General features: G+C 43.0%; 6 protein-coding genes and 1 long non-coding RNA gene across 22 annotated transcripts in view; 3 read left to right on the forward strand and 4 right to left on the reverse strand.

The window, feature by feature from the left end:
- The window catches only part of kirrel1b (kirre like nephrin family adhesion molecule 1b), an 89617-nt gene extending 82861 nt beyond the window's left edge, over positions 1–6756 (forward strand). Inside the window, exons 11-15 of the mRNA XM_042329061.1 lie at positions 56–272; positions 2910–3017; positions 3902–4029; positions 4826–4900; positions 5410–6756. Coding sequence (XP_042184995.1) covers positions 56–272; positions 2910–3017; positions 3902–4029; positions 4826–4900; positions 5410–6165 — 1284 coding nt within the window. The 3' untranslated portion in view covers positions 6166–6756. The remainder of the gene's footprint in view (positions 1–55; positions 273–2909; positions 3018–3901; positions 4030–4825; positions 4901–5409) is intronic.
- A 6464-nt stretch (positions 6757–13220) lies between these two features.
- On the reverse strand, positions 13221–33003 carry LOC112260883 (NACHT, LRR and PYD domains-containing protein 1 homolog). 7 transcript variants are annotated; one of them, XM_042329067.1, is made up of 15 exons: positions 32807–33003; positions 32433–32508; positions 30699–30947; positions 28295–28324; positions 28119–28163; positions 26429–26558; positions 26120–26200; positions 25618–25785; positions 24294–24353; positions 24054–24146; positions 15957–16040; positions 15585–15740; positions 14688–14843; positions 14490–14585; positions 13221–14336 (listed from the first exon to the last, which is right to left on the reverse strand). In XM_042329067.1, the coding sequence occupies exons 2-15, from the start codon at positions 32458–32460 to the stop codon at positions 14153–14155; spliced, it is 1560 nt and encodes a 519-aa protein (XP_042185001.1). In that variant the 5' UTR covers positions 32461–32508; positions 32807–33003; the 3' UTR covers positions 13221–14152. The 7 variants fall into 7 exon arrangements, with proteins under 7 accessions (XP_042185001.1, XP_042184998.1, XP_042184996.1 ...); XM_042329064.1 differs by having other exon boundaries at positions 13221–14002; positions 14127–14336; positions 26429–28163; XM_042329062.1 differs by having other exon boundaries at positions 26429–28163.
- A 9452-nt stretch (positions 33004–42455) lies between these two features.
- Positions 42456–45323, forward strand: LOC121847510 (SLAM family member 5-like). Of its 3 annotated transcripts, none has more exons than XM_042329068.1 (4): positions 42462–42636; positions 43893–44189; positions 44349–44630; positions 45125–45323. In XM_042329068.1, exons 1-4 carry the CDS (start codon positions 42588–42590, stop codon positions 45247–45249), a joined length of 753 nt encoding a protein of 250 aa, XP_042185002.1. In that variant the 5' UTR covers positions 42462–42587; the 3' UTR covers positions 45250–45323. The 3 variants fall into 3 exon arrangements, with proteins under 3 accessions (XP_042185004.1, XP_042185002.1, XP_042185003.1); XM_042329069.1 differs by having other exon boundaries at positions 42463–42636; positions 44838–45249; XM_042329070.1 differs by lacking the exon at positions 43893–44189 and having other exon boundaries at positions 42456–42636.
- Positions 45324–59296: 13973 nt separating this feature from the next.
- Positions 59297–77721, forward strand: LOC112260884 (SLAM family member 5). Of its 4 annotated transcripts, XM_042329071.1 has the most exons (7): positions 59297–59466; positions 60723–61019; positions 61179–61460; positions 73419–73451; positions 74932–75231; positions 75354–75634; positions 76229–77721. In XM_042329071.1, exons 1-6 carry the CDS (start codon positions 59418–59420, stop codon positions 75590–75592), a joined length of 1200 nt encoding a protein of 399 aa, XP_042185005.1. In that variant the 5' UTR covers positions 59297–59417; the 3' UTR covers positions 75593–75634; positions 76229–77721. The 4 variants fall into 4 exon arrangements, with proteins under 4 accessions (XP_042185005.1, XP_042185007.1, XP_042185006.1 ...); XM_042329072.1 differs by lacking the exon at positions 74932–75231 and having other exon boundaries at positions 59302–59466; XM_042329073.1 differs by lacking the exons at positions 73419–73451; positions 74932–75231 and having other exon boundaries at positions 59301–59466.
- Positions 77722–86811: 9090 nt separating this feature from the next.
- On the reverse strand, positions 86812–104113 carry LOC112260885. Of its 2 annotated transcripts, XM_024436256.2 has the most exons (7): positions 104020–104113; positions 88691–88803; positions 88507–88597; positions 88063–88344; positions 87843–87950; positions 87505–87548; positions 86812–87354 (listed from the first exon to the last, which is right to left on the reverse strand). In XM_024436256.2, the coding sequence occupies exons 1-7, from the start codon at positions 104072–104074 to the stop codon at positions 87154–87156; spliced, it is 894 nt and encodes a 297-aa protein (XP_024292024.1). In that variant the 5' UTR covers positions 104075–104113; the 3' UTR covers positions 86812–87153. The 2 variants fall into 2 exon arrangements, with proteins under 2 accessions (XP_024292024.1, XP_024292023.1); XM_024436255.2 differs by having other exon boundaries at positions 86813–87354; positions 88507–88803.
- Positions 104114–118691: 14578 nt separating this feature from the next.
- LOC121847512 lies at positions 118692–122579 on the reverse strand. Of its 2 annotated transcripts, none has more exons than XR_006084380.1 (3): positions 121383–122579; positions 120888–120989; positions 118692–119316 (listed from the first exon to the last, which is right to left on the reverse strand). XR_006084380.1 is itself a non-coding variant. In XM_042329075.1 (3 exons), the coding sequence occupies exons 2-3, from the start codon at positions 121428–121430 to the stop codon at positions 120387–120389; spliced, it is 651 nt and encodes a 216-aa protein (XP_042185009.1). In that variant the 5' UTR covers positions 121431–121440; positions 121868–122557; the 3' UTR covers positions 119838–120386. The 2 variants fall into 2 exon arrangements, 1 of the variants encoding a protein (XP_042185009.1); XM_042329075.1 differs by lacking the exon at positions 118692–119316 and having other exon boundaries at positions 119838–120989; positions 121383–121440; positions 121868–122557.
- Positions 122580–142049: 19470 nt separating this feature from the next.
- Positions 142050–144179, reverse strand: part of LOC112261152 — a 7417-nt gene continuing 5287 nt past the window's right edge. For all 3 annotated transcript variants that reach the window (XR_002955115.2, XR_002955116.2, XR_002955117.2), the window contains 2 exons: positions 142778–142819; positions 142050–142562 (listed from right to left, as the gene is read on the reverse strand). This is a non-coding gene — a long non-coding RNA (uncharacterized LOC112261152). The remainder of the gene's footprint in view (positions 142563–142777; positions 142820–144179) is intronic.

Raw genomic sequence — 144179 nt, forward strand, 5'->3', positions numbered from 1 at the left:
GCACTTTTCTATTCTCCATTTGACTCCCTAATTGTGTGTGTGTGTTTCCCTCCAGGTGTGGGCGTGGAAGGAGAACGTGTGGGAGAAGGAGAAGGGGACTCTGTTGGAGAGGTACACGGTGGAGCAGAGTAAACCTCACTCCCAGGGAGGAGCTGTTCTCTCCACCCTCACCATCAACAATGTCATGGAGTCTGACTTCCACTCTCCGTACAACTGCACCGCCTGGAACTCCTTCGGACCCGGGACCATGATCATCACCCTGGAGGAGAAAGGTATGTCTTAATTAAAGGGGCAATCTTGGTACATTCTTCTTTATAACTGAAGAATGATATAGCCATTGATTCTTGAAAAGGGGGTTGGGCACATACTTCTCTGAGACGTTTTAGATTACTGGCAAAGATTTCAGTATTGAATAGTATGGGAAAGTTTTGGTATTTTAATTTTTTACATGTTTTTATTTAACCTTTATAGATTAAATAAACAGGTAGGCCAGTTGAGAACAAGTTCTCATTTACCACTGTGACCTGGCCAAGATAAAGCAAAGCAGTTCGACACATACAACAACACAGAGTTACACGTGGAATGAACAAAACATACAGTCAATAATAAAGTAGAACAAAATAAATAAATAAATAAAACAACAAGTCTATATACATTGAGTGCAAATGAGGTAAGATAAGGGAGTTAAGGCAATAAATAGGCCTTGGTTGCGAAGTAATTACAATATAGCAATTAAACACTGGAATGGTAGACTTGCAGAAGATGAATGTGCAAGTAGAGATACTGGGGTGCAAAGGAGCAAGATAAATACATAAATACAGTATGGGGATGAGGTAGATAGATGGGCTGTTTACAGATGGGCTATGTACAGGTGCAGTGATCTGTGAGCTGCTCTGACGGCTGGTGCTTAAAGCTAGTGAGGGAGATGGGAATCTCCAGCTTCAGTGATTTTTGCGGTTCGTTCCAGTCATTGGCAGCAGAGAACTGGAAGGAAAGGCGACCAAATGAGGAATTAGCTTTGGGGGTGACCAGTGAGATATACTTGCTGGAGCGCGTGCTATGAGTGGGTGCTGCTATGGTGACCAGTGAGCTGAGGTAAGGTGGGGCTTTACCTAGCAGAGACTTGTAGATAACCTGTAGCCAGTGGGTTTGGTGACGAGTATGAAGCGAGGGCCACCCAACGAGAGTGTACAGGTCGCAGTGGTGGGTAGTGTATGGGGCTTTGGTGACAAAACGGATGGCACTGTGATAGACTGTATCCAATTTCCTGATTAGAGTGTTGGAGGCTATTTTATAGATGACATCGCCGAAGTCGAGGATTGGTAGGATGGTCAGTTTTACGAGGGCATGTTTGGCAGCATGAGTGAAGGATGCTTTGTTGCGATATAGGAAGCCGATTCTAGATTTAATTTTGGATTGGAGATGCTTAATGTGAGTCTGGAAGGAGAGTTTACAGTCTAACCAGACACCTAGGTATTTCTAGTTGTCCACGTATTCTAAGTCAGAGCCGTCCAGAGTAGTGATGCTGGACAGGCGGGTAGCTGCGGGCAGTGATCGATTGAAAAGCATGTATTTAGTTTTACTTGCTTTTTAAGAGCAGTTGGAGGCCACAGAAGGAGAGTTGTATGGCATTGAAGCTTGTCTGGAGGTTAGTTAACACAGTGTCCAAAGAGGGGCCAGAAGTATACAGAATGGTGTCGTCTGCGTAGAGGTGGATCAGAGAATCACCAGCAGCAAGAGCGACATCATTGAGAAGAGAGTCGGCCTGAGAATTTAACCCTGTCGCACCCCCATAGAGGCTGCCAGGGGTCCGGACAACAGGCCCTCCGATTTGACACACTGAACTCTGTCTGAGAAGTAGTTGGTAAACCAGGCGAGGCAATCATTTGGCAATCATTTGAGAAACCAAGGCTGTCGAGTCTGCCAATAAGAATTTGGTGATTGACAGAGTCGAAAGCCTTGGCCAGGTCGATGAATATGGCTGCACAGTAATGTCTTTTATCGATGGCGGTTATGATATCGTTTAGGACCTTGAGCGTGGCTGAGCTGCACCCATGACCAGCTCTGAAACCAGATTGCATAGTGGAGAAGGTACGGTGGGATTCGAAATGGTCGGTAATCTCTTTGTTAACTTGGCTTTCGAAGACCTTAGAGAGACAGGGTAGGATAGATATAGATCTGTAGCAGTTTGGGTCTAGAGTGTCACCCCCTTTGAAGAGGGGGATGACCACGGCAGCTTTCCAATCTTTGGGAATCTCATACAATACGAAAGAGAGGGTGAACAGGCTAGTAACAGGGGTTGCAACAATTTCGGCAGATAATTTTACAAAGAGAGGGTCCAGATTGTCTAGCCCGTCTGATTTGTAGGGGTCCAGATTTTTGCAGCTCTTTCAGAACATCAGCTATCTGGATTTGGGTGAAGGAGAAATGGTGGGGGCTTTGGCGGGTTGCTGTGGAGGGTGCCGGGCAGTTGACCGGGGTAGGGGTAGCCTGGTGGAAAGCATGGCCAGCCGTAGAGAAATCCTTATTGAAATTCTCAATTATAGTGGATTTATCGGTGGTAACAGTGTTTCCTATCTTCAGTGCAGTGGGCAGCTGGGAGGAGGTGTTTTTATTCTCCATGGACTTTACAGTGTCCCAGAACTTTTTTGAGTTTGTACTACAGGATGCAAATTTCTGTTTGAAAAAGCTAGCCTTAGCTTTCCTAACTGCCTGTGTATATTTGTTCCTAACTTCCCTGAAAAGTATAACCATGTCTCTCTGTCTCTCTTGTCTTTCTGTACAGAGATAGTACCAATAGTATGGGAAAGGTTTGGTATAACCATGTCTGTTTGTCTGTCTGTATAGAGATAGTACCAATAGTATGGGAAAGGTTTGGTATAACCATGTCTGTTTGTCTGTCTGTACAGAGATAGTACCAGTGGGGATTATAGCTGGTGGAACAGTTGGATCCTCCATCCTGCTCCTGATCTTTCTCCTGGCTCTAGCCTTCTACCTCTACCGCCAACGGAAAGGCAGTGAGTCGTGTACCAACCAGATACTACTCCCTCCCTCTGCATGCAACATGTTTGTGGGTCGTGTTCCAACTGGCTCCCTATTCCCCCCACAGGGCTCTGGTCAAAAGTCATAGGGGACAGGGGATAGGGGGCAGGGGACAGGGGATAGGGGGCAGGGGACAGGGGATAGGGGATAGGGGACAGGGGATAGGGGACAGGGGGCAGGGGACAGGGGATAGGGGACAGGGGACAGGGGATAGGGGAAAGGGGACAGGGGACAGGGAACAGGGGGACTGGGGATAGGGGAAAGGGGACAGGAGACAGGGGATAGGGTGCCATTTGGGATGCATGTGGGTGTGGCTGTGTGTGGATGCATGTGGGTGTGGCTGTGTGTGGATGCATGTGAGTGTGGCTGTGTGTGGATGCATGTGGGTGTGGCTGTGTGTGAATGCATGTGGGTGTGGCTGTGTGTAGATACATGTGGGTGTGGCTGTGTGTGGATGCATGTGGGTGTGGCTGTGTGTGGATGCATGTGGGTGTGGCTGTGTGTGGATGCATGTGGGTGTGGCTGTGTGTAGATACATGTGGGTGTGGCTATGTGTGGATGCATGTGGGTGTGGCTGTGTGTGGATGCCATTCATATAGGTATTCACAATGTACTGTGTAACCACAAATAGTCACATGTTTATTCATGATCACTTATTTAAAACTGAATAAGAATGACTTGTTTTCTCTCTCTTTTGTTGTACTGTAGATCTAAACATTGATCCAAAAGTACTGTTATTCAGATGTCTGTCCCACTTTAAACGAACAACAGCTTATAAAGGCTTCATATAGCATACATAAAGTCTTCATAAGCACTGTGTTAGGAGCTTCATGAGTCATCTGTCTTGTTCTGGTTCCAGGTCGTCGTGGGGTCACTCTGGGGAAGCCGGACATCAAGGTGGAGACAGTCAACAAGGAGACACATAGTCTGGAGGAGGAATCGGGCAGTGTTTCCACGGCAACGCGCATGGTCAAGGCCATGTATTCCGTGAGTACCCAACACCCACCGCTATGAGTCAAATCAAATCAAACATTGTTTAAAGTGCAATAGCTTTGACAAAAGGTGTTTGTCTCCAAAATGCGTCAGCTGTACACTTTTGAAGAGAACCAACCTGAACCTCTAGTGTTTACATAAAAAAATAAAAAAGTGCATTTAAAATATAGCAACAGACTTCATGGTAAAACAATCAAATGAAGCATGAAGGGGGGGCATCTGTTCTCTGTTGCCTTAGACTTCACAGGCTGAGGTTGTGTTCCAAGTGGATGCACTACATAGCGCACTACGTCTAACTGAAAGTAGTGCACTATAAAGGGAATAGGGTGCCATTTGAGAAAGCCTTAGACTTCTCTCAGACTGAGGAAACCCTGCACTAGGCTACACTGAGAAAGCTCTATATAAGATGGGATTAATGCCACCGGCCACATGGGTTGTCATTTGAAATATAGCTATTATAACTGTTATTACAACATATTTAAGACATCAATTGTTCTAGAAGGTGCTGAAGCCTTTAGTTGTTGTTTGAGAGCAAACCACTGGATTGAATTCACCTTCATGTGCTTTCATGGTCCTGTTACATCTTCAACTGTACTCACCAAACATTTGTCAAACAACATTTTCATCAAATGAAAAACCTGATATTCTGTTTTCCTCTTCCCTCCCACCTCTCTCTCTCTCTCTCTCTCTCTCCCTTCCTCTCTCTCTGTCTCTCTCTCTCTCTCTCTGTGTGTTTTGTTGTTTGATGGTTTAGTTTCTACCCTCTGTCTCCCTCTCTCCCTCCACTCAGCCATTCAAAGACGATATGGATCTGAAGCAGGACCTGCGCAGTGAGCTCGATACCCGCGAGGAATACGAACTCAAGGTGAGTAACTCTCTCTCTCACTTCATACCCTCCTACATCAAACCAACAAACTCCTCATATGTATAGTACATACAACACATTACGCAACAACATATCACACAAAATACTAATGCTAACTACCTCACACCTCAGATATGCTAACACCGCAGATATGCTAACACCTCAAATTGGAACACTCTTGCATGTAATAAGAAAAAAGCTCACTATCACCTCATCCCTATCCTACAACAATACAACACACAACATGACTACATCACACCTCAAATATGCCCAAACAGGGTTGGGGTGAATTCCAATTGGAGGCAGTCAATTCAGGAAGTAAACTGAAATTCCAATTCAATAATTGAAAAGATGTCATTCATTTTCAATGACTACATTTTTTTATTTTAAATGTAAATCACTTTCTGAATGCACTGCCTTTAATTAGAATTGCCCCCAACCCTGACCACACCTCAAATTCAAACCCATGTAAAAATCACTCGCTATTCCCTCATCATGTTTGTCCTTAGGACCCAACGAACGGCTACTATAACGTCCGTGCGACCACCCACGACGAGGCCAGGCCGTCCTCCCGCTCCATGCTGTACCAGGGAGAGTTCCGGACCTCCAACCCTCCAGGGGGAGCTACAGGTGCTACCTCCAGTGGCCCAGCCGGGGGTCCCGGAGGGGCGGTGGCTGCAGGAGCGGTCCCAGGAGTCCCAGGGTCAAGGGCAGGGTGCTATGACCCCAGACCTCCATCCAGGATGTCTCACACCAACTACCCCCAGTTCAACACCTTCACCAGGGCGGGCCCGAGCCAAGTCCCGCCCAACACCAACCACCCCGCCCACCCCTCCCACCCCGCCCATCCTGCCTCACAGACCACCGACTTCCCCGGAGACTGCGGACTATTGGACAACAACAGTCAGCTGACCTATGACAACTATGGCTATCCCGCCCAGTACCCTACCTATCGGGTGGGCTTTGCCCCGCCCCTGGAAGGAGGGCCTGCCTATGAGGTCTACCCAACTGGACAAGGGGTGGGACCAGGGCCAGTGCAAGGACCAGTCCAAGGCCAAGGCCCATGTCCGGGTCCTGAATCTGTGCTGGGGAATTATGGGACCACCCGCTTCTCTTACACTTCTCCTCCTAGTACTGACTACTCTCCGCCTGGTACTGACTACTCTCCTCCTGCTACTGACTACTCTCCTCCTGCTACTGACTACTCTCCTCCTGGTACTGAGTACAACCAGAGACACACTCAGAGGATGCAGACACACGTGTGAGAGAGATGGATTCTGTAATACATTAGTGATACTTGTTTTCATACATGCGTACATACATATAAACACAGCCACACACACAAACACACACACACACACACACACACACACACACACACACTTGTTGGAGAGATACATTTATTCTCTCTATGCTTTCTTTATCGCATACATACACACAAACAAACGCAAACAATCTGACACAGTTTCTCTCAATCTTCAGCTCCAAGAGGGGAGACAAAAGAAAGAGAGGCTAAAAGTTATTTTCTTAAACTAGGTGGGGATTCAGCAGAGTTTGACTACTTACATGCTAATAGACAGCGTCCAGATCCATCTCTTCTCTATTGGACTCTCCACCCCTCTCTCTTTCCTCTCACACAATCTCTGTATATAATATCAGTGGGGTAGATCATTTTAACCTTAGTATAACCTTGTATAAACGTACTGTGTACAGATACAGCTGCTGAACTTTTCTCCTTATTATACACCCTCTTACACTCCGTTAAATTCACAGAAACACACACACACCCTCTTACACTCCTTTAAATTCACAAACACACACACACACACACACACACCCTCTTACACTCCTTTAAATTCACAAACACACACACACACACACCCTCTTACACTCCTTTAAATTCACAGAAACACACACACACACACACCCTCTTACACTCCTTTAAATTCACAAACACACACACACACACACACACACACCCTCTTACACTCCTTTAAATTCACAAACACACACACACACACACCCTCTTACACTCCGTTAAATTCACAGAAACACACACACCGTCTTACACTCCTTTAAATTCACAAACACACACACACACACACACCCTCTTACACTCCGTTAAATTCACAGAAACACACACACCCTCTTACACGTTGAAAGAGACAGTGTTGCGTCCCAGCGGTGCTCAGGCAAGGCGACAGCTTGTTCTCTGTATGTGGAGCTCTTTTTAACATGCTTCTTCTCCATGCCGCCACAAACTGCTCCACCGGCATGGCCTTAGGGCTTCAAGAAGTGAATGAAAGGGAAATATGGGGCTGTCTCCCAATTTTCACCATATTCCCTATGTAGTGCACTACTTTTGACTAAGGCTCATAGGGCTCTGGTTAAAACTAGTGCACTATATATGGAATAGGGTGTCATTTGGGACACAGACAAAGGCATCATGGCATAACAGCCATTACACCAATATGGCGATTTGACATCTGACAAGATAGAGGACCTTGTGCTTGACACCTAGAAGGTACAGTGAGGTAACTCTAACCATGTTAACCGTGCGGTACCTCTCTCCATGGTAACAGTGAGGTGTATATGTAGACTGTATGGACAATGAAATAGGTTTTTGTATACAGTATACCACTTACAGTATGTTGAGCAACCTATAGGGGAAGAACGGAGCTGTAGCAGGCTTCTTCAAATGCTTCTTCCTCCTCCTCTGTATTTTCTATCTCATCACAATACATATCTACCCCACATGTCACTCATCTGAGGTCAATATGATGTGTTTGGGAAGCGGGGGAAAGAGCTTTTGTAATAAAATGAATCTTTACATTTTGTACAAATTCCCCCAACCCCCCCCACCCTCAAATAGTATTGTATGTGTCTCTGTCACTTGCACAGTAGAGTAGATCTTTCCCCATATTTATACCTAAATAGAAGAACAAGAAGCAAAAAAAACCAACACATTCAGAAAAGTTTTATAGTATTTTTATAAGGGGTTTGCAGACCAAAGGTTCAGAGGTTTGGGTGACATTCACTTGTACAATTCAATGTTCTGAGGCTTCTGTGTCCAGTTTCATTCACTGTTGAGTTTCTATTCGGAGGCTTCTGTGTCCAGTTTCATTCACTGTTGAGTTTCTATCTGGTCATGTTGTTGTTGTTGTTGTTGTAGACTAGGTCTGCGTCCCAAATGGCACCCTGTCCCCTATATAGTGCACGACTTTTGACCAGAGCCCAACGGGCTCACTGGCTTACCATAGAGCTCTTGTCAAAAGTAGTGCACTATATAGGGAATAGGTTGCCTTTTGGGATGTAGTCATGATGGTGTAGTCTTGAAACTAAAGCATCAAACTTGTAGTTTGATGCTGGCAATGGTACACTTTTGAGATTGGCGCTGAGTGACCAATGCTGGTACTGTCTGTCCAGTGGCCTGTACGTTTGATATAATATTTGGTACTTTGCTTTACCCCATCTGGTATTGGGCACAGTGCTCTATAGTGGTGGATGTGAAGGCCTACACAGAGTGGCTCTGTAGCTGTGGGTAAACTCTGATCATGCAATTCACCATCATTATTTCACTTAGGTACGTTGACAATCATTGTTGATTTGACTTCACATGCAGTGGTAATCTCCTCTGTGGAGAGGAGGTGTGTGGGTAGTCATGGAAACAGGGGTTCCGTCCCAAACAGCATCCTATTCCCTATTTAGTGCACTACTGGGCTCTGGTCAAAAGTAGTGAACTACATAGGCAATAGAGTGTTGTTTGAGATGCAGGCAGGAAAGGAACTCATGCTGGAGGAAAGAGGTGGAGCGGTCCGTCAGTAGGGCCGTGTTTCAGCACTCTACTGTGACTGTCCTAAATGGTGCGCTAATGCATAGAATGACATATAGAACCCATACATAACATATTGGATCTTTGTGCCCTATTCTCTATATATGGGCTCCCGAGTGGCGCGTAGCAGTCTAAGGCACTGCATCTCAGTGCAAGAGGCGTCACTACAGTCCCTGGTTCGAATCCAGTCTGTATCACATCCGGCTGTGATTGGGAGTCCCATAGGGCAGCGCACAATTGGCCCAGCATCGTCCGGGTTTGGCCGGGGTAGGCCGTCATTGTAAATGAGAATTTGTTCTTAACTGACTTGCCTAGTTAAATTAATAAATATATACAGTTGAAGTCGGAAGTTTACATACTCCTTAGCCAAAAACATTTAAACTCAGTTTTTCACAATTCCTGACACTTAATCCTAGTTTAAATTCCCTGTCTTAGGTCAGTTAGGATCAGCACTTTTATTTAAGAATGGGAAATGTCAGAATAATAGTAGAGAGAAGGATTTATTTCAGCTTCTATTTCTTTCATCACATTCCCAGTGGGTCAGAAGTTTACATACACTCAATTAGTACTTGGTAGCCTTGCCTTTAAATTTTTTAACTTGGGTCAAATGATTCGGGTAGCCCTCCACAAGCTTCCCACAATAAGTTGGGTGAATTTTGGCCCATTCCTCCTGACAGAGCTGGTGTAACTGAGTCAGATTTGAAGGCCTCCTTGCTCACACATGCTTTTTCAGTTCTGCCCACAAATTTTCAATAGGATTGAGCTCAGGGCTTTGTGATGGCCACTCCAATACCTTGACGTTGTTGTCCTTAAGCCATTTTGCCACAACTTGGGGTCATTGTCCATTTGGTAGACCCATCTGCAACCAAGCTTTAACTTCCTGACTGATGTCTTGAGATGTTGCTTCAATATATCCACATAATTTCCCCTCCTCATGATGACATCTATTTTGTGAAGCGCACCAGGCCCTCCTGCAGCAAAGCACCCCCACAACATGATGCTGCCACCCCCGTGCTTCAAGGTTGGGATGGTGTTCTTCTTCTTGCAAGCCTCCCCCTTTTTCCTCCAAACATAACGATGGTCATTATGGCCAAACAGTTCTATTTTTGTTTCATCAGACCAGAGGACATTTCTCCAAAAAGTACGATCTTTGTCCCCATGTGCAGTTGCAAACCGTAGTCTGGCTTTTTTTATGGCGGTTTTGGAGCAGTGGCTTCTTCCTTGCTGAGAGGCCTTTCCGGTTGTTGTTACAGGACTCATTTTACACTGGATATACTGTAGATACTTTTGTACCTGTTTCCTCCAGCATCTTCACAAGGTCCTTTGCTGTTGTTCTGGGATTTCGCACCAACGTACGTTCATCTCTAGAAGACAGAACGCATCTCCTTCCTGAGCGGTATGATGGCTGCGTGGTCCCATGGTGTTTATACTTGCGTATTAATGTGGTACCTTCAGTCGTTTGGAAATTGCTCCCAAGGATGAACCAGATTTGTGGAGGTCTATCATTTTTTTCTGAGGTCTTAGCTGATTTCTTTTGATTTTCCCATGATGTCAAGCAAAGAGGCACTGAGTTTGAATGTAGGCCTTGAAATACATCCACAGGTACACCTCCAATTGACTCAAATTATGTTAATTATCCTATCAGAAGCTTCTAAAGCCATGACATCATTTTCTGGAATTGTCCAAGCTGTTTAAAGGCACAGTCAACTATGTTTATGTAAACTTCTGACCCACTGGAATTGTGATACAGTGAATTATAAGTCAAATAATCTGTCTGTAAACAATTGTTGGAAAAAGTACTTGTGTCATGCACAAAGTAGATGTCCTAACTGACTTGCCAAAACTATAGTTTGTTAACAAGAAATGTGTGGATTGGTTGAAAAACAAGTTTTAATGACTCCAACCTATGTGTATGTAAACTTCCAACTTTAACCGTATATATAGTGTTTTGATCAGAGCCCTATGGGTCCTTGTCAAAAGTAGTCCACTATATAGGGAATAGGGTTCCATTTGGTTTGTAACTATAATGTTGCTGCCAACCACGGATCAGAGCCGTCAGAACTCCCTCTTTGATCTATGTTTCTACCGGGGTCCTGTTGACTATCTTCTACCTTTTCTTCCAGATCTCACCTTTTCTCCCAGATCTCACCTTTTCTCCCAGATCTCACATTTTCTCCCAGATCTCACCTTTTCTTCCAGATCTCACCTTTTCTCCCAGATCTCACATTTTCTCCCAGATCTCGCCTTTTCTTCCAGATCTCACCTTTTCTTCCATATCTCACCTTTTCTTCCAGATCTCACCTTTACTCCCAGATCTCACCTTTTCTTCCATCTCACCTTTTCTTCCAGATCTCACCTTTACTCCCAGATCTCACCTTTTCTCCCAGATCTCATCTTTTCTTCCAGATCTCACCTTTTCTTCCAGATCTCACCTTTTCTTCCAGATCTCACCTTTTCTTCCAGATCTCACCTTTTCTCCCAGATCTCACCTTTTCTCCCAGATCTCACCTTTTCTTCCAGATCTCACCTTTTCTTCCAGATCTCACCTTTTCTCCCAGATCTCACCTTTTCCCCCAGATCTTACCTTTTCTCCCAGATCTCACCTTTTCTTCCAGATCTCACCTTTTCTTCCAGATCTCACCTTTTCTCCCAGATCTCGCCTTTTCTCCCAGATCTCACCTTTTCTTCCAGATCTCACCTTTTCTTCCAGATTTCACCTTTTCTCCCAGATCTCACCTTTTCTTCCAGATGAAAACATAGGAGTAGATTAGAGATGATAGCTAGCTGTAAATAAACTTATTTTTGTCAGGTTGGCCCTCTGTTCAAAAGATATAACTTCATAAACTCATTTCAATTTTGCTCGTTCCTCATCCACCATTTTATCATTTCATCAAATGCCTTCCACATATGAAGTCAGTATTATAGTCGTCATATTATATTCATGGTGTTAATATGTCACCAATGAAGGTGACACTAGGGTGTTTAAACTTTTATACACGTCCTGTATCGTTTATTTGTTGTCTGTGTAGGCCTCTGTTAGTATGTAACGGGGGTCACGGCCAACCTATTCCCTATATAGTGCACTGCTTTCCACCAGGGCACATAGGAATCTGGTGAATAGTAGTGCACTATTTATAGGGTGCCATTTGGGACTAGCCTCAGACAAAGGGAGTGGTGATACACTTACATGGCCAAAATGAATGCACAATTAGGCCACACCAGATGGGACAGATGCCTATCCTACCCAGGCCTAACCCAGGTCTCAGTGGACAGTACTAAGGTGCTCTGAGCTGTTCTCTGCTATCTCTGACCAGGATTGATTTACATACGTTGTTTGGTAGCAGTCTCAGGCCGGGATTCAAACCCAGGAGCCTTAGAGAGCAGCGCACTAGTGTAAAGGCATTTTCCCAGATGCTCGCAGCGATTGGATTCACGATAAATGAGTATATAGTTTGAGCGTATTAATACATTTTTTAAAGTATGCTTTGCTTCACAACACACCTTGGATTGAATCCCGGCTATGTTGTGTTATGAATCTCTAATCTAATGGGAGTCAAAAGACAAAACAACAGAAATGAACAAAGCAGACAAACCAATGCAGCAGCCATTTGTGTTTACAGTACAACTGTGTGTATGCGTGACCTCTGACCCTGGTGTTTTGATCAGTGTGTGTGTGTGTGTGTGTGTGTGTATAGAAAGGGGACGTTGGGCTGTGAAAACATGGGGAAAGCGAAAGATGGAGAGACTGAGAGAGAGAGAGTGACTGGTTATGTCCTAAATTGTACCCTATTCCTTACCAAGTGCAATAATTCTGTCTAGAATCCTATGGGCCCTGGTCAAAACCGTTGCCCTATATAAGGAATAGGATGCCATTTGGGATGTAATCATGGAGCCATCATGTGGCCATAGGACATGAAGAATGAGCCGACTGAGTCCAATCATTCTTCATGCCGCTGTTGAGTTAACAGAGGGCTCCAAATACGTCCATGATTGACACAAATGGAACCCTATAGATGTAGGATCTTAATTTGAGCCAGTTTGATAGAGCAGGAAAATAATCCTGCAGCAACAGGAAATGTGAATTATAATTAATGGACATTTTTGTTGTAGGGGTTGATAATGTTTTCATCGGGGCAAATCAAGTCAGACATTTTAAAGTGGAAATTACAAACTTTAGTCGTCTTTTTAACCTCAAATACACTACAAGTTTGCATTTTCTGCTGTGCAGGAAAATTCCCAGCAATAAAAGAGGGATCAAATTACAAACTACATCTGTATTCCCAATATGGTGTTGACCAGAGCCCGAGTCAAAAGTAGTGCTTGACTATAGTACTATGGGACCTGGGGCACTGTATGTGTGTACACCAGTGGAGGTGGGTGGGAGGAGTTATAGGAGGACAGGCTCATTGTAATGTCTGGAATAGAATTAATGTAACGGTATCAAACAAATCAAATTTACGGAGACCATGTTTGACTCCGTTCCATTAATTCCATTCCAGACATTAGAATGAGTCTGTTCTTTGATAGCTCCTCCCACCTGTAGTGGGTGTGGGTGAGCATGTGCATGTCTGAGTGAGTGTATTTCCTCCATATAATTAATTCACAATCCTGTTATTTTCAATTCTGTCATTGTTCCAATAGGACTGTTTCCTGTATTATTGTCACTATGGGCTTCTCATTCAGTAATGCTTCTCCTGTATAACGGTTCTTCTTTAAGAAAAAAACACAAATATATTACTGAAATGTGTTTTCATTTTTATTTTTATTCAATATTTTTTCAAATTGTATGTCATTATTTTTCCACAGTATTACAAAAAATAAAAAGACACAGCTTTCATAAGAACAAGGATAAAACCTCCTTATTTCATTTTTAGAGACAGAGTAAGATTAAATATATGAAATGCTAACCAGTACAGACACGGCTCCCAAATGGCACCCTATTATTTTTTTAACAGAACCCTATGGACCATGATTGGCACAGGTCAGATTCAAATGTGTGTAAGGGTATGACAGAGAGAGAGGGAAGGGTGACAGAGAGAGAGGGAAGGGAGACAGAGAGCTAGAGGAGGAGATGATGGGGGATTGATTCACCTTGGGCGGTGTAGCAGTCTATATGCTAAAGTCTTGTCACTATGCAACAACACACCCTCTCTGTTGTCTTCATCGTGGTCACTAGGCAACAACACATCCTCTCTGTTGTCTTCATTGTGGTCACTAGGCAACAACACACCCTCTCTGTTGTCTTCATCGTGGTCACTATGCAACAACACCATCTCTGTTGTCTTCATCGTGGTCACTAGGCAACAACACACCCTCTCTGTTGTCTTCATCGTGGTCACTAGGCAACAACACATCCTCTCTGTTGTCTTCATCGTGGTCACTATGCAACAACACCATCTCTGTTGTCTTCATTGTGGTCACTAGGCAACAACACACCATCTATTACTCTTAGGGTGATAACTAGGCCTGTCACTTTTCTTCCCATGCCTTATCACATTCTCTGTGAATGTTTCTCCATGTAGATTGAGCGTAACAGAGTCATCACAACAGAGACTCCAGTCCTTCCGGCCTGTGCACTGGTCAGCAGGTTTCCTGCATCTCCACCTGCAGAGGATCACACCAATGATGATTAGCACCGCATCTGAAGAGATGAGCTGATGATTTGGTTTGTGTCAGCTGACTGACACGATACAAAACAGTACATCTGAAGAGATCAGCTGATGATTTGGTTTGTGTCAGCTGACAGTACATCCATACCCGGCGACAAGTACCCGGCAATCTGGGCGCCTCTTTGATGCACGTAAGCGTTGTAATACCTCCTCCAATAACAAACCGTGTTCAACTACATGAAGACTAAGAGAGAAAGAGAATAGAGGAGTCATTAGTTGAACAGTTACACTGAAACAATTATGAACAAAGATGACATGGACGACACAGAGAGTATGTTGTACTCACGATATCATCCGCAGGTTTGGGCAGGCCTGGCTGAGACTGATTACACTGGTAGCACACCTCTCTGTCAAGCGGCTCACAAACAGACCGATGTCCTCCAGAGAGGTTTGAGAGTGTAGCAGCGAGATCAGTGCTTCAACATGCTCATCCCAATCTGGACTGGTAGAGGTCATTCATATGGCACAAACATAGACAGACACAGACTCTCATCATGGTAAAGCAAATATTGTCATATGTGTATGTTTGTGTGCAGATATGTAAAATTATTTATTTATTTGTCCTTTATTTAACTAGGCCAGTCAGTTAAGAACAATTTCTTATTTTACAATGACAGCCCACCCCGGCCAAACCCTAACCTGGATGACGCTGGGGCAATTGTGCACCGCCCTATGGGACTCCCAATCACAGCCGGTTGTGATCCAGCCTGGCATCGAACCAGGGTCTGTAGTGACACCTGTAGCACTGAGATGCAGTGCCTTAAACCGGTGCGCTACTCAGGAGCCCTATACACTACAGCCCGGAATCAATCCGAATTGCGTTAGAGAGCAGTGTCCTTCTATAGGTCATTTTACAGCCATTCTTTCATGATAAACACCCAAATGCAAATTACCTTCATGTGCATTGTCAGCTGTCTAGTGAGGTACCTTATAAAGCACCTTGGATTGAAACGCGGCCGTGTGTGTGTGTGTGTGTGTGTGTGTGTGTGTGTGTGTGTGTGTGTGTGTGTGTGTGTGTGTGTGTGTGTGTGTGTGTGTGTGTGTGTGTGTGTGTGTGTGTGTGTGTGTGTGTGTGTGTGTGTGTGTGTGTGTGTGTGTGTGTGTGTGTGTGTGTGTGTGTGTGTGTGTGTGTGTGTGTGTGTGTGTCTGAATGTGAGATTTTATTGAGGACAGAAGTTCTTACTGTTGCTCCAGAGTGTGAACTAGCTGAAATAATTTTCTCCAGTCGAATACGGGATCGCCACAGAGGGTTATTTCAATCCCTCTGAGTGATATCTGGGAGTGTAAACCTTCACTCACTGCGTCCAGTCCATATAAATCTTTGTGTTGAAACCTGAGCCTGAAATCCAAGATACATTTTCATGAATGTGTACCAATGCATGATGATTCACTGTCTGGCAACATACAGCATGTTGAGCATAGTTCAGCATGACAAATATAAAGGGTTTGTAAATGACATGTAATGCAACTCACAAGTCAAATGTAAAGGTTCATGATAGATGTTAGGTATTTGAAATGTGCTAATATTTAGGAAGTATAATCTCAACTCCCTCACCTTAACTTGTCTACAGGGTGGATGATTGCACTCAGGTCATCCACGTCAGTGTCTGATAGGTCAGCCACATAGCTCACAGACAAGCTATCATCAGGAGAAGAGAAACATCTTTATTTAGGGGAAAGGGGATACCTAGTCAGTTGTACAACTGAATGCCTTCAATTGACATGTGTCTTCCGCATTTAGCCCAAAACCTCGGAATCAGACAGGTGCAGAGGGCTGCCTTAATTGACATCCACGTTTTCGGCACCTGGGGAACGGTGGGTTAACTACCTTGCTCAGGGGCAGAATGACAGATTTTTACCTTGTCAGCTTGGGGATTCGATCTAGCAACCTTTCGGTTAGTGACCCAACGCTCTAACCACTAGGCTACCCGCCTCTAGCCACTAAGCTACCAGGCTCTCGCCACTAAGCTACCTGCCTCTAACCACTAGGCACACGCCTCTAACCACTAGGCTACCCGCCTCTAACCACTAGGCTACCCGCCTCTAACCGCTAGGCTACCCGCCTCTAACCACTAGGCTACCCGCCTCTAACCACTAGGCTATGCGCCTCTAACCACTAAGCTACCCGCCTCTAACCACTAGGCTACCCGCCTCTAACCACTAGGCTACCTGCCTCTAACCACTAGGCTACCAGCCTCTAACCACTAAGCTACCCGCCTCTAACCACTAAGCTACCCGCCTCTAACCACTAAGCTACCCGCCTCTAACCACTAAGCTACCGCAACTGGGTAACTCAAGTTTTTGCACCTAATAGTGCTACGATGCTTCGAGATTCATACTTTTAATTCGCGCTTTGTTTTACCCATATAATTTTTAACACAAGGACAAGTTATACCTCGACAATTTATTGTTAAAATGAGAGGCTGCCTGGATCTTTCATTTAAAGACCCTTGCTCTCTTTGGTCTCAATGTAGACTTTGATCTGAAGCCATTCTTGTGATTTTTTATTGTGAGTTTTCTTGTAATTCTGATGTATAAGTGTTTTGTGTATAAGTGTTTTGGGTTGGGTTACACTCCTTCAAATGAGTGTAACCCAGCTAAGCTAACTAACTTTGCATGTAAGCCAAGGAGACAAGATGGCTGTCACAGCTGTCAAAAGAAGCGGACCAAGGTGCAGCGTGGTACAGCGAGCGTACATTTTCCTTTTATTTTAAAATGACGCCAACAAAACAACAAACGAGAAAACAAACAGGGCACAATGCCTCAAACCAAGTTAACTTCCGGCACCGACAGAGATGGCCGCCTCGCTTCGTGTTCCTAGGAATCTATGCAGTATTTTTTTTTTTTTTTTGCGTGTTATTTCTTATATTGGTACCCCAGGTAATCTTAGGTTTCATTACATACAGTCGGGAGGAACTACTGAATATAAGAGCAACGTCAATTCACCATCATTACGACCAGGAATATGACTTTCCCGAAGCAGATCCTGTGTTTTGCCTCCACCCAGGACAATGGATCGGATCCCAGCCGGCGAACCTAAACAACGTCGCTGTAAAAGGGGCAAACGAAGCGGTCTTCTGGTCAGGCTCCGTAGACGGGCACGTCACGCACCATTCCCTACCATACTACTCGCCAATGTCCAGTCTCTTGACAAGAAGGTTGATGAAATCCGAGCAAGAGTTGCCTTCCAGAGAGACATCAGAGATTGTAACGTTCTTTGCTTCACGGAAACATGGCTCACTCGAGAGACGCTATCGGACTCGTTGCAGCCAGCTGGTTTCTTCACGCATCGCGCCGACAGAAACAAGCATCTTTCTGGTATGCCTTATGATTAACGAGACGTGGTGTGATCATAACAACATACAGGAACTCAAGTCCTTCTGTTCACCTGACTTAGAATTCCTCACAATCAAATGTCGACCGCATTATCTACCAAGGGAATTCTCTTCGATTATAATCACAGCCGTATTTATTCTCCCGCAAGCAGACAAATCGATGGCCCTGAACAAACTTTATTTGACTCTTTGTAAACTGGAAACCACATATCCTGAGGCTGCATTCATTGTAGAAGGGGATTTTAACAAGGTTAATCTGAAAACAAGACTCCCTAAATTCTATCAGCATATCGATTGCACAACCAGGGCTGGTAAAACCCTGGATCATTGTTATTCTAACTTCCGCGACGCATATAAGACCCTCCCCCGCCCTCCTTTCGGAAAAGCTGACCACGACTCCATTTTGTTGCTTCCAGCCTACAGACAGAAACTAAAACAAGAAGCTCCTGCGCTCAGGTCTGTTCAACGCTGGTCCGACCAATCTGATTCCACGCTTCAAGACTGCTTCGATCACGTGGATTGGGATATGTTCTGCATTGCGTCCAACAACAACATTGACGAATACGCCGATTCGGTGAGCGAGTTCATTAGAACGTGCATCGGCGATGTCGTACCCACAGCAACTATTAAAACATTTCCAAACCAGAAACCGTGGATTGATGGCAGCATTCGCGCGAAACTGAAAGCGCGAACCACTACTTTTAACAAGGGCAAGTGGCCGGAAACCTGACCGAATACAAACAGTGTAGCTATTCCCTCCGCAAGGCAATCAAACAAGCTAAGCATCAGTATAGAGACAAAGTAGAGTTGTAATTCAATGGCTCAGACACAAGAGGTATGTGGCAGGGTCTACAGTCAATCACGGATTACAAAAAGAAAACCAGCCCCGTCGAGGACATTGATGTCTTGCTCCCAGACAGACTAAATAACTTCTTTGCTCGCTTTGAGGACAATACAGTGCCACTGACACGACCCACTACCAAAACCTGCGGACTCTCCTTCACTGCAGCCTGACGCGAGTAAAACATTTAAACGTGTTAACCCTCGCAAGGCTGCAGGCCCAGACGGCATCCCCAGCCAAGTCCTGGGAGCATGCGCAGACCAGCTGGCTGGTGTGTTTACGGACATATTCAATCACCCTTATCCCAGTCTGCTGTTCCCACATGCTTCAAGAGGGCCACCATTGTTCCTGTTCCCAAGACAGCTAAGGTAACTGACCTAAACGACTACCGCCCAGTAGCACTCACTTCCGTCATCATGAAGTGCTTAGAAAGACTAGTCAAGGACCATATCACCTTCACCCTACCTGACACCCTAGACCCACTCCAATTTGTTTACCGCCCCAATAGGTCCACAGACGACGCAATCGCAACCACACCGCACACTACCCTAACCCATCTGGACAAGAGGAATACCTACGTGAGAATGCGTATTTTCCACCATAATTTGCAAATAAATTCATTAAAAATCCTACAATGTGATTTACTGGATTTGTTTTCTCATTTTGTCTGTCATAGTTGAAGTGTACCTATGATGAAAATTACAAATTTCTCATCTTTTTAAGTGGGAGAACTTGCACAATTGATGGCTGACTAAATACTTTTTGCCCCACTGTATGAACCAAAAGAATGATATCTATTTTAGAAGGTTACTTTTCATGAAATGTGTATCTAACAGTTGCATGCTAACTGCTAACATTAGCTAGCTAATTCAGCACTGAACCAGTAACCGTGCATTAGAGACCTCTCTAACGCCCAACAAGCTCAGTTCAAACTCCCATTCACCAGCTCCGCAAGCGTGATAATGTCAAAATACAGTAGTTGATCACCAAATATAGAGTTTCACTGATCAACGATCGTATTTTGAAGTTCTAATGCTTGCAGAGCTGGGTTTTCATTTATTAATACACAGGCCTGTTCTATAATTTGTTTGGATAATTAGCACTGTATACAGTATATAGTGAATCAGATGTACTGTTACCCCAATAAATCATAGTTGTTTTGCACACCACCATCTTTGCTCTGTGATCAGACTGGCAGCGTCATCGCATCAATGCTGTGTAATACATTCTGCAGTCAAACTTATTTCAGCTTGTAATCCAACAGTTGTACTTGATATGTGTGTAACAACAGTTCAACATTCACTTTCTTCTACTATTTAGAAAGTACTGCAACTGCCTCTGCAACGCAATGATGCAAGTTTCTTTGGAAATGAATGTGCTTCTGTTATACCAAAAAGCAATGACGCTGTTGGTCTGATCGACAGGGTTAGTGACAGGGTTACATAGCTAACGTTAGCTAAACAAACACTAACTACATGGTAGCTAACTATTTGCTAGCTAGCGACATGCATAGTTGAGAGCTAGCTTTAGCTATGTCATGAAAACGTTGAGAAAACGTGATTGTAATGTATTTGAAAATGTGCGAAAGTGTTGTTTGCTACTGCCATAATATACCAAACATTAGGAACACCTTCCCAATATTAAATTGCAACCCCCCTCCCTTCGCCCAAGGACAGCCTCAATTCGTCGGGGCATGGACTCTACAAGGTGTCAAAAGCGCATGTTGACTCCAACGCTTCCCACAGTTGTGTCAAGTTGGCTGGATGTCCTTTGGGTGGTGAACCATTCTTGATACATATGTGAAACTGTTAAGCGTGAAAAACCCAGCAGCGCTGCAGTTCTTGACACAAACCGGTGCGCCTGGCACCTACTGCCATAACCCGTTCAAAAGGCACTTAAATGTTTTTTTTTGGGGGAGTACCACCAGATGAAGATCATCAAAGGTAAGTGATTAATTTAATCGCTATTTCTGACTTTTGTGAGTCTTCTCCTTGGCTGGAAAATGTCTGTATGATTTTTGTGGCTAGGCGCTGTCCTAACATAATCGCATGGTGTGCTTTCGCCGTAAACCTTTTTTGAAATCGGACACTGTGATTGGATTAACAAGAAGTTTGTCTTTAAAATGGTGTATAATACTTGCATGTTTGAGGAATTTTAATTATGAGATTTCTGTTTGAATTTGGCGCCCTGCAATTTCACTGGCTGTTGTCGAGGTGGGACATCCCAGAGAGGTCTGTCTCCTCCCCTTCATCTACACTGATTGAAGTGAATTTAACAAGTGACATCAATAAGGGATCATATCTATGTCATGGAAAGAGCTTGCGTTCTTAATGTGCTGTATACTCAGTGTATTTGGGATGAAGTTTTCAGCTTTCTTTAGCGGTGTGGCATTGTAGCATACTCTATTCTGATGTCTGTTTCTTTACTTAGATGTTGTTAGAGAAAGTAACGCATCTGCTGTATCCAGGGGAAGGTGAAGACCTTGATGGAGGCTGCAGAAACAAACATTTTAAACTAAAGGAAACTTCTTGGCAGGGAAAAGACAATAAATAATAAATAATATGATTTTAGAGTTAAATCTTTTGTTGTTGTTGTAATGAATTCTTTACAGTTTTTATTTTTTTCATTGTATTTTGAATAACTTGTAGAAAATTGTCACGAAGCATTATTTGTCATATGCGCCCAATACAACATGTGTAGACCTGACCGTGAATGCTTACCGTGAATGCTTACCGTGAATGCTTACCGTGAATGCTTACCGTGGATGCTTACCGTGAATGCTTACCGTGAATGCTTACCGTGAATGCTTTCTGTGAATGCTTACCGTGAATGCTTACCGTGAATGCTTACCGTGAATGCTTACCGTGAATGCTTACCGTGAATGCTTACTTACAAGCCTTTAACCAACAGTGCAGCTCCAGAAAGAGTTAAGGAAATATTTACCAAATTAACTCATAAACTAATAAAAATAATAAAAAATATCACAATAAAATATGAGGCTATATACAGGGGGTACCGGTACCTAGTCAATGTGGAGGCTATATACAGGGGGTACCGGTACCTAGTCAATGTGGAGGCTATATACAGGGGGTACCGGTACCTAGTCAATGTGGAGGCTATATACAGGGGGTACCGGTACCTAGTCAATGTGGAGGCTATATACAGGAGGTACCGGTACCTAGTCAATGTGGAGGCTATATACAGGGGGTACCGGTACCTAGTCAATGTGGAGGCTATATACAGGGGGTACCGGTACCTAGTCAATGTCGAGGCTATATACAGGGGGTACCGGTACCTAGTCAATGTGGATGCTATATACAGGAGGTACCGGTACCTAGTCAATGTGGAGGCTATATACAGGGGGTACCGGTACCTAGTCAATGTGGAGGCTATATACAGGGGTTACCGGTACCTAGTCAATGTGGAGGCTATATACAGGGGTACCGGTACCTAGTCAATGTGGAGGCTATATACAGGGGTACCGGTACCTAGTCAATGTGGAGGCTATATACAGGGGTACCGGTACCTAGTCAATGTGGAGGCTATATACAGGGGGTACCGGTACCTAGTCAATGTGGAGGCTATATACAGGGGTACCGGTACCTAGTCAATGTGGAGGCTATATACAGGGGGTACCGGTACCTAGTCAATGTGGAGGCTATATACAGGGGGTACCGGTACAGAGTCAATGTGGAGGCTATATACAGGGGGTACCGGTACCTAGTCAATGTGGAGGCTATATACAGGGGGTACCGGTACCTAGTCAATGTGCGGAGGTACAGGTTAGTCAAGGTAATTTGTACATGTAGGTAGGGGTAAAGTGACTATGCATAGATAATACACAGCGAGTAGCAGCAGTGTACAAAACAAATGGATGAGGGGGTCAATGTAAATAGTCCGTTGGACATTTTATTAGTTGTTCAGCAGTCTTATGGCTTGGGGGGTTAGAAGCTGTTAAGGAGCCTTTTGGTCCTAGACTTGACGCTCCGGTACCACTTGCCGTGCGGTATGTGCGGTAGCAGAGAAAACAGTCTATGACTTGTGTGACTGGAGTCAATTTTTTGGACTTTCCTCTGTCAATTTACTTGGATTAAGAAAACACACTTTATTACACTGTCAATAAGAATGATTACCATCACAGGCCAATCATGTACATGCCCATTATGTCGGTCATCAGTGTTTACACCTGACTCTTACATGAGACTTACGAAGATCACATTGAAATGACAGGAGGTGGTCAGGAACGCATTGTGTGTGGAATTCTCCTCAGTCTGGAAGCAATCAGGCTATTGAAAGCGCATACAGTGGGCAATGTCATCAGCACTCTGCCCACAAGTCTCCAGAATACTTGTGTTTTGGGACGGAGAATCACCTTCATTATAACTTTGGAGGAAATGCTTTCCTAGTGTGTGGGGAATGTGTTTTCTGGCCTCAAAGACATTTTGCAAACAAGTTATGCTAATCCGTTTGCAATCCCTTCAGCTTTGGTTGCTAGCTTGCTGACTAGCTACAGAGGCTAGCTGGCTAGTTAGCTACACTTGTCTAAGACCTGAAGAGTTGCAATGGCTCCCAAAGCTTAGTGCTTACTGTTAGCTACTGCCATCAAGTTGTTGTTGTGTTATTATAATATTTAGCCTATGCATACTGGCATTTGAATACAGCGCGGCCAAAGGGAACACAATGTGGACATGGTGGACACATTTAAATGTAGACGCATGATGTGTTTTGAATTCCATGATCAGAATACAAAACTGCATTAACTGTTAGGTCTAGACACAGCCAAAGACAGTGTCTTGTCCTGCTCCTGAAATCTGCTCTTGCATCAGCAACAAAGCATTCGCGTAGATACATGTCTGACATCAATGTGTGCTCAATTACAATGATCATTTAATATGGTCAATTTCAGAAAATGTTATATTACGTAAACATAGTGTGGTGTAATAGAATGGTTTGCCTTGTGTGGTAGATTTTGTGGGTTTTGACACTCTTATGTAGGTGTCATAACCAGCCATAAAATAACGCAATATACTGTATGTCACAACAGGTCTAAATATATGTGTCACGACAGTGTTATGACCATATCATGACACGTTATGTCAAGTTATGTCAGCTGTTATGACCATGTCATAATGTGTTATGATGCTAGGTGTCAAATAGAGTGTTACCTATAGCGATGTTATAGATGAACTGGAGTACAACAATAAAAGAATATTGCTAAACTACAACCGTGTGTATATAGCCATTTGGGATCGAAGCTAGGTCTCCTGGGCATCACAAGACTGTGTTAGCCTGTTGAGCTTAAGTCTACAGTAAGCACTAAGCATTGGGAGCCATTGCAACTCTTCAGGTCTTAGACAAGGTTACTGGTCTCTTGAGTGTGCTTCACCAAACCACTTCCTTAACATGGACAATAAATTAAAGATATCCACTGTAAAATGTGTTATATGTAGTATTAGAGATGATAAATTGTACTTACTCTATTTCACTCAAACTGTAGCCAGATGCCCTGATACAGTCACAGATCATTTTCATGTCAGACACTTTTAACCAAAGAGAGGTTTGGAGAGTCCTTCACAGGCAAGAGATGGTTGAATTATTACATGAATATTTTGATCGACAAGACATCTACACTCAAAAAAATGATAATTTACAACTGTACAGCATGCAATATCAATCAAGTGCACCTTTCTACTGAGACAATGGAGAAGAAGCTCACCCACTGACTCCATTTTTCTGTAGATTGGCTTCCAATGTAACATTCTCATAACAATGAAGCCTGAAACAGTAACATATCATACTGTTAAGAGGCTACTTAATTAACATTATTATGGCCATGTTTTATATTGTGTCCAATCACGGGTTGAATTCAACCCCCAAAATGTCAAACTTCTGCAGACCAGTGCCAGTGTGACTCCGCACAGACTGAAATGGTCCAGTGTGACAATGAATAACAGGGTTCCCACAATTCCCTTTTTTTTTGTCAATTGGGTGTTAAGATTACTTACTAGTGTACTAATGTTAAGATTACTAGTCCTAAGTAACTACTGCTAACTCAAATCTTGGGTTTCTGACTCTCCAAGTCTAGTCTAAATATTTACAAGATTTGGTACACTGTTGATACACTGTTGAAATTAAGCGCTTTGTAACTAACACCAAAACTAGTGGTAGCTAAGCTGCCACCAACACAAAGGATAAGAAACCTTAACTTTGCTGGAGTATTGAAACACATCATCTTGGGTTGTTTTGAAACATGACATGGTGTGTTGCAGGGGACTGGGAGCCCTACCGTTAAGGTGGCAATCAGCCGTTGATAATAATTACCAAAGCGGACTCTGCACCCTGGTCTGGTAAAAAGCTGAGGGATGGAGCTGGAGAAATTTAACAACTCTCAAATTCATAGACAGAGCTATGGATGCAAGGACCATGTTATCAACAATTAGAGTTTTAACCGTGTTTTGAGGCTATATAGTGTTTTTTTTACATTTTCTTTGAATACAAACTTATGGAGTAAAACAATCTTATATTTTGGGTTCTGATGGGGTACGATAGTTGAATTAAACTCACGAGGCATGTATAAAATATATTCTTCAAGAATCAATGGGTCATTCATTCATTTAGAAGTCCAAAAGTCGATGTAGCAACTGCTGTTTGCACACAATTTTGTGCAGAATTGGGAACCTTCTCTTTTGGTGTTGTGAACAGAAAAGTGAAGATTTAAACACTGTCGTGGGTATTTTACAATTCCAATATAGTGTCAGTATAACCTGTTGGACTAAACCCTTTTTTATCACAAACTATATAAAATGCCTTTGTTATTAATCAATGATGTATTTATGTTCACTTCTGCATTACCTACATGTTAATCAATGATGTATTTATGTTCACTTCTGCATTACCTACATGTTAATCAATTAACCCTTTTTGTAACAGACATTATGCATTTACCATGTATGTTCCATCTTAGTTTCCTAATTGTTATTCGAGGAAAAATTGTGTTATATATTACAGGTTGGTTGGAAGCTAAATGAAAAGTTACTTACCCTATGCTTTCCAAGTCTGCATGAGCCTTATTGATGAGGAACATGAATTTGTCAGCTGTATTGCTGGTGATGGACTTCACTCCAATGTCAATGTTTCTGGGTTTGTGTTTAGTGAGAGCAACAAGCAAGTCCTGTACTTTCTCATCCGAGAAGTTGTTCTCTGTCAGACTGAAAAATACAGAAAAATTGGAGCGAGGCACAGAAAACACTATTTAAAAAAACAACAAAAAAATTGTGGTAGGCTAAAGTAACTCTCAATAATATAATGTAAGTGCACTCTAAAAGTATTCAGAACCCCTCGACTTGTGTGTAGATTAATGAGGGAAAAAACTGTTTTTTAAATGTTAGAATAAGGCTGTAACATAACAAAATGTGGAAAACGTAAAGGGGTCTGAATACTTTCCGAATGCACTGTAACTGAGGTAGAGATATATTTAACAGCAAGAATTTGATAGATGACAAATAAGGTATGATGTTACAGTAAAGATCATGTGATTCTTACTCCAGCTCCAAACTCTTTCCTTCTCCCAGCGCTGCCAACAGATCATCTAAATCATCATCGGCTAGGTCGTCCACCTGCAACCTACAAAAACAAATACCAAAAACAATTAAGTGACAAAAATTAAATGAAAACAAATATCTATGTCCAAATAACCTTTTTATGAAAGAAACATTATATTGAGCATCAACCAGTTATGATTATTATAATTAATTTAAATAACATTTGGGGAAATATATACTGTATATATTATTTTATGTATGAAAATCAGCCTCGTTCTAGGGTGAGAAAGGGAAATGCAAATATACTCACTCGAGATGTTGACATTTTTCCAATGCTGGCAGAAGGATTTGTATCTTCTCTGCAGATAACTTGCACCAGTTGAGAATGAGTGTTTGGATGCACTCGCAATGCTGAAAGCAGTACTTCAGCACCCAACAGTCTGTTTTTGTCAGGGGAATGTGAGTCAGATTAAATTCTGTGTATGTATTCATGGCTTTCTTTACAAAATCATCTACATGTAGTTCATATAAACAGTGAAACGCAAAAAGCCACATTGATGAAATGTGATAATCAATGGCGTTTCGATCCTCCTTTTCTTTTTCAATGACTTCCAGAATAAAATGTTTGAGCTGGGTCCAAATTCCTTGAGAACAAGAGATGTATTTTTTATCCTCGAGCCGTTTTCCCACTTCCTTGTTTGCGATGCCGAAGAGAAATTGAACTATGGGTAGCAGGTGACTGTTTTCTTTTCCACGTCGAACCTTGGAAAGTAGCTCTCTAACTTTCTCCTGAGCTTCCTCATCACCCAGTAGCATGTATGAGAGGGCTGTGAAAAACTCCTGGAAGCTGAGGTGCATGAAGCTGTACATAGTGGTCTGACTTACTCTTTTCTTTTGGAGAAACTTACACAAGAAGGGGACTTTGGAAGGATCTGACACTGTCTGTGACACACTATCATGGTGAAATAAGACTTGCTGCTCTTCCATTCCCTGTTCTGCCAGCTTGCCTAGTCCTTGGAGGATAGTAAGAGCTGACTGACCCAAATCCTGACAGTGGTGCTTCAACAGCGTGGCAACAAATTCAACAAAGATGGAGGTGGTGGTCTCCAGCGATTGTATCATCTCTGTGCCTTCATCAAACTGCTCCCTATAAACTGTGCAAATGATCCAGCAGATGACTGGAATGAAACATGCGGTGAAAAGGGTTTCATTTTTTCTCACAGCGTCATAGGCTTGCTGTGAGTGTTGCTTCTTCTTGAAGAATCTATTGAAGTATTCCTCCACCCCCTCTTTAGAAAAGCCCAATATCTCAGCGTATCTCACTGGATGTTTGACCACTTCTTTTAGTTTGTCCAACGCTGTGGATCTGGTGGTAACAAGCAGGAAGGACTCGTGCAATATCTGTTTCCGTATCAGGCCACTCAGTGTCACTTCGGGGGAGCATTGTGTCCACGGGTCCCTGGGAAGGGAGTCTTTAGGTACATCAAGTGAGAATTTGAGTTCATCAAAGCCGTCTACCAGGAAGAGAACCCTCTCAGGAGACTGGTGAAGGACCTGCTTGATCATTGATGATGAACTCTGATCGTAGTTATGCAGATCCATCAGACTTTTTCTCCCAGTGGCCTGGTTCAGTTCTTTGCACCTCAGGTGAAAAACAAAGTCAAATCGGTCTTCGTAAAGTCTTCCAAAGGCCCAGTCAGACATGATCTTCTGACTGGTAAATGACTTGCCAGTTCCAGAGTGGCCCTGCAGTATCACTGTTCTCTGAATGTCTCCGTGCTCGTCTGGATCAAACAGCCTCTCCACTTTGGTACTCTTGTAGGTCTCGCTGTCCCTCTGGTCCATGACTTGATAAAAGTTCTGTCCTCTGGAGCGGATCTCCTCCTCTCTCTCTCTCTGCTGACGGTGTTTCTGGATGATTAGGGGCTCAGTGTAGCGATCATCTAGCTTCACATGTTCTCCAGGGAGAGAGTTGTACTCCTGCACTGTGGCATATTCACCTCTGATGAATTCCTTGTACTTTAGGGTTGCTGTGCTTTTGTTCTCTACACATTGACACAATAACAGAAAGTCAATTCATAATTTTACAAAAGTATTTATGTTGTATAATTCTTGAAATCATATAACATTATAAGAAATGTAATTCATTAAAAAGGTGAAAAAAAACATGGCGTACCTGGTTCACCTCTTTGTTTGCCACTGCATTCTACATAAATGATTGACAAATACATATCACGTTAACCTTCTCACAAGATATCGCTAATCTTTGCATCTTCATAATTTATTGAAAATGTTATCACGCAACAGTTATGTTTCACTTGACACATTTCAGTGTTTCCACAAAGAAACATCAGTACGTCAGGTATTGTTGACAGTTCGGACAATCCTTGTCATGCAATGAAACATTATTTTATAGATGGGAGAAAAAAAATCTGTAATTAATGAATACAGTTACATATAGGGGAATTTTGTAAGAGCAATGACTTGTTTTTGTCATTTTCCAAATCTTTCAAATACTGTACATTTCCCATATCTGCATTCTGCTAGGAAATGCCCGTCCTGAGAAACTGATCAAAGTTTAAACACTTAGACTTCAAGAAAAATTATATTCACTGTAAAATGATATTAAGAAGTTTCTTTTAATAGCCCTCTGTGACTTTAAGGAACATTTTTCTTAAAACACTGACTCTTAAAAGATGTGTCCCAAGGTCAACTGTGTTTTAATTAGGAGGTTGCTCCTTTATGTGGTGTGTAAAAATCTGGCTAACTATGTAAGTAGACTTTGTTAGGGTTCATCTGTGTATTTCTATGTAATAGCCTCATTGTTACTATGTAATTTTACCTTTATTTAGGTATGTCAGTTGAGAACAACTTCTTATTTTCAATGAAAGCCGAGGAACCGTGAGTTAACCGCCTTGTTCAGGGCAGAGTGGCATTTTTTTTTTTTTTACCTTGACAACTCAGGGATTCAATCTTGCAACCTTTCGGTTACAAGTCCAACACTCTAACCACTAGGCTACCTGCCGCCCTAACAGCCTCGAATAGCATATTCCACAGTACCACATCATGTAACTGTGCTTATACATGCTTACTCAGGTGTTTACATGTTGTAATATCATGCAGCATACCCTGGTTATCTGACCCTTTTGGCATAGTTTATGTGTGGCTACATGTGGTACACTCTGTCCCCATAACTTACTATGGGCCAAGATGGCTACAAGCCAATAGTTGTATATTACACAACCAATATGGCCGACCATTGACGCCATTGTTTACATCCTAGCATGCTACTTCTAACCATTAGCCCCACTAGCTGCTAACTGTACTGTGCATAGGGTTATACAGCTCCCTATGCCGGCCTATAGCCTGAGGGCTACTAGCCTATAACCTAGCTTAGCGTGCTAGCCTCCAGCTATTGCCTGTTTATACTGTATGCCAACCCACAGCCTGTGGCCCACTAGCCTAGCATGCTAGCTGCTAATTGTATCATGTTTATACTGTACCTCATATGCTACCCTAGCCCCTTTATACAATATGGTATAATCATTACTGCTATGTAGCGTGTTAGCCTACTAGCCATAGAGTGCTGTATGCCTATTACCAGATAATACTGTTAGCACACTAGCTTCCTATTGTGTGCTAGCCATAGAGAATGATAGATGCCTCTAGTGGCCAAAGGGCTGTATTAGCATTGGCAGCGCCATTGAGGGCTTCCAACATTTAAAAAAATATATACTACTTCAAAATGGAGAATGGTACTACCCATGCTGTCACAGACGTTATATCGCACAGATACAAAGATGAGTCCTCTAGCTATCTCTATGATGCTAGCTCATTGCTATCCCATTGCTGCCATGCATATTTTACATCATTGCCATTCTGTTTGTATAGCCTTACATGGCTAGTACTCTGGAGTAATTGCCTGTTTCTTCTGTTCTACAGAAAACACTATCACTTCCACTAGTCCCTTCCTCTTGTGAGATGTGTGTGTGTGTGTGTGTGTGTGTGTGTGTGTGTGTGTGTGTGTGTGTGTGTGTGTGTGTGTGTGTGTGTGTGTGTGTGTGTGTGTGTGTGTGTGTGTGTGTGTGTGTGTGTGTGTGTCTGTTAGTTGTGAAGTAATAAAGTGTGGATTGAATCCATGTCTCCTACTGGTAATTTCCATCCTCTAACTGGGACCCTGGGACAGTTGTACCAGTGGAGGCTGCTGAGGGGAGGACGGCTCATAATAATGTCAGGAATGGAGTACAATGGAAGGAATGGAGCGAATGATATCAAACACATGAAAACCATGTTGATACCAATCCATTGACTCCATTCCAGCCATTAGTATGCTCCGTTCTCCACTGAGTTGTACCTATATCTAAACCGACCTCTTTCAGGGGAAACACCAGATGGTGGCGCGCTTTCTCCTTGTGTGATACTGTAGCAGATAGTTGATTATTTGGTCTATAAAATATAGATCTTTAAAATTGGCTTAATATTAATATATATATATATATTTATTTTTTAAACGTTGGCTTTCAAGAATGCCTGACCTAATCCCAGCCCATGTATCTAAATTGCCAAACATCTTCACTTACCTAAGTCCTGGACCAGATTAGGTTCATTCTCTCTCAGTGCGGAGAGAAAGGTAGATTTCACTTTGTTTCCTCCAGAGTGGAGGGCTTTAAAGAGCTCCCTCATTTTGCTCTTGTTAGTCCTGGCAGCACTGATGTTGGAGTACATCTCTTCATGGATCATGTCTTCAGCGAGCAGCTCATCAGCTATAGGCATCACCATGGTGACCCTCTGAATGAGCTGGGGCATGTACTTGTCCACGAACTGAGCACCTGTGGAGGGGACATATTGGATGACAGTCTCTCCCCTAAACCAACCACCTCAATAAATATACATTCTATATAAACCTAATTATGATATAAATGATATAATATCAAGTTTTATATTATTCAGATTCATTGAAAGTGCCATCTTGGTTGACCATCTTGCTATCTTCGTTAAATGAGTGGCTACAGTGCTGTTCTGGGAATTGCGAAAACAGAGTGGGGAAGGCTCTGCACTATCAGAATTCTATCAGAATTCTGCTCAGTTCAAGAGCTGACCACCAGATGGAACCAAACATTTGTCTATCTAAGTCAAGATGGGACAGACGGGCCTTTCACAATGGGAACCACTGTTACAGAGTGGGAAGAACAAGCAAGGAGGTGGGCAGAGCCAAGCACAAGCTAGCGAGATCTTATTGGAACTTTTCTGCACGCATATTTCCGTTAGGGAACGCCTACCCTCTCAAGTATCCGTGTGCAAGAATTTGAATTTGCACATCTTAAACAATGAACAAGAACAAAACAAAAAAAAGTTTGCCAATGAGTCAAGTCTACTCAACGTCATGTCGCAACAAATTCTCGTTTTGGGAACAGAAAAGTGTATTGAGATCGAATGATGACGTCTATGAGAAAACAAGCAGAATGTCGGCCAACTGTAGTTTCGCTATGCTATATCGCCCCCCTCTGGCTGCCACTGGACTTGCTCTCATCTCCATTACTGGTAGTGAGCGGAAGCCTCCACTGGATGACTCCGTTTTTTTTACCCCATGTGACACATCTGTGTTTCCCCTTGTAATGTCGATACTGTAGCTACTGCTTGTATTTAAATGTCACAGATAGGAGACTTGTTTGAAAAACATAAACCACACTGATTTAAATGTCATTACATAGTAGAAACATGGAGTGGTATATAAACAACCAGGGCAGAGCGATTAGCGCTATTTGAGGTCTGTTTTGGTTCGGGGTTTTTTCAATGTCGGTTTCATACATTAAATGCAATATGAAATACGACCTTGAAATAATTTTAGAGCTTTGTAATTTAATTTCAAAAGACAAATATTGAGAACATTCAATTGACAAATCATTGAAACCAGGTTTTTTAGAAATGTTTGCAAATGTATTACAAATAAAAAACAGAAATACTTTATTTACATAAGTATTCAGACCCTTTGCTATGAGACTCGAAATTGAGCTCAGGTGCATCCTGTTTCCATTGATCATCCTGGAGATGTTTCTACAACTTGATTGGAGTCCACCTGTGGTACGTTAAATTGATTCGACCTGATTTGGAAAGGCACAAACCTGTCTATATAAGGTGTGTCCAAACTTTTGACTTGGTACTGTATTTTTTTATTTGTAATAAATTTGCAGAAATGTCTAAACCTGTTTTTTGCTTTGTCATTATGGGGTATTGTGTGTAGTTGTGGAAAAGTCAAGGGGTCTGAATACTTTCTGAATGCACTGTATCTCAGACCATATCCAGGTCTAACTTACTGTCTTCAGACGACTCCATTTTGTTCATCAGGAAAGGTCACACTGCATCATTAAATCGTCTCTCTTCACTGGTTGTCTACTAGGGAAACAGTCAGTTATGCTCCACAATTATGTGCCCATATGCAATAGCTAATGTTAATGCATACAGTATATGGAGTATTCTCTATGCAACAGATATTGAGACCACTTCCCTTTCTATAGTTTGAAATGTCTGTAGTGTAATTTTTCTTGGACTCCCTGGGGCCCACGAATCCTTTTTATTTTGGTTTCTACGGAAGGCACACCGAAACATATTTGACTTCCTCTTTGTCTTTGTGTTGATAAAAAAAAACAGCAAGTTTCTGTTTGCTGTGTTCAAGTGGACTTATACTCACCGTTCACATCCACAGCTAAAGTTAATGGATGACATCATGTCTTTCAGATCACATCATTCTAAAGGCTGTAACTCCAACATGTTAAAGGTGCGGGGTTCGCTGACTTGCTGTATGTTTGTCTCCAGTGGTTATTTAAAACTAAGACATATTCCAGCAGAAGGACGGGGGTTTACTCTTTCCTGCTCCCTGACAAACTGTAAACCACTCCCCCTTACACTTCCTGGAGCTCATGCACGTGCAGCAACGTGGAAGGAGAAGGATCACAGACACACAGAGATTGGGCAAGTTCGTTTAGCAAGGCCGGGTCCCCGGGTGGACAGAGTTTGCACATTTTAGACCATTCCATTGGTCCTTATACTGCACTGTTGGAACTAGAAGCACAAGCATTTCGCTACACTCGCATTATCCTCTACAGAATTGGTGTCCCGACCTCGGGAGTGTTGAACTAATGTGATTAACATGAGGTTGTAAGAAACAAAACAAAAAGTACCAGGACATAGACATATCTGATATGGGCAGAAAGCTTAAATTCTTGTTAATCAAACTGCACTGTCCAATTTACAGTAGCTATTACAGTGAAATAATACCATGCTATTGTTTGAGGAGAGTGCACAATTATGAACTCGAAAATGTATGAATAAACCAATTAGGCACATTTGGGCAGTCTTGACACAGAATTTTGAATAGATATGCAATAGTTCATTGGATTAGTCTAAATGTTGCACATTCACTGATGCCATCTAGTGGCCAAAGTCTAAACTGCACATGGGCTAGAATAATTCATTATGGCCTTTCTCTTGCATTTCAAAGATGGAGAAAAAAACAAACAAAACAATTCATATTTTTTTCTTTGTATTATCTTTTACTAGATCTATTCAACGACAGTGATTTCACATTTCCACAAACATCAAAGTGTTTCCTTTCAAATGGTATCAAGAAAATGCACATCCTTGCTTCAGGTCCCGAGCAACAGGCAGTTAGATTTGGATATGTCATTATAGGTGAAAATGGAGAAAAGGGGATAATCTTGACATCTGCTAACCATGTGTACGTGACAAATACAATTTGACTATATTTTTTATATAAGTGTAATATTGGGATGCAAATTCAATGTAATACATTTCAACTTTATATCTGACATGGTATAGGTGTCTTCTCTTATTTAATCCCATAATCATGTGTGTGAGGTGTATAGTTTTGTTTCAAATTTGATTTGTTTAAGACTACCAAGAAACACTCTGTGTGACCCTGATTTAACCCGTTGCAGTAAAAGGTTAAGAATATCTGTCTTGAGTTCAGTTTATAACGAAAGCCACTTGGATTAATGTACAACAACAAAAAACTCTTTAAATCAAATCAAATCAAATTTATTTATATAGCCCTTCGTACATCAGCAGATATCTCAAAGTGCTGCACAGAAACCCAGCCTAAAACCCCAAACAGCAAGCAATGCAGGTGTAGAAGCACGGTGGCTAAGAAAAACTCCCTAGAAAGGCCAAAACCTAGGAAGAAACCTAGAGAGGAACCAGGCTATGTGGGGTGGCCAGTCCTCTTCTGGCTGTGCCGGGTGGAGATTATAACAGAACATGGCCAAGATGTTCAAATGTTCATAAATGACCAGCATGGTCAAATAATAATAATCATAGTAGTTGTCGAGGGTGCAGCAAGTCAGCACCTCAGGAGTAAATGTCAGATGGCTTTTCATAGCTGATCATTAAGAGAATCTCTACCACTCCTGCTGTCTCTAGAGAGTTGAAAACAGCAGGTCTGGGACAGGTAGCACGTCCGGTGAACAGGTCAGGATTCCATAGCCTCAGGCAGAACAGTTGAAACTGGAGCAGCAGCATGGCCAGGTGGACTGGGGACAGCAAGGAGTCATCACGCCAGGTAGTCCTGAGGCATGGTCCTAGGGCTCAGGTCCTCCGAGAGAGAGAAAAAAATAGAGAAAGAGAGAATTAAAGAGAGCATACTTAAATTCACACAGGACACCTGATAAGACAGAAGAAGTACTCCGGATATAACAAACTGGCCCTAGCCCCCCGACACATAAACTACTGCAGCATAAATACTGGAGGCTGAGACAGGAGGGGTCAGGAGACACTGTGGCCCCATCCGATGATACCCCCGGACAGTGCCAAACAGGAAGGATATAACCCCACCCACTTTGCCAAAGCAAAGCCCCCACACCACTAGAGGGATATCTTCAACCACCAACTTACCATCCTGAGACAAGGCCGAGAATATATTATTGATTGATGTTACCATGACTACCCGTCCCATAAATATTTTGGCTAGTGGTGTTTTTGCAAATGATATCAGCAAACACTACGCTATTGCTTGCATTAGAGATACAAAATTGAAAAACTCTGTCCCTTGCATAAATGTAAAGAGAAATGTTTTTTTTTAAATCTCACCCCAGGCTTTCCTTCATGATCTACATTTTGTAGATCTTATTTCTACTACTTTCATACCAGACCCTGTTCTGGCACTTGAATAATTCAATTTTTACCCCTCTGGCTGATTAACATGCACCTTTCAAGCAACTCAGCGTCGAAAAAAGAATTAATACATTTGACTCTACTTTACTAAGAAATCAAGCCTGGGTCAAGGCTGGTAGACAAACTGTCTCGTAACCTGAATGGCAGCTATTTAGGTAATTGAGAAATAGGTGCACTGCCTCAGTTAAACAGGCCATATCAAACTACTTCCTTAGCGATGATAGCAAAGATGAAGAGGGGGGGGGGGTGTCCAACACAATCAGGGTCGGTCCCAACAGTGGCCAGTATAGACCAGAGAGGTCAGAAAACACACAAAGTCTTTATTGTAAAATAGATTGTGTTCTAAATTATTTATCTGGGTTAATAAAATAATAAATAAAATAAATACTCCAAGAGTTTATTGTCATTTTAAATGTAAAACAGGTGAATCCGGGTGAAAGCTATGATTGCTTATTGATGTTACTTGTTAAATCCACTTTAATCAGTGTAGATGAAGGGGAGGAAACAGGTTAAAAGGTTTTTAAGCCTTGAGACATACATAGATTGTGTATGTGTGTGATTCAGAGGGTGAATGGGCGAGACAAAATAATTAAGTGTCGTTGAATGGCTATGTTAGCTGGTGCTAGGCTATGCTAGCTGGTGCTAGGCTATGTTAGCTGGTGCTAGGCTATGTTAGCTGGTGCTAGGCTATGTTAGCTGGTGCTAGGCTATGTTAGCTGGTGCTAGGCTATGCTAGCTGGTGCTAGGCTATGTTAGCTGGTGCTAGGCTTTGCTAGCTGGTGCATTGTTTTGTGTGAAGAACTACAACGTTACCTTGTTTTTCAGTTTTTATTTTGAGATATCCAGACCACCACCCAAAGGACATCTAGCTAACTTGACACAACTGTGGGAAGCATTGGAGTCAACATGGACTGTGGAATTCTTTTGACACCTTGTACAATCCATGCGCCGACAAATTGAGGCTATTCTGAGGGCAAAACGGGGTTGGAACTCAATATTAGGAAGGTTTCCTTCATGTTTTGTACACTGAGTGCATTCCAGAGATTAGGAAGTTTTTTGCGGGAATGAAAAATAACATTTAAAAAAAAATGTTTATTATCAGTTCTCAAGATTTGAAAATAATGGTTCTGTTCCAGAACCCAAGAGATTACTTTCGTTCTCAGTTCTGTTTCTCAGAAAATGTTTTTCTTTTTCGTTTTTCTTTTTTCTTTTTCTGTTCTGTTCCCTGAACCGGTTACAACTAGGTAGCATGCCTGGTGAAGAAGTCAGGGTTCCATAGCCACAGGCAAAACAGCAGAAACAGGAACAGCAGCACGAACAGATGGACTGGGGATGGGGACAGCCAGGAGTCATCAGGCCAGGTAGTCCTGAGGCATGGTCCTAGGGCTCAGGCTCGGGAGGAGAGAGAGAGAGATGGGAAAATTAAGACCAGAGCAAAAGCAGTTGGATGCCAAGGAAGGAGTGTTGTAAAGGCGTTGATGCTCGTTTGGAGGTTTGTTAGCACAGTGTCCAAAGAAGGGCCAGATGTATACAGAATGGTGTCGTCTGCGTAGAGGTGGATCACAGAATCACCAGCAGCAAGAGCAACATCATTGATATATACAGAGGAAAGAGTCGGCCCAATAATTGAACCCTGTGGCACCCCCATAGAGACTGCCAGAGGTCCGGACGACAGACCCTCCGATTTGACACACTGAACTCTGTCTGAGAAGTAGTTGGTGAACCAGGCGAGGCAGTCATTTGAGAAGCCAAGACTATTGAGACTGCCGATAAGAATGTGGTGATTGACAGAGTCGAAAGCCTTGGCCAGGTCGATGAAGACAGCTGCAGAGTACTGTCTTTTATCGATGGCAGTTATGATATCGTTTAGGACCTTGAGCGTAGCTGAGGTGCACCCATGACCAGCTCGGAAACCAGATTGCATAGTGGAGAAGGTACGGTGGGATTAAAATGGTCTGTAATCTGTTTGTTAACTTCGTATGGCTGCAGGGGCAGTATAGAGTAGCTTGGATGAAAGGTGCCCAGAGGTGCCCAGAGTAAACGGCCTGCTCCTCAGTCCTAGCTGCTAATATATGCATATGATTATTAGAATTGGATAGAAAACACTCTGAAGTTTCTTAAACTGTTTGAATGATGTCTGTGAGTATAACAGAACTCATATGGCAGGCAGAAACCTGAGAAGATATCCAAACAGGAAGTGGGAAATCTGAGGTTGGTCGATTTTCAACCCGGCCCCTATTGAATACACAGTAGGATATTGGTTATGTTGCACTTCTTAAGGCTTCCACTAGATGTCAACCGTCATTAGAAATTTGAATGAGGCTTCTACTGTGATGTGGGACCGGGTGAGAGCTCTTTGAGTCAGTGGTCTGGCAGAGAGCCAGGTCCTGGTCACGCGCATTTCACATGATAGCGACCTGCGTTCCATGGCTTTTCTACAGACAATGGAAATGTCCGGTTGGAACGGTGACAATTTATGATAAAAACATCCTAAAGATTGATTCTATACTTAGTTTGAAATGTTTCTACGACCTGTAATATAACTTTTTAAAGTTTTTGTCCGACGTTATGCTGGACCTGCACGAGCGTTTGGATTTGTGTACCTAACGCCCTAACAAAAGTAGCTACTTGGACATAAATAATGGACATTATCGAACAAATCAAACATTTATTGTGGAACTAGGATTCCTGGGAGTGCATTCTGATGAAGATCATCAAAGGTAAGGGAATATTTATAATGTTTTTTCTGATTTCTGTTGACTCCAACATGGCGGATATATACATATTTTTCTGAGCGCCGTTCTCAGATTGTTGCATGGTTTGCTTTTTTCGTAAAGTTTTTTTAAAATCTGACACAGCGGTTGCATTAAGGAGAGGTATATCTGTATTTCCATGTCTAACAATAGTATTTTCATCGACATTTACAATGAGTATTTCTGAAAAATGATGTGGCTCTCTGCAATATCACCAGATGTATTTGGAACTACGTAACGCGCCAATGTATACTGAGATTCTTTTATATAAATATGAACTTTATCAAACAAAACATATATGTACTGTGTAACATGAAGTCCTATGAGTGTCATCTGATGAAGATCATCAAATGTTAGTGATTCATTTTATCTCTATTTGTGCTTTTTGTGACTCTTCTCTTTGGCTGGAAAAAAGGCTGTGTTTTTCTGTGAGTTGGTGGTGACCTAACATAATCATATGTGGTGCTTTCGCTGTAAAGCCTATTTGAAATCGGACACTGTGGTGGGATTAACAACAAGATTACCTTTAAAATAGTATAAAATACTTGTATGTTTGAGGACATTTAATTTTGAGATTTCTGTTGTTTTTAAATTTGGCGCCGTGCACTTTCACTGGCTGTTGTCATATCGATCCTGTTAACGGGATTGCAGCCATAAGAACCTGGCTTTCAAATATTTTAGATAGGCAGGGCAGGATGGATATAGGTCTATAACAGTTTAGGTCTAGAGTGTCTCCCCCTTTGAAGAGGGGGATGACTGTGGCAGCATTCCAATCTTTGTGGATCTCAGACGACACAAAAGATTACAGGCTAGTAATAGGAGTTGCAGGTTTATTCTAAAAATGATACAATTATCAATCTATACACAATACCCCATAATGACAAAGAAAAACAGGTTTTTAGAAATGTTTGGAAATATAGAAAAAATAAAGTAATCTAAATATCACATTTACATAAGTATTCGGACCCTTTACTCAGTACTTAGTTGAAGCACCTTTGGCAGCAACTACAGCCTCAAGCCTTCTTGGGTATGACACTACAAGCTTGACACATCTGTATTTGAGGAGTTTCTACCATTCATCTCAACAAATACTCTCAAACTCTGTCAGGATGTATGGGGAGGTTGCCGCAGTGCTATTTTCAGGTCTCTCCAGAGATATTAGATCGGGATCAAGTCCGGGCTCTGGCTGGGCCACTCAAGGACATTCAGAGACTTGTTTCCAAGCCACTCCTGCGTTATTTTGGCTGTGTGCTTAGGGTCGTTTTTCTGTTGGAAGGTGAACCTTCGCCACAGTCTGAGGTCCTGACCAAAGCAGGTTTTCGTCAAGGATCTCTCTGTAATTTGCTCTGTTCATCTTTCCCTCGATCATGACTAGTCTCCCAGTCCCCACAGCATGATGCTGCCACCATCATGCCAGGTTTCCTCCAGGCGTGATGCTTGGCATTCAAGCCAAAGTGTTCAATCTTGGTTTCATCAGACCAGAGAATCTTGTTTCCCATGGTCAGAGTCTTTAGGTGCCTTTTGTTAAGCTCCAAGTGGGCTGTCATGTGCCTTTTACTAAGGAGTGGCTTCCGTCTGGCCACCCTACCATTATGGCCTGATTGGTGGAGTGCTGCAGAGATCGTTGTTCTTCTGGAAGATTCTCACATCTCCACTGAGGAACTCTGGAGCTCTATCAGAGTGATCATCGGGTTCTTGGTCACATCTCTGACCAACGCACATCTCCCCTGATTGCTCAGTTTGACAGGGCGGCCAGCTCTAGAAAGAGTCTTGGTGGTTCCAAACTTCTTCCATTTAAGAATGATGGAGGCCACTGAGTTCTTGGGGACCTTCAAAGCTGCAGAAATGTTTTTGTGCCCTTCCCCAGGTCTGTTTCTCTACACAATCCTATATCAGAGCACTACGAGCAATTCCTTTAACCTTTAGCTCTGACATGCATTGTCAACTGTGGGACCTTATATAGACAGGTGTGTGCTTTTTCAAATTATGTCAAATCAATTGAATTTACCACAGGTTGACTCCAATCAAGTTGTAGAAACCTCTCAATGATTACAAAAGGAAACAGGAAACACCTGAGCAAAATCCCCGAAACACTGAGTATAAAGGGCACTGTAGACGGACGCAGATTAGAAGATCATCAAGACACAAGATCAACAAGTAAAATCCACATTAGTTTAATAATACACAGACATTAAACTGAGTGAATAATGTTACCAAAGTGATATAACCCAAGAGAGACGAAAACAAGGTAACACGTCAGGTGAACGGATCAGGGTTCCAAATCCTCAGGCAGAACTGTTGGAACTGGAGCAGCAGCATGACAAGGTAGCACGTCTGGTGAAGAGGTCAGGGTTCCATAGCCTCAGACAGAACAGCAGAAACTGGATCAGCAGCACGACCAGGTGGACTGGGGACAGCCTGGAGTCGTCAGGCCAGGTAGTCCTGAGGCATGGTCATAGGGTTCAGGTCCTCCAGGAGGGTGTTCAAGAGAGAGAGATGGGAGAATTAAGGGGAGCATACTTAAGTTCACAAAGGACAGCACATAAGGAGAATTACACCAGATAGGACAGACTGACCCTAGCCTCCAGCACATAGATTTTTGCCGTATAGATACTGGAGGCTGAGATAAGGTGGTGGGGGGGGTCGGGAACACTGTGGCCCTGTCTGACGATTCAGCCGGACGGGCAAACCAGGCAGGATATAACCCCACCCACTTTGCCAAAGCACAGCCCCCACACCACTAGAGAGATATCAACAGACTACCCTGAGACAAAGCTGAGTATAGTCCCCGAAGATCTCCTCTACCGCAAGAGCCCAAGAACCCACTCAAGTCGAGTATAGCGAAAAAAGCCTGGCGTGGCGTAACGCGCCCCTCCTATGGACGGCATGGGAGCGAAAGCCAGTGACTGAGCCCCAGTAATACGGTCAGCGGCAGAGAATCCCAGTGGAGAGAGGGGAGCCAGCCAGGCAGAGTCAGCAAAGGTGGTTCTTCTCACCTGTGCCTTGCTGTTCACCTTCGCACCTGTGGCCCGTACTACACTCAATCATAAGACCTACTGAAGAGATTACTCTTCAATAAAGACATAAAGGACTAGACCGAGTCTGCGTCTCTCACATGGATAGGCAGAACATTCCATAAAAATGGAGCTCTATAGGAGAAAGCCCTGCCTCCAGCTGTTTGCTTAGAAATTCTAGGGACAGTTAGGAGGCCTGCGTCTTGTGACCGTAGCGTATGTGTAGGTATGTACGACAGGACCAAATCAGAGAGATAGGTAGGAGCAATCCCATGTAATGCTTTGTAGGTTAACATTAAAACCTTGAAAACAGCCTTAATTAACAGGAAGTCTTAAGTCAAATCTGTAACTCGGCCACTCAGGAAAACTCATTGTCTTCTTGGTAAGCAACTCCAGTGTAGATGTGACATTGTGTTCTAGGTTATTGTTCTGCTGAAAGGGGAATTCATATCCCAGTGTCTGGTGGAAATCAGACTGAACCAGGTTCTCCTCCAGGATGTTGCCTGTGTCATAAATACCTAAACTTTGATAATCATGTGCTGATATTTACCAGTTTCTTTATTTACTATAATAGCCAATGTCCCCTAATGACTCACCTGACAGGGAGTCAAACAAATCAAAAATGTTCTGGCTCACGTTAGATACGTGTTTACTATTCAATGTATCATTCAAGTTGTGAACTGCAGGTTTCATGTTGTGACATTACCGTAAGAAAATATCATTTAAATGTTATTGTACGTGGTTCCAGGATGACAGTCAGTGAGGCAGAACAGAACAGCAGAAAGAAATGTTTCATTTCTGAAGATGGAAGTGTTCAGTCACCTGATACTGTTAGTTGTTGAACTAGGTACTGGAGCTGGTTACTGGATTGAGAGTGAAAGACTGCAGCTTCTAATACCAGTACAGAGTATATGGCCCACTGAGTGTAGGGTGAAGTTTCACTTAGGTACAGATCTAGGATCAGCTTCCCCTCCCACAATCCTAACCTTTACCATCAGTGGGGGAAATTCACCTATGGTCAACTTCCCCCTACCGGCCCCTTGAGAGGAGGGAGGGGTGTCACACACCTTGTAATATACTGTGGACACTTTGACCCGATAATCCATAAGAACAACTGTTATTCTGTCGTCACTATATTTTTTGTTTTATATTTTCACTTAGATGAAAAAGCCTGAACAAACATGGCTCAAATGTTGTTGATCCCTGAATCTATAGTTTTCTACCGTTGCATCTTATTTAGTACAGAAATGTCCTGTAAATGAATTGAATTTCTCTGTTGGGGAGATGCACATAAACACAGGCTCGATTTTAGTTACAAGTTGTCTTTACTTGCAAGACACACAATGAATCATCATGAATCACACCTATCCCACTGGTGTTACTGCTGTCAGTGTGGGTTGAGCCAGAAAAGAGAAGTTGCTCAACAGGAAACACAGACAGAAGCAAACATTTCATATGTTAATCTGTCCGTCCGTCTACCTATCTATTATATTCATTGGAGCACCATCTCAACACCATGTCTCTCCTTTTAGGGATTGGATTGCTGACCTGCATAGCATCATCAGGTAGGCTTTTGTGTTTCTCTCAGGTTCTGTTGTCTGGGCCTCATAAAGAGCAGTCAACTGTCATACTTCAGTAAAAGTATAGATACCTTAATAGAAAATGACTCTAGTAAAAGTCACTCAGTAAAATACTTCTTGAGTAAAAGTAAAACAATTAAACTTAAGTATCAACAGCAAATGTATTTGCTAAAATATACTTTAGTATGAAAAGTACAAGTTTAAATCATTTCACATTCCTTATATTAAGCAAACCAGATGTTTTATTTCTTAAGGGAGTCCGCCAGATCAGAGGCAGTAGGGATGACCAGGGATCTCCTCTTGATAAATGTGTGAATGGGAACATTTTCCTGTCCTGCTAAGCATTCTAAATGGAACAAGTACTTTTGGGTGTCAGGGAGAATGTATGGAGGAAAAAGTACATTGTTTTCTTCAGTAATGTGGTGAAGTAAAAGTAAAAGTTGTCAAAAATATAAATAGTAAAGTACAGATACCCAATAAAACGACGGACATATCTAGATCTTCCTGAGTTATACAGTGTTGATTCAAAGTAGCCTACAGACATATCTAGATCTTCCTGAGTTATATAGTGTTGATTCAAAGTAGCCTACAGACATATCTAGATCTTCCTGAGTTTTATAGTGTTGATTCAAAGTAGTCTACAGACATATCTAGATCTTCCTGAGTTATACAGTGTTGATTCAAAGTAGTCTACAGACATATCTAGATCTTCCTGAGTTATATAGTTTTGATTCAAAGTAGTCTACAGACATGTCTAGATCATTCTGAGTAAAACAGTGTTTATTCAAAGTAGCCTACAGACATATCTAGATCTTCCTGAGTAAAACAGTGTTGATTCAAAGTAGTCTACAGACATTCATTCAGCTTTGATCAAACTTTCTTAAAGAAGAATGATTCTCCAGAGTAGCCTGTTCTCCTCTAGTATAATGTGATTTGGGGCCATGTGGTTTGTGACATGACCTGGATTATAACCTTTATTTAAAGCTTTTTCATCAAACTGACCCTTTTTATTTTTATGTCAGATCTACAACAATCCTCAGACAATTACTTTCATTTTCTGTGTAATTATCATTTCTGTATAAGGCTTTAAACACAGGATAAGAGCTTGCTATGTCACATGATTGTGTATAACACAAAGCCGTCATTAATACTTGTGGAATTATGGATTCATCCTCATTATGCCATTCTCATCATCCTCATCATCCTCATCACATTATTTATTCTGTGTGTTTATTTCACAGATTTCAGCTCTGTGTTTGTGCTGAAGGGACAGGACATTTGTCTAGATGTCCAGGAAAATGTTCAACTGAAAGAGTTGGAGGTTTTCAAGTGGAGCTTCGGATCAGCTAATATCCTAAGATGCACTGACACATTGTCAGTGAGAGTGTCTCCTGGGTACAACAACAGGGTTGAGTTTTATAAGGGAAACTTCTCTCTGCTACTGAAGAACATACAGGAAGGAGACAGTGGACCTTATACTGCAGTAGTGAGTGGTGACAAAGAAAATACTATTATTGTACACCAGTTAGTTCTCCAAGGTATGTTTGACTAGTTTTTTATAATTTATTATAACGTGACACAGTTACAGTATCAATCAATAGATCAATAGAGTTCAGGTTAAATGCATATTCATTAGTACTCTAGCTCCTGTACTCAGATTAATATATAAACAATAATGGGGTTTTATTTGTTTTCAGAGAGAGTTGAGCCTCCAGTCCTGACATTGGACTCTAACTCCACCATCAATGGCAACTGTAACGTGACTGTGACCTGCAGAGGCCAGAAAACCTCTGTCACCTCCAGCTGTAACAGCAGCACCTGCTCTCAGGTGGGAGGAGAGAGTAGAGGGGCTGAGACCTCCACTGTCCCCCTGCTCTCTGTCTATGTGGCAGGGGGTTCCATCATCTGTAACCACAGCAACCAAGTCAGCTGGGCCAACGACACCAAGGAGATAGTGGAACTCTGTCCAATGAAATCTGGTAAGACACACACGCACACGCACACTCACACTCACACACACAAATAGACATCTTAAATACGGTATGTCTGATGTACACTGAGTGTACAAAACATTAAGAACTATATTCTAACTATATGTATGAATTAACATACCTGTGTGTGTGTGCTCACAATACATTAAGAACACCTCCATATATTGAGTTTCACCCCAACTTTTACACTCACAGCAGAAATTCATCCAGGAATGGACTCTACAAGGTGTTGAATGCGTTCCACAGGGATGCTGGCCCATGTTGACTCCAATGCTTCCCACAGTTGTGTCAAGTTGTGTGGATGTCCAAGCTCAACAATAAATTGTTCAGTTTGAAAAACCAAGCAGTCTTGGAGTTCTTGACAAAACCAGTGTGCCTGGCACCTACTAGCATCCCCAGACACAGAGGAGGAAGTGCAAACAGGAGGAAGTGTCTAATCTGTGAGAGGAACTGTAACATATTGTTTGTTTGTTGTGAACCAGTGTCTCCCCCTGCTGGTAGCATGTCTATGTGCATGCTGAAGATCATCCTGGTGTCTGTGGGGCTGGTCATCATGATCTCTGCTGTCATCACTGTCCACATCAGGCACAGATTCCACTATGGATAGAATCATGTGTATTGTCTTTTTAGACAACGTGATTCCTGCTCTGTGTCACTGTAAGATTAGGTCATAAAAGTACTTTTTACATTTTACAAGTTATCAAAACGTAATATAACATAACATGGCGTTACATAATACAGTATCACATGACATAGCATACAGTATCACATGACATAGCATACAGTATCACATGACATAGCATAGCATACAGTATCACATGACATAGCATACAGTATCACATGACATAGCATACAGTATCACATGACATAGCATAGCATACAGTATCACATTACATAGCATACAGTATCACATGACATAGCATACAGTATCACATGACATAGCATAGCATACAGTATCACATGACATAGCATACAGTATCACATGACATAGCATACAGTATCACATGACATAGCATAGCATACAGTATCACATTACATAGCATACAGTATCACATGACATAGCATACAGTATCACATGACATAGCATAGCATACAGTATCACATGACATAGCATACAGTATCACATGACATAGCATACAGTATCACATGACATAGCATAGCATACAGTATCACATGACATAGCATACAGTATCACATGACATAGCATAGCATACAGTATCACATGACATAGCATACAGTATCACATGACCTAGCATACAGTATCACATGACATAGCATAGCATACAGTATCACATGACATAGCATAGCATACAGTATCACATGACATAGCATAGCATACAGTATCACATGACATAGCATAGCATACAGTATCACATGACATAGCATAGCATACAGTATCACATGAGATAGCATAGCATACAGTATCACATGACATAGCATAGCATACAGTATCACATGACATAGCATAGCATACAGTATCACATGACATAGCATAGCATACAATATCACATGACATAGCATAGCATACAGTATCACATGACATAGCATAGCATACAGTATCACATGACATAGCATAGCATGCAGTATCACATGACATAGCATAGCATACAGTATCACATGACATAGCATAGCATACAGTATCACATGACATAGCATAGCATACAGTATCACATGACATAGCATAGCATACAGTATCACATGACATAGCATAGCATACAGTATCACATGACATAGCATAGCATACAGTATCACATGACATAGCATAGCATACAGTATCACATGACATAGCATAGCATACAGTATCACATGACATAGCATAGCATACAGTATCACATGACATAGCATAGCATACAGTATCACATGACATAGCATAGCATACAGTATCACATGACATAGCATAGCATACAGTATCACATTACATAGCATAGCATACAGTATCACATGACATAGCATAGCATACAGTATCACATGTGTATGGGCCATTTGTTTCTTCTTAATACCCAGTATGATGAAATCAAATCAAATTTGATTTAGTCACATGCTTGGTAAACAACAGGTGTAGACTAACAGTGAAATCTTTACAGACGGGTCATTTTCAACAATGCAGTGAAAGATAAAGGTACAAAACTAAAAATAGAAATCGTGACAAGCTTTAAATATCGATAAGCTTTAAAAATCGTAAGCTTTAAATATCGTAACAGAATGACAATGCACATCTCACTGTTAATATCCTCACTAGGATGAGGTTTTGACGTTCGTCCACTCTGTTTATTTTCACCCCTCCTGTCCAATTCATCCGAAAGTATCTCAAAATTGATTGTGTAACTCAAATAAGATACTTATTGATGATTTGGACATGATTTGGAAAATGTTAACATAGGTACCATTAACTTGCATTGATTTCCCTGGGGGCTTTTTGCCCCAAACACTGACTTACATTTTTGACCATTTTTGGGGGAAAATTCACTTTGTCTGAAGATGACAGAGAATTAGTGTAGAGGTCTATGACTCTACTATGATATACCATCTGATTCCATTATCATGTGAATGCTACAGGCCCATATCACCAGTTGGTTTAGCCAATGTAGCAAGCCTTGCTTCATCACTCAGAATATTGTCAAAACCTTAAGAGGTTACTAATGGACAAGGTGATTGTGATGAACATTTACAGTTAGACATTTCACTAAATATTAATTCAAGGAATATTACTCAGAAATGTGAGTAATAGTACATACCAGAAATATTTACATAAAAATAATGCAAATATCCCGAGTTTTAACAGCATAGAAAATGTACCACCTAAAAAAGTACATCAGGAGATCGGTTAACCAAAGACTCCATGATCAACATTTAAACCCAGCTTTAATTCTTCCCAGAGCGCCCGATCCCAGTATCTCCCATTGTTTAATTAACATGACTTTGAATGGCCCAAAACATTAGAACAAAAGGCATAAACTTCACACACGTTCTCTAATCTAATCCCTACACCCACTGTATGATAAGACTGTGTTGTTACTCTCTGAACTATCCGTCATCGGACAGTTGGAAACTGGAAACACTTTCCCCCTCACTAGCTTTAAGCACCAGCTGTCAGAGCAGCTCACAGATTACTGCACCTGTACATAGCCCATCTATAATTTAGCCCAAACAACTACCTCTCCCCCTACTGTATTTATTTATTTTGCTCCTTTGCATCCCCATTATTTCTATCTCTACTTTGCACATTCTTCGACTGCAAATCTACCATTCCAGTGTTTATTTTTTTATTTTATTTTTTTACTTGCTATATTGTATTTACTTCGCCAACATGGCATTTTTTTTTCTTTTTTTCTGCCTTTACCTCCCTTATCTCACCTCATTTGCTCACATTGTATATAGACTCATTTTTCTACTGTATTATTGACTGTATGTTTGTTTTACTCCATGTGTAACTCTGTGTTGTTGTACGTGTCAAACTGCTTTGCTTTATCTTGGCCAGGTCAAATCAAATCAAATCAAATCAAATCAAATTTTATTTGTCACATACACATGGTTAGCAGATGTTAATGCGAGTGTAGCGAAATGCTTGTGCTTCTAGTTCCGACAATGCAGTAATAACGAGCAAGTAATCTAACTAACAATTCCAAAAAAAACTACTGTCATACACAGTGTAAGGGGATAAAGAATATGTACATAAGGATATATGAATGAGTGATGGTACAGAGCAGCATAGGCAAGATACAGTAGATGATATCGAGTACAGTATATACATATGAGATAAGTATGTAAACCAAGTGGCATAGTTAAAGTGGCTAGTGATACATGTATTACATAAGGATGCAGTCGATGATATAGAGTACAGTATCAACGTATGCATATGAGATGAACAATGTAGGGTAAGTAACATTATATAAGGTAGCATTGTTTAAAGTGGCTAGTGATATATTTACATCATTTCCCATCAATTCCCATGATTAAAGTGGCTGGAGTAGAGTCACTGTCATTGACAGTGTGTTGGCAGTAGCCACTCAATGTTAGTGGTGGCTGTTTAACAGTCTGATGGCCTTGAGATAGAAGCTGTTTTTCAGTCTCTCGGTCCCAGCTTTGATGCACCTGTACTGACCTCGCCTTCTGGAAGGCAGCGGGGTGAACAGGCAGTGGCTCGGGTGGTTGATGTCCTTGATGATCTTTATGGCCTTCCTGTAGCATCGGGTGGTGTAGGTGTCCTGGAGGGCAGGTAGTTTGCCCCGGTGATGCGTTGTGCAGACCTCACTACCCTCTGGAGAGCCTTACGGTTGAGGGCGGTGCAGTTGCCATACCAGGCGGTGATACAGCCCGCCAGGATGCTCTCGATTGTGTATCTGTAGAAGTTTGTGAGTGCTTTTGGTGACAAGCCGAATTTCTTCAGCCTCCTGAGGTTGAAGAGGCGCTGCTGCGCCTTCCTCACGATGCTGTCTGTGTGAGTGGACCAATTCAGTTTGTCTGTGATGTGTATGCCGAGGAACTTAAAACTTGCTACCCTCTCCACTACTGTTCCATCGATGTGGATGGGGGTGTTCCCTCTGCTGTTTCCTGAAGTCCACAATCATCTCCTTAGTTTTGTTGACGTTGAGTGTGAGGTTATTTTCCTGACACCACACTCCGAGGGCCCTCACCTCCTCCCTGTAGGCCGTCTCGTCGTTGTTGGTAATCAAGCCTACCACTGTTGTGTCGTCCGCAAACTTGATGATTGAGTTGGAGGCGTGCATGGCCACGCAGTCGTGGGTGAACAGGGAGTACAGGAGAGGGCTCAGAACGCACCCTTGTGGGGCCCCAGTGTTGAGGATCAGCGGGGAGGAGATGTTGTTGCCTACCCTCACCACCTGGGGGCGGCCCGTCAGGAAGTCCAGTACCCAGTTGCACAGGGCGGGGTCGAGACCCAGGGTCTCGAGCTTGATGACGAGCTTGGAGGGTACTATGGTGTTGAATGCCGAGCTGTAGTCGATGAACAGCATTCTCACATAGGTCTTCCTCTTGTCCAGATGGGTTAGGGCAGGTCGCAGTTGTAAATGAGAACTTGTTCTCAACTTGCCTACCTGGTTAAATAAAGGTTAAATAAATAAAATAAAATAAAAAATCGGACAAACAGAATAACACAGTGTCTCTATAACAATGAATCCATAGCACTTAAAGTATAATGAAATAAATCAACATACAAGGCTCTTTATGAACTAGTGAAACAATCCTAACATGACAAATTAATTCACACGATCACATTCAATTCAAATCAAACATTATTTGTCATACGCGTCGAATACAACAAGTGTAGACTTTACTGTGAAATGCTTACGAGCCCTTAACCAACAGTTCAGTTCAAGAAGAAGAAAATATTTACCAAGTAGACTAAAATAAAAAGTCATATTAAAAAGTAACACAATAAGAATAACAATAACGAGGCTCCATACAGGGGCACCGGTACCGAGTCAGTGTGCAGTACAGGCTATTTGAGGTAATCTGTACATGTAGGTGGAGGTGAAGTGACTATGTATAGGTAACAAACAACAGTGAGTTTAGTCATTTAGTCGACTCTAGTTTCATCAGTCTTCACACCTCTTCCGGTGACAGTGACCCCATGACGTCCGTGAGAACATCTCCTCCTGGACATTGCCACGTCGAAGGTGTGACTCCTACGAGATGGAAATATACAGCCATCCACCCGGACAATGCCATATTGAATCAACATGCCAGGCTGGCGTCAGCAAGTCACTAGACACATCTTCATCACTGGCCTTCATCATCGTTCACCTTTGTTCTCTCTCTCTATTTCTCCAATACAACCTACTGGAAAAGTGTTACATACTAAGGTAGGTGCCTGTGGAAGTAGGTAGGGAGCAGGCAGCTAGCTGCCTTTTGATTGGTTAAGAGTACACCAACATTAGTTTTCATTCATACAAAGTGTCAAAACGATTGCCCAGCACTGGGAGCGAACTCGTGATGCTCGGATCTGAAGTAAGCCGTGAGAATACTTGATGGTATGAGGTAAGTTGGTTTGCAGAGCCTTCTTCAAACCATAGCCCCCTAGGTAAGGTACTGCATTGTATAGCCTACAAACACAGTTTCATCAACGAGGGCCGCCACACATGGTTTGCCAGCCAGTGGTCTCAGAGTTCTAGTCTCGGTGTGAGCTTGTACGGGATGAAGTGGCAAAGCTCAGAAAGCACACTGACCTCCGTCACTCATACTTACACACGTCCCCACTGGCTCTCTTTGTAGCGATCTGTCTTCTTTTCTTAGATAGTGTATCAGTCATTCAGCCTTATAGCCGGAGGCCCCAGTCCCATTCTTCCTAGTCTAAACAGGCACCTCTCTTGGAGACCACGACCAACAGGTGGGGCTCTTGTTCAGTAGACGTGGCCTCTTCCCATGGTTATTGTTTAACACGCCCCCTCTGGCTTGTCTTGCTGACCAGGTTGCTGGTGTTTCACATGATGGTTCCATCACTCCTGGTAACCACCATGACCAGCTGGGGCTTGTGGAGAACCACCTGTGTTATACGAACGACGACCAGAATGGAAATACCTTGTTAGACTGTCTTGTGTTTTTAATGCTTAATTATTTATAGTGTAATGATAATATACACTGAGTATTTCCAATCGTTCCGTCCTGAGCAGAACCCCTGTCATTTTTGTTCCAGTGTTCTGACCAGCATGATAAAATTCTGAACCGGTTCAAACCAACATTTTTTAACTGTTCATATAGTTCCTTTGCGTTAATTCCTTACCTCTTGAAATCAACATAGTTCTTACATTTATCTCATTAATTTACTCCACCTATAAGCATGGATAAAGTAGCTTGCTATGGAATGGGTAAGCTAGATGTTTACGTGTACGATAGAAGGAGATGTGCAGACGCAAGATGCAAATGAAAATCCACAGGGGGAGAGAGTGATGGGTGGACCTGGAAGTGGATTGTCTTAAAGTGCTGAGCATCATGATGTGATGTGGGTTGGAAAACGCTAATAATATCATCATAACTTCAATAAATTGCAGAATTATACACTGAGTGTACAAAACATTGAAGAACACATTAAGAATGTGCTCTTTCCATGACAGACTGAGGAGGTGAATCCAGGTGAAAGCTATGATTCCTTATTGGTGTCACTTGTTAAATACACTTCAATAATATGATATCCAGACCATCACCCGAAGGACGTCCAGCCAACTTGACACAACTGTGGGAAGCATTGGAGTCAACATGGTCCAGCATCCCTGTGGAATTCTTTTGAAACCTTGCAGAGTCCATGCACCGACGAATTGAGGTCATTCTGAGGGCAAAAGGGGGTTTCAACTCAATATTAGGAAGGTGTCCTTCATGTTTTGTACACTGAGTGTATACCAGACACCCTTATGGGGCCCCAGTGTTGAGGATCAGCGAGATGTTGTTACCTACCCTCACCACCTGGGGGTGGCCCGTCAGGAAGTCCAGGACCCAGTTGCACAGGGCGGGGTTGTGACCCAGGGTCTCGAGCTTAATGACGAGTTTGGAGGGTACTATGGTGTTAAATGCTGAGCTGTTGTTGATGAACAGCATTCTCACATAGATTTTCCTTTTGTCCAGATGGGTTAGGGCAGTGTGCAGTGTGATTGCGATTGCGTTGTCTTTGGACCTATTGGGGGCGGTAAGCAAATTGGAGTGGGTCTAGGGTGTCAGGTAGGGTGGAGGTGGTATGGTCCTTGACTATTCTCTCAAAGCACTTCATGATGACGGAAGTGAGTGCTACGGGGCGATAGTCATTTAGCTCAGATACCTTCGCTTTCTTCGGAACTGGAACAATGGTGGCCCTCTTGAAGCATGTGGGAACAGCCGACTGGGATAGGGATTGATTGAATATGTCCGTAAACACACCAGCCAGCTGGTCTGCGCATGCTCTGATGACGTGGCTGGGGATGCCTACTAGGCCGGCAGCCTTGCAAGGGTTAACACGTTTAAATGTTTTACTCACGTTGGCTGCAGTGAAGGAGAGCCCGCAGGTTTTGGTAGGGGGCCGTGTCAGTGGCCCTGTGTTGTCCTCAAAGCGAGCAAAGAAGTTGTTTAGTTTGTCTGGGAGGCAAGACATCGTTGTCTGCGCGGGGATGGTTTTCCTTTTGTAGTCCGTGATTGACTGTAGACCCTGCCACATACCTCTCGTGTCTGAGCCGTTGAATTGCGTCTCTACACTAACACTTAGCTTGTTTAATTGCCTTGCGGAGGGAATAGCTACACTGTTTGTATTCGGTCATGTTTACGGTAATTTTGCCCTGATTAAAAGCTGTGGTTCACGGTTTCAGTTTTGCGCGAATGCTGCCATCAATCCATGGTTTCTGGTTGGGGAATGTTTTAATAGACGCTGTGGGTACAACATCAACGATGCACTTGCTAATAAACTCGCTCACCAAATCAATGTTATTGTCCGACGCTATTCGGGACATATCCCAGTTTACGTTATCAATCAATCTTGAAGCGTCCGATTGGTCGGACCAGCGTTGAACAGACCAGAGCACAGGCGCTTCCTGTTTTAGTTTCTGTCTATAGGCTGGGAGTAACAAAATGGAGTTGTGGTCAGATTTTCTGAAAGGAGGGAGGGGAGGGCTTTATATACATCACGGAAGTTAGAATAACAATGATCTAGGGTTTTGCCAGCCAGGGTTGTGCATTCTATATGCTGATAAAATTATTGGAGCCTTGTTTTCAGATTAGCCTTGTTAAAATCCTCAGCTACAATAAATGCGGCCTCAGGATATGTGGTTTCCAGTTTACATAGAGTCAAATGAAGTTCTTTCAGGGCCGTCAATGTATCTGATTGGGGCGGGATATACACGACTGTGAGTATGACTGAAGAGAATTCTCTTGGGAGATAATGTGGCATTTGATTGTAAAGAATTCTAGGTCAGGTGAACAAAAGGACTTGAGTTCCTGTATGTTGTTATGATCACACCACATCTCGTTAATCATAAGGTATACACCCCCGCCCCTCTTCTTACTAGAGAGATGTTTGTGTCTCTCTGGAAGGCAACCCTTGCTCGGATTCCGTCTACCCTGTTGTCAAGAGACTGGACATTAGCGAGTAGTATGGTAGGGAGCGGTGCGCCCGCCCGTCTACGGAGCTTGACCAGAAGACTGCTCTGTCTGCCCCTTCTGCGGCGTCGTTGTTTAGGGTCGCCGGCTGGGATCCGATCCATTGTCCTGGGTGGTGGACCAAACAGAAAATCCGCTTCGGGAAAGTCGTATTCCTGCTCGTAATGTTGGCGTTGTTCTTATATCCAATAGTACTTCCAGACTGTATGTAATAAAACCTAATATTTCCTGGGGTAACAATGTAAGAAATAACATGTAAAAAAAAAATGCCTAGTTTCCTAGGAACGTGAAGCGAGGCGGCCATCTCTGTCGGCGCCGGATGTTGACATCTCTGCAGATAGTCTCAAACTCTGCCAGGTTGGATGGGGAGAGTTGCCGCAGAGCTATTTTCAGGTCTCTCCAGACATATTCGATCAGAATCAAGTCCAGGCTCAAGGACATCCAAAGACTTGTCTCCAAGCCAATCTGGTGTTGTTTTGACTGTGTGCTTAGGGTCGTTGTTCTGTTGGAAGGTGAACCTTCGCCACAATCTGAGGTCCTGAGCGGAGAAGGTTATCGTCAAGGATTTCACTGTAATTTGGTCTGTTGATCTTTCCTCGATCCTGACTAGTCTCCCAGTCCCCACAGCATGATGCTGCCACCACCACCATGCTTCACCATGCCAGGTTTCCTCCAGGTGTGACGCTTGGCATTCAAGCCAAAGAGTTCCACCTTGGGTTCAAAACAAATCAAAGTTTATTTTCAGTTGCACCGAATACAACAGAGAATCTTGTTTCCCATGGTCAGAGTCTTTAGATGCCATTTGTCAAACTCCAAGTGGGCTGTCATGTGCCTTTTGCTGAGGAGTGGCTTCCGTCTGGCTACTCTACCATAAAGGCTTGATTGGTGGAGTGCTGTAGAGATTGTTGTCCTTCTGGAATATTCTCACATCTCCACTGAGGAACTCTGGAGCTCTATCAGAGTGATTACCAGGTTCTTGGTCACCTCTCTGACCAATACCCATCTCCCTGATTGCTCAGTTTGACAGGTCAGCCAGCTCTAGAAAGAGTCTTGGTGGTTCCAAACTTCTTCCATTTAAGAATGATGGAGGCCAATGAGTTCTTGGGGACCTTCAATGCTGCAGAAATGTTTTTGTGCTCTTCCCCAGGTTTGTGTCTCTACACAATCCTATATCAGAGCTCTACGAGCAATTCCTTTAACCTCATGGCTTGTTTTTAGCTCTGACATGCACTGACAACTGTGGGACCTTATATAGACAGGTGTGTGCTTTTTCAAATCATGTCAAAACAATTGAATTTACCACAGGTGGACTGCAATCAAGTAGTAGAAACCTCTCAATGATTATCAAAGGAAACAGGATGCACCTGAGCTCAATTTCGAGTCTCATAGCAAAGTGTCTCTGTTATTTTTTATATATTTGCTAACATTTCTAAAAACCTGTTTTTTCTTTGTGATTATGGGGTATTGTGTGTAGTTTTATATTCAATACATTTTAGAATAAGGCTGTAACGTAACAAAATGCTGAAAAGGTCAAGTGGTCAGAATACTTTCAGAAGGCAATGTACATGGGTATTTTTGAGGAAATGCTATTTCAATCTCAAGGGTATTTTCTGTTAAGTGCTACACCACAAACACTGCTAATGGTGACACGTGACTCGTCCACTTCCCATAAACCATCCATCACTGCTGCGCCGTACACACTCAAGTTGTACAACTGAGCTACAACGACTTTGGTGAACAATGACACAAGCTTAGTGGAAAGTCGACACAGAACAATGGTTGTGTCAATAATTCTGTGCAGAAAAACCTTCTGTTGTCTGTGTCCAAAAATTAACTGTTGTTACAAACATTGTGTCAAGTGTGTTGTACAACCTGAGTCTGTGCAGGTCCTGCCTGCCTGCATGCCTGTCTGTCCTGCCTGCATGCCTGTCTGTCCTGCCTGCATGCCTGTCTGTCCTGCCTGTCTGTCTGTCTGTCCGTCCGTCCTGTCTGCATGCCTGTCTGTCCTGCCTGTCTGTCATGCCTGTCTCTCCTGCCTGCATGCCTGTCTGTCCTGCCTGTCTGTCATGCCTGTCTCTCCTGCCTGCATGCATGTCTGTCCTGCCTGCCTGCATGCCTGTCTGTCCTGCCTGCATGCCTGTCTGTCATGCCTGTCTGTCCTGCCTGTCTGTATGCCTGTCTGTCCTGCCTGCATGCCTGTCTGTCATGCCTGTCTGTCCTGCCTGCATGCCTGTCTGTCCTGCCTGCCGAGTGATTGGGGCGTCTCTCCACCTCTCTCTCTGGCATCACTCCCCCATCAGAGTTATAGAAATAGGGTTATATAAGAGTCCCTCCCTATCAGAGTTACAGAACATAGGGTTATATAAGAGTCCCTCCCTATCAGAGTTACAGTACATAGGGTTATATAAGAGTCCCTCCCCATCAGAGTTACAGTACACACTGTAGGGTTACATAAGAGTCCCTCCCCATCAGAGTTACAGTACATAGGGTTATATAAGAGTCCCTCCCTATCAGAGTTACAGTACACACTGTAGGGTTACATAAGAGTCCCTCCCCATCAGAGTTACAGTACATAGTGTTACATAAGAGTCCCTCCCCATCAGAGTTACAGAACATAGGGTTATATAAGAGTCCCTCCCCATCAGAGTTACAGTACACACTGTAGGGTTTTATAAGAGTCCCTCCCCATCAGAGTTACAGTACATAGGGTTAATCAAATCAAATCAATGTTTATTTGTCACGTGCGCCGAATACAGGTAGCCTAGTGTTTAGAGCGGTGGACTCGTAACCGAAGGGTTGCAAGATCAAATCCCTGAACTGACAAGGTACAAATCTGTCGTTCTGCCCCTGAACAAGGCAGTTAACCAACTGTTCCTAGGCCGTCATTGAAAACAAGAATGTGTTCTTAACTGACTTGCCTAGTAAAATAAAGGTAAAATAAAGGTAAATAAAGAATAAAACAACAGTGAAATGCTTACTTACAGGCTCTAACCAATAGTGCAAAAAAGGTATTAGGTGAACAATAGGTAAGTAAAGAAATAAAAACAAGAGTAAAAAGACAGTGAATAACAGTAGCGAGGCTGTGTACAGTAGCGAGGCTATAAAAGTAGCGAGGCTACATACAGACACTGTTTAGTCAGACTGATTAAGGTAGTCTGTACTTGTAGATACGGTTAAAGTGACTATGCATATATGATGAACAGAGAGTAGCAGTAGCTTAAATAGGGGTTGGTGGGTGGTGGGACACAATGCAGATAGCCCGGTTAGCCAATGTGCGGGAGTACTGGTTGGTCGTGCCATTTGAGGTAGTATGTACATATGTACATGAATGTATAGTTAAATTGACTGTGCATATATGATAAACAGAGTGTAGCAGCAGCTTCAAATAGTGGTTGGGGGGTGGGGCACACAATGCAAATAGTCAGGGTAGCCACTTGATTACTTGTTCAGGAGTCTTATGGCTTGGTGATAAAAACTGTTGAGAAGCCTTTTTGTCCTAGACTTGGCACTCCGCTTGCCATGCGGTAGTAGAGAGAACAGTCTATGACTGGGGTGGCTGGGGTCTTTGACAATATTTAGGTCCTTCCTCTGACACCGCCTGGTGTAGATATCCTGGATGGCAGGCCAGTGATGTACTGGGCCGTACGCACTACCCTCTGTAGTGCCTTGCGGTCGGAGGCCGAGCAATTGCCGTAGCAGGCAGTGATGCAACCACTGTTGCAGCTGTAGAACATTTTGAGGTTCTCAGGACCCATGCCAAATCTTTTTAGTTTCCTGAGGGGGAATAGGCTTTGTCGTGCCCTCTTCACAGCTGTCTTGGTGTGTTTGGACCATTCTAGTTTGTTAGTGATGTGGACACCAAGGAACTTGAAGCTCTCAACCTGCTCACCTACAGCCCCGTCGATGAGAATGGGGGCGTACTCGGTCATCCTTTTCCTGTAGTCCACGATCATATCCTTAGTCTTGGCTACGTTGAGGGAGAGGTTGTTATTCTGGCACCACTGTTGTCCTTGCACCACACGGTCAGGTCTCTGACCTGCTCCCTATAGGCTGTCTCATCGTTGTCAGTGAATATAGGGTATTATAAGAGTCCCTCCCCATCAGAGTTACAGTACATAGGGTTAATATAAGAGTCCCTCCCCATCAGAGTTACAGTACATAGGGTGACAAATGTCAATGGTATGTTATGTAAAGCAACTCAACCCAAATGAACATACTATGATCAGGACAGTGTGCAGGCCAGGCAGGGGTTCTGAGAACCATGACTACGTCCCACATGGCCCTCTATTCCCTACATAGTGCACTACTATAGACCAGGACCCTAAAGAACCCTATTCCCTACATAGTGCACTACTTTAGACCAGGACCCTAAAGAACCCTATTCCCTACATAGTGCACTACTATAGACCAGGACCCTATAGAACCCTATTCCCTACATAATGCACTACTATAGACCAGGACCCTATAGAACCCTATTCCCTATTCAGTGCACTACTTTTGACCAGGGCCCACACATCATAGGTGGCTGGTGGGAGGAGATTAAGGAGGATGCGCTCCTGATAAGGACAATGTAATAAATGCCATTCAGCTCTACCAACTGAGCCCCAGTAATAGGGTCAGCGGCAGAGAATCCCAGTGGAGAGAGGGGAGCCAGCCAGGCAGAGTCAGCAAAGGTGGTTCTTCGCTCCTGTGCCTTGCTGTTCACCTTCGCACCCCTGGGCCAGACTACACTCAATCATGGGACCTACTGAAGAGATTACTCTTCAGTAAAGACATAAAGGACTAGACCGAGTCTGCGTCTATCACATGAATAGGCAGAACATTCCATAAAAATGGAGCTCTATAGGATAAAGCCCTGCCTCCAGCTGTTTGCTTAGAAATTGTAGGGACAATGAGGAGGCCTGCGTCTTGTGACCGTAGCGTACGTGTAGGTATGTACGACAGGACCAAATCAGAGATATAGGTAGGAGCAAGCCCTTGTAATGCTTTGTAGGTTAACAGTAAAACCTTGAAAACAGCCTTAATTAACAGGAAGCCTTAAGTCAAATCTGTAACTCGGCCACTCAGGAAAACTCATTGTCTTCTTGGTAAGCAACTCCAGTGTAGATGTGACATTGTGTTCTAGGTTATTGTTCTGCTGAAAGGGGAATTCATATCCCAGTGTCTGGTGGAAATCAGACTGAACCAGGTTCTCCTCCAGGATGTTGCCTGTGTCATAAATACCTAAACTTTGATAATCATGTGCTGATATTTACCAGTTTCTTTATTTACTATAATAGCCAATGTCCCCTAATGACTCACCTGACAGGGAGTCAAATACGTGTTTACTATTCAATGTATCATTCAAGTTGAAAAAAGCCTGAACAAACATGGCTCAAATGTTGTTGATCTCTGAATCTATAGTTTTCTGCTGTTGCATCTTATTTAGTACAGAAATGTCCTGTAAATGATTTGATTTTCTCTGTTGGGGGATGCACATAAACACAGGCTCGATTTTAGTTACAAGTTGTCTTTACTTGCAAGACACACAATGAATCATCATGAATCACACCTATCCTGCTGGTGTTACTGCTGTCAGTGTGGGTTGAGCCAGAAAAGAGAAGTTGCTCAACAGGAAACACAGACAGAAGCAAACATTTCATATGTTAATCTGTCCGTCCGTCTACCTATCTATTATATTCATTGGAGCACCATCTCAACACCATGTCTCTCCTTTTAGGGTTTGGATTGCTGACCTGCATAGCATCATCAGGTAGGCTTTTGTGTTTCTCTCAGGTTCTGTTGTCTGGGCCTCATAAAGAGCAGTCAACTGTCATACTTCAGTAAAAGTATAGATACCTTAATAGAAAATGACTCTAGTAAAAGTCACTCAGTAAAATACTTCTTGAGTAAAAGTAAAACAATTCAACTTAAGTATCAACAGCAAATGTATTTGCTAAAATATACTTTAGTATGAAAAGTACAAGTTTAAATCATTTCACATTCCTTATATTAAGCAAACCAGATGTTTTATTTCTTAAGGGAGTCCGCCAGATCAGAGGCAGTAGGGATGACCAGGGATCTCCTCTTGATAAATGTGTGAATGGGAACATTTTCCTGTCCTGCTAAGCATTCTAAATGGAACAAGTACTTTTGGGTGTCAGGGAAAATGTATGGAGGAAAAAGTACATTGTTTTCTTCAGTAATGTGGTGAAGTAAAAGTAAAAGTTGTCAAAAATATAAATAGTAAAGTACAGATACCCAATAAAACGACGGACATATCTAGATCTTCCTGAGTTATACAGTGTTGATTCAAAGTAGCCTACAGACATATCTAGATCTTCCTGAGTTTTATAGTGTTGATTCAAAGTAGCCTACAGACATATCTAGATCTTCCTGAGTTATACAGTGTTGATTCAAAGTAGTCTACAGACATATCTAGATCTTCCTGAGTTTTATAGTGTTGATTCAAAGTAGTCTACAGACATATCTAGATCTTCCTGAGTTATATAGTTTTGATTCAAAGTAGTCTACAGACATATCTAGATCATTCTGAGTAAAACAGTGTTTATTCAAAGTAGCCTACAGACATATCTAGATCTTCCTGAGTAAAACAGTGTTGATTCAAAGTAGTCTACAGACATTCATTCAGCTTTGATCAAACTTTCTTAAAGAAGAATGATTCTCCAGAGTAGCCTGTTCTCCTCTAGTATAATGTGATTTGGGGCCATGTGGTTTGTGACATGACCTGGATTATAACCTTTATTTAAAGCTTTTTCATCAAACTGACCCTTTTTATTTTTATGTCAGATCTACAACAATCCTCAGACAATTACTTTCATTTTCTGTGTAATTATCATTTCTGTATAAGGCTTTAAACACAGGATAAGAGCTTGCTATGTCACATGATTGTGTATAACACAAAGCCGTCATTAATACTTGTGGAATTATGGATTCATCCTCATTATGCCATTCTCATCATCCTCATCATCCTCATCACATTATTTATTCTGTGTGTTTATTTCACAGATTTCAGCTCTGTGTTTGTGCTGAAGGGACAGGACATTTGTCTAGATGTCCAGGAAAATGTTCAACTGAGAGAGTTGGAGGTTTTCAAGTGGAGCTTCGGATCAGCTAATATCCTAAGATGCACTGATACATTGTCAGTGAGAGTGTCTCCTAGGTACAACAACAGGGTTGAGTTTTATAAGGGAAACTTCTCTCTGCTACTGAAGAACATACAGGAAGGAGACAGTGGACCTTATACTGCAGTAGTGAGTGGTGACAAAGAAAAGACTATTATTGTACACCAGTTAGTTCTCCAAGGTATGTTTGACTAGTTTTTTATAATTTATTATAACGTGACACAGTTACAGTATCAATCAATAGATCAATAGAGTTCAGGTTAAATGCATATTCATTAGTACTCTAGCTCCTGTACTCAGGTTAATATATTAACAATAATGGGGTTTTATTTGTTTTCAGAGAGAGTTGAGCCTCCAGTCCTGACATTGGACTCTAACTCCACCATCAATGGCAACTGTAACGTGACTGTGACCTGCAGAGGCCAGAAAACCTCTGTCACCTCCAGCTGTAACAGCAGCACCTGCTCTCAGGTGGGAGGAGAGAGTAGAGGGGCTGAGACCTCCACTGTCCCCCTGCTCTCTGTCTATGTGGCAGGGGGTTCCATCATTTGTAACCACAGCAACCAAGTCAGCTGGGCCAACGACACCAAGGAGATAGTGGAACTCTGTCCAATGAAATCTGGTAAGACACACACACACACTCACACTCACACTCACACGCACACTCACACTCACACACACAAATAGACATCTTAAATACGGTATGTCTGATGTACACTGAGTGTACAAAACATTAAGAACTATTCTAACTATATGTATGAATTAACATACCTGTGTGTGTGTGCTCACAATACATTAAGAACACCTCCATATATTGAGTTTCACCCCAACTTTTACACTCACAGCAGAAATTCATCCAGGAATGGACTCTACAAGGTGTTGAATGCGTTCCACAGGGATGCTGGCCCATGTTGACTCCAATGCTTCCCACAGTTGTGTCAAGTTGTGTGGATGTCCAAGCTCAACAATAAATTGTTCAGTTTGAAAACCAAGCAGTCTTGGAGTTCTTGACAAAAACCAGTGTGCCTGGCACCTACTAGCATCCCCAGACACAGAGGAGGAAGTGCAAACAGGAGGAAGTGTCTAATCTGTGAGAGGAACTGTAACATATTGTTTGTTTGTTGTGAACCAGTGTCTCCCCTGCTGGTAGCATGTCTATGTGCATGCTGAAGATCATCCTGGTGTCTGTGGGGCTGGTCATCATGATCTCTGCTGTCATCACTGTCCACATCAGGCACAGATTCCACTATGGATAGAATCATGTGTATTGTCTTTTTAGACAACGTGATTCCTGCTCTGTGTCACTGTAAGATTAGGTCATAAAAGTACTTTTTACATTTGTCAGTTGCTACATAAGTTATCAAAACGTAATATAACATAACATGGCCTGACATAATACAGTATCACATGACATAGCATAGCATACAGTATCACATGACATAGCATAGCATACAATATCACATGACATAGCATAGCATACAGTATCACATGACATAGCATAGCATACAGTATCACATGACATAGCATAGCATACAGTATCACATGACATAGCATAGCATACAGTATCACATGTGTATGGGCCATTTGTTTCTTCTTAATACCCAGTATGATGAAATCAAATCAAATTTGATTTAGTCACATGCTTGGTAAACAACAGGTGTAGACTAACAGTGAAATCTTTACAGACGGGTCATTTTCAACAATGCAGTGAAAGATAAAGATACAAAACTAAAAATAGAAATCGTGACAAGCTTTAAATATCGATAAGCTTTAAAAATCGTAAGCTTTAAATATCGTAACAGAATGACAATGCACATCTCACTGTTAATATCCTCACTAGGATGAGGTTTTGACGTTCGTCCACTCTGTTTATTTTCACCCCTCCTGTCCAATTCATCCGAAAGTATCTCAAAATTGTTTGTGTAACTCAAATAAGTTACTTATTGATGATTTGGACATGATTTGGAAAATGTTAACATACTGTAGGTACCATTGACTTGCATTGATTTCCCCTGGGGGCTTTTTGCCCCAAACACTGACTTTACATTTTTACAATTTATTAAAAACTGATTAAAATGTTCCCTCTAACCAAGTGTTATACTGATATACCTGTGTGTACCTGTGTGTACAAAGCATTAAGAACACCTGCTCTGTCCATGACCGACTGAGGAGGTGAATCCAGGTGAAAGCTATGATTCCTTATTGGTGTCACTTGTTAAATACACTTCAATAATATGATATCCAGACCATCACCCGAAGGACGTCCAGCCAACTTGACACAACTGTGGGAAGCATTGGAGTCAACATGGTCCAGCATCCCTGTGGAATTCTTTTGAAACCTTGCAGAGTCCATGCACCGACGAATTGAGGTCATTCTGAGGGCAAAAGGGGGTTTCAACTCAATATTAGGAAGGTGTCCTTCATGTTTTGTACACTGAGTGTATACCAGACAAAATTAATAATCTTTGGGGAATGAAAAGGAACATTATTAACCAGTTCTCAAGATTTGAAAACAATGGTTCTGTTCCGGAACCCAAGAGCTTACTTTCATTCTCGGTTCTGTTTCTCTTCCTCTTTTGTAATATTTTTCTTTTTTTCGGTTTTCGGTTCTGTTCCCTGAACCGGTTACAACCCCTGCTATAGACTCACCATGAACAACACCATCACACTGAGTAATCTTGATTCTTTCTAAAATGAAATGGATTTAATATTCTAATGTTTCAAATTCATATTTTATTTTATTAAGTGCATTTATTCCTCTCCATGCACCTCCATGGTACTGTATCATAATAAGGTGTGTCTGTCTGAAATGCCTTTCTTGCAAACTCAACAATGCAATAATCAATAACAATGTATTACTAGAAAAAAACACACACGAGAAATAAGAATAAAAAATAAACAATAAAGTAAGTAAGCATACTATATACAGGAAATATTTAAAAAGTCAGTTCCAATACCATATTTACATGTGCAGGGAAACTGGAGTAATGGAGGTAGATATTTATTGGAATAAGGAGACTAGGCAACAGGATATAAGAAAAACAGAGCAGCAACAGCTTGCATGTGAATGGGTGTGTAGTCAGTATCTAATCAAATCAAATGTATTTCTAAAGCCCTTTTACATCAGCAGATGTCACAAAGTGCTATACAAAAACTCAGCCTAAAACCCCAAACAGCAAAGCAATGCAGATGGCTAGGAAGCACGTAGCTACGAAAAAATCACAAGATGGGTAGGAACCTAGGAAGGAACCTAGAGAGTAACCAGGCTCTGAGGGGTGGCCAGTCCTCCTCTGGCTGTGTCGGGTGGAGACTTTCAGGGTACATGGCCATTAAGGCCAGATCATTCTTCAAGATGTTCAAAGTTTCATAGATGACTAGCACTGTCAAACAATAATCACAGTGGTTGTACAGGGTGCAACAGGTCAGCACCTTCGGATGTCAGTTGGCTTTTCATTGTCAAGTATTCAGAGATCGAGACAGTAGGTGTGGTAGGGAGGGAGGGAGGGAGGGAGAGAGAGAGAGAGGGAGAGTCGAAAACAGCAGGTCTGGGAAAAGGTAGCACATCTGGTTAAGAAGTCAAGGTTCCATAGCCGCAGGCAGAACAGCAGAATCAGGATCAGCAGCACGACCAGGTGGACTGGGGATGGTGACAGCCAGGAGTCATCAGGCCAGGTAGTCCTGAGGCATGGTCCTAGGGCTCAGGTTCGGGTGGAGAGAGAGGACCTCCTGAAGAGATGAGTCTTCAGTAAAGACTTAATGGTCGAGACAGAGTTTGCATCTCTCACATCCATAGGCAGACCATTCCATAAAAATAGCGTAAGTGTAGGTATATACGGCAGGACCAAATCGGAGAGATACAGTGCATTCAGAAAGTATTCAGACCCCTTGACTTTTTCCACATTTTGATAGGTTACAGTCTTATTCTAAAATTGATAAAAATAATCAATCTATGCACAAAACCCTGTAATGACAAAGAAAAATATGTTTTTAGAAATAAAAAAAATAAAATGGAAATATCACATTTACATAAGTATTCAGACCATTTACTCAGTAATTTGTTGAAGCACCTTTGGCAGCAACTACAGCCTCAAGTCTTCTTGGGTATGACACTACACGCTTGACACATCTGTATTTTGTTGGTCACATACACATGGTTAGCAGATGTTAATGCGAGTAGCGAAATGCTTGTGCTTCTAGTTCCGACAGTGCAGTAATATCTAACAAGTAATCTAACCTAACAATTTCACAACAACTACCAACAACTACCTTATACCTTATAAGTGTAAAGGAATGTATAAGAATATGTACATAAAAATACATGAATGAGCCGAACGGCATAGGGAAGATGCAGTAGATGGTATAGAGTATAGTATATACAGAGGTGTACATATGAGATGAATAATGTAGGGAATGTAAACATTATATAAAGTGGCATTGTTTAAAGTTGCTTGTGATACATTTATTACATACATTTTTTCATTATTAAAGTGGCTAGAGATGAGTCAGTATTTTGGCAGCAGCCACTCAATGTTAGTGATGGCTGTTTAACGGTCTGATGGCCTTGAGATAGAAGCTGTTTTCAGCCTCTCGGTCCCTGCTTTGATGCACCTGTACTGATCTCGCCTTCTGGATGATAACGGTTTGAACAGGCAGGTGCTCGGGTGGTTGTTGTCCTTGACAATATTGTTGGCCTTCCTGTGACATCGGGTGGTGTTGGTGTCCTGGAGGGCAGGTAGTTTGCCCCCGGTGATGCGTTGTGCAGACCTCACTACCCTCTGGAGAGCCTTACGGTTGTGGGCGGAGCAGTTGCCATACCAGGCGGTGATACAGCCCGACAGGATGCTCTCGATTGTACATCTGTAAAAGTTTGTGAGTGTTTTTGGTAACGAGCCAAATTTCTTCAGCCTCGTGAGGTTGAAGAGGCGCTGCTGCACCTTCTTCACCATGCTGTCTGTGTGGGTGGACCATTTCAGTTTGTCCATGATGTGTACGCCGAAGGACTTAAAACTTTCCACCTTCTCCACTACTGTCCCGTCGTTGTGGATAGGGGGCTGCTCCCTCTGCTGTTTCCTGAAATCCACAATCATCTCCTTTGTTTTGTTGACATTGAGTGTGAGGTTATTTTCCTGACACCACACTCCGAGGGCCTTCACCTCCTCCCTGTAGGCCGTCTCGTCGTTGTTGGTAATCAAGCCTACCACTGTAGTGTCGTCTGCAAACTTGATGATTGAGTTGGAGGCGTGCATGGCCACACAGTCATGGGTGAACAGGGAGTACAGGAGAGGGTTGAGAACGCACCCTTATGGGGCCCCAGTGTTGAGGATCAGCGAGATGTTGTTACCTACCCTCACCACCTGGGGGTGGCCCGTCAGGAAGTCCAGGACCCAGTTGCACAGGGCGGGGTTGTGACCCAGGGTCTCGAGCTTAATGACGAGTTTGGAGGGTACTATGGTGTTAAATGCTGAGCTGTTGTTGATGAACAGCATTCTCACATAGATTTTCCTTTTGTCCAGATGGGTTAGGGCAGTGTGCAGTGTGATTGCGATTGCGTTGTCTTTGGACCTATTGGGGGCGGTAAGCAAATTGGAGTGGGTCTAGGGTGTCAGGTAGGGTGGAGGTGGTATGGTCCTTGACTATTCTCTCAAAGCACTTCATGATGACGGAAGTGAGTGCTACGGGGCGATAGTCATTTAGCTCAGATACCTTCGCTTTCTTCGGAACTGGAACAATGGTGGCCCTCTTGAAGCATGTGGGAACAGCCGACTGGGATAGGGATTGATTGAATATGTCCGTAAACACACCAGCCAGCTGGTCTGCGCATGCTCTGATGACGTGGCTGGGGATGCCTACTGGGCCGGCAGCCTTGCAAGGGTTAACACGTTTAAATGTTTTACTCACGTTGGCTGCAGTGAAGGAGAGCCCGCAGGTTTTGGTAGGGGGCCGTGTCAGTGGCCCTGTGTTGTCCTCAAAGCGAGCAAAGAAGTTGTTTAGTTTGTCTGGAGGCAAGACATCGTTGTCTGCGCCGGGGATGGTTTTCCTTTTGTAGTCCGTGATTGACTGTAGACCCTGCCACATACCTCTCGTGTCTGAGCCGTTGAATTGCGTCTCTACACTAACACTTAGCTTGTTTAATTGCCTTGCGGAGGGAATAGCTACACTGTTTGTATTCGGTCATGTTTACGGTAATTTTGCCCTGATTAAAAGCCGTGGTTCACGGTTTCAGTTTTGCGCGAATGCTGCCATCAATCCATGGTTTCTGGTTGGGGAATGTTTTAATAGACGCTGTGGGTACAACATCAACGATGCACTTGCTAATAAACTCGCTCACCAAATCAATGTTATTGTCCGACGCTATTCGGGACATATCCCAGTCCACGTTATCAATCAATCTTGAAGCGTCCGATTGGTCGGACCAGCGTTGAACAGACCAGAGCACAGGCGCTTCCTGTTTTAGTTTCTGTCTATAGGCTGGGAGTAACAAAATGGAGTTGTGGTCAGATTTTCTGAAAGGAGGGAGGGGAGGGCTTTATATACATCGCGGAAGTTAGAATAACAATGATCTAGGGTTTTGCCAGCCAGGGTTGTGCATTCTATATGCTGATAAAATTATTGGAGCCTTGTTTTCAGATTAGCCTTGTTAAAATCCTCAGCTACAATAAATGCGGCCTCAGGATATGTGGTTTCCAGTTTACATAGAGTCAAATGAAGTTCTTTCAGGGCCGTCAATGTCAGGGCCGTCTGATTGGGGCGGGATATACACGACTGTGAGTATGACTGAAGAGAATTCTCTTGGGAGATAATGTGGCATTTGATTGTAAAGAATTCTAGGTCAGGTGAACAAAAGGACTTGAGTTCCTGTATGTTGTTATGATCACACCACATCTCGTTAATCATAAGGTATACACCCCCCGCCCCTCTTCTTACTAGAGAGATGTTTGTGTCTCTCTGGAAGGCAACCCTTGCTCGGATTCCGTCTACCCTGTTGTCAAGAGACTGGACATTAGCGAGTAGTATGGTAGGGAGCGGTGCGCGATGTGCCCGTCTACGGAGCTTGACCAGAAGACCGCTCTGTCTGCCCCTTCTGCGGCGTCGTTGTTTAGGGTCGCCGGCTGGGATCCGATCCATTGTCCTGGGTGGTGGACCAAACAGAAAATCCGCTTCGGGAAAGTCGTATTCCTGCTCGTAATGTTGGCGTTGCTCTTATATCCAATAGTACTTCCAGACTGTATGTAATAAAACCTAATATTTCCTGGGGTAACAATGTAAGAAATAACATGTAAAAAAAAAAAAATGCCTAGTTTCCTAGGAACGTGAAGCGAGGGCGGCCATCTCTGTCGGCGCCGGATGTTGACATCTCTGCAGATAGTCTCAAACTCTGCCAGGTTGGATGGGGAGAGTTGCCGCAGAGCTATTTTCAGGTCTCTCCAGACATATTCGATCAGAATCAAGTCCAGGCTCAAGGACATCCAAAGACTTGTCTCCAAGCCAATCTGGTGTTGTTTTGACTGTGTGCTTAGGGTCGTTGTTCTGTTGGAAGGTGAACCTTCGCCACAATCTGAGGTCCTGAGCGGAGAAGGTTATCGTCAAGGATTTCACTGTAATTTGGTCTGTTGATCTTTCCCTCGATCCTGACTAGTCTCCCAGTCCCCACAGCATGATGCTGCCACCACCACCATGCTTCACCATGCCAGGTTTCCTCCAGGTGTGACGCTTGGCATTCAAGCCAAAGAGTTCCACCTTGGGTTCAAAACAAATCAAAGTTTATTTTCAGTTGCACCGAATACAACAGAGAATCTTGTTTCCCATGGTCAGAGTCTTTAGATGCCATTTGTCAAACTCCAAGTGGGCTGTCATGTGCCTTTTGCTGAGGAGTGGCTTCCGTCTGGCTACTCTACCATAAAGGCTTGATTGGTGGAGTGCTGTAGAGATTGTTGTCCTTCTGGAATATTCTCACATCTCCACTGAGGAACTCTGGAGCTCTATCAGAGTGATTACCAGGTTCTTGGTCACCTCTCTGACCAATACCCATCTCCCCTGATTGCTCAGTTTGACAGGTCAGCCAGCTCTAGAAAGAGTCTTGGTGGTTCCAAACTTCTTCCATTTAAGAATGATGGAGGCCAATGAGTTCTTGGGGACCTTCAATGCTGCAGAAATGTTTTTGTGCTCTTCCCCAGGTTTGTGTCTCTACACAATCCTATATCAGAACTCTACGAGCAATTCCTTTAACCTCATGGCTTGTTTTTAGCTCTGACATGCACTGACAACTGTGGGACCTTATATAGACAGGTGTGTGCTTTTTCAAATCATGTCAAAACAATTGAATTTACCACAGGTGGACTGCAATCAAGTAGTAGAAACCTCTCAATGATTATCAAAGGAAACAGGATGCACCTGAGCTCAATTTCGAGTCTCATAGCAAAGTGTCTCTGTTATTTTTATATATTTGCTAACATTTCTAAAAACCTGTTTTTTCTTTGTGATTATGGGGTATTGTGTGTAGTTTTATATTCAATACATTTTAGAATAAGGCTGTAACGTAACAAAATGCTGAAAAGGTCAAGTGGTCAGAATACTTTCAGAAGGCAATGTACATGGGTATTTTTGAGGAAATGCTATTTCAATCTCAAGGGTATTTTCTGTTAAGTGCTACACCACAAACACTGCTGATGGTGACACGTGACTCGTCCACTTCCCATAAACCATCCATCACTGCTGCGCCGTACACACTCAAGTTGTACAACTGAGCTACAACGACTTTGGTGAACAATGACACAAGCTTAGTGGAAAGTCGACACAGAACAATGGTTGTGTCAATAATTCTGTGCAGAAAAACCTTCTGTTGTCTGTGTCCAAAAATGAACTGTTGTTACAAACATTGTGTCAAGTGTGTTGTACAACCTGAGTCTGTGCAGGTCCTGCCTGCCTGCATGCCTGTCTGTCCTGCCTGCATGCCTGTCTGTCCTGCCTGCATGCCTGTCTGTCCTGCCTGTCTGTCTGTCTGTCCGTCCTGTCTGCATGCCTGTCTGTCCTGCCTGTCTGTCCTGCCTGCATGCCTGTCTGTCATGCCTGTCTGTCCTGCCTGCATGCCTGTCTGTCATGCCTGTCTGTCATGCCTGTCTGTCCTGCCTGCATGCCTGTCTGTCCTGCCTGCCGAGTGATTGGGGCGTCTCTCCACCTCTCTCTCTGGCATCACTCCCCCATCAGAGTTATAGAAATAGGGTTATATAAGAGTCCCTCCCTATCAGAGTTACAGAACATAGGGTTATATAAGAGTCCCTCCCCATCAGAGTTACAGTACACACTGTAGGGTTACATAAGAGTCCCTCCCCATCAGAGTTACAGTACATAGGGTTATATAAGAGTCCCTCCCTATCAGAGTTACAGTACACACTGTAGGGTTACATAAGAGTCCCTCCCCATCAGAGTTACAGTACATAGTGTTACATAAGAGTCCCTCCCCATCAGAGTTACAGAACATAGGGTTATATAAGAGTCCCTCCCCATCAGAGTTACAGTACACACTGTAGGGTTTTATAAGAGTCCCTCCCCATCAGAGTTACAGTACATAGGGTTAATCAAATCAAATCAATGTTTATTTGTCACGTGCGCCGAATACAGGTAGCCTAGTGTTTAGAGCGGTGGACTCGTAACCGAAGGGTTGCAAGATCAAATCCCTGAACTGACAAGGTACAAATCTGTCGTTCTGCCCCTGAACAAGGCAGTTAACCAACTGTTCCTAGGCCGTCATTGAAAACAAGAATGTGTTCTTAACTGACTTGCCTAGTAAAATAAAGGTAAAATAAAGGTAAATAAAGAATAAAACAACAGTGAAATGCTTACTTACAGGCTCTAACCAATAGTGCAAAAAAGGTATTAGGTGAACAATAGGTAAGTAAAGAAATAAAAACAAGAGTAAAAAGACAGTGAATAACAGTAGCGAGGCTGTATACAGTAGCGAGGCTATAAAAGTAGCGAGGCTACATACAGACACTGTTTAGTCAGACTGATTAAGGTAGTCTGTACTTGTAGATACGGTTAAAGTGACTATGCATATATGATGAACAGAGAGTAGCAGTAGCTTAAATAGGGGTTGGTGGGTGGTGGGACACAATGCAGATAGCCCGGTTAGCCAATGTGCGGGAGTACTGGTTGGTCGTGCCATTTGAGGTAGTATGTACATATGTACATGAATGTATAGTTAAATTGACTGTGCATATATGATAAACAGAGTGTAGCAGCAGCTTCAAATAGTGGTTGGGGGTGGGGCACACAATGCAAATAGTCAGGGTAGCCACTTGATTACTTGTTCAGGAGTCTTATGGCTTGGTGGTAAAAACTGTTGAGAAGCCTTTTTGTCCTAGACTTGGCACTCCGCTTGCCATGCGGTAGTAGAGAGAACAGTCTATGACTGGGGTGGCTGGGGTCTTTGACAATATTTAGGTCCTTCCTCTGACACCGCCTGGTGTAGATATCCTGGATGGCAGGCCAGTGATGTACTGGGCCGTACGCACTACCCTCTGTAGTGCCTTGCGGTCGGAGGCCGAGCAATTGCCGTAGCAGGCAGTGATGCAACCACTGTTGCAGCTGTAGAACATTTTGAGGTTCTCAGGACCCATGCCAAATCTTTTAGTTTCCTGAGGGGGAATAGGCTTTGTCGTGCCCTCTTCACAGCTGTCTTGGTGTGTTTGGACCATTCTAGTTTGTTAGTGATGTGGACACCAAGGAACTTGAAGCTCTCAACCTGCTCACCTACAGCCCCGTCGATGAGAATGGGGGCGTACTCGGTCGTCCTTTTCCTGTAGTCCACGATCATATCCTTAGTCTTGGCTACGTTGAGGGAGAGGTTGTTATTCTGGCACCACTGTTGTCCTTGCACCACACGGTCAGGTCTCTGACCTGCTCCCTATAGGCTGTCTCATCGTTGTCAGTGAATATAGGGTATTATAAGAGTCCCTCCCCATCAGAGTTACAGTACATAGGGTTAATATAAGAGTCCCTCCCCATCAGAGTTACAGTACATAGGGTGACAAATGTCAATGGTATGTTATGTAAAGCAACTCAACCCAAATGAACATACTATGATCAGGACAGTGTGCAGGCCAGGCAGGGGTTCTGAGAACCATGACTACGTCCCACATGGCCCTCTATTCCCTACATAGTGCACTACTATAGACCAGGACCCTAAAGAACCCTATTCCCTACATAGTGCACTACTTTAGACCAGGACCCTAAAGAACCCTATTCCCTACATAGTGCACTACTATAGACCAGGACCCTATAGAACCCTATTCCCTACATAATGCACTACTATAGACCAGGACCCTATAGAACCCTATTCCCTATTCAGTGCACTACTTTTGACCAGGGCCCACACATCATAGGTGGCTGGTGGGAGGAGATTAAGGAGGATGCGCTCCTGATAAGGACAATGTAATAAATGCCATTCAGCTCTACCAACTGAGCCCCAGTAATAGGGTCAGCGGCAGAGAATCCCAGTGGAGAGAGGGGAGCCAGCCAGGCAGAGTCAGCAAAGGTGGTTCTTCGCTCCTGTGCCTTGCTGTTCACCTTCGCACCCCTGGGCCAGACTACACTCAATCATGGGACCTACTGAAGAGATTACTCTTCAGTAAAGACATAAAGGACTAGACCGAGTCTGCGTCTATCACATGAATAGGCAGAACATTCCATAAAAATGGAGCTCTATAGGATAAAGCCCTGCCTCCAGCTGTTTGCTTAGAAATTGTAGGGACAATGAGGAGGCCTGCGTCTTGTGACCGTAGCGTACGTGTAGGTATGTACGACAGGACCAAATCAGAGATATAGGTAGGAGCAAGCCCTTGTAATGCTTTGTAGGTTAACAGTAAAACCTTGAAAACAGCCTTAATTAACAGGAAGCCTTAAGTCAAATCTGTAACTCGGCCACTCAGGAAAACTCATTGTCTTCTTGGTAAGCAACTCCAGTGTAGATGTGACATTGTGTTCTAGGTTATTGTTCTGCTGAAAGGGGAATTCATATCCCAGTGTCTGGTGGAAATCAGACTGAACCAGGTTCTCCTCCAGGATGTTGCCTGTGTCATAAATACCTAAACTTTGATAATCATGTGCTGATATTTACCAGTTTCTTTATTTACTATAATAGCCAATGTCCCCTAATGACTCACCTGACAGGGAGTCAAATACGTGTTTACTATTCAATGTATCATTCAAGTTGAAAAAAGCCTGAACAAACATGGCTCAAATGTTGTTGATCTCTGAATCTATAGTTTTCTGCTGTTGCATCTTATTTAGTACAGAAATGTCCTGTAAATGATTTGAATTTCTCTGTTGGGGAGATGCACATAAACACAGGCTCGATTTTAGTTACAAGTTGTCTTTACTTGCAAGACACACAATGAATCATCATGAATCAAACCTATCCTGCTGGTGTTACTGCTGTCAGTGTGGGTTGAGCCAGAAAAGAGAAGTTGCTCAACAGGAAACACAGACAGAAGCAAACATTTCATATGTTAATCTGTCCGTCCGTCTACCTATCTATTATATTCATTGGAGCACCATCTCAACACCATGTCTCTCCTTTTAGGGATTGGATTGCTGACCTGCATAGCATCATCAGGTAGGCTTTTGTGTTTCTCTCAGGTTCTGTTGTCTGGGCCTCATAAAGAGCAGTCAACTGTCATACTTCAGTAAAAGTATAGATACCTTAATAGAAAATGACTCTAGTAAAAGTCACTCAGTAAAATACTTCTTGAGTAAAAGTAAAACAATTAAACTTAAGTATCAACAGCAAATGTATTTGCTAAAATATACTTTAGTATGAAAAGTACAAGTTTAAATCATTTCACATTCCTTATATTAAGCAAACCAGATGTTTTATTTCTTAAGGGAGTCCGCCAGATCAGAGGCAGTAGGGATGACCAGGGATCTCCTCTTGATAAATGTGTGAATGGGAACATTTTCCTGTCCTGCTAAGCATTCTAAATGGAACAAGTACTTTTGGGTGTCAGGGAAAATGTATGGAGGTAAAAAGTACATTGTTTTCTTCAGTAATGTGGTGAAGTAAAAGTAAAAGTTGTCAAAAATATAAATAGTAAAGTACAGATACCCAATAAAACGACGGACATATCTAGATCTTCCTGAGTTATACAGTGTTGATTCAAAGTAGCCTACAGACATATCTAGATCTTCCTGAGTTATATAGTGTTGATTCAAAGTAGCCTACAGACATATCTAGATCTTCCTGAGTTATACAGTGTTGATTCAAAGTAGCCTACAGACATATCTAGATCTTCCTGAGTTATAGTGTTGATTCAAAGTAGCCTACAGACATATCTAGATCTTCCTGAGTTTTATAGTGTTGATTCAAAGTAGTCTACAGACATATCTAGATCTTCCTGAGTTATACAGTGTTGATTCAAAGTAGTCTACAGACATATCTAGATCATTCTGAGTAAAACAGTGTTTATTCAAAGTAGCCTACAGACATATCTAGATCTTCCTGAGTAAAACAGTGTTGATTCAAAGTAGTCTACAGACATTCATTCAGCTTTGATCAAACTTTCTTAAAGAAGAATGATTCTCCAGAGTAGCCTGTTCTCCTCTAGTATAATGTGATTTGGGGCCATGTGGTTTGTGACATGACCTGGATTATAACCTTTATTTAAAGCTTTTTCATCAAACTGACCCTTTTTATTTTTATGTCAGATCTACAACAATCCTCAGACAATTACTTTCATTTTCTGTGTAATTATAATTTCTGTATAAGGCTTTAAACACAGGATAAGAGCTTGCTATGTCATGATTGTGTATAACACAAAGCCGTCATTAATACTTGTGGAATTATGGATTCATCCTCATCATGCCATTCTCATCATCCTCATCATCCTCATCATTTCCTCTTCATCACATCAACTATTCTGTGTTTATTTCAGAGCCCAGTGCTGAGACCTCTGTGTTTATTTCAGAGCCCAGTGCTGAGACCTCTGTGTTTATTTCAGAGCCCAGTGCTGAGACCTCTGTGTTTATTTCAGAGCCCAGTGCTGAGACCTCTGTGTTTATTTCAGAGCCCAGTGCTGAGACCTCTGTGTTTATTTCAGAGCCCAGTGCTGAGACCTCTGTGTTTATGCTGAAGGGACAGGATGTTCTCCTGAATGTCCAGACAAATGTTCAACTCCAAGAGGTTGATGTGCTTTTTTGGAAGTTTAACAGATTAGACCTTGTTGTAAAGTACCCCCCAAAAGTTACCTTTGAAAGGTACCGAGGTAGGGCTGAATTTAGTGTGGGAGACTTCTCTCTGCTACTGAAGAACATACAGGACGGAGACAGTGGACTTTATGATGCAGTAGTGAGTGGTAACAATGACAGAAATGTTGCTAAATACGTGTTGGTAGTTCAAGGTAGGTTTATCCTTGTTATTTGTTGTTGTTCTTCTTGCTGTTGTTTGGTAGCACTTTACTTGACCAAACATTTTCTACTGGTATACAACTCCATTTATCCCAGTTTGTCTATTTGTTTTCAGAGAGAGTTGAGCCACCAGTTCTGACAGTGGACTCTGTCTCCTCCATTAATGGCATCTGTAACGTGACTGTGACCTGCAGAGGTCAGAAAACCTCTGTCACCTCCAGCTGTAACAACAGCACCTGCTCTCAGGTGGGAGGAGAGAGTAGAGGGGCTGAGACCTCCACTGTCCCCCTGCTCTCTGTGTATGTGGCAGGGGTTCCATCATCTGTAACCACAGCAACCAAGTCAGCTGGGTGAACGACACCAAGGAGATAGTGGAACTCTGTCCATTGAAATCTGGTAAGACACAAACACACAAATACTGCACACAAATACACATCTCCAATATTGTATGCCAGTTATACACTGAGTGCACAAAACATTAAGAACACCTTCCTAAAATTGAATTGCACCCCACTTTACCCCTCAGAAGAGCCTCTGCTCGTTTAGGCATGGACTCTACAAGGTGGCCCATGTTGACTCCATTGCTTTCCACAGTTGTGTTAACTTGGCTGGTCGTCCTGGCACCTATCACATATCCCGTTTCAAAGAACTTCAATATTTTGTCTTTCCCATTCACCCTCTGAATGGCACACAGACACAATCCATGTCTCAGTTGTCTCAAGCCTTAAAATCCTTCTTCAACCTGTCTCCTCCCCTTCATCTACACTGATTGAAGTGGATTTAACAGGTAACATCAATAAGAGATCATAGCTTTCACCTGGATTCACCTGGTCAGTCTATGTCACGGAAAGAGCAGGTGTTCTTAATGTTTTGTACACTCAGTGTATTAATAGAAGAACTGTAATCGTGTCCCCAGACTAATCTCACACAGGAGGAAGTGTCTAATCTGTGAGAGGAACTGTAACATATTGTTTGTTTGTTGTGAACCAGTGTCTCCCCCTGCTGGTAGCGTGTCTATGTGCATGCTGAAGATCATCCTGGTGTCTGTGGGGCTGGTCATCATGATCTCTGCTGTCATCACTGTCCACATCAGGGACAGATTCCACTATGGATAGAATCATGTGTGTTGTATTTTTTTCTACCTCAGACAAAGTGATTTAGGCTCATGCTTCATTACTGAAAAAGTAGAGATTCATGATGATTATTATCAGTATTTTGTCTCATCTGGTTTTCTATTTGAAATAATTGTTGGTCATACTGGTCTTGGCCAGTCAGTTGACTGCTCTTCCCACATAAAGCCTCCAGTTCCCTCGATGGATGATCGATCAGTCAACCTACTTTTGTTGACAAATTTGACACCTTTTGGAAGCAGACAATGCTCTATAAGGGGATGGGATCCACCTAATCACTTCTGTGTCTGGATCCTGTCCAAACACTACAAGGCAGAGTTGAGGCATTGACTGATCAAATCAAGCTCCTCAAAATGTATTTACTCCCATTAAATAGCATTGATATCATTCTGCCACAGCTTCTCATGTTGATAGGTGTATTGTAAACAGTAATTCTGTGCCTGCCATTTTAATTTCCATTGACAGCTCTGTTAGCTCCCGTTAGCTCTGTTGTTAGCGCCACCTATGCTATTAATAGTTTTACAGTATATCAAGCTATCGTTTTGCTACATGTGCTCATAAGCATAGTGTTATTGTTCATTGTTCTATTGTACTCATTTATCTGAAATCTTATATTAGCTCAGGAACCAGGAAGCCCATTGTGGCTAGCTCAACCAGTTCTATTGACTCTTGTGTCACCATGGATACTCCTGCTGTTTTCAAATCTCGCAGAAGGCTTGGACTGTTACATTAAAATGTGCCTGATGTCTAAACTGGACGTTCTGGGTGCATGACACTAGTCCAGATGTTTTGTTTATCTCATCATGCAACAATTTCATAGATTTTACTGAGTTACAGTTCTTATAGGGAAATAAGTCAATTTAAATAAATGAATTAGGTCTTAATCTATGGATTTCACATGACTGGGAATACAGACATACATCTGTTGGTCTCAGATACCTTAAGATAAAAGATATGGGCGTGGATCAGAAAACCAGTCAGTATCTGGTGTGACCACCATTTGCCTTATGCAGCGTGACACATCTCCTTCACATAGAGTTGATCAGGCTGTTGATTGTGGTCTGTGAAAATGTTGTCCCACTCCTCTTCAATGGCTGTACAAAGTTGCTGGATATTGGTGGGAACTGGGACACGCTGTCGTACATGTTGATCCAGAGCATCCCACACGTGCTCAAAGGGTGAAATGTCTGAGTATGCAGGCCGTGGAAGAACTGGGACATTTTCAGCTTCCAGGAATTGTGTACAGATCCTTGCGACATGGGGCTGGATGGATGGATGGCACGACGATGGGCCTCAGGACCTTGTCATGGTACCTCTGTGCATTCAAATAAATCAAATGCAATTGTGTTCGTTGACCGTAGCTTATGTCTGCCCATACCATAACCGCACCGCCACCATGGGTCACTCTGTTCACAATATTGACACCACATGCCCACATGTGTACCTGTCCAATGTACCTGTCCCCTTGCTCAGCTGTGCACCGGGGCCTCCCACTCCACTTTCCATTCTGGTTAGTGCCAGATGCGCTGTTCTGTGAAGAGAGTAATACACAGCGTTGTACGAGATTGTACGAGATTTCTCAGAACAAGAATAGACTGACGAGTTTAAGAAGAAAGGTCTTTGTTTCTGGTTATTTTGTGCCTGTAATCAAACCCACATATGATGATGCTCCATATACTCAACTAGTCTAAAGAAGGACAGTTTTATTGCTTCTTTAATCAGGTCAACAGTTTTCATCTGTGCATAATTGCAAAAGGGTTTTCTAATGATCAATTAGCTAATCCAAGTTTATAATTTTAAAGGCTAACAAAACGTGCCATTGGGACACAGGAGTGATGGTTGCTGATAATGGGCCTATGTACACCTTTGTAGATATTCCATTAAAAAATCATCTTTTTCCAGTTACAATAGTCATTTACAACATTAACAATGTCTACACTGTATTTCTTACCAATTTGATGTTATCTTAAATGGACCAAAAATGTGCTTTTTAAAAAAAAACAAGGACATTTCTAAGTGATCCCAAACTTTTGAACGGTAGTGTACATTTTTGTACATTTGAATGTTGCAGCAATAGGACCTTAGGCCTATCGTTTGAGTGAGCGGGACGGAACATCATTTTGAAACAAGCCCTGATCCCAATGAATAGACTGCCCCCACATGGAGAAAAAGATAACTGCTCATTTTCAGCCACTCACAAGGCTCATTTGAATTTCCTTCTTTTTTTTGCATCAGCAAAATTATCTGCAACAAAATCAAGTTAAGATCTGACATCTGTAGGCCCATCTGACTTGTTCGCTGGTGTCACAGATGATGGAACCCCCTGCCACATAGACAGAGAGCAGGGGGACAGTGGAGGTCTCAGCCCCTCTACTTTCTCCTCCCACCTGAGAGCAGGTGCGGCTGTTACAGCTGGAGGTGACAGAGTTGTTCTGAACTCTGCAGGTCACAGTCACCTTACAAATGCTATTGATGGGACTGGTGACTCAAGTCTCTCTGAAAACGAATAGAAACCCGTTATTGTTTGTTTATTAACCTTAGATACCATAATAAGCTGGTGTACCAATGAATCTGCCACACTAGTGGAAAGTATTTAACCTATACACTATGTTTAGCTCTATTGATTGATGTGTATACAAAAACATAATAGAAAACATCTCAGTTTAGCTTGTATCAACAAAAACATATCTACTTTATTATTATTAGTAATCATGCAAATATATTCACCTCAAATAACAATATGTGTGAGCTTATATAAAGATGAATCAAAGGTGCCCTCATCAGTTTTCCCACCAGCTTAAGTTACTGAGCACCAACTTTGTCATATGTCATATTTCATAAATGTGTCAAAGGTCGGCTTGTATATACATTTGATGGAAATAGTTACAAATGTATAACTACTAGGAAGTTGAATAACTGGTTCAGCCCTGTACAGTATCCTTCTAATATGGCACATGGTTTGACACACATCACCATGGAAACTGTAAAGCAGCCTACACTCTTAGAAAAAAAATGTTTTAAAAGGGGTCTTCGGCTGTCCCCATAGGAGAACCCTTTTTGGTTCCATGTACTAACTTCTGTGGAAAAGGATGTAACTGGAACCAAAAAGGGTTCTTCAAAGGGGTCTCCCATGGGGCCAGCCGAATAACCCTTTTAGGCGTTAGATAGCACCTTTTTTTCTAAGAGTGTATGGTGGGACTTTCCTGTCAAAACCACCACAAGGTCACACAGAATTGAAGAAGTTGTTATTTTCGGTGACAGATTGTTTCCTATGACTCACTGCAGTGACATCGCATTGAGCCTTGAGCTGCAGTTTTATTTCTTCAAGAGTCCCAGGGCAGATCTGCTCTAGGCCCAAAATTCATTTAATTGGCTTTTTTTTTGCGCTTTGAGCAAGGAAGCTAGAAAGCTAGCTACTTTATGCTAATGCCATGATTTACAGGTTACTGCTAACATAGCTGCGGGATGTATGGGTGCTGCAGCACCCCCTGATAAATCACAATTTTAAAAAAAATAAGTACACTAGGCTTTTATTACTCCTGTCTGAGCAGAGAAAAAAACCCGTCGACCAAAATGTTCCTAATCAAAAGCATTCCAAATCTGATCCATGTCATAGAAATACAATAATAATATGTCTACGACCCATACCTTCATCATCAAAACCATCATCTTCACTTCCAACAATTGTTTTCATTTTTAAAATTAAATATTAAAACATACAATCAAATTGTTACATACAAACAAACATACAATCTACCTGCAGTGAAGCCACTCAACATATACATTATATTCAGTCATCTAGCAGACACTCCCATCCAGAGCGAACCACAGGAGCAACCAAGGTGAAGCCCCCGCCCAGGGCCACATCAAACAGATCTCCCATCAAGTCAAATCAGGGAGCCGGACCAGCGACCTATCAGCCACCGGGACAAGCTCCCAACCGCCAGGCCAACAACCATCCAAGATCCTCTAACAGTTCTCGAGAGCTGCCCCACAACTCTCCGATAACCCCCTAACAGCCCCCCACCCCGAAAGAAACCTCTCATTACAATCCCCCCCACCAAGCCACCGTCCCACAATGCGCCAACAACCAATAAAAAAGAAGAAGAGGATAACAAAGGAAAACAATAGAAAGCAACACTGCAAAAAACAAAAGACATCAAGGACAACAAAACTCTAAACAGCAAGAACAACTGGATGCGTCTGAGTGCATGTGTGGCACTATTTACGTGTGTCTATCAAATCAAATGTTATTTGTCATATGCGCCGAATACAACAGGTACCTAACAGTGAAATGCTTATTTACAAGCCCTTAAAAGAACAATGCAGTTTTAAGAAAAGAGATGAGAATAACAAATAATTAAAGAGCAGCAATGAATAACAATAGTGGGGGGTTTATACAGTCAATGTGGAGGCTATATACCGGTACAGAGTCAATGTGGAGGCTATATAGGGGGTACAGTCAATGGGGTCTATATACAGGGGGTACCGGTACAGAGTCAATGTGGAGGCTATATACAGGGGGTACCGGTACAGAGTCAACGTGGAGGCTATATACAGGGGGTACCGGTACAGAGTCAATGTGGAGGCTATATACAGGGGTACTGGTACAGAGTCAACGTGGAGGCTATATACAGGGGGTACGGTACAGAGTCAATGTGGAGACTATATACAGGGGTACTGGTACAGTGTCAATGTGGAGACTATATACAGGGGTACTGGTACAGAGTCAATGTGGAGGCTATATACAGGGGGGTACAGAGTCAACGTGGAGGGTACAGTACAGAGTCAATGTGGAGACTATATACAGGGGTACTGGTACAGTGTCAATGTGGAGACTATATACAGGGGTACCGGTACAGAGTCAATGTGGAGGCTATATACAGGGGTATTACGGTACAGAGTCAATGTGGAGGCTATATACAGGGGTACCGGTACAGAGTCAATGTGGAGACTATATACAGGGGTACTGGTACAGTGTCAATGTGGAGACTATATACAGGGGTACCGGTACAGAGTCAATGTGGAGGCTATATGCAGGGGGTACCGGTACAGAGTCAATGTGGAGGCTATATACAGGGTATTACGGTACAGAGTCAATGTGGAGGCTATATACAGGGGGTACCGGTACAGAGTCAATGTGGAGACTATATACAGGGGTACTGGTACAGTGTCAATGTGGAGACTATATACAGGGGTACCGGTACAGAGTCAATGTGGAGGCTATATACAGGGTATTACGGTACAGAGTCAATGTGGAGGCTATATACAGTCAATGGGGGTACCGGTACAGAGTCAATGTGGAGACTATATACAGGGGGTACCGGTACAGAGTCAATATGGAGGCTATATACAGGGGTACCGGTACAGAGTCAATGTGGAGGCTATATACAGGGGGTACCGGTACAGAGTCAATGTGGAGGCTATATACAGGGTATTACGGTACAGAGTCAATGTGGAGGCTATATACAGGGTATTACGGTACAGAGTCAATGTGGAGGCTATATACAGGGTATTACGGTACAGAGTCAACGTGGAGGCTATATACAGAGTCAATGTGGAGGCTATATACAGAGTCAATGTGGAGGCTACATACAGAGTCAATGTGGAGGCTACATACAGGGGTACCGGTACAGAGTCAATGTGGAGGCTATATACAGGGGTACCGGTACAGAGTCAATGTGGAGGCTATATACAGGGGGTACAGAGTCAATGTGGGTACAGAGTCAATGTGGAGGCTATATACAGGGGTACCGGTACAGAGTCAATGTGGAGGCTATATACAGGGTATTACGGTACAGAGTCAATGTGGAGGCTATATACAGGGTATTACGGTACAGAGTCAATGTGGAGGCTACATACAGGGTATTACGGTACAGAGTCAATGTGGAGGCTATATACAGGGGGTACCGGTACAGAGTCAATGTGGAGGCTATATACAGGGGGTACCGGTACAGAGTCAATGTGGAGACTATATACAGGGGGTACCGGTACAGAGTCAATGTGGAGGCTATATACAGGGGATTCCGGAACAGAGTCAATGTGGAGGCTATATACAGGAGGTGCCGGTACTGAGTCAATGTGGAGACTATATACAGGGGGTACCGGTACAGAGTCAATGTGGAGGCTATATACAGGAGGTGCCGGTACTGAGTCAATGTGGAGACTATATACAGGGGGTACTGGTACAGTGTCAATGTGGAGGCTATATACAGGGTATTACGGTACAGAGTCAATGTGGAGACTATATACAGGGGGTACCAGTACAGAGTCAATGTGGAGACTATATACAGGGGTACCGGTACAGGGTCAATGTGGAGACTATATACAGGGGTACCGGTACAGGGTCAATGTGGCACCGGTGTTGAGGTAATTGTGGTAATAATGTACATGTAGGTAGAGTTATTAAAGTGGTTATGCATTGATAATAATGTGTGTTAATGTCTGTGTGTGTGTGCACATGTATATGTGTGTATGTCTGTGTGTGCATTTCTGTGTGTGTATATCTGTGGGTGTATATCTGTGTGTGTGCATGTCTGTGTCTGTATGTCTGTGTGTGTGCACATGTATGTGTGTGTATATCTGTGTCTGTGCACATGTGTGTGTGTGTATATCTGTGTGTATATATCTGTGTGTGTGCACATGTGTATATCTGTGTGTATATATCTGTGTGTGTGCACATGTGTGCATTTGAATGCGAGTGCATCTTTCAACTATGCTGTGATGTTTAACATACAATTTGAATCTATCTAATTGAATAGAATCCCCAGATTGCGAGCTGAAGATAAATACCTTTACTAAGAGTATTAGTATAGTAGTAATCGACTGACCAGGTCTCATCAGATCACCGAACAAAGCTATTTCTAGGGTCAATTTGAGATGAATGTTAAATCTTGCGTCATTTTAAATATGAAGTCTTTCACTCCGTGGCTTGGAATCGGTACATAAAAAATCTCTTCCCAGCTATTTTGAAACCTGTAGGGTACAGCTGTCAACATTCTGGTCCTTAAATGAAACTGGTATACTTTCCTATTTCAGCTATTTTTGTTCCTCTGACAGTTTTGATCCTTTATATTGGGCAGACAGACCATGTCTCTACCTCCTCCTGCTAGGACATCTACTTTGTGCATGACACAAGTCATTTTTCCACAATTGTTTACAGAAAGATTATTTCCCTTAAAAATAACTGTATCACAATTCCAGTGGGTCAGAAGTTTACATACACTAAGTTGACTGTGCCTTTAAACAACTTGGACATTTCCAGAAAATGATGTCATGGCATGAGAAGCTTCTGTTAGGCTAATTAACATCATTTGAGGCAATTGGAGGTAACCCTGTGGATCTATTTCAAGGCCTAACTTCAAACTCAGTGCTTCTTTGCTTTACATCGTGGGAAAATCAAAAGAAATTAACAAAGACCTCAAAACAAATGGTAGACCTCCACAAGTCTGGTAAATCCTTGGGAGCAATTTCCAAACGCCTGAAGGTACCACGTTCATCTGTACAAACAATAGTACGCAACACCATGGGACCACGCAGCCACCGTACCACTCAGGAAGGAGACGCGTTCTGTCTCCTACAGATGAACGTACTTTGGTGCGAAAAGTGCAAATCAATCCCAGAACAACAGCAAAGGACCTTGTGAAGATGCCGGAGGAAACAGGTACAAAAGTATCTATATCCACAGTCAAACGAGTCCTTTCTTGACATAACCTGAAAGGCCACTCAGAAAGGAAGAAGCTACTGCTCCAAAACCGCCATTAAAAAGCCAGACTACGGTTTGCAATTGCACATGGGGACAAAGATCATACTTTTTGGAGAAGTGTCCCCTGGTCTAATGAAACAAAAATAGAACTGTTTGGCCGTAATGACCATTGTTATGTTTGGAGGAAAAATGGGGAGGCTTGCACTTCACTGGTGCACTTCACAAAATAGATGGCATCATGAGGTAGGAAAATGATGTGGATATATTGAAGCAACATCTCAAGACATCAGTAAAGTTGAAGTTGAAGCTTGGTCGCAAATGGATCTTCCAAATGGACAATGAGCCCAAGCATACTTCCAAAGTTGTGGCAAAATGGCTTAAGGATAACAAAGTCAAGGTATTGGCGTGGCCATCACAAAGCCCTGACCTCAATCCTATAGAACATTTGTGGGCAGAACTGAAAAAGCGTGCGTGAGCAAAGAGGCCTATAAACCTGACTCAGTTAACACCAGCTCTGTCAGGAGGAATGGGCCAAAATTCACCCAACTTATTGTAGGAAACTTGTGGATGGCTACACGAAACGTTTGACCCAAGTTAATAAAGGCAATGCTACCAAATACTAATTGAGTGTATGTAAACTTCTGACCCACTGGGAATGTGATGAAAGAAATAAAAGCTGAAAGAAATCATTCTCTCTACTATTATTCTGACGTTTCACATTCTTAAAATGAAGTAGTGATCCTAACTGACCTAAAACAGGGAATTTTTACTAGGATTAAATGTCAGGAATTGTGAAAAACTGAGTTAAAATGTATTTGGCTAAGGTGTATGTAAACTTCCAACAGCAACTGTACATATCTACCTCGATGACCTTGTACCCCTGCACATCGACTGGGTACTGTTAGCCCGTGTATTTAATTATCTTTATTTCTCTTTACTCATGGTGTATTTATTTATTAATTCATAGGATTTTTACTTTTCTATTATTTCTCTATTTTCTTTCGCTCTGCATTGTTGGGAAGGGTCTGTTAGTAAACATTTCACTGTTAGTCTATACCTGTTGTTTGTCTCTGTATTGTTGGGAAGGGCCTGTAAACATTTCACTGTTAGTCTATACCTGTTGTTTGTCTCTGCATTGTTGGGAAGGGCCTGTAAGCATTTCACTGTTAGTCTATACCTGTTGTTTGTCTCTGCATTGTTGGGAAGGGCCTGTAAACATTTCACTGTTAGTCTATACCTGTTGTTTGTCTCTGTATTGTTGGGAAGGGCCTGTAAACATTTCACTGTTAGTCTATACCTGTTGTTTGTCTCTGCATTGTTGGGAAGGGCCTGTAAACATTTCACTGTTAGTCTATACCTGTTGTTTGTCTCTGTATTGTTGGGAAGGGCCTGTTAGTAAACATTTCACTGTTAGTCTATACCTGTTGTTTGTCTCTGCATTGTTGGGAAGGGCCTGTTAGTAAACATTTCACTGTTAGTCTATACCTGTTGTTTGTCTCTGCATTGTTGGGAAGGGCCTGTAAACATTTCACTGTTAGTCTATACCTGTTGTTTGTCTCTGTATTGTTGGGAAGGGCCTGTAAGTAAACATTTCACTGTTAGTCTATACCTGTTGTTTGTCTCTGTATTGTTGGGAAGGGCCTGTTAGTAAACATTTCACTGTTAGTCTATACCTGTTGTTTGTCTCTGTATTGTTGGGAAGGGCCTGTAAACATTTCACTGTTAGTCTATACCTGTTGTTTGTCTCTGTATTGTTGGGAAGGGCCTGTTGTAAACATTTCACTGTTAGTCTATACCTGTTGTTTGTCTCTGTATTGTTGGGAAGGGCCTGTTAGTAAACATTTCACTGTTAGTCTATACCTGTTGTTTGTCTCTGTATTGTTGGGAAGGGCCTGTAAGTAAACATTTCACTGTTAGTCTATACCTGTTGTTTGTCTCTGTATTGTTGGGAAGGGCCTGTAAGTAAACATTTCACTGTTAGTCTATACCTGTTGTTTGTCTCTGTATTGTTGGGAAGGGCCTGTAAGTAAACATTTCACTGTTAGTCTATACCTGTTGTTTGTCTCTGTATTGTTGGGAAGGGCCTGTTAGTAAACATTTCACTGTTAGTCTACACCTGTTGTTTGTCTCTGTATTGTTGGGAAGGGCCTGTTAGTAAACATTTCACTGTTAGTCTATACCTGTTGTTTGTCTCTGTATTGTTGGGAAGGGCCTGTAAAGCATTTCACTGTTAGTCTATACCTGTTGTTTGTCTCTGTATTGTTGGGAAGGGCCTGTAAACATTTCACTGTTAGTCTATACCTGTTGTTTGTCTCTGTATTGTTGGGAAGGGCCTGTAAGTAAACATTTCACTGTTAGTCTATACCTGTTGTTTGTCTCTGTATTGTTGGGAAGGGCCTGTAAGTAAACATTTCACTGTTAGTCTACACCTGTTGTTTGTCTCTGCATTGTTGGGAAGGGCCTGTTAGTAAACATTTCACTGTTAGTCTATACCTGTTGTTTGTCTCTGTATTGTTGGGAAGGGCCTGTAAGCATTTCACTGTTAGTCTATACCTGTTGTTTGTCTCTGCATTGTTGGGAAGGGCCTGTAAGCATTTCACTGTTGTTTCTCTCTGCATTGTTGGGAAGTGCAACAATGTGTGCTGAGAGTCAGGAAGTAAGTTCAGGGAGTGAAGGGTTTTAATAAATAAAAGGAACATAATACAAAACAAGAAAGACGAACAACACACAGACAGGAAACAGAAACTGCAACAATGACGCCTGGGGAAGGAACCAAAGGGAGTGACATTTATAAGGCAGGTAATCAAGGAGGTGATGGAGCCCAGGTGAGTGTCATAATGAGCTGATGCGTGTAACAATGGAGACAGGTGTGCGCCATAGAAAGCAGACTGGTGACCTAGTGGCTTGAGAGGGAGCACATGTGACAGGAAGTTCCCGTGAGTCAGCATTTCACTGTTAGTCTACACCTGTTGTTTACGAAGCGTGTGACCATTTTTATTTGGTTGTTACACGAACATGGGAACATTGCCTTTAAAAGGATTGAATAGAATCCCGGCCTGAGATGATGTTCAAATTCCTGATTATTGTCTGCTAGTCTTTTTCCCCACCATAGCATATAAACTCTCAGGCATGGAGGTCATGGTAGTCATGGGGAGGTCCACAGGCAGGGGCTGGTGGTTCACAGGCTGGGATTGGGGATGTCCCACCATACTGTAGATGGTGGGTGATGCTGGACCTGGAGACATCTGCTGTTCACCACCTGCTTGACCGTTATCTGGAGTCTGGAGAATAAAATTCACTTCATTAAATATTTCTCAGTAGCTGTTCAATGCTCTACATATACGCACAAAATTAAGATGATTTTGTTGTTAATTTGGAATTTATATGTTTTCCATTAACATCGACAGTATCAGTGATGTTAAATATCTTACCACAACTGTAGCATAATCTGTGTTTATAATATCCTCTTTGCCACCTAGAAATCAACCACATAAACATTTAAAAGTTAGATCTTCAGAGTTGCTATGAGTATGTATAAATAATGTGAAATCATTACAGCCTGTTATCAACAGTATTCACAATAGTTTACGTCATATAATGAAGTGACTGTACCAAGAACAAAAATCCAAAACATATTTAAAACTAAGATCTTCAGAGTCGCTCTGAATGTACAGTTTATAAATAATGTGAAATCGCCACAGTTTTCACAATAGTTTAATTAATATAATGAATTTACTGTAATGTGATGCAGCAGGAGCAGTGAGCTTACATTTGTTTTGCTTTTGATAAACAAAACCAATCAGGGCAATGAATCCAACTACGCAGACAGGTGCTCCGACTGTGAGAGCGTAGTTGTAGTTCGCCTTCTCCCCTTGTTCTGGAAATACAGCGACATCAAAATCACTACACCCTGTGTGTGGGTGTTTGTGGGTGGTTGGGTGTGAGTGTGGGAGAGCGAGAGAGAGAGATAATTTGTTAGCATGTCTTACCAGATTTCAATGAACAGAGTTTGACTATCTTCTTGGTGTCGTTCGCCCAGCTGACTTGGTTGCTGTGGTAACAGATGATGGAACCCCCTGCCACATAGACAGAGAGCAGGGGAACAATGGAGGTCTCAGCCCCTCTACTCTCTCTTCCCACCTGAGAACAGGTGCTGCTGTTACAGCTGGAGGTGACAGAGGTGTTCTGACCTCTGCAGGTCACAGTCACGTTACAGTTGCCATTGATGGTGGAGTTAGAGTCCACTGTCAGGACTGGAGGGTCAACTCTCTCTGAAAACAAATAGAAACCCTTTATTGTTAATATATTAACCTGAGTACAGGAGCTAGAGTACTAATGAATATGCATCTAACCTGAACACCATGTTTAGCTCGTTTAATTGATACTGTAACTGTGTCACGTTATAATAAATTATAAAAACTAGTCAAACATACCTTGGAGAACTAACTGGTGTACAATAATAGTCTTTTCTTTGTCACCACTCACTACTGCAGTATAAGGTCCACTGTCTCCTTCCTGTATGTTCTTCAGTAGCAGAGAGAAGTTTCCCTTATAAAACTCAACCCTGTTGTTGTACCCAGGAGACACTCTCACTGACAATGTGTCACTGCATCTTACAATATTAGCTGATCCGAAGCTCCACTTGAAAACCTCCAACTCTTTCAGTTGAACATTTTCCTGGACATCCAGACGAACATCCTGTCCCTTCAGCACAAACACAGAGCTGAAATCTGTGAAATAAACACACAGAAAATAAAGACTTAATGTGAAAAAGATTTAGCAATATGACAAAGCAGTAGAAAATATTAATTTCCCTTTACACTATATTTGCAAGATGGTTTAAAGATGAACCTATAGAAATATCTGCTGTCTTTACAGCATCAGAGGCAAATTTGACACATTTAATGTGATGCAACCCCTGTGTTGGTGATACAATGGACAATTTGTCAGTACAAAACATGTTTATACAACCATTTGGCTGTCTCCACAGCACTAATTATTTTTGTGCAGAAAAACTCTCCGTTTTAGTCAAAAGCCTTGCCATAAATGATAAAGAAGTGTCTTTACAATAAAGAACAAGGATACCATACACACAATTTCAACTATTCAGTTTCATAAACCATTCCGTTTATGAAAAATGTTATAAAACTTGATGTATAACTCCATGAAGTATAACCTCATCTAACCTAATCTGCCTAAAAACATACATTGGGATCCATAGTTATTGGCACCCTTGATAAAGATGAGAAAATAAGACAGTATGTAATAAATAATACAAATACTGAGCTCAACAATGATTTATTAGTTATAGTAACACAACTGCTCAGAGAAAGACATTTTTCGAACGAGTAATACAAAAATACGAAAAAAACGGGTAAAAATGACTGTCACCCCTGTTTTCAATACTCCAGCAACTTCCTCTTGTGAGGATAACGTTACTGAGCCTTTTTCTAAAATGTTTTATGAGGAAAACACGTTGGGAGGGATCTTACACTATTCCTAAATACATGTCTGCAATTCAAACCACAGGTTTTCAATGGGGTTCAAGTCCGGAGACTGAGATGGCCATTGCGAAATGTAGATTTTGTGGTCAGTTAACCATTTCTTTGTTGATTTTGATTAGTGCTTGGGAAGATCGACTCCTGGCAGAGTCAATCAAGTTTTTGTCTAAGATGTCTTGGTACTTGGTAAAGTTCATGATGCAGTTGCCCTTAAAAGGAGGCTGAACTTCCTGATTTAGCCTCGGTTTCTATTCTGCTCATTAGGAAATGCGACTGAGAACAAGATTTGGGTTTTGGAGGAATGCTTTGATGTGGGTGTCTCTTTCACTCTGCCAAAACAGTACACAGTTACATTCTAAAATCTGTGATTTTTTCCCCCAAATTATGTTTTATATTTTCCCACATTTTGTTTTCTCAGTTACATTTTTCCCGGTTTTAGATAGATATTTTTGTACCTCTCGAAACTACAATTGTTCATAGAAAAACAACTCAATTTGATGTTTTGAGTCCATGTCAATGATTACATCACATCAGAAGACCATTTTTGGGGGGTTTGGAAGAAAACTAGCAAATGTTTTTTTATATGTATTTTTTTGTCATTTCAAAGTTTGCAAATAAGGTTTTGGTGAAAGTATTTCTGTCAACCAACAAGAAGGTTATCACATTAACTGGCTACACTGGGAGTAATAGACAAATGCGTGCACCACACAGACAGACGGACAATATTGCTGGAAATTAATTGGCAGATATTGTGTTAGGTGTGGCTTTTTAAGGCAGTGGTGGCTAACCAGGGATGGGGTAATATCAAAGGTGCGTTGATTAGATGGTAGCTGGGAGCCTGCAGTGTCTGAGATCTCAGTATGACAGTTTGCGGAGGAACAGGTGAACATTTTATGTATACTGTTAAAATGTTGGGGTTCAACAGGAGTTCTTCTAAGATCCTCAAAGCTTTGACCAATAAAACAATAAAACATTTAAAATTATACAATAATTTAGCTTTCATCTCGCTCTGTACTTTCATAATTTTCAGTCAATTCTCAAGTGGCTGAATCTTATGGAGTGAGATACCTGCCAAAAGGTTGTTAGGATCATATTGTTAGGATCGTGAGAAACATGAAACGTATACATTAAATTAGATCTGTTAAAGACTATGAATAAACATTTAAACATTACATTTTTACTTAACATCTCCCTTTACTCGGTTACATATATTTTTTTATAGATACAAACTTTTGTCAGTAATGTGGCATCTGCAAAGGACCTGAACCGAACGTAGCTAGTTGAGGTTAGCTAGTCAATCAAGCAACTAGCCCAGACATTAGTTGCTTTGCAGCTTCCGGTTTCAGTTCCAAAATAAAGGTCTAGAGTTTGTTTTAGATCTGCATTCAAAAACGACGTTGTACCAGTTGATGACGTGGTATAGGCTTGGGCCTTCAGCAAATTCCTTGTGTGAGAATGATAAAGACACAGAAGAGCCTTGTGAAGAATAATCGCCTGAGCTGCAAAATAGAAAGTAAATATGATTTAGGCTAGGCCTATTCCGCTATCTAAATGTGCCATGTTGTTGTGTATTATCTAATGGCCATATAATTGTATAATTTATTTTTCAGCCGCATGGGGCTACTATAGTGATCACGTGACCGAATCACACTTTTTACAGTATTTGGTAAAACAGACTGTAGGCCTTACAGTAGGCATTCTGACTGTTGTACTGGGGAATTACTCTGTTTGTAGGCTTATTATAGCCAATTGCATTGCAGAACCCCATCACACAGAGGCAATATCCATATCAAGAAATGAGACAAAACAAAATATTGATGCAGTCTTGGCTCTAACCTGTCCTGAGCAAAATAACCATGGGGTCCCAAATGGTCAAGACTATCTACAGCCTATTCTTAGTGCCAGATCTTTCCTATCAGCCACTGCATGTGCTTCTTCAACAATTTTGTTTAAAATGTATTTAAAGGCCTGTGAGCTTGGATCTCTTCTTAAAGGGGAGGCCTGTAATAAAAACAGTTTTAAAACACAAATGGAGTTCAAAAATGATTCTGAAGGACAGCAGTAACCAAATTGATAGCCTACATTGAAGTGCATTGCAAATTTGAAGGCCTATCTTTTATTTACATAGCCCAAAATTAAAATATTGAATTATTAAAGTGATAGGCTAAAGAACTTTGGATAATTTAGATATTTTGAACACATGGATTTAACAAAAAAAAATGTATAAGGCTGTTCTATTATCTTTCATTTAGATCCTATTTCAACTCAGACAAATGACTGAATGAATGACATTCTGACTGAACTGACTGAACTGAATGAAATAAATGTTCAAATATGTTGGAATGACGAGTTGCACGCATCATGATTTGCACTTAATTTGGCTAGAAGGCAAATAGGCCTACATTAAGGTATAATGACTATGGCTGCATGCCTCCAGAAGGGCATCTTCTGAGGCTGAGGGGTGCTTTTCCGAAGATGCGCAGTGCTGCATGGAGATCACACGCTCTTCAACTGGGCAGCAGTGTTGCGATGGAGGGAATAGCCTATACGGAGACTACCTAAGACCACAGCAACAGAGTTATTGTAAAGTGTGGGAATAAGCTTATGCCAGACTTAGCCTACGTTGAAAACCTCTTCCTTGTTCATTTTAAAGTCCATATGTTCATGACACAATTCATATACAGTGCCTTGCGAAAGTATTCGGCCCCCTTGAACTTTGCGAACTTTTGCCACATTTCAGGCTTCAAACATAAAGATATAAAACTGTATTTTTTTGTGAAGAATCAACAACAAGTGGGACACAATCATGAAGTGGAACGACATTTATTGGATATTTCAAACTTTTTTAACAAATCAAAAACTGAAAAATTGGGCGTGCAAAATTATTCAGCCCCTTTACTTTCAGTGCAGCAAACTCTCTCCAGAAGTTCAGTGAGAATCTCTGAATGATCCAATGTTGACCTAAATGACTAATGATGATAAATACAATCCATCTGTGTGTAATCAAGTCTCCGTATAAATGCACCTGCACTGTGATAGTCTCAGAGGTCCGTTAAAAGCGCAGAGAGCATCATGAAGAACAAGGAACACACCAGGCAGGTCCGAGATACTGTTGTGAAGAAGTTTAAAGCCGGATTTGAATACAAAACGATTTCCCAAGCTTTAAACATCCCAAGGAGCACTGTGCAAGCGATAATATTGAAATGGAAGGAGTATCAGACCACTGCAAATCTACCAAGACCTGGCCGTCCCTCTAAACTTTCAGCTCATACAAGGAGAAGACTGATCATAGATGCAGCCAAGAGGCCCATGATCACTCTGGATGAACTGCAGAGATCTACAGCTGAGGTGGGAGACTCTGTCCATAGGACAACAGTCATATATTGCACAAATCTGGCCTTTATGGAAGAGTGGCAAGAAGAAAGCCATTTCTTAAAGATATCCATAAAAAGTGTTGTTTAAAGTTTGCCACAAGCCATCTGGGAGACACACCAAACATGTGGAAGTAGGTGCTCTGGTCAGATGAAACCAAAATTGAACTTTTTGGCAACAATGCAAAACGTTATGTTTGCCGTAAAAGCAACACAGCTCATCACCCTGAACATACCATCCCCACTGTCAAACATGGTGGTGGCAGCATCATGGTTTGGGCCTGCTTTTCCTCAGCAGGGACAGGGAAGATGGTTAACATTGATGGGAAGATGGATGGAGCCAAATACAGGACCATTCTGGAAGAAAACCTGATGGAGTCTGCAAAAGACCTGAGACTGGGACGGAGATTTGTCTTCCAACAAGACAATGATCCAAAACATAAAGCAAAATCTACAATGGAATGGTTCAAAAATAAACATATCCAGGTGTTAGAATGGCCAAGTCAAAGTCCAGACCTGAATCCAATCGAGAATCTGTGGAAAGAACTGAAAACTGCTGTTCACAAATGCTCTCCATCCAACCTCACTGAGCTCGAGCTGTTTTGCAAGGAGGAATGGGAAAAAATGTCAGTCTCTCGATGTGCAAAACTGATAGACATACCCCAAGCGACTTACAGCTGTAATCGCAGCAAAAGGTGGCGCTACAAAGTATTAACTTAAGGGGGCTGAAGAATTTTGCACGCCCAATTTTTCAGTTTTTGATTTGTTAAAAAAGTTTGAAATATCCAATAAATGTCGTTCCACTTCATGATTGTGTCCCACTTGTTGTTGATTCTTCACAAAAAAATACAGTTTTATATCTTTATGTTTGAAGCCTGAAATGTGGCAAAAGGTCGCAAAGTTCAAGGGGGCCGAATCCTTTCGCAAGGCACTGTACAGTTGAAGTTGAAAGTTTACATACACTTAGGTTGGAGTCATTAAAACTAGTTTTTCAACCACTCCACACATTTCTTGTGAACAAACTATAGTTTTGGCAAGTCGGTTAGGACATTTACTTTGTGCATGACACAAGTAATTTTTCCAACAATTGTTTACAGACAGATTATTTCACTTATAATTCACTGTATCATAATATCAGTGGGTCAGAAGTTTGGAAAATTCCAGAAAATTATGTCATGGCTTTAGAAGCTGATACACCTCTTACACCTGGATGTATTTCAAGACCTTCAAATTCAGTGACTCTTTGCCAAAGGAAAATCAAAAGAAATCAGCCAAGACCTCAAAAAAATTGGAGTCCTCCTCAAGTCTGGTTTATCCTTGGGAGCAATTTCCAAATGCCTGAAGGTACCACGTTCATCTGTACAAACAATAGTACGCAAGTATAAACACCATGGGACCACGCAGCCATCATACCGCTCAGGAAGGAGATACGTTCTGTCTCCTAGAGATGAACGTACTTTGGTGCAAAAGGTGCAAATCAATCCCAGAATAACAGCAAAGGACCTTGTGACGATTCTGGAGGAAACAGGTACAAGAGTATCTATATCCACAGTAAATCAAGTCCTATATCAACATAACCTGAAAGGCCGCTCAGCAAGGAAGAAGCCACTGCTCCAAAACCGCCATACAAAAGCCAGACTACGGTTTGCAACTGCACATGGGGACAATTATCGTACTTTTTGGAGAAATGTCCTCTGGTCTGATGAAAGAAAAATAGAACTGTTTGGCCATAATGACCATCATTATATTTGGAAGAGAAAGGGGGAGGCTTGCAAGCCGAAGAACACCATCCCAACCGTGAAGCACGGGGATGGCAGCATCATGTTGTGGGGGTGCTTTGCTGCAGGAGGGACTGGTGCACTTCACAAAATAGATGGCATCATGAGGACGGAAAATTATGTAGCTATATTGAAGCAACATCTCAAGACATCAGTCAGGAATTAAAGCTTGGTCACAAATGTGACTTCCAAATGGACAATGACCCAAAGCATACTTCCAAAGTTGTGGCAAAATGATTTAAGGACAACAAAGTCAAGGTATTGGAGTGGCCATCACAAAGCCCTGACCTCAATCCTATAGAAAATTTGTGGGCAGAACTGAAAAGCATGTGCGAGCAAGGAGGCCTATAAACCTTGACTCAGTTACAGCTGGTCTCTGTCAGTAGGAATGGGACAAAATTCACCCAACTTATTGTGGGAACTTGTGGAAGGCTACCCAAAACTTTTGACCCATTTAAACAATTTAAAGGCAATGCTACCAAATACTAATTGAGTGTATGTAAACTTCTGACCCACTGGGAGTGTGATGGAAGAAAGAAAAGCTGAAATAAATCACTCTCTCTACTAATATTCCGACATTTCACATTATTAAAATAAAGTGGTGATCCTAACTGACCTAAGATAGGGAATTTTTACTGGGATTAAATGTCAGGAATTGTGAAAAACTGAGTTAAAATGTATTTGTCTTAGGTGTATGTAAACATCCGACTTCAATTGTACAAAAATATAAATGCCACATATAAATATAATCATACACACAGTGCATTCACAAAGTTTTCAGACCCCTTCCATTTTCCACATTTTGTTACGTTACAGCCTTATTCTAAATTTGAATAAAAACATTTTTTCCCTCATCAATCTATATGGCATAAGTCATGGCAGAATTGTAGGAAATTTGCTTTAAAACTGCAAAAATGTATCTCCACCCTATGACAAAATGGGTAGAATTGCAGGAAATGGGCTTTAAGAACTGCAATAAACTGCAGTAGAACTGCAATAAAAAACGTGCTTTAATTGTCTCTCTGCCCAATGGCAAAATGTGTTGTATTGCAGGAAATTGGATCTCGCTTAGCCCCCTTTTGCTGGCTAGTCACTAGCCGTGGCCTTGTGCTTGAAAGATTGCTTATGAGACCTGTGTTTATTTTCTATAATGCCTGTTGATAGAAGTTGGCCATTATTATTAATGGATGTGCATTGTGCTTGGTTCTGGTTAAATTTGTAACAAAAAGGGTGTTTTCATAAACAGATTTGAAAGCCAGATCACTGATAATTGAAAAAAAGCAGGTTAAAGTATTTAATTTAATTATTAGTGGGTCTTATGGTTGAAGGCTTACATTTAGCCTAGATTTAATTTTACGATCCCTGAATTTATTAGATTATTCCCGGCTGTTTCATATGCAGTGTATTGACCATTAAAGATTAAAGATTTACGTTGGGTTTGTTCAAATAGAGCCCTAAATGTTTCTGATTCGTTTCGATGTCATATATAAGTTGTTTATTACGTTCAGTTGCTATTTAAAGAAGGATAGCGGCAAATTTGAGAAATTTGTCAAAGTACCTAAACCTCTCTGACTCAGTGTCGGACTATCTGTCAAAATGCCCATCTCTCTGACTCAGGGAGAGTACCTAAACCTCCCTGACTCAGGGAGAGTACCTAAACATCTCTGACTCAGGGAGAGTACCTAAACATCTCTGACTCAGAGAGAGTACCTAAACATCTCTGACTCAGGGAGAGTACAGAGCTAGAGCAAGGCATAAGGTCATGTGACCTTAGCAAGGCATAAGGTCATGTGACCCTCACTGCAGCGCTAGATAGAACTTTGTGGAATATTTTATTTATTTATAAACCTTCTGTCACAGCGAACATACTTTATTCAGGAAGCCCCATCAATTGTGAGATATGGCATATAGATTTGATGTAATACATTTGGGTTGCAGGTTCACAATTTAATCTTTACTGAGATCTCTGCCAAGCAAGAATAAGAAATCAGCCCGTGGGCTTACTGCACACACAACAAAATACACATGAGAGAACTCCTTATAAACACTACACTGTAACCGTCAGTTTTCAAAATGCAACAGACTGTAGCACATCAGACAGTAGCACATCAGACTGTAACACATCAGACTGTAGCACATCAGACTGTAGCACATCAGACTGTAACACATCAGACTGTAGCACATCAGACTGTAGCACATCAGACTGCAACACATCAGACTGTAGCACATCAGACTGTAACACATCAGACTGTAGCACATCAGACTGTAACACATCAGACTGTAACACATCAGACTGTAACACATCAGACTGCAACACATCAGACTGCAGCACATCAGACTGCAGCACATCAGACTGCAACACATCAGACTGCAACACATCAGACTGCAACACATCAGACTGTAGCACATCAGACTGCAACACATCAGACTGCAACACATCAGACTGTAACACATCAGACTGTAGCACATCAGACTGTACCGCGTCAGACTTTTTTTGTTTGTCCAGATTGACATAGTCTATTTATTGTGGTGTTGAAAATACAAACCATGATATTAAAGTGCCCAAAGTCGGTGTGCTTTGTTTATTAATTGTTTGGTGCATTGGCATAGAAACCTGTTGGAAAATTCAGATTTCCCCCTAGCTGATCATTGTCTGCAGGCGGCTCTGACTGTAGTGTAGTGTAGCTCAACCCACTCTACAGACGTTTTGTATAAAAGACCCGGCTCCCGGGCCCTTTCGGGATCCACCCTTGTCTCACAAATACCACTCTAGCTCAGTAATCACACAGACTAATAGTTGGTATCTATGGATACGCGCCAGGGTTACAGTAGGACTCATTGGGGTAAAACCTGAGAGACAAATGTAAACGAATCGCAAATCACATTAAATAAATAATAATCTTCGGAAATGACTTGATCAAAACAACAAAATAACTAGGGCTTTTACCAATGATGGTGAAAACATAGGGTCCTTTATTTTGCAGTTAAGTGGGTTAAAATCTTTCTAGAAGTCAGAAAAAATGACGTGGGACAAACTGAAGGGTTAAAGTTGATTTTGGGGGTCTACCACTGATTATGTTGTTATTCGTTTGTTTACGTGCCATTGTACTTATGCTCACTGTATAGTTGAATATTGAGGCTTCTGTCTGTGTTTAGCTATCTACCAAAACTCGCAGCAACCCTGGTGTCTGTAAGAAAAGGTGAGAAAAGGGACTGTGGGTGAAAGCAAGACACAGAAAGACAGCATCTGTTTTTCTCTGAAACTAGGGCAGATTTGCATACCGCTGAGACAGGTTCTCAGAAACCTTGTGTTTAGAATAACTTGTTCTTTTAGCTGCACATGCAGGGTTTGACATAGGAGATCACACCATAAGGTGTGATCTCGGGTATGTAAGACCCTGTCTTTCTTTTGTTCAGGGCAGAACTAAGGAGAGACATAAGTTGTATGTTGATCTTTGACTTCTGACTACAGCTGTATTCTGATTAAAATTGATATGATTTATAAGTGCACATTATGAGTGTTCATTATTAAATAGAAGCCCAAGAAAAGACAACCCAACAATACCAAAATAGGAATTTGAGAAAACAACTAATTTATTTGAATGAAAAAACACGATTTGAATTTTTAACATGGTTTAGTTAAAGCAGGTCTGTGTCATCCAACTCTTACATTGAGTGTTGTATCAAAATGTACACATATAATGTCACTAGGACATAAAAGGCACTGTATTCGTGGAACGACCCTTCCACGTGGTCTATAGTGGCTTTTTTGCGGAAGTTATATGTACTTCCTCTAGTTCCTCTTTCTTAGACATATGTCAAAGTATGGGGACCCATTTCACCATTGGTATTCTTTGTACAATGCACTTACTAATGCGCTACACGTTACCATTCTGAAATGATTACAGCTTTTGTCTACACTATTCTTTTACCATTTTTATTTCAGATTAGTTTACATCGTTAAACATTTGGAAGACAATGTTCAAGTTTTTTTGTGTGAAAACCAAGCAGGGTTGGGCTCAATTCAGTTTGAGTGACAGGAAGAAGAATTTAATTCAGTACAATTCAAAGAACTTCCACTCAGACACAGAATCTGACAGGTCCCACTTCCAGATACCAAAGAACATCACTTTTCTCTGTAAATAATGGTCATTTACTATTTTAACCTTAGTGCTTAGAATATCCAATCCACAGAATGTACAAAACATCAGGAACACCTTAATATTGAGTTGTAACATCTTTTGCTGTCAGAACAGCCTGCAATCGCTGGTGCGTGGACTCTACAAGGTATCGAAAGCGTTCCACAGGGATGCTGGCCCATGTTGACTCTAATGCTTCCCACAGTTGGGTCAAGTTGGCTGGATGTCCTTTGGGTGGTGGACCATTCTTGATACACACAGGACACTGTGGAGTGTGAAAAACCAAGGAGTGTTGCCATTCTTGAAACAAGCTGGTGTGCCTGGCACCTACTACCATATCCCGTTCAAAGGAACTTAGAAAAAAATTATTGCCCATTCACCCTCTGAATGGCACACACACAATCCATGTCTCAATTGTCTCAAGGCTTAAAAATCATTTTTTAACCTTTCTCCTCCCCTTCATCTACACTGATTGAAGTGGACTTAACAAGTAACATCAATAAGGGATCATAGATTTCACCTGGATTCACCTGGTCAGTCTGTCATAGAAAGAGCAGGTGTATCTTACTGTGTTGCATAATGACATGTTATATGTAAAATATCTATATTTCTATAGACTACACATAAAAAAATAATATAATATATTTTAATTTCACTTAATTCAATTCTATTTCCTTTCTTTCAAATGCAAGTTGCTATTCTGTATCCTGTTAACTATTTCAATTCAAATTCAGGAAATGTAATTAAATTCTTAAATGAGCCCATCTCTGACGGAGACAAAATATGTGACCGACCGGCACGATTCAGGAATTATGAGTCACCACTTTAAATTGTTTTGTTTTTTCCACATTGGATAAAAGTAGAGACTCAGAACTAGAAAATGGTACAGTGCATTCGGAAAGTATTCAGACCCCTTTACTTATTCTAAAATTGATAAATATTATTTTCCCCTCTTCAATCTACACACAACACCCCATAATGGCAAAGCAAAAATGTTTTTTTAGAAAATGTTTGCAAATGTATTAAAATTCAAAAGCGGAAACATCCTATTTACAGAAGTATTCAGACCCTTTACTCAGTACTTTGTTGAAGCACCTTTGGCAGCCTTGAGCCTTGAGTCAGCCTACACCTTTGGCAGCCTACAGCCTTGAGTCATCTTGGGTATGACACTACAAGCTTGGCACACCTGTATTTGGAGAATTTCTCCCATTCCTCTCTGCAGATCCTCCCAAACTCTGTCAGGTTGGATGGGGAGCATCGCTGCACAGCTATTTTCAGGTCTCTCCAGAGATGTTCGATCAGGTTCAAGTCCGGGCTCTCGTTGGGCATCTCAAGGACATTCAGAGACTTGTCCCGAAGCCACTCCTGTGTTGTCTTGGCTGTGTGCTTAGGGTTGTTGTCCTGTTGGAAGGTGAACCTTTTCCCCAGTCTAAGGTCCTCCGTTCGACTTTCCCTTGATCTTGACTAGTCTCTCAGTCCCTCCCGCTGAAAACGTCCCCACAGCTTGATGCTGCCACCTCATGCTTCACCGTAGGGATGATGCCAGGTTTCCTCCAGACATGACGCTTGGCATTCAGGCCAAAGAGTTCAATCTTGGTTTCATCAGATCAGAGAATCTTGTTTCTCATGGTCTGAGAATCTTTAGGTGCCTTTTGGCAAACTCCAAGCGGGCTGTCATGTGCCTTTTACTGAGGAGTGGCTCCTGTCTGGCCACTCTACGATAAAGGCCTTGGTGGATTGGTGGATAGCTGCAGAGATGGTTGTCCTTCTTGAAGGTTCTCCCATTGTCACAGAGGAACTCTGGAACTCTGTCAGCGTGACCATTGGGTTCTTGGCCACTTCCCTGATCAAGGCCCTTCTCCCCCGATATCTCAGTTTGACTGGGTTTGGTTACATCCCTGGTAGTGAGCTTTTCTCATTTGCCAAGATAATCCATCCACCTGACAGGTGTGGCACATCAAGAAGCTGATTAAACAGCATGATCATTGCACAAGTGTGGCTTGTGCTGGGTTACAGTAAAAGGCCACTCTAAAATGTGCAGTTTTGTCACACAACACAATGCCACAGATGTCTCAAGTTTTGAGGGAGCGTGCAATTGGCAAGCTGACTGCAAGAATGTCCACCAGAGCTGTTAACAGGAAATTTAATTTTAATTTATCTACCACAAGCCGCCTCCAACGTCATTTTGGAGAATTTGGCAGTATGTCCAACAGGCCTCACATCTGCAGACCACGGGGAACCATGTCACCCCAGGACCTCTATATTCGGCTTCCTCACCTGTGGGATCATCTGAGACCAGCCACCAGGACAGCTGATGAAACTGTTGGTTTGCACAAACTCAGAAACCGTCTCAGGGAAGCTCATCTGCATGCTTGTCGTCCTCACCAGGGTCTTTACCTGACGGCAATTTGGCATCGTAACTGACTTCATTGGGAAAATGCTCACCTTCGATGGCCACTGGCACACTGGAGAAGTGTGCTCTTCACAGATGAATCCCAGTTTCAACTATACCGGGAAGATGGCAGACAGAGTGTATTGCGTCGTATGGGCGAGCGGTTTGCTGAAGCCAACGTTGTGAACACAGTGCCCCATGGTGGCGGTGGTATGGGCAGGCATAAGCTATGGACAACGAACACAATTGCATTTTATCGATGGCAATTTGAATGCACAGAGATACCGTGACGAGAACCTGAGGCCCATTGTCGTGCTATTCTTCCGCTGCCATCACCTCATGTTTTAGCATGATAATGCAGGGCCCCAGTGCACAGCCCCATCTGTACATAATTCCTGGAAGCTGAACACTTCCATGGCCTTAATATTCACCAGACATTGAGCATGTTCGGGATGCGACAATATCCAGCAACTTTGCACAGCCATTGTCGAGGAGTGGGACAGCTTTCCACAGGCCACAATCAACAGCCTGATCAACTCTGTGCGACGGAGATGTGTCACGCTGCATGAGGCAAATGGTGGTCACACCAGATACTGACCGGTTTTCTGATCCACGCTCCTACCTTTTTTTGGAAGGTGTCTGTGACCAACAGATGCATATACTGTATGTATTCCCAGTCATGTGAAAAACATAGATTAAGGCCTAATGAATTTCTTTCAATTGGCTGATTTCCTTTTATGAACTGTAGCTCAATAAAACATTTAAAATTGATGCATATTGCAATTTATTTTTGTTCAGTGTACTTGTCTTCTTATGAACTTTAATAACATACTGTTATTCTATAGTCATTATATTTAATATGTCCTCTTATGAACTTGAATAACATACTGTTATTCTATAGTCACTATATTGTTAGGTAAAAATGTGATGAACAATCCTCTATCCTCATAATTTGGTTTTCGTGCAGATGTTCACAGTCAGACTGTTGAAAAAGGTCAGACATTTCAGTTGCCCAGGCTATGGGATAGATCACATTGAAAAACTTTACTATCTATTCTGGCAGTTGGCATATCCAACAGTCTATTCCAAAGTCTCACCATTCACACCGTCCATCTCACCTCACAGGGTTCCCAGCCCATGTCCCCAGTTATTGCAAGTATAGTAAAAAGTAACGTAGTGCTCTGTTATGAACATGTTCATGTATAAGGGCACAGGGCGAGACCCAGATGCAGACATGGGAGGCCGATGGTTAGAGTCTTTGATATTTATTATAATCCAAGGGGCAGGCAAGAGAATGGTCATGGACAGGCAAAAAATCATAAACAAGGTCAGAGTCCAGGAGATACAGAGTGGCAGGCAGGCTTGAGGTCAGGGCAGGCTTGAGGTCAGGGCAGGCAGTATAGCCAGGCAGGCGGGTTCAGAGTCAAGGCAGGCAAGGGTCAAAACCAGGAGGACTAGCAAAAGAGCAATAAGAAAAAGCAGGAGAACTGAAAAACACGCTGGTTGACTTGACAAGACGAACTGGCAACAGACAAACCGGAATAAATACCCAGGGACTAATCGAGAAAACGGGTGACACCTGGAGGAGGTTGGAGACAATCACAAAGACGGGTGAAACAGATCAGGGTGTGACACTTAGCACCCCACACTCCTGCTGAATAGTCCAGAACAGGACACACGCATGTCTGATACAGTTTTGAAAACTTAGCTAAACCAATATCTTTGAGTGTTCTGGTTTCTCCTATTACGCCCCCAAGAGCTCTACTTGCTAAGTCGGCCAGGGCAGATGTTCTGTATAGAAAAGTAATATGTTCATCAATAAAAATACACAAATATTTACAATTGTTAGTAAACTCAAGAATGTTTTCAACAAAACTGAAAAACACTTCTGTTAGTGCATTATTTGTGTTTTTGTCTGGTTAATCATGTCTCCATCTTTTACACCAATTGACTGCACATAACAACATGTTCTGCAGGTCTTGATCAGTTTCTGCCATCAAAATTATGTAATCATAAAAGGATACTTAGCATTTCATCATCATATCTTACTCCAATATTTAACTGTTAAATTTCTTTTGCCAAATCATTTATAAACAAAGCAAACAAAGTTGGTGACGAGGCGTCTCCTTGTTTTACACCCGAGAGGGGGGGGGGGAAACCAATCTGTACGATATACATTAACACGCACACAAGCAATTGGTACTTTGTAAAAAGGCTGATAAAATGTCCAATCAACAAGTCTTTAACAAACTATAGGCTAAAAGATCCCTATTTATCAGTTGTGTTGTGACAAGGTAGGGGTGGTATACAGAAGATAGCCCTATTTGGTAAAAGACCAAGTCCATATTATGGCAAAAACAGCTCAAATAAGCAAAGAGAAACGACAGTCCATCATCACTTTTTTAAGACAAGAACTTCAACTTCAAGTGCAGTCACAAAAGCCATCAAGTGCTATGATGACACTGGCTCTCATGAGGACCGCCAGAGTTACCTCTGCTCTAGAAGTTTGTCAGAGTTACCAGCCTCAGAAATTGCAGCCCAAATAAATGCTTCACAAGTAACAGACACATCTCAACATCAACTGTTCAGAGGAGACTGTGTGAATCAGGCCTTTGTGGTCGAATTGCTGCAAAGAAGCCACTACTAAAGGACACCAATAATGTTTGAAAGTTTGTTGTCACTGTGCTGTTGTTGTCTTTGTAAATCAAAAATAACATTATAAATAGCTAAACCTTTCTCATGAACATGCTAGGTAGAATATTTACCTGATCCTTGGACTAGAGCTGATAGAAAAACAATGGAATGTAGGAGAGCTGCCATACTGTTTGTTGAACATACCGAGTAAAACAGGAAGTTAAAAAGTAAGTTCCTCAACTACACACCCCTCAATTTATGTAGCACATTATACGTCAAACAGATTCCAATTCAATAATTTAAAAAAGGGCTTCTATTTACAAATACTTCTCTGAAAATGAGAAACTATTTGTGATAAGTTTCCATTTTATGATTATAGATTAAAATCACTTCCTGTATTGACAGGTTTATAAATTAAAATATACCCCAACCCTGCTATAAGGAGTCAACGTCATAATGCATTTAAATCATAACAAGTATGATTGTTGAAAAAGATTTTCTGAAAGTCTGTACCTGTTCAAATAAAATCTTAAATAACACAGTCAGTCTTATCCCCCCTTCCAAAAAAAGTGCACTTGTCTTTTACTAATACCACTGATTTTGCTGATAACTTCATTGTTGAGAAAGAAATGCTTGCTATAACTGTGATATGTGGTTGTCTCACCTAAGTCTCACCTAAGTATCTTAAAATGAATGCACTAACTGTAAGTGTAATGTAGACACCGGGATTCGAGGAGCAGGTGCAGGTGGTAAGTTTAATATAACAAGGAACATGGAAAGATACAAAATAGGAGCAGCATCTAGACAACAATACTGCCTGGGGAAAGAACCTAAGGGAGTGATAGATAAAGGAGAAGTAATGGAGTCCAGGTGTGCCTGATGATGAAGCGCGGGTGCGCAAAATTATGAGTGCCAGGTGGGCGTGATGACGGTTCCCGGACCGGTGGTTAGGGGAGGAGCGGGAGTAGATGTGGCAACCCCCCCTACCAGTAGCTACAGCCACAGGACAACACCGGTCAGAGGGAGGGTCCCCAGGACGAGGAGCGGGCGGGTCCGGGCGGTGAAGATGGAAGTTACGGATGATATTAGGATCCAGAATGTCCTTGGGACCCAACACCGCTCCTCTAGGCTGTACCCTCCCAGTCCCCCAGGTACTGGTACCGACCCCCACGAGTCCAGTAGGGATCTGACGGCATAGGCGGGAGCTCCCTCGACATCCAGGGGGGGGGTGGAGGGATGTCATCGGGGACAGCATCAGCCAGGGGACCAGGAACCACCGGCCTGAGAAGGGAGATATGAAAAGGTGAGATGTGGAAGTCACTGTGAAGCTGTAATCTAAACATCACCTCGTTGACCCTCCAGAGAACCTTGAACGGCCCCACAAACCGGGGGCTCAGCTTTTTGCAGGTCAGGCGGAGTGGGAGGTTCCTGATAGAGAGCCAGACACAATCCCCTTGATGGAACACGGGGGTCTCACTGCAGTGGCGGTCTGACTGCTCCTGATGGTGAACAGCGCGTTGGAGTCTCACCGGAGCCTCGCTCCACACCTCTTGTGACCTCCTTGTCCACAGTACAAACAGAGCCCCAGTTGTATCCGTCTGCGGCACTCTGCCGTGGGGAGGTGTGTGACCCCTACCTCCATGGGTTCAGGCTCTGATCCCAAGTGTTCACTGAGGGAGGGAGAGAAGCAATGAGAGTACCATCGCTCCCGAAGTAGGTTATACAGACGGATGGCCATCGCAATGAGTGCGTCCAAAGTGAGGTTGTCATCTCGACAACATGAGGGCGTACTCAGCAGCCATATGGTTCCTTTGCCGTAATTGCAGTAGACGCTCACCTCCCGCTCTGCCCTCCGGGGGATGGTCAAAAGTACATTTAAATAGAGCCATGAACCCCTCATAGGAATCTAGCTCCTCCTCTCCTCTCTCCCAGACTGCCGTAGCCCATTCCAACACCTGCCCAGTCAGCAGATAAATAACCGTGGCTACCTTGGATCTCTCGGTGGTGGGGGCTCCCAACTGATGCGTAAAATAGAGGGAAGACTGAAGTAGGAAGCCACGGCATTTGGATGGTGTACCGTCATATTTATCCGGGAGGGATAATCGGGCATCGCTGACCTGAGTGGGTTGCTGAATGGGCTGATGTGCTGGCCCGCTGGGTCGACTGGTTGTAGAGTATCCTCCACTGGATGAAGGCAACGCCTCTCGTGTGTGTTCGAGCCGTTGCACACTGCGAAGAACCTCCTCCATAGCCTATCCTTGATGTAACAGCTGTTCATGGAGTTGAGGTAGAAGAAAACCCTGTTCATTGACCATCAGAGATATTCAAATTTCCTGCTGCTTCCATAGTTGGAGTCTGTATTCTGTAACAATGACGATATGAGTCGAGAAGCAGGTACTAAACTTTTGTTTACTTTAAAACACCTAAGTGAATTTGTCCCAATACTTTTGGTACCCTAAAAAGTACAAAAAGTACAAGTGCTATAATTTCTAACGGTTCAGGCGATATGGATGAAAATATCCTCAAATTAAAGCTGACAGTCTGCACTTTAACCTCAGTTAAAATCCAAATTGCTGGAGTACAGAGCCAAAAACAACAATAGAATTGTCAATTTTCCAAAACGTTTGGAGCTCACTGTAAATGTACAGCGCATTCAGACCCCTTCACTTTTTCCACTTTGTTACGTTGCAGCCTTATTCTAAAATGTATTAAATTAAAGGATTTCCTCAATCTACACATAATGACAAAGGAAAACAGGTTTTTAAACATTCTTGCAAATGTATTACAAATAAAAAACAGATACCATATTTACATAAGTATTCAGACCCTTTGCTTTGAGACTCGAAATTGAGCTCAGGTCCATCCTGTTTCCATTGAGCATCCTTGAGATGTTTCTACAACTTGATTGGAGTCCACCTGTGGTCAACTGATTGGACATGATTTGGAAAGGCACACACCTGTCTATATGAGGTCCCACAGATGACAGATCATGTCAGAGGAGCAAAAACCAAGCCATGAGGTCGAAGGAGTTGTCCATAGAGCTCATAGACGGGATTGTGTCTAGACACAGATCTGGGGAAGGGTACCAAAACATTTCTACAACATTGAAGGTCCACAAGAACACAGTGGCCTCCATAATTCTTAAATGGAAGAAGTTTGGAACCACCAAAGCTTTTCCAAGAAGGCCCTTGTTCAGGGAAGTGAACAAGAACCTGATGGTCACTCTGACAGAGCTCTAGAGTTCCTCTTCGGAGACGGGAGAACCTTCCAGAAGGAGTTTTCCAAAGGCACCTAAAGACTCTCAGACCATGAGAAACAAGGTTCTCTGGTGCAAGAGTGGCACCGAAGAACGCTTTTTTACTATCCCGTAACCAATTGTGCATGTTTTTTCTCATTATTTGTAATTGATTTTGTAAATAATGTATCTGCCATCATGTCTTATGCCCGAAAACAGCTCCCAGATATCAGGACACACTGGAGGAATACTTTTTCTTCAATGTGAAGGATTGACTTCAGAAGCCCGACAAGGCCTCATCCACATCATTTAAAGGAGAAAGAGACGGAGATATCAGGGACAAAGGTCCGGGTGCCTTTTAAGGATCCGAGAGGGTAATCTACCTTTACCATCGGTCCTATTAGCCAACATACAATCAATTGATAATTGATGAACTACTATCATGTATTTCCTACCAACGGGACATTCAAAATTTTAATATATTATGTTTCACCGAGTTGTGGCTGAACAACAACATGAAAAACATACAGCTGGTGGGTTTTAAGCTTCTTCGACAGGATAGAACAGCAGCCTCTGGTAAGACAAATCAAATCAAATCAAATGTATTTATTTTTCAAATGTATTTATATAGCCCTTCCTACATCAGCTGATATCTCAAAGTGCTGTACAGAAACCCAGCCTAAAACCCCAAACAGCAAGCAATGCAGGTGTAGAAGCACGGTGGCTAGGAAAAGCTCCCTAGAAAGGCCAAAACCTAGGAAGAAACCTAGAGAGGAACCAGGCTATGTGGGGTGGCCAGTCCTCTTCTGGCTGTGCCGGGTGGAGATTATAACAGAACATGGCCAAGATGTTCAAATGTTCATAAATGACCAGCATGGTCGTATAATAATAAGGCAGAACAGTTGAAACTGGAGCAGCAGCACGGTCAGATGGACTGGGGACAGCAAGGAGTCATCATGTCAGGTAGTCCTGGGGCATGGTCCTAGGGCTCAGGTCCTCCGAGAGAGAGAAAGAAAGAGAGAAGGAGAGAATTACAGAACATGGCCAAGATGTTCAAACTAAATAGATTCACACAGGACACCGAATAGGACAGGAGAAGTACAGGTCCCAGATATAACAAACTGACCCTAGCCCCCGACACATCTTTTTCCATCTACGTAACATTGCAAAAATCAGAAACTTTCTGTCCAAAAATGATGCAGAAAAATTAATCCATGCTTTTGTCACTTCTAGGTTAGACTACTGCAATGCTCTATTTTCCGGCTACCCGGATAAAGCACTAAATAAACTTCAGTTAGTGCTAAATACGGCTGCTAGAATCCTGACTAGAACCAAAAAATTTGATCATATTACTCCAGTGCTAGCCTCTCTACACTGGCTTCCTGTCAAAGCAAGGGCTGATTTCAAGGTTTTACTGCTAACCTACAAAGCATTACATGGGCTTGCTCCTACCTATCTCTCTGATTTGGTCCTGCCGTACATACCTACACGTACGCTACGGTCACAAGACGCAGGCCTCCTAATTGTCCCTAGAATTTCTAAGCAAACAGCTGGAGGCAGGGCTTTCTCCTATAGAGCTCCATTTTTATGGAACGGTCTGCCTACCCATGTCAGAGACGCAAACTCGGTCTCAACCTTTAAGTCTTTACTGAAGACTCATCTCTTCAGTGGGTCATATGATTGAGTGTAGTCTGGCCCAGGAGTGGGAAGGTGAACGGAAAGGCTCTGGAGCAACGAACCGCCCTTGCTGTCTCTGCCTGGCCGGTTCCCCTCTTTCCACTGGGATTCTCTGCCTCTAACCCTATTACAGGGGCTGGGTCACTGGCTTGCTGGGGCTCTCTCATGCCGTCCCTGGAGGGGGTGCGTCACCTGAGTGGGTTGATTCACTGTTGTGGTCATCCTGTCTGGGTTGGCGCCCCCTTGGGTTGTGCCGTGGCGGAGATCTTTGTGGGCTATACTCAGCCTTGTCTCAGGATGGTAAGTTGGTGGTTGAAGATATCCCTCTAGTGGTGTGGGGGCTGTGCTTTGGCAAAGTGGGTGGGGTTATATCCTTCCTGTTTGGCCCTGTCCGGGGTGACCTCGGATGGGGCCACAGTGTCTCCTGACCCCTCCTGTCTCAGCCTCCAGTATTTATGCTGCAGTAGTTTATGTGTCGGGGGCTGGGGTCAGTTTGTTATATCTGGAGTACTTCTCCTGTCCTATTCGGTGTCCTGTGTGAATCTAAGTGTGCGTTCTCTAATTCTCTCCTTCTCTCTTTCTTTCTCTCTCTCGGAGGACCTGAGCCCTAGGACCTGAGCTCCAGGACTACCTGACATGATGACTCCTTGCTGTCCCCAGTCCACCTGGCCATGCTGCTGTTCCAGTTTCAACTGACCTGAGCCCTAGGACCATGCCCCAGGACTACCTGACATGATGACTCCTTGCTGTCCCCAGTCCACCTGGCCATGCTGCTGCTCCAGTTTCAACTTCCACCTGACTGTGCTGCTGCTCCAGTTCAACTGTTCTGCCTTATTATTATTCGACCATGCTGGTCATTTATGAACATTTGAACATCTTGGCCATGTTCTGTTATAATCTCCACCCGGCACAGCCAGAAGAGGACTGGCCACCCCACATAGCCTGGTTCCTCTCTAGGTTTCTTCCTAGGTTTTGGCCTTTCTAGGGAGTTTTTCCTAGCCACCGTGCTTCTACACCTGCATTGCTTGCTGTTTGGGGTTTTAGGCTGGGTTTCTGTACAGCACTTTGAGATATCAGCTGATGTACGAAGGGCTATATAAATAAATTTGATTTGATTTGATTTGATTTGATTTGACACATAAACTACTGCAGCATAAATACTGGAGGCTGAGACAGGAGGGGTCAGGAGACACTGTGGCCCCATCCGAGGACACCCCCGGACAGGGCCAAACAGGAAGGATATAACCCCACCCACTTTGCCAAAGCACAGCCCCCACACCACTAGAGGGATATCTTCAACCACCAACTTACCATCCTGAGACAAGGCCGAGTATAGCCCACAAAGATCTCTGCCATGGCACAACCCAAGGGGGGGCGCCAACCCAGACAGGATGACCACATCAGTGAATCAACCCACTCAGGTGACGCACCCCTTCCAGGGACGGCATGAGAGAGCCCCAGTAAGCCAGTGACTCAGCCCCTGTAATAGGGTTAGAGGCAGAGAATCCCAGTGGAAAGAGGGGATTGTGGAGGTAAACCCAGGCCCTGCATGTCCCCAGGCACCCTCATTCGTTGACTTCTGTGATCGAAAAAGCCTTGGTTTCATGCATGTCAACATCAGAAGCCTCCTCCCTAAGTTTGTTTTACTTACTGCTTTAGCACACTCTGCTAACCCTGATGTCCTTGTCATGTCTGAATCCTGGCTTAGGAAGGCCACCAAAAATTCTGAGATTTCCATAACCAACTATAACATTTTCTGTCAAGATAGAACTGCCAAAGGGGGAGGAGTTGCAGTCTACTGCAGAGATAGCCTGTAAAGTAATGTCATACTTTCCAGGTCCATACCCAAACAGTTCGAACTACTAATTTTAAAAATTACTCTCTCCAGAAATAAGTCTCTCACTGTTGCCGCCTGCTACCGACCCCCCCTCAGCTCCCAGCTGTGCCCTGGACAGCATTTGTGAATCGATCACCCCCCATCTAGCTTCAGAGTTTGTTCTGTTAGGTGACCTAAACTGGGATATGCTTAAAACCCCGGAAGTCCTACAATCTAAGCTAGATGCCCTCAATCTCACACAAATCATCAAGGAACCCACCAGGTACAACCCTAAATCTGTAAACAAGGGCACCCTCATAGACGTCATCCTGACCAACTGGCCCTCCAAATACACCTCCGCTGTCTTCAACCAGGATCTCAGCGATCACTGCCTCATTGCCTGTATCCGCTACGGATCCGCAGTCAAACGACCACCCCTCATCACTGTCAAACTGTCCCTAAAACACTTCTGCGAGCAGGCCTTTCTAATCGACCTGGCCCGGGTATCCTGGAAGGATATTGACCTCATCCCGTCAGTTGAGGATGCCTGGTCATTCTTTAAAAGTAACTTCCTCACCATTTTAGATAAGCATGCTCTGTTCAAAAAACGCAGAACTAAGAAAACATCCTGCACAAAAACATCCTGTGGCGGACTGCAATAGCATCGAATAGTCCCCGCGATATGCAACTGTTCAGGGAAGTCAGGAACCAATACACGCAGTCAGTCAGGAAAGCCAAAGCCAGCTTCTTCAGGCAGAAATTTGCATCCTGTAGCTCTAACTCCAAAAAGTTCTGGGACACTGTAAAGTCCATGGAGAACAAGAGCACCTCCTCCCAGCTGCCCACTGCACTGAGGCTAGGTAACACGGTCACCACTGATAAATCCATGATTATCGAAAACTTCAACAAGCATTTCTCAACGGCTGGCCATGCCTTCCTCCTGGCTACTCCAACCTCGGCCAACAGCTCCGCCTCCCCCGCAGCTACTCGCCCAAGCCTCTCCAGTTTCTCCTTTACCCAAATCCAGATAGCAGATGTTCTGAAAGAGCTGCAAAACCTGGACCCGTACAAATCAGCTGGGCTTGACAATCTGGACCCTCTATTTTTGAAAATATCCGCCGCCATTGTCGCAACCCCTATTACCAGCCTGTTCAACCTCTCTTTCATATCGTCTGAGATCCCCAAGGATTGGAAAGCTGCCGCAGTCATCCCCCTCTTCAAAGGGGGAGACACCCTGGACCCAAACTGTTACAGACCTATATCCATCCTGCTCTGCCTATCTAAGGTCTTCAAAAGCCAAGTCAACAAACAGGTCACTGACCATCTCGAATCCCACCGTACCTTCTCCGCTGTGCAATCTGGTTTCCGAGCCGGTCACGGGTGCACCTCAGCCACGCTCAAGGTACTAAACGATATCATAACCGCCATCGATAAAAGACAGTACTGTGCACCCGTCTTCATCGACCTGGCCAAGGCTTTCGACTCTGTCAATCACCATATTCTTATCGGCAGACTCAGTAGCCTCGGTTTTTCTAATGACTGCCTTGCCTGGTTCACCAACTACTTTGCAGACAGAGTTCAGTGTGTCAAATCGGAGGGCATGTTGTCCGGTCCTCTGGCAGTCTCTATAGGGGTCCCACAGGGTTCAATTCTCGGGCCGACTCTTTTCTCTGTATATATCAATGAGGTTGCTCTTGCTGCGGGCCATTCCCTGATCCACCTCTACGCAGACGACACCATTCTGTATACTTCCGGCCCTTCCTTGGACACTGTGCTAATCTAACCTCCAAACGAACTTCAACACGCCAACACCTCATTTGGCCGCCTTTCGTTCCAGTTCTCTGCTGCCTGTGACTGGAACAAATTGTAAAAATCGCTGAAGTTGGAGACTTTTATCTCCCTCACCAACTTCAAACATCTGCTATCTGAGCAGCTAACCGATCGCTGCAGCTGTACATAGTCTATCGGTAAATAGCCCACCCAATTTACCTACCTCATCCCCATACTGTTTATATTTATTTACGTTTCTGCTCTTTTGCACACCAGTATCTCTACCTGTACATGACCATCTGATCATTTATCACTCCAGTGTTAATCTGCAAAATTGTAATTATTCGCCTACCTCCTCATGCCTTTTGCACACAATGTATATAGACTCTCTTTTTTTTCTACTGTGTTATTGACTTGTTAATTGGTTTACTCCATGTGTAACTCTGTATTGTCTGTTCACACTGCTATGCTTTATCTTGGCCAGGTCGCAGTTGTAAATTAGAACTTGTTCTCAACTAGCCTACCTGGTTAAATAAAGGTGGGAAAAAAAGAGAAAAAAAACTGAGCTTGGGACCCTGGGACTAAACACCTCCCTCTGCAACTGGATCCTGTACATCCTGACGGGCCGCCCCCAGGTGGTAAGGGTAGGTAACAACACATCCGCCACGCTGATCCTCAACACGAGGCCCCTCAGGGGTGCGTGCTCAGTCCCCTCTTGTGCTCCCTGTGCACTTATGACTGCATGGCCAGGCACGACTACAACACCATCATCAAGTTTGCTGATGACACAACAGTGTTAGGCCTGATCACCAACAACGATGAGACAGGAGGACGTCAGAGACCTGGCCGTGAAGTGGCCGTGAAGTGCCAGGACAACAACTTCTACCTCAACATGATCAAGACAAAGGAGATGATTGTGGACTACAGGAAAAGGGTGACCGAGCACACCCCCATTCTCATCGACTGGGCTGTAGTGGAGCAGGTTGAGAGCTTCAAGTTCCTTGGTGTCCACGTCCACAGCAAACTATCATGGTCAAAACATACCAAGAAAGTCATGAAGAGAGCAAGACAAAGCCTATTCCCCCTCAGGAGACTGAAAAGATTTGGCATGGGTCCTCAGATCCTCAAAAGGTTCTACAGCTGCACCATCAAGAGCACTGGTTGCATCACTGCCTGGTATGGCAACTGCCAGCGTGGCGGATCCAGCGTGGCGGATGTGTTGTATGATCGCAAGGCAACACAGAGGGTAATGCGTACGGCCCAGTACATCACCGGGGCCAAGCTTCCTGCCATCCAGGACCTCTATACCAGGCTGTGTCAGCGGAAGGCTCTAAAAATTGTCAAAGACTCCATCCACCCTAGTCATTGACTGTTCTCTCTGCTAACGCACGGCAAGCGGTACCGGAGCGCATATTATAGATCCAAGAGCCTTCTTAACAGCTTCTACCCCCAAGCCATAAGACTCCTGAACAGCTAATCAAAGGGCTACCCAGGCACATCTTTTACACTGCTGCTCCTTTCTGTTATTTTCTATTACATGGTCACTTTCATAACTCTACCTACATGTACATATTACCTCAATTACCTCGACTAACCGGTGCCCCCGCACATTGACTCTGTACCGATACCCCCTGTATTAATCCTTGGCTATTATTTTACTGCTGCTGTTCATTTTTTTACTTTTATTTTCTATATTTTACTTAACATTTTTTTTTAAATGTATTATTTTTTATTGAAGCTTTCGCGCATGTGACAAATTCAATTTTATTTGATGAAACCAAGATTGGCCTGAATGCCAAGCGTCATGTCTGGAGGAAACCTGGCACCATCCCTACGGTGAGGCATGGTAGTGGCAACATCCTGCTTTGGGGATGTTTTTCAGTGGCAGGGACTAGGGAGTCATGATCGAGGGAATGATGAACAGAGCAAAGTACAGAGAGATCCGTGTTGAAAACCTGCTCCAGAGTGATCAAGACCTCAGACTGGGGCTAAGGTTCACCTTCCAACAAGACAACGACCCTATGCGCACAGCCTAGACAACCCAGGAGTGGCTTCGGGTGTCAATGCCTTTGAGTGGCCCAGCCAGATCCCAGACTTGAACCCGTTATAACATCTCTGGAGAGACCTGAAAATAGCTATGCAGCAATGCTCCCCATCCAACCTGACAGAGCTTGAGAGGATCTGCAGAGAAGAATGGGATGCTGCCAAAATACTTCATGTAATGTGTTTGCTGCAAAAGGTACTTCAACAAAGTACTGAGTAAATAGTCTGAATACTTATGTAAATGTGATATTTCAGTTTTCTTTTTATAAAAAGAGCCAAATTTTCTAAAAACCTCTTTGTTTTGTCATGGAGTATTGTGTCAAGGGGAAAAAATGTGGAAAAAGTCAAGGGGTCTGAATACTTTCTGAGGGCACTGTATATATAATGTGAAATTATCCTGTTATTAGGAGTATTCACAATAGTTTAATTAATGCAATGAATTTGTTGTAATAAGAGTGATCTTGCCGAAGGAGCAGTTACCTTACTTCTATTTCGCTTTACCCAAATCTGGACAACTATGATGGCAACGACGCAGACAGCGACAATGATTATGACAGCATAGCTGTGGTCCTCTTGGTCTGGAAATACAGTCACTAACCATCAAAATCACTGCACCCTGAGTGTTACTTTGTGTGTTTGTGTATAAAAAAAACTTGTTGACACACTACTTGTAGAGAAACGCTAAACCTCGTCGCTTTTATGTTGACAAAACAGTCTGACTTTTATACAGTACACACTTTCCATTTTTTGTTGTCTACGCTACCTGGCTAAATGCTCGCTAGCTTAACGTGTACATACATGCGTGTCTTACCAGACTTCTCAGAATTAGATACACAAATATTTTCAATCTCCTTCATGTCACTGGCCCAGCAGACTCGGTTGCTGTGGTTACAGATGATGGAACTCCCTGCCCCTGTCACGCCCTGACCTTAGAGAGCCTTTTATTCTCTAATTTGGTTAGGTCGGGGTGTGACTAGGGTGGGTACTCTAGTTTTTGTATTTCCATGTTGGCCTGGTATGGTTCCCAATCAGAGACAGCTGTCTATCGTTGCCTCTGATTGGGGATAATATTTAGGCAGCCTTTTCCCACCTGTTTGTTGTGGGATCTTGTCTATGTATAGTTGCCTGCGAGCACTTCATTAGCTTCACGTTTCGTTTTTGCGCTTTATTGTTTTCTGTGTGTTTCACTTCTCATAAAAGATGATGGAACCATAGACCGCTGCATTTTGGTCCGATTCATATAACAATGTTTGTGACAGAAGATCCCACCACCCCAGGACCAAGCAGCGTGCCCAGGAGGAGCAGGTATCCTGGGCTTGGGAGGAGATCCAGGAGTTAAGGACATCCTGGACTTGGGAGGAAGTAATGGCAGGAGACGAAAGCCTGCCATGGAAGCAGGCGAAGCAGCGAAGGAAGGTCAGCGATGACACCGGGGTTCACGGCCACAACGTAGGCCCAAGAAGTAGCCTCAAAACATTTTTTGGGGGGGGCCACACGGGATGGTCGACGGAGCCAAGGGGTGAACCAGAGCCAGCCCGGGAGAGGAAGGTGAACTTGGAGGGGAGTGAAGGGACTGAATCAGAGACAGTCAGTGAGTCTTCAGTGGGTCATATGATTGAGTGTAGTCTGGCCCAGGAGTGGGACGGTGAACGGAAAGGCTCTGGAGCAACGAACTGCCCTTGCTGTCTCTGCCTGGCCTGTTCCCCTCTTTCCACTGGGATTCTCTGCCTCTAACCCTATTACAAGGGCTGAGTCACTGGCTTACTGGGGCTCTTTCATACCGTCCCTAGGAGGGGTGCGTCACCTGAGTGGGTTGAGTCACTGATGTGATCTTCATGTCTGGGTTGGCGCCCCCCCTTGGGTTGTGCCGTGGCGGAGATCTTTGTGGGCTATACTCGGCCTTGTCTCAGGATGGTAAGTTGGTGGTTGAAGATATCCCTCTAGTGGTGTGGGGGCTGTGCTTTGGCAAAGTGGGTGGGGTTATATCCTTCCTGTTTGGCCCTGTCCGGGGGTGTCCTCGGATGAGGCCACAGTGTCTCCTGACCCCTCCTGTCTCAGCCTCCAGTATTTATGCTGCAGTAGTTTATGTGTCTAGGGTCAGTTTGTTATATCTCGAGTACTTCTCCTGTCCTATGCTGTGTCCTGTGTGAATTTAATTGTGCTTTCTCTAATTCTCTCTTTCTCTCTTTCTTTCTCTCTCTCGGAGGACCTGAGCCCTAGGACCATGCCTCAGGACTACCTGACATGATGACTCCTTGCTGTCGCCAGTCCACCTGGCCGTGCTGCTGCTCCAGTTTCAACTGTTCTGCCTTATTAGTATTGGACCATGCTGGTCATTTATGAACATTTGAACATCTTGGCCATGTTCTGTTATAATCTCCACCCGGCAAAGCCAGAAGAGGACTGGCCACCCCACATAGCCTGGTTTCTCTCTAGGTTTCTTCCTAGGTTTTGGCCTTTCTAGGGAGTTTTTCCTAGCCACCGTGCTTCTACACCTGCATTGCTTGCTGTTTGGGGTTTTAGGCTGGGTTTCTGTATAGCACTTTGAGATATCAGCTGATGTACAAAGGGCTATATAAATAAATTTGATTTGATTTGATACATCCTGTACCAGCTCCCCATACTTGCCGTGCGAAGGTTGTCATCTGTCCAGGACACGTTGTGCCAGCTCTACGCCATAGACCTCCAGTGCGCCTCCACAGCCCGGTACGTCCTGTGCCGACGATACACGGTCCGGTTCCTCCGGCGACGATCCATGGTCCGGTTCCTCCGGCGACAATCTATGGTCTGGTTCCTCCGGCGACGATCCCCGCACCAGAGCCGCCACCGAAGCTGACGGATCTGCGAGCGGAGCGGGGTCTACGACCCGCACCGGAGCCGCAACTGAGGCTAGATGCCCATCCAACCCTCCCCTATAGTCAGGTTACTTTTGGGGAGTACATTACAACATCGACTGATCTGTTAAATTTCCAATATAGCACATACATTTTTTCCCCCGGCAAACATCCTGTCCCTTCAGCACAAACATAGAGGCCTCAGCACTAGGATATGATACCCACTATCAACTGTTCAGTTGGGGTGGCAGGTAGAGTGTTGGGCCAGTAACCGAAAGGCTGCTGGATCAAATCCCAGAGGTGACAAGGGGATTGTTGTTCTGCCCCTGGTAGGCTGTCATTGTAAATAAGAGTTTGTTCTTAACTGACTTGCCTGGTAAAATAAAGTTCAGTTTCAGAAACCATTCAGTAAAAGGAACTTGATGAAGTTGTACTCCATGAATAACTCCAGAAAGTACAACCTAATCTGCCTAAAAGCATAGATAGCTTGGGTGGACATGTATTTGTGGTTAATTCTAACAGACATTTCGAAAACAAGTTGAGCTATGCATTTCCGGTAGTGAGAAGTTTCCATGATTCAAATGGTGTTGTGGTGATGTTTCCTGTGACACTGATAACTTCTTTCTCACAGTAGTGTATACTATCAGTATACCATCACAACCCAAAATTGTGTATAATCACAACCCAAAATGTGTATAGCTTCAACATGTGTTTAAAACTACAGTATCGTCAAAAGATTTTGCCCTAAAGTTAATTACATATTTTAAATTTAAGTCAATAAATTACTTGAATGTTGTAAAGTTCAACACATTACAACACATGACTTAAAACTTCAGTTCTTTATTAGATTATGACTTCTGAGTTCTTGTGTCACCCACTGTTTAGACAACCAGTACAAATGATACTGTCTGTTACTTACTGTATCTGCTAATCAGATTATAGACATGTCTAATCAATATCACTATACAGATGTCTTAGAAAATGCTTTTACCTAAATGATGGAGGAGAGTTAGTAGAATAGCGAGGGTGAAACGCAAGGTCACCATACTTTGATAAATGATTAAACCTACAGTAAATGAGGAAGGATTGTCACATAGGCCTATACTTCCTCTAGAAGGTTGTATACCCACAACCACAAATTACACACAAAACATTCTGTTTGCAATTCTAAAATGTTCCATGGCATGTGAAATTACTTGATAACCTCTTTCCAATACATTAGACATTTATATAGGAACTGAAAATGCTCTCCAAACTCAGGTGTTTGTGAAATTAAAGACGGGGTAGAATGCATTTTTATCATGTTACAAATCAACTTGTGTTTAATATAAGATTTGTTATTGTGTAATTATATTTTTCCTAGCAGGTTTTTAACATGTATATAAGGGCACAAGGCGAGACCCAGATGCAGACACAGGAGGCAGATGGTTAGAGTCCAAGATTTTTATTAACAATCCAAACGGGTAAGGCAAAATAATGGTCGTGGACAGGCAAAAGGTCAAAACCAGTTCAGAGTTGCAGAGATACAGAATGGCAGGCAGGCTCGAGGTCAGGGCAGGCAGAATTGTCAAGCAAGTGGGGTCCAGAAAAACAGGCACAAGTTCAGAACCGAGAGGACTAGTAAAAGAGAATAGAAAAGCAGGCGCACGGGGAAAACCACGTTGGTTGACTTGAACATATTAGACGAACTGGCACAGAGAGACAGGAAATAAATGGATAAATACAACAGGGAAAATAAGCGACACCTGGAGGGGGTGGAGACAATCACAAGGACAGGTGAAACAGATCAGGGTGTGACAGTACCCCCCCTCTAGGGACGCCACCTGGCGTCCTACCTGGGTGCATACCCGGCCGACTGGGGAGTCGGCGGTGAAAATCGCCGATGAGGGCACGGGTCCAAGATGTCTTTAGCTGGAACCCAGCACCTCTTCCCGGGCCATAACCCTCCCACTCAACCGGATACTGGAAACCCCTGCACAGTGGTCGAACCCTCAGGAGGCGTCTCCCCGTATACGCTAGCTGGCTATCGATGACACAGGGGGGAGGGATTGGCCTAGAAGCAGAAAACACAGAGGACAGTGAGACAAGGGTTTAATCCTTGAAACGGAGTACGGAGCAACAGATGGACAGCAGTGGGACTAATGACTCTAGAAATGGGAAAGGACCAATGAAATGGGGGGAAGGTTTATGGGATTCTACCCGGAGGGTAGGTCCCAAGTGGACAGCCATACCCTCTACACGACAGCGAGGAACCAGAGTCCGGTGGCAGCCCACTTGTCGACGATACCTGGAGGTGGTCTTGAGAAGAGCCGCCCTAGCTCTTTTCCAGGTTTTCCAGGCTACCTAAGTATGATTCTCAATCAGAGACAACGAACGATACCTGCCTCTAATTGAGAACCATACCAGGCCAAACACATAAACACAACATAGAAAAAAGAACATAGACTACCCACCCCAACTCACGCCCTGACCAAACTAAAACAAAGACATAACAAAGGAACTAAGGTCAGAACGTGACAGTACCCCCCCCCACCAAAGGTGCGGACTCCGGCCGCAAAACCTGAACCTATAGGGGAGGGTCTGGGTGGGCGTCTGTCTGTCAGGTGTCGGCTCTGGCGTGGGACGTGGACCCCACTCCACCATAGTCTCGGCCCACTTAAGTGGCGCCTTGGGAGCGGCGACCCTCGCCTCGGACTTGGGACCCTTGCCACGGGTCCCGCATGGACAGGAGATTCCGGCAGCACCGGACCGGCGGGAGACTCCGGCAGCGCCGGAGTGAAGGGCGATTCCGGCAGCTCAGGACAGACGGGCGGCTCTGGCAGCACCTGACAGACGGGCGGCTCTGGCAGCTCAGGACAGACGGGCGGAGGGAGGGAGGAGACAGAGAGACAGCCTGGTGCATGGGGCTGCCACAGGACCCACCGAGCTGGGGAGACCTACAGGAGGCCTGGTGCTTGGAGGAGGCACCGAATCGACTGGGCTGTGGGGGAGCACTGGAGCCCTGGTGCGCAGCCTTGACACCACTCCTCACGGCTGGATCACCATTTTAGCCCAGACCATCCAGAGTGCAGGCACAGGTTGAACCGGGCTGTGGGTGAGCCCTGGAGATCTGGTGCATACCACTCACACCTCTCCCTTAGGCTCAATACCCACATTCGCCCGGAACGGGCGGAGCGCAGGCATAGAATGCACTGCACCCTCCCAGCACCTCGGAGACACAGCACGCAGAGCCAGTGCAGGATAGCCTGGGCCGAAACGGTGTACCGGAGACCAAACACGCTGGGCTGGCACAACACACCCTGGCTGGATGCCCACTCTCACTTGGCACTGGCGGGGGGCTGGCCTATAGCCCACCGGGCTATGAGTGCGTACTGGCGACACCTTGCGCTTGACCGCATAACACGGTGCCTGACCAGTACTGCGCTTCTTACAGTAAGCACGAGGAGTGGGCTCAGGTCTCCAACCTGACTCTGCCACACTCCCCGTGTGCCCCCCCCAAAATGTTTTGGGTCTGCCTCTCGCGCTGCCGCGCTGCCTCCTCATATCGCCGCCGCTCAGCTTTCGCTGCCTCCAGCTCTGCCTTGGGGCGGCGATATTCCCCAGCCTGTGCCCAGGGTCCTTTACCGTCCAAAATCTCCTCCCATGTCCATGAGTCCGGAGATCGCTGCTGCCTGATACCACGCTGCTTGGTCCTTGGTTGGTGGGTGATTCTGTAACGGTTTTCGTCTGGTGAAGGAGAAGAAGACCAAAACACAACATGGTAAGTGTCCATGATATATTTTAATGAAATATCACTGGACACAGAAAACAAAAGGAACAAGAGAAATAAATGAAAACCGACACCGTCCCGTGTGGAACAAACACTGACACTGGAAAATAATCACCCACAACACACAGGTGGGAAAAGGCTACCTAAGTATGATTCTCAATCAGAGACAGCGAACGACACCTGCCTCTGATTGAGAACCATACCAGGCCAAACACGTAAACACAACATAGAAAAAAAACATAGACTACCCACCCCAACTCACGCCCTGACCAAACTAAAACAAAGACATAACAAAGGCACTAAGGTCAGAACGTGACATGTAGCGTGATTGAAATTTAAAGGCAATGTACCTGCTTGTGTGGGGACTGCATCGGTAAACTCTGCAAATGTCGGCTCATCAGAAATTACCTTAATAATTTATCATAGTGGGTATTAAACAGAAACACATCATTCATCTTAATGGGTATTAAACAGAAACAAATAATTTATCATAGTGGGTATTAAACAGAAACAAATAATTTATCATAGTGGGTATTAAACAGAAACAAAGAATGTATCATGGTCGGTATTAAACAGAAACAAATGAACCAAAAACATGTGATACTGTACAGTCAGATATTCTTATATCATGTTATGCTGTGCATTATACTATGTCATGTAATGCTATATTATGTCAAGCCCTAATAATATGCCTTGAAATGCTATGCTATCTTACATTAGGCTAAAGACATGCTACGGTACTTTGGCGACTGGTAAGTGTTTTTTTTCCTTTGGGCTGTATGTTTCAATGTGTAGTTCATACATGCATAATCTATACGCAGAATTAACGTTTTACCTCAATAAGCAGCTGTTGTCTGGAAGCTGTGCGGCACCATTTTCCCTACATTTACCTCAACGTGCGCCAGCCCGGTAGAAATTCGCATTTCAGCCGATGAGCTTCAGCCCCTTGCCATTTGAGTGACAGCTAGCAAGACACAAACACACACACACACACACACACACACACACACACACAGCAGAGCGAGAGAGAGCAATGAAGTGTTACACATATCTGCACATTTGTGGCGTAGCACGCAATTTTCAGGTCCCACTTTTGGCTTGTGAGCGTTACTTTCAGAACTACTTCCTAAAAAATATAACAAATAAAAAAATAATATCTAAGGTATGTTATTTATATAGCAACAAATGAAAAGAAAAAGTAAATATTTTTGAAAACTTTTTAAATGACCCAATCTGGTTTACATGTGCAGGCAACATCCTTCTGTTTCTGTGTACTGTACATTGTTAAATAAAAAGAAACATCATTATTGTTACATAAAAAGGACCATCATCTGCTGCTGTATGGGGCGGCAGGGTAGCCTAGTGGTTAGAGCGTTGGATTAGCAGTCGAAAGGTTGCAAGTTCAAATCCCCGAGATAACAAGGTACAAATCTGTCGTTCTGCCCCCTTCTGTCACTCGCTTAAATCCGTGTTGTTTGTAGAATGTATCCCTGATGTAGAGGGTGATGACAGCAGAGATCATGATGACCAGCCTCACAGAAACCAGGAGGATCTTCAACATGTACACAGACACGCCAGCAGGGGGAGTCACTGGGCTACAACAGTTAGACATTATGTTACAGTTCCTCTAGTCCAGCACGTCAGAAAAAAGGGTTGGGACACTTCCATTTCAATTCCAGTCAATACAGAAAGTAAACCCAATTCCTAATTGAAAAGCATTGAAATTAACTGAAATGGAATTGTCATAGTTGAAGTGTGCCTATGATGAAAATTACAGGCCTCTCTCATCTTTTTAAGTGGGAGAACTTGCACAATTCGTGGCTGACTAAATACTTTTTTGCCCCACTGTATACAGTGCCTTCAGAAAGTATTTCACTCCCCTTGACATTTTCCAAATATTGTTATGTTATAGCCTGAATTTAAAATGGATTACATTTTAGGTTTTGTGTCACTGGCCTACACACAATACCTCATAATGTTTTTAGAAATTAATGAACAATGAAAAGCTGAAGTGTCTTGTCACTCAACCCGTTTGTTATGGCAAGCCTAAATGAGTTCAGGAGCAAAAATGTGCTTAACAAATCACATAATTTGCATGGACTCTCTGTGTGCAATAGTGTTTAACATGAATATGTTCCCGGTATTTCACATATGTTCCATTCCGAGAACAAATAACTTTTCCGGAAGTGTCATTCTAAAGCATTATAAATATGTAAATATGTCTGGATTTGATTAGCGCTTTGATCGGCATGAAGCCTGATGAGCCATACATTTTAAGAGCCCAAGCCCGAGAAAAGCCCAAATGATTGTGTTGTTATCCAATGCATAGCCTATAATATACTGTATAGGCTACCGCACATTACGTACAACAGAAAAGCCCATAGATATAGCTCTGCTCTCTTGGGTAAATAAATGGAACATCTTCAGTAATCTTTGAGTGTAGATTGTATTACTGTATTGTATTATATGGACTGTAATTACGGACCTCATTCAAACCATGAAGCAGGGAGAGAACATGTGATTCTGGTGCAGCACATGCCGCCTGCAAAGTTACAATTATGAGCTAAGCAAATTTGATTTTAATTTAGAAATGTATTAGGGCCTATTATACATTTTTATAATTAGCAGGCTGACATGTAAATACCTTTAGTAATATTTCCCCCAATGTTGTGCAACGTGTGCATTAGCAGGCTGACATGTAAATACCTTTAGTAATATTTCCCCCAATGTTGTGCAACGTGTGCATTAGCGTGTCTCCTTATTATCTCTATTGTTGCTTTAATCCTTCTTTGCTTTCAACAGTTAAATGAAATACGTTTCGTTGTCCTTATCTTCATCAGTGTAATGAATAATGAATAATAATATGGGACTAGTTTAAGATGCCGACAACTATCACTTCTCTTCACAAATATTGAATGGTTATGGGTCTGAATAAATTACTGCAATAGCCTACCGCCATCGCGTGTTCTCTTCTTTCAAACACCCCGTGAGTGCTATTGGCTGATGTATTTACCATTATGTATTTACGCATTAATATGGACTTGGTCTCCCTTTTTCTGCAACAATAGCCTCCACTCTTCCGGGGAGGCCTTCCATTCAGCCACAATAGCATTAGTGAAGTCGGGCACTGATGTTGGGCGATTAGGCCTGGCTCGCAGTCGGCGTTCCAATTCATCCCAAAGGTGTTCGATGGGGTTGAGGTCAGGGCTGTGTGCAGGCCAGTCAAGTTCTTCTACACCGATCTCGACAAACCATTTCTGTACGGATCTCGCTTTGTGCACGGGAGCATTGTCATGCTGAAACAGGAAAAGGCTTTCCCGAAAGTGTTGCCACAAAGTTGGAAGCGCAGAATCGTCTAGAATGTAATTTTATGCTGTAGCATAAAGATTTCCCACTGTAACTAAGGGCCCAAACCAAACTTTACAGTTGGCGCTATGCATTTCGGGCAGGTGGTGTTCTCCTGGCATCCGCCAAACCCAGATTAATCCGTTGGACTGACAGATGGTGAAGCGTGATTCATCACTCCACAGAACGCGTTTCCACTGCTCCAGAGCCCCATGGTGGCAAGCTTTACACCACTCCAGCTGACGCTTGGCATGGCACATTGGTGATCTTAGGCTTGTTTATGACAGATTATGTGGAAATGGGAAGACAACTGTGAATCATTTTGGTAATGTGTGTTGTCAACAACAGTGATATTTGAAGCATGACACTGGTATAAGACATTACAGGTACTGTGACCAATTAAGAGGCACAAATACCATTACTACTCACTGGGGAAGTGGGTCACTATCTTGGAAAATGATTAATAGAGGGCGTGTATTAGAGCCATGAGAGAGGACATCTAAACACATTAGATGCAGTCAAGGGAGGTGCAGAAATGACCAACATTGAAATAGCATCAAAATTTTGCAAACTGGATAAAACTGGTCAGCATTTCCCTGCTGACGGAAAATACCAATCTAATTTTTTATTTTATCTTTATTTAACTAGGCAAGTCAGTTAAGAACAAATTCTTATTTTCAATGATGGCCTAGGAACAGTGGGTTAACTGCCTGTTCAGGGGCAGAATGACAGATTTGTACCTTGTCAGCTCGGGGATTTGAACTTGCAACCTTCCGGTGACTAGTCCAACGCTCTAACCACTAGGCTACCCTGCCACACTTTGGGGTAGGGGGCAGTATTTTCACGTCCGGATGAAAAGCGTGCCCAGAGTAAACTGCCTGCTACTCAGGCCCAGCTGCTAGGATATGCATACTATTAGTAGATTTGGATAGAAAACACTCTGAAGTTTCTAAAACTGTTTGAATGATGTCTGTGAGTATAACAGAACTCATAAGGCAGGCAAAAACCTGAGAAAAAATCCAACCAGGAAGTGGGAAATCTAAGGTTTGTAGTTTTTCAAGTCTTAGACTATCGAATATACAGTGTCTGTGGGGTCATATTGCACTTCCTAAGGCTTCCACTAGATGTCAACAGTCTTTAGAACCTTGTTCGATGCTTCCACTATAGAGGAAGGGGGAATGAGGGCTCTTTGAGCCAGGTGTCTGCCAGAGTGGCATGAGCTGATGACGCGTGTTCACATGATAGTTAGCTTTACAATTCGGAAGACAAAAGAATTCTCTGGATGGAACATTATTGAAGATTTAATCATTATTGAAGAAATTATTGAAGATAAAAACATCCTAAAGATTGATTCTATACATCGTTTGACATGTTTCTACAAACTGCAATATTACTTTTCTTCTGAACTTTTGCCTGGACCTGCCTGCGCGTCGTGAGTTTGGATTTGTAAACTGAACGCGCTAACAAAAGGAGGAACTGGGATTCCTGGGAGTGCATTCTGATGAAGATCAAAGGTAAGTGAATATTTATAACGCTATTTCTGACTTCTGTTGACTCCAATCTGGCGGAATCTGTATGGCTCTTGATTTGTTGTCTGAGCACTGTACTGTACTCAGATTATTGCGTGGTTTGCTTTTTCCGCTAAAAAAAAAAAATCTGACACAGTGGTTGCATTAAGGAAAAGTATATCTCTAATTCTGTGCATAACACTTGTATCTTATATTAAAGTTTATGATGACTATTTCTGTAAATTGATGCGGCTCTCTGCAAAATCACCGGGTGTTTTGGAAGCAACACATTACTGAATTTAACGCGCCAATGTAACTGACATTTTTGGAAAAAATATGCACTTTATCGAACAAAACATGCATGTATTGTGTAACATGAAGTCCTATGAGTGCCATCTGATGAAGATCATCAAAGGTTAGTGATTCATTTTATCTCTATTTCTGCTTTTTGTGACTCCTCTCTTTGGCTGGAAAAATGGCTGTGTTTTTTTTGTGAGTAGGTGCAGACCTAACATAATCGCATGGTATGCTTTTGTCGTAAAGCCTTTTTGAAATCGGACACTGTGGTGGGATTAACAACAAGTGTATCTTTAAAATGGTGTATAATACATGTATGTTTGAGGAATTTTAATTATGAGATTTCTGTTGTTTGAATTTGGCGCCCTGCACTTTCACTGGATGTTGGTCAGGTGGGACGTTTGCGTCCCACGTACCCTAGAGAGGTTAATACAGCCACAGTGAAAGTCACCAACAGTGGTTTCAATGGTCAAGGTAAGACAAAATTTAAACAGGGAGGAAAGGGCAGTGAATCGGTCCCAAGGTCAAAGCACCTGTTTTAGGTGTGGGGCTGTTGGTGTGGGAGTGTGGGATGTAAGGGAGCCTACTGCACTTGCTGCCTTTGGAGGGAATGCTAAGAGGCTGGCCTCTATATGGTCGATTGTGGTTCGCCGAGAGGACAGTTTCTATATGGAGGGGGATGTAAGAAGCCTTGTCTCATACAACTTTCTAATAGATACTGGCGCTCAGACATCACTGATTTCTTGCATTGAGAAATTGTCTAGAATTGCAACAGGAAAAAGTATTACATTTAGTGGGGTAGTGAGAAGAATCAAAAGCGATTCGACTAATACCCATGTCTCTGACCATAGGACCAGTAACAATACCCAGATCATTATACATGGCGATGGGTGTGGAACCAATTTTGGGGTTGGATAATCTATGCAAAATTACGGGGGAATGGGTTCTAAAACGTAACAAGGCAAGCTCAGAAAACCATTTATTTTTTATTTGTTTTATCTCATGAGACACTTAATTCCGTCTTATTGTGAAATAGCTTTGCAATTGAATAGAATAGAATTGACTAACCCCCAATAGAATTGACTAACCCCATCACGCATTGGGGTTACCAAACCTAAAACGACCTTTTAAAATGTTGTTCATGACTAAGAAGGGCATTGAATTTCCAATGGAGATTGGTAATAGTATATGCAGTATCCGTGGGGATGGATTAAAACACAAACGATTAATGAGTGGAGGGAGGTCAGTGGACTGCCGGTGAACAGAAGTTATCATGTTTTGTTTTGTCTGTAATTAAAACTTTTGAGTTGCTGATTAAGATTTGGCAAAGGGAATACTAATGAAATGTACATGTTCTCTTCCAGGAGAGGATGGGGTGTCCCTATCTCTCGCTTTGAAATGTTTCCCGAGGCTGTTATCTTGGGAGGGCAGTTAGTGAAATTCTGCAGTTTTATTAAATATAAAAGTACCCGGATTCGGGTGTAAAGGGAGCTCCCAATTAAGTAAGACCTGGCCATTTGTTTGTTTTTGCCTTACGTTTTACCACACACACCATCACACAAACATAAGCCACCGGTTATGAATTATTTGTTAGTGGTGTTAATGCCGTGTCTCATTTAATTGTGTGGGGTCTTTAATTTAGTTTTAGTAGGTTATTCACGGGTTAGAAAGGATGCACCTTAAAGGGCACACAAATTAAATGTAGTAAGTATCTAATAAGGATTTTGGGTTGCACACATGTAAGTTCTCCAGATAAGAAATGTACTGAGAAACCCAATGTAAACCTGGTACACAGAATGTTTCAAATGTCTTTAAATAAGTAGAAGTACAGGAAAAGAACATACTCACTTAATCACCCTCGCCAGGTAGCCTAGAGACATTAATATGAAGAAGTTGTTGTTGTTTTGTCTTGCTTCAATACAAATCTCACCAAATTGGGTCTGCTGTCTGGTCAGGATTTCTCTGCGAGGGTTAGCCCTCTAACTCCTTGACCCTGTAATTCTGCGGTGAGGTCGCCAATATGATAAGGGAGTATAAACCAATATGCAAAATGGTTTCAACAGTGTGTTGTAATGCTCTCTGACATTTGTCTTATCAATATTGTATTAAGAAAATTGGGAATGTAATAATTAGTGATACGGTGAGTAGTTTGTCTGGATTTCCTGAATCAGAAATGCCCTAACCTGTTCTAGACTGTCCTCTCTCGAAGTTATGGCGATAGTGATTCCAGATGTTATCTAGATGCATGGAAGGGAAAATTCGACAGAGAACAGTCTGAGCCTCACCCCATCTAACCAGCTGAAGTAATGGCGACAATGGCGTTCACTACGGCCCTGTACCACTTCAATTATAATTGTTATAATTTTTGTACTTTCACCCCTTTTTCTCTCCAATTGGTAGTTACAGTCTTGTCCCATGACTGCAACTCCTGTACAGACTCAGGAGAGGCGAAGGTCGAGAGCCATTAGTCCTCCCTCCGAAACACGACCCTGCCAAGCCGCACTGCTTCTTGACACACTGCACGCTTAACCCGGAAGCCAGCCGCACCAATGTCTCGGAGGAAACACGTACAGCTGACCACCGAAGTCAGCATGGAGGCACCCGGCCCTCCACAGGAGTCGATTGGAGCGCAATGGGACAAGGAAATCCAAGGCCGAATAAATCCTCCCCTTTCGACGACGCTGGGCCAATTGTGTGATGCCTCTTGGGTCTCCCAGACACAGCCGGCTGTGTCACAGCCCAGGATCTAACCCGGGTATGTAGTGACGCCTCAAGAACTTGCCTTAGACCGCAGTGCCTTAGACCGCAGTGCCTTAGACCGCTGAGCCACTCGTATGGCCTTCCTGCACCACCTAAGACCTACATTTGAAGTTGGAAGTTTACATACACTTAGGTTGGAGTCTTTAAGACTTGTTTTTCAACCACTCCACACATTTCTTGTTAGCAAACAATAGTTTTGGTAAATCAGTTAGGACATCTACTTTGTGCATGGCACAAGTAATCTTTCCAACAATTGTTTACAGACAGATTATTTCACTTCTAATTCACTGTATCACAGAAGTTTACATACACTAAGTTGACTGTGCCTTTAAACAGCTTGGAAAATTCCAGAAAATGACATCATGGCATTAGAAGCTTCTGATAGGCTAATTGACATAATTTGAGTCCAATGGAGGTGTACCTGTGGATGTATTTCAAGGCCTACCTTCAAACTCAGTGCCTCTTTACTTGACATGGGAAAATCAAAAGAAATCAGCCAAGACTTCAGAAAATAAATTGTAGACCTCCACAAGTCCAGTTCATCCTTGGGAGCAATTTCCAAATGCTTGAAGGACCACGTTCATCTGTCAAAACAATAGTACGCAAGTATAAACACCATGGGACCATGCGCCGTCATTCCGCTCAGGAAGGAGACGCGTTCTGTCTCCTAGAGATTAACATACGAAAAGTAGGTGGTGTGTGAAAAGTGGGTGGTGTGTGAAAAGTGGGTGGTGTGTGAAAAGTGGGTGGTGTGTGAAAAGTGCAAATCAATCCCAGAACAACAGCAAAGGACCCTGTGAAGATGCTGGAGGAAACAGGTACAAAAGTATCTATATCTACAGTAAAACGAGTCCTATATCGACATAACCTGACAGGCCGCACAGCAAGGAAGAAGCCACTGCACCAAAACCGCCATTAAAAAAAATTGACTACGGTTTGCAATTGCACATGGAGACAAAGACTTTTTGGAGAAATGTCCTCTGGTCTGATGAAACAAAAATAGAACTGTTTGGCCGTAATGACCTTTGCTATGTTTGGAGGAAAAAGGGAGAGGCTTGCAAGCCGAAGAACACCATCCCAACCATGAAGCACGGGGGTGGCAGCATCACGTTGTGTGGGTTCTTTGCTGCAGGGGGGACTGGTGCACTTCACAAAATAGACGCCATCCCAATTTATTGTGGTGAGCTTGTGGAAGGCTACCCAAAACATTTGACCCAAGTTAAACAATTTAAAGGCAATGCTACCAAATACTAATTGAGTGTATGTACACTTCTGACCCACTGGGAATGTGATGAAAGAACTAAAAGCTGAAATAAATCATTCTCTCTACTAGTATTCTGACATTTCACATTCTTAAAATAAGTGACCCAAGACGGAATTTTTACTAGGATTAAATGTCAGGAATTGTGAAAAACTGAGTTTAAATTTATTTGGATAAGGTGTATGTAAACTTCCGACTTCAACTGTAAATGCCTAAATTCCTCAGATAATACTTAGAATCTTATGCAGTATTTTTGCCCATCAGTATGTTTTTATTTACCATTAAATTGCTGCTCTTTAAAAATAGAACCTTAGAGATATACAAAAGTCTACCTGATGATGCTACACAGGTCACCAATCAAAACCCTAAAAGGAGAGACATTTTCAACTTCATGGTGTTGAGATGGTGCTCCAAAGAAGATATGATAGGTAGACAGACAGATATATACGGCAGAAGAGAGGATAGCCACTAAATAGTCTGTTCGCTTGTGTTGGTGTTTCCTGTTGAGTTAATTAAAATAAGAGGAACTTCTCTTCCTGGCTCAAACCACAGCAGTAACACCCACAGGCTACGTGTGGTCCATGGTGACACTTGGGTATCATGTAAAACATTTCATTTAAATAAACACGTTCAATGTGCAACAAATTTGAGCCATATACTATAAGTGGTACTGAAAACTACTTGACTACAGTAAGTTCATAAAAGGACATATGAAATGAACTCAGCAAAAAAATAAACGGCCCTTTTTCAGGACCCTGTCTTTCAAAGATAATTCGTAAAAATCCAAATAACCTCACAGATCTTTATTGTAAAGGGTTTAAACACTGTTTCCCATGCTTGTTCAATTAACGATAAACAATTAATCAACATGCACCTGTGGAACGGTCGTTAAGATACTAACAGTTTACAGACGGTAGGCAATTAAGGTCACAGTTATGAAAACCTAGGACACTAAAGAGGCATTTCTACTGACTCTGAAAAACACTAAGAAAGATGCCCAGGGTCCCTGCTCATTTGTGTGAACATGCCTTAGCATGCTGCAAGGAGGCATGAGGACTGCAGATGTGGCCAGGGCAATAAATTGCCATGTCTGTACTGTGAGACGCCTAAGACAGAGCTACAGGGAGACAGGACGGACAGCTGATTGTCCTCGCAGTGGCAGACCACGTGTACCAACACCTGCACAGGATCGGTACATCAGAACATCACACCTGCGGGACAGGTACAGGATGGCAACAACAACTGCCCGAGTTACACCAGGAACGCACAATCCCTCCATCAGTGCTCAGACTTTTCGTAATAGGCTGAGAAAGGCTGGACTGAGGGCTTGTAGGCCTGTTGTAAGGCAGGTCCTCACCAGACATCACCGGCAACAACGTCGCCCTATGGTCTGGGGCCATGTGTCACAGCATCATCGGACTGAGCTTGTTGTCATTGCAGGCAATCTCAACGCTGTGCGTTACAGGGAAGACATCGTCCTCCCTCATGTGGTACCCTTCCTGCAGGTTCATCTTGACATGACCCTCCAGCATGATAATGCCACCAGCCATACTGCTTGTTCTGTGCGTGATTTCCTGCAAGACAGGAATGTCAGTGTTCTGTCATGGCCAGCGAAGAGCCCAGATCTCAATCCCATTGAGCACATCTGGGACCTGTTGGATCATTGGGTGAGGGCTAGGGCCTTACCACCAGAAATGTCCGGGAACTTGCACAGCAAGAACTGGCAAATCTGGTGCAGTCCACGAGGAGGAGATGCACTGCAGTACATAATGCAGCTGGTGGCCACACCAGATACTGACTGTTACTTTTGATTTTGAACCCCCTTTGTTCAGGGACACATTTGTCTATTTCTGTTAGTAACATGTCTGTGGAACTTGTTCAGCTTACGTCTCAGTTGTGAATGTACTGTACTGACAAATTTTCTAAAACAATGTTGGTAGAGAAATTAACATTAAATTCTCTGGCAACAGCTCTGGTGGACATTCCTGCAGTCAGCATGCCAATTGCACACTCCCTCAAAACTTGAGACATGTGGCATTGTGTTGTGTGACAGAACTGCACATTTTAGTTGCCTTTCGTCCCCAGCACAAGGTGCACCTGTGTAATGATCATGCTTTTAAATCAGCTTCTTGATATGCCACATGTCAGGTGGATGGATTACCTTGTCGAATGAGAAATTCTCACTAACATGGATGAAAACATTTGTGCACAAAATGAGAGAAACTAGCTTCATGTGCAAATTAGGTTGCACAGGACATTCACTTAATGTTGTAAGAATGAAATACATTTGTTTTTAGGATGTTCACTTCATATGTTTTAGGTTTAACATTGATATTTACACAATATACATTTTACATTGTCTGCTCAAGCTATGTGGATCCATCTGTTGGAGGCTTCAAACACCCAACACTCCAGCTGACAATTGTTGTGGTCTAGACCTACGCTATAGAAACTCAATAAATTATTGAGTCTGAGCAAAAATTTGCAGTTTTATAGCTAATGTCCTGTAATTAAAAATATGTTATCCTCTTAAGGATTAGCCCCAATTTAAAAATTTTCACCAAAAATGACATACCCAAATCTAACTGCCTGTAGCTCAGGCCCTGAAGCAAGGATATGCATATTATTACTACCATTTGAAAGGAAACACTTTAAGGTTTATGGAAATGTGAAAGTAATGTATTAGAATATAACACAATAGATCCGGTAAAAGATAATACAAAGAGAAAACCGTTCTTTTGTATTTTTTTGTACCATCATCTTTGAAATGCAAGAGAAAGGCCATAATGTTTTATTAGTCCTTAGATTTTCAAGCCGATTTAACTCAACTGTAATATTCTATGTCGTCTTGGTAAGCAACTCCAGTGTATTTTTGGCCTTGTTTTGACTGTGCCTTGTCCTGCTGAAAGGTGAATTTGTCTCCCAGTGTCTGATGGAAAGTAGACTGAACCAGGTTTTCCTCTAGGATTTTGGCTGCGCATAGCTCTATTCCATTTATGTTTAAACAAACTCCCTAGTCCTTGCAGATGACAAGCATATCCACAACATGATGCAGTCACCACCATGCTTGAAAACATGAAGTGGTACTCAGTGTGTTGCATTTTCCACAAACATAACACTTTGCATCCAGGACAAAGGTAAACTGTTTCTATAAAAAATAATAACTTCATCTGATAAAACAGACCACCATAGTCCCTGTGCACAAGAAAGAGAAAGGAACCTGCCTAAATGATTATCGACCCGTAGAACTCATGTCGGTAGCCACGAAGTGCTTTGAAAAGCTGGTCATGGTTCACATCAACACCATCGTGGTGAGACCCACCTCAATTCGCGTACCACCCCAACAGATCCACAGAAGATGCAATCTCAATCACACTCCACACTGCCCATTCCCACCTGGACAAAAGGAACACCTATGTGAGAATGCTGTTCATTGACTACAGCTCAGTGTTCAACACCATAGTACCAACGAAGTTCATCACTCAGCTAAGGACCCTGGGACTAAACACCTCCTCTGCAACTGGATCCTGGACTTTCTGACGGGCTGCCACCAGGTGGTAAGGGTAGGCAACAACACATCTGCCACCCTAATCCTCAACACTGGGGCCCCTCAGGGGTGCGTGCTTATTCCCCTCCTGTACTCCCTGTTCACCTACGACTGTGTGGCCAAGCACGACTCCAACACCATCATTAAGTTTGCTGATGACACAACAGTGGTAGGCCTGATCACCGACAACGATGATACAGCCTATAAGGGGGAGGTCAGAGACCTGGCAGTGTGGTGCCAGGACAGCAACCTCTCCCTCAATGTGAGCAAGACAAAGGAGCTGATCGTGGACAATAGGAAAAGGAGGAACGAAATGGCCCCCATTAACATTGGCAGGCCTGAAGTGGCAGGGGTCAAGGTCCTTGGTGTCTACATCACCACTGAACTATCTTGGTCCAAACACACCAAGACAGTTGTGAAGAGAGAGACTGACAAGATTTACCATGGGTCCCCAGCTTCACCTGGAATGCTTTTTCAACAGTCTTGAAGGAGTTCCCACATATGCTGAGCACTTGTTGGCTGCTTTTCCTTCACGCTGTGGTCCAACTCATCCCAAACCATCTCAATTGGGTTGAGGTTGGGACATTGTGGAGGCCAGGTCATCTGATGCAGCATTCAATCACTCTCCTTCTTGGTCAATTAGCCCTAACATAGCCTGGAGGTGTGTTTTGAGTAAAACACGATAGTCCCACTAAGCGCAAACCAGATGGGATGGTGTATCACTGCTGTGGTAGCCATGCTGGTTAAGTGTGCTTTGAATTCTAAATAAATCAAAGACAGTGTCACCAGCAAACCACCCGCACACCATCACACCTCCTCCTCCATGCTTCACAGTGGGAATCACACATGCGGAGATCATTCGTTCACCAACTATGCGTCTCACAAAGCTGTGGGAACCAAAATCTAAAATCTTGGCTCATCAGACCAAAGGACCAATTTCCACCGGACTAATGTCAATTGCTTGTGTTTCTTGGCCCAAGCAAGTCTCTTCTTCTTATTGGTGTCCTTTAGTAGTGGTTTCTTTGCAGCAATTCAACCATGAAGGCCTGACTCACTCAGTCTCCTCTGAAACATTGATGTTGAGATGTTCAGATGTCTGTTACTTGACCTCTGTGCAATCTGAGGTGCAGTTAACTCTAATGATCTTTTCCTCTGCAGCAGAAGTAACTCTGGGTCTTTATTTCCTGTGGTGGTCCTCATGAGAGCCAGTTTCATCACAGCATTTGATGGTTTTTGCAACTGCACTTGAAGAAACGTTCAAAGTTTTTGAAATGTTCCACATTGACTGACCTTCATGTCTTAAAGTAATGATGGACTGTCGTTTCTCTTCGCTTATTTGAGCTGTTCTTGCCATCATATGGACTTGGTCTTTTACCAAATAGGTCTATCTTCTGTATACCTCCCCTGCCTTGCAACTGATTGTCTCAAACGCATTAAGAAGGAAAGAAATTACACAAATTAACTTTTGAGAAGGCACACCTGTTAATTGAAATGCATTCCAGATGACTACCTCATGAAGCTGGTTGAGAGAATGCCAAGAGTGTGCAAAGCTGTCATCAAGCGCAAAGGATGGCTACTTTGAAGAATCTCAAATATAAAATATATTTTGATTTGTTTAACACTTTTGGTTACTACATGATTCCATATGTGTTATTTCATAGTTTCGATGTCTTTACAAATATTCTACAATGTAGAAAATAGTCAAAATAAAGAAAACCCCTTGAATGAGTAGGTGTGTCCAAACTTTTGACTGGTACTGTATATATAAACAATACTTTTAACAAAGCTAATGTATTACCAACAACGGTGAAAAGCCGGAAGCAGAATGCCATTAACCGTTATTACCTGGAAATAATTTTATGATGTTGTGCAGGTATACTATTCATGAGCTCACCTTGACTGACAGCTTTTTGAAACACCCTTGTGAGCAGAGCTGAGAGTTGATCATGGACTGTTGGATATCAGACAAACAGCAGCAATATACTGTATTTCTATTGTTGTGTAACGAAAACCAGAGTACAGTTCACTGATACACTTTGTAAAGCCTGAGTCACATTAGAAGCTTACACATAAGGGAATGTACATGAAAACAGTCCTTCTGCACAAATAAGAACCCTGAGCCGGCGGGGGAGGAAGAGGGACGCATAAACCCAGCAGTGAGAGAGTCCTCAATATACCCTTCCATTGCTTTGGTCTCCGTACCCGACAGGGAATAAAGTCGCACCCGTGGAGGTGTAGTGCCCAGGAGAAGGTCGATGGCGCAGTCATAGGGCCGATGCGCAAGAAGCGAGGAGGCACGGGCCTTGCTGAAAACCTCCCAGAGGTCCTGGTATTCTGCTGGAACGGCGGAGAGGTTCAGGGATTTTCCCAAGCCCGCAGGAAGACGTCCCAGGGCAAGGAGTGCCGACTTCAGGCAATGCTCATGGCGAATCTGGGTCCAACCCAGGATAGAACCAGGAGCCCAGTCGATCAGAGGATTGTGCCTCTGGAACCAGGAGAACCCCAAAACCATGAGTGCATGAGTGCATGAGGGGATTCAATGGGCAGGAATTGCATACTCTCACTGTGATTGCCTGACACTCTTAATGTAGTGTGGGGGACTGCCAATAGAGCACCCTTCCATCGCTCTGACATCCAAAGGAATGGAGGGGTTGTGTGGGGATTCCCAGTTTCAACACAAGGGTAGCGTCCATAAAGCTCTCGTCGTCCATAGAGTCAATGAGTACCCGGAGAGATTTGGAATGGTCGCCCAACAACAGGGTAGCATGGAGAGGGGTACGAGCAATGTAGGATGGGAAACTCCCTGTACAACTCACCAGTGTACTCATACCTACTTGATGAATCTGGGTTTTTAATGGCAGGTAGCTAAGAAATATCCTGTAGCTCCACAAAATGGACAGCTAGGGGTGTTAAGTCTGCGTAAGCGCTCAGCCAGAGACATTTTAGCCCTGCCCCGTTGCATGGGCTCCGAAGGAGGCGAGTCGGCAGCCATCTATGATTCCCGAGAGAACTCTGTGACTTCGGGTTCACTCGGACATGTCGACTTCGGGGGTTTCCGGGATTCCACGGAGGTGGCGACAGGGCACAGATTCTCTCTCCCTCCTACATTCTCATAACCGCCCATCGATCCAGATGGTCAAGGCTATGAGGGATTGAAGGTCCATGGGCAGCTCCAGGGCTGCGAGCTCATCTTCGATCACCTCCGATAATCCGTGAAGGAACATGTCGAACAATGCTTCCGGGTTCCTGGCACGCTCAGCCACCAGCGTGCTAAAATCCATTGCATAGTCTGCCACACTACGGGAGTCTTGACGTAGCTGGAGCAGCTTACGAGTAACTTATCTCCTGGACAATGGAGAATCGAACACCTTCCATACTTCCGCCACAAACTCCTCCAGACTGAAGCAGATGGCGGACTGTTGCTCCCACACCGCCGTGCCCCAGGTGAGTGCCCTCCCAGACATCAGTACTATGAGGTACGCTATCCTCGAGGGGTGAGAGGGGAACGAAGAAGGTTGCAGCTCGAAGATGAGGGAGCACTGGGAGAGAAAGGCCGGTTCCAGAATCTCCGCCGTAGAGCTCCGGAGAAGGTAAGCGGGGTTCTTCGTACACTGGGGTAGGCTGGGAAGAAATGGCGCTGGTAGCAGGGTCCTTTAAATGTTACTGTACGTGGTGGTTCCAGGATGACAGCCAGTGAGGCCGCACAGAACAGCAGAAGAAGATAGAAGTGGTAGAGAAGCCATCGGGCCACGCAGGCCAGTCAACTGATACTGTTAGTTGTTGAGCTAGGTACTGGAGCTAGTTACTGGAGTGACAGACAGTAGCTTCATCTCATAGTACCAATACAGATTATGGCCCCTTAGGTGTAGGTTGAAGTTTCACTTAGGTACAGATCTAGGATCAGCTTCCCTGGCCCATTGAGAGAGAGGGAGGGGTGTCACAGACCATGTGATGCACTGTGGACCTTTTGAACCGATACTAGATAGGAACATTTCATACTCTTATGAACTTTAACATATTGCTATTCTATATTTATAATATTTCAGTATTACAGAAAATGCCTGATCATGCATGGCTCAACTGTTTTTCTATTAATATATTGCTTTTATTAAACCTTCTTCAATTCAAACAAATTACTGAATTGGACTTTTCTGCTGTGGAAAAGCACATAGAGACAGCCTCAATTGTAGTTTAAAGTCAGTAACTCATATGATGCCTTTTGCACCCTCATGAGGATGTGGTCGGCGACACTTTGCTTCTTGAATGTCCAATATCTTGAAACCTTGACTGCTGACATGCATAACATTTTGGCCCTGTATTAACAGTGGACTAATGAAAACCTCCAGGTTTGATACATTATGAGGCTATTGTAATGCTTTGTAAGACGTGTCATGAGCATGTATGCCTCTCTTAAAATATCTTATTACCTGACTAATGATGATCCTGATCCTGACTAATGATCCTGACTAATCCATTTTGTGTCAGGTGACATTTTGATACAAAGAATAAATAACTTATCACAAGACATTATAAAAATTCATACATGCTTTTAACAAGCTATAAAGCATTTATATTGGCAGGCTTTAAGTAAAGTGAAAGACACATGAGTTCCATGAATCACACGTAGCCTGCTGGTGTTACTTCTGTCAGTGTGGTTTGAGCCAGAAAGAGATTTTAAATTGTAGCTTAACTCAACAGGAAACACAGATACAAGCAAAGAGACTTTTTACACAGTATCCTCTTTTCTACCCTTTTATGGACAATGATTTGACTACCATCAGTGTTGAAAATGTATCTAATTTGGGGGTTTGGATTGATGACCTGCATAACATGTTCAGGTGTGTTACGTTTCCCAGCAACAAAGCCAAAAATTGTCATTCAAACAGAAGGGGAACTAACAAAGAGTCGCTAACAACAAAACGAATCAGGTGGGGTTCTAGGAGGGGTTCTGAAAGACACTCAAGGGGGTGTCCACTGAAAGACCACACTAAAAATAAATGGTTCTTGGAGGACCTTTCAGGATAATTGAAGGTAAAAAAAAATCCTTAAGGTTAATTTAAGAACCTAAACACTGCCATCAATTCTAATTATTTTTTTTACTTTTGTAGTCTTAAGGGGTGTTTTGAAGAACCCTTTTCAAAATAAGGGTTTGTTTTGGAACTAGCATTGCGCTCGTGAGTAAAGGGCACCCGTGCATATAATTGAAATTGAGAACGTTGGTCAAAAGATGCACTGAGAAGCAGGAAGCGTGTGGATGGTTGGAGATGCACAGATAAGAGATAACTTACAACTGATCAATGTGAAAGGTGAGTAAACATTAGCTATTCGCTAGCTAAGATAATAATTCATCAAACAACTCTATTATCAAAAAGCTCTACTGAACAAAATTATAAAGGCAACATGTACAGTGTTGGTCCCATGTTCCATGAGCTGAAATAAAAAGATCCCCAAAAGTTTCCACAAGCACAAAAAGCATATTTCTCTCAAATGTTGTGCACAAATTTGTTTACATCCCTGTTAGAGGGCATTTCTCATTTGCCAAGATAATCCATCCACAGGGGTGGCATATCAATAAGCTGATTTAACAGCATGATCATTACACAAGTGCACCTTGTTCTGGGGACAATAAAAGACCACTCTAAAATGTTTTGTCAGATAACACAATGCCACAAATGTCTCAAGTTTTGAGGGAGTGTGCAATTGGCGTGCTGACTGCAGGAATGTCCACCAGAGCTGTTGCCAGATAATTGAATGTTCATTTCTCTACCATAACTCGCCTCCAACGTCATTTTAGAGAATTTTGCAGTACGTCCAACCGGCCTCACAACCACAGACCCCATTTAACCACGCCAGACCAGGACCTCCACATCCGGCTTCTTCACCTGCGGGATTGTCTGAGACCAGCAACCCTGACAGCTAATGATACAGGAGTATTTCTGTCTGTAATAAAGCCCTTTTGTAGGGAGAAAAAAAAATCATTCTGATTGGCTGGGCCTGGCTCTCCATTGGGTGGGCATATGCCATCCTATGCCCACCCATGGCTGCACCCCTGTCCAGTCATGTGAAATCCATAGATTAATGCCTAATTCATTGATTTCAATTGACTGATTTCCTTATATGAACTGTAACTCAGTAAAATCTTTGAAATCTTTTCAGGCTGCGTTTATATTTTTGTTCAGTATAAATAAACAGTAACCAGGGCTCTTCCTGTAGATCAATGATATTCAATTATGATAAATTAAATACTGGTATTTCAATGCACACCTCAAACTACTGTGCTAATGCTACGCTCGGTTGCAGCAGCTTTTCTATAATAAAACAATGCTAGTGGCAAATAGCAAACCCACAATGAGAACAATAAAAATAGCATGATATTCACAATAGCTCGGAAACGCTGCATTTTCCCGTAGCATCCCTACACAACTGGTGCTGTAGCCTCGAATGAAACGGCGGGAGAAGTTGGCAAACCCCAGGAAACGTTGTAGCTGCACCCTGGACGTCGGTTGGGACCAATCCACTTCTGCTTTCAACTTTTCAGGGTCCATCTGGACATTTCCTTCAGTGATGACATATCCGAGAAAGGTGATTGTAGAATGGTGGAACTCGCACTTCTCCGCTTTCACAAATAACTGGTTATCCAGGAGGTGCTGAAGGACTTGTTGAACATGAAACACTTGTTCTTGGACAGAACGGGAAAACACCAAGATGTCGTTGAGGTTTACGAACACGAATCAATTTAACATGTCACGGAGCACATCGTTTACCAGGGCCTGGAAGACAGTGGTGAGTTGGTGAGTCCAAACAGCATGACCAGGTACTCATAATGTCCACTGGCAGTGTTGAAGGCTGTCTTCCACTCATCTCCTTCGCATATCCGAACCAGGTGGTATGCACTCCGAAGGTCCAGCTTGGAGAAGATGGTAGCCTCCTGGAGAGGTTTGAAAGCTGAGGAGAGGAGTGGTAGGGGGTTACGATTCTTGACCGTTAAGTCATTAATCAATGCACGGACGCAGCGTCTTGTTCTTCTTTTCCACAAAGAAAAACCCTGCGCAGGCAGGGGATGCAGGAGGACGGATGCCCCCAACAGCCAGAGAGTCCTCAATATACTCCATGGCCTTGGTCTCCGGGCCGGATAGGGAATATAGCCAACCACGAGGCGGTGTGGTGCCTGGGAGAAGGTCAATGGCACAATCGTAGGGACAATGCGGGGGAAGAGAAGTAGCCTGTGTCTTGCTGAAGACCTCCAGGATGGCATGGTACTCTGCGGGAACGGCAGAGAAATATGAGGCTTTACTTCAGCCCTGATGAGGACATCTCAGGGAAGGCTGCGCCACTTTGAGACAATGGGAATGACAGAACGGACTCCAACCCAGGATTGAACTCGTGGTCCAGTTAAAAAAAATCCCAAAACAACAGGAACATGGGGGACTCAATGAGGAAAAGCTGTATAGCCTCACTGTGATTTCTTGAAACCCGCAGATTAACAGGAACAGTGCTGTGGGTAACACTTCCAATGGCTTAGCGTCCATGGGAACAGAGAGGAGTTGAGTGAGGATACATAATTCAGAAACTAGGGTAGCGTCCATAAAACTCTGATCCGCCCGGAGAGACTTAGACTTGTCTCCACACAGCAGTATCATAAAAAGGAGTGTGGATGATGGGAATTAGAGGATTCCCAGTTTCTCACCAGAGTACTTGTACCTACTAAAGAAATAGATCTCTTAACAGGGCAGGTGGCAATACAATGTCCCACAGCCCCACAGTACCAATAACAGTTGGAACTCAGTCTACGGGAACGTTCCCTAGGCGATAGTCCAGCTCTGCCCAGTTGCATAGGCTCATGAGTAACCGACTCACTCGTCGCCGATGATTCTCGAGGGAACTCGGGTGGCTTCGGCTCCTCTCGGAAGTGCACACTTCAGGGACCTCTGGATTCCCTCGGAGGTGAGCAAGCAGCAGTGGATGAATGAATGTTCCTGAAACGCGACCTCTCACCCCGACGTTGTCGTAGACGCCCAACAATCCTAATTGTAAGGGCGATGAGGGAATCGAGGTCCAATGGTAACTCCTGCGCTGCAAACTCATCTTTTATTTCCCCCGAAGGAAGGTATTGAACAGAGCCTCCAGGTTCCAGGCACTCTCAGCGGCCAATGTGTGAAACTCTACAGCGTATTTTCTGCTGGCTTGCCCCACCACCACAGAAAGCACTGAGCTAGGCTGAAACACCTGCATTTTGGAGCTCCATTACTCAAGAAAACAAAAAAGAGACCATGTTTGTAAGAGGCTTTATTAACTAAATGATATTTATTTATTTTTTTACATTGTTTGCAAACTGATATGTGACACGTATTAATGCCAAAATAACATGCAAAACAGGCAAGCCCATTGCTAAAAATGTTGGGCTCAAAACACCTGCCCTGAATGATGGGTCACCACTGCATCTAGGCACCATTTACAGATCATTTCCGATTTAGCTAGCATATGCAGCATTTATTGTGCAAGCTGTCTCAGAGAATGCAGGAACATTGGCTTTAAAAAGATGCTTAGCCAACAAAGGGCAATCTAATAAAATCGGAGTTAATCCCAGCCTAGAATAATGTTAAAATTCATTATTATTGTTGGCTAGTCTTTCCCCCACCACAGCATATAAACTCTCAGGCATGGAGGTCATGGTGGCCATGGGGAGGTCCACAGGCAAAGGCTGGTGGTTAACAGGCTGGGGTTGGGGTAGTCCCACCATACTGTAGATGGAGGGTGATGCTGGACCTGTAGATTCCTGCTCTTCACCACCTACATGACTGTTACCTGGAGTCTGGAGAATAAAAACATACAGTAACAACTTCACTATGAATTTATGAACGGTGACCCGGGTATAAAACAAGGTCATTAATTACCTCAAATCAATAAATGTAATATTTCTCAGTGGCTGTTCAATGCACTAAAATGTAAGCATTAAATGAACGTAACTTTCTTTAATTAAGAATGTATACATTTTCCAATAACATTAGCTAAGGTACAGTATCTTACCCTGACTGTAGCATACTCTGTTTATAATTTCCTCTTTGTCACCTATAATTCAACATAAAAATATAATAAATATTTAAAGGTAAGATGTTCAGAGACGCTCCATATACATATACATATACATATACATATACATATGAACTGTTTAATATACACCACATTGTAACGGTATCTGGACACCCCTTCAAATGAGTGAATTCGGCTATTTCTGCCACACCCATTGCTGATAGGTGTATACAGTGCCTTGCGAAAGTATTCGGCCCCCTTGAACTTTGCGACCTTTTGCCACATTTCAGGCTTCAAACATAAAGATATAAAACTATTTTTTTGTGAAGAATCAACAACAAGTGGGACACAATCATGAGGTGGAACGACATTTATTGGATATTTCAAACTTTTTTAACAAATCAAAAACTGAAAAATTGAGCGTGCAAAATTATTCAGCCCCCTTAAGTTAATACTTTGTAGCGCCACCTTTTGCTGCGATTACAGCTGTAAGTCGCTTGGGGTATGTCTATCAGTTTTGCACATCGAGAGACTGACATTTTTTCCCATTCCTCCTTGCAAAACAGCTCGAGCTCAGTGAGGTTGGATGGAGAGCATTTGTGAACAGCAGTTTTCAGTTCTTTCCACAGATTCTCGATTGTCAAAGTCCAGACCTGAATCCATTCTAACACCTGGATATGTTTATTTTTGAACCATTCCATTGTAGATTTTGCTTTATGTTTTGGATCATTGTCTTGTTGGAAGACAAATCTCCGTCCCAGTCTCAGGTCTTTTGCAGACTCCATCAGGTTCTTCCAGAATGGTCCTGTATTTGGCTCCATCCATCTTCCCATCAATTTTAACCATCTTCCCTGTCCCTGCTGAAGAAAAGCAGGCCCAAACCATGATGCTGCCACCACCATGTTTGACAGTGGGGATGGTGTGTTCAGGGTGATGAGCTGTGTTGCTTTTACGCCAAACATAACGTTCTGCATTGTTGCCAAAAAGTTCCATTTTGGTTTCATCTGACCAGAGCACCTTCTTCCACATGTTTGGTGTGTCTCCCAGGTCGCTTGTGGCAAACTTTAAACACTTTTTATGGATATCTTTAAGAAATGGCTTTCTTGCCACTCTTCCATAAAGGCCAGATTTGTGCAATATACGACTGATTGTTGTCCTATGGACAGAGTCTCCCACCTCAGCTGTAGATCTCTGCAGTTCATCCAGAGTGATCATGGGCCTCTTGGCTGCATCTCTGATCAGTCTTCTCCTTGTATGAGCTAAAAGTTAGACGGCCAGGTCTTGGTAGATTTGCAGTGGTCTGATACTCCTTCCATTTCAATATTATCGCTTGCACAGTGCTCCTTGGGATGTTTAAAGATTGGGAAATCTTTTTGTATCCAAATCCGGCTTTAAACTT

Source organism: Oncorhynchus tshawytscha, linkage group LG10, assembly GCF_018296145.1.
Source record: "Oncorhynchus tshawytscha isolate Ot180627B linkage group LG10, Otsh_v2.0, whole genome shotgun sequence".
In the NCBI taxonomy this organism is placed as follows: domain Eukaryota; kingdom Metazoa; phylum Chordata; class Actinopteri; order Salmoniformes; family Salmonidae; genus Oncorhynchus; species Oncorhynchus tshawytscha.

What these genes read in the sequence shown, in the direction of transcription:
- LOC112260883 (XM_042329064.1), bottom strand. Translation starts at nt 32,460, where the DNA reads ATGAACAAAATGGAGTCGTCTGAAGACA. An exon ending in CAAACAAAGAGGTGAACCAG is followed by an intron (nt 28,164 to 28,294) that starts GTACGCCATGTT and finishes GTCAATGTGTAG; the next exon opens with AGAACAAAAGCACAGCAACC. An exon ending in GTTCACACTCTGGAGCAACA is followed by an intron (nt 14,844 to 15,584) that starts GTAAGAACTTCT and finishes GACCTCTACCAG; the next exon opens with TCCAGATTGGGATGAGCATG.
- LOC121847510 (XM_042329068.1), top strand. Translation starts at nt 42,588, where the DNA reads ATGTCTCTCCTTTTAGGGATTGGATTGCTGACCTGCATAGCATCATCA. An exon ending in GACCTGCATAGCATCATCAG is followed by an intron (nt 42,637 to 43,892) that starts GTAGGCTTTTGT and finishes TTTATTTCACAG; the next exon opens with ATTTCAGCTCTGTGTTTGTG. An exon ending in ACTCTGTCCAATGAAATCTG is followed by an intron (nt 44,631 to 45,124) that starts GTAAGACACACA and finishes GTTGTGAACCAG; the next exon opens with TGTCTCCCCCTGCTGGTAGC.
- LOC112260884 (XM_042329071.1), top strand. Translation starts at nt 59,418, where the DNA reads ATGTCTCTCCTTTTAGGGTTTGGATTGCTGACCTGCATAGCATCATCA. An exon ending in ACTCTGTCCAATGAAATCTG is followed by an intron (nt 61,461 to 73,418) that starts GTAAGACACACA and finishes CTCTCCTTTTAG; the next exon opens with GGATTGGATTGCTGACCTGC. An exon ending in GACCTGCATAGCATCATCAG is followed by an intron (nt 73,452 to 74,931) that starts GTAGGCTTTTGT and finishes TGTTTATTTCAG; the next exon opens with AGCCCAGTGCTGAGACCTCT.
- LOC112260885 (XM_024436255.2), bottom strand. Translation starts at nt 104,074, where the DNA reads ATGGCAGCTCTCCTACATTCCATTGTTTTTCTATCAGCTCTAGTCCAA. An exon ending in ACACCAGTTAGTTCTCCAAG is followed by an intron (nt 88,345 to 88,506) that starts GTATGTTTGACT and finishes ATTTGTTTTCAG; the next exon opens with AGAGAGTTGACCCTCCAGTC. An exon ending in CAGATTATGCTACAGTTGTG is followed by an intron (nt 87,355 to 87,504) that starts GTAAGATATTTA and finishes TTTATTCTCCAG; the next exon opens with ACTCCAGATAACGGTCAAGC.
- LOC121847512 (XM_042329075.1), bottom strand. Translation starts at nt 121,430, where the DNA reads ATGAGCCGACATTTGCAGAGTTTACCGATGCAGTCCCCACACAAGCAG. An exon ending in TGCAGTCCCCACACAAGCAG is followed by an intron (nt 120,990 to 121,382) that starts GTACATTGCCTT and finishes CTCCTTCACCAG; the next exon opens with ACGAAAACCGTTACAGAATC.